The 144,179-nt window shown below is 37.4% G+C and overlaps 1 protein-coding gene across 2 annotated transcripts; it reads right to left on the bottom strand.

The window, feature by feature from the left end:
• Nucleotides 1-69,844: 69,844 nt before the first annotated feature.
• SDHAF3 (succinate dehydrogenase complex assembly factor 3) lies at nt 69,845-138,052 on the bottom strand. Of its 2 annotated transcripts, none has more exons than XM_014859404.3 (2): nt 137,688-138,052; nt 69,845-72,876 (listed from the first exon to the last, which is right to left on the bottom strand). In XM_014859404.3, exons 1-2 carry the CDS (start codon nt 137,859-137,861, stop codon nt 72,673-72,675), a joined length of 378 nt encoding a protein of 125 aa, XP_014714890.2. In that variant the 5' UTR covers nt 137,862-138,052; the 3' UTR covers nt 69,845-72,672. The 2 variants fall into 2 exon arrangements, with proteins under 2 accessions (XP_014714890.2, XP_070364901.1); XM_070508800.1 differs by having other exon boundaries at nt 71,775-72,876; nt 137,365-137,986.
• Nucleotides 138,053-144,179: the final 6,127 nt, after the last annotated feature.

The following is a 144,179-nucleotide window of genomic DNA, read 5'->3' as shown; positions in this document are numbered from 1 at the left end:
TGTTTTTTTCAAAGGAGTCACTTTGAAATACACTTAGCTCAATTACACTACTATCATTCAATACACACTTGAAATTATTCTTTGTAAATTACCTTCAGAGTCTGCATCAGTTGGTTTTAAATATCTTGATGATCCTTAATATTCACAAAGGATTAGAAATCAGAATGGCCTCAGACCTCTCAATAAACAAAAAATGGAAATTAAGTGACAGTAGAGCAAAGCCTGCAAAATTCTGAAGGAACTGTATTACAGGACATATTTACTGTCTATATTATAGATTTCTGAATCTTTTTAATCTTTCACAAAGATTATGTAATATAATATGTTAGTATTTGAGGGGGGGAAACAAAGGTTGAGAAAAACAATCTGTCTTCCTCCAGCCCAAATCACTATTAGTGTGACAGAAAATGCCCGTTTTCTAAGTATATATCTCAGCAGTTTCTAATTCTGCCTTTGATGAAAATGCTCTCTGACTTGTCATTGCTTCTTTTTTGTTTTTTAATTTATTTTTATTGAGATATACTGGACGCACAACATCGTAAGTTTAAGATGTACAACATGTTCATTTGATATATTTGTATATTGCAGTATGATTGCTACTGTGGCGTCAGCCAACACCTTTATCATGTCACATAATTATTATTTCTCTTTTTTGGTGAGAACAATTAAGATCTAGTCTCATGGTGACTTTGAAGTATGTAATACAGTATTGTTGACTATAATCTCTATGCTGTGTATTATATCTCCAGGACTTATTTATCTACCGGTTACAAGTTTATATCCTTAACAGCATCTCCCCTGTTCCCCCACTTCCCAGCCCCTGGTAACCACCATTCCACTCTGTTTTTATGAGTTTGGCTTATTATTTTATTTATTTTCTTATTTTCAATTATTTTATTGAAGTCATATTGGTTTATAACCTAGTGTAATTTCACATGTACAATATTATATATCAGTTTCTGTATAGATTGCATCATGCTCACCACCAATAGTCTAATTTTTATCTATCATCATACATATGTGCTCCTTTACCCCTTTCAGTCACTCCCACACCCCCCTACTCCCTTCCTCTCTGGTAACCACTAATCTGTTCTCTTTATCTATGTGTTTGTTTATCTTCCACATACGAGTGAAATCGTACCGTGTTTGTCTTTCTCTGTCTGGCTTATTTTGCTTATCATCATACCCTCAAGGTCCGTCCATGTTGTTGCAAATGGGATGATTTTGTCTTTTTTATGGCTAAGTAGTACTCCATTGTGTCTGTATATATATATATGCACAAAAGATACTCAATCTGATTTCAATCTTCTTAAATTTGCTAGTATTTGTTTTGTATCCTATATATATATATATATATACCACATCTTCTTCATCCATTCATCAGTTGATGGGCATTTGGGTTGCTTCCATGTCTAGACTATTGTGAATAATGCTGCAACGAATAAAGGGGTGCATAAGTCTCTTTGAATTGTTCAAGTTCTTTAGATAAATATCCAGTAGTAGGACAGCCAGATTGTACTATATTTCTATTTGTAATTTTTTGAGAAATCTCCAGGGGCCGGCCCTGTGGCCAAGTCTTTAAGTTCATGTGCTACGCTGCGGCGGCCCAGGGTTTCACTGGTTCGGATCCTGGGCACGGACATGGCACTGCTTGTCGGGCCACGTTGAGGTGGTGTCCCATATGCCACAAGTAGAGGGACCTGCAACTAAGATATACAACTATGTACCAGGGGGGATTTGGGGAGATGAAGCAGGAAAAAAAAAAAAGATTGGCCACAGTTGTTAGCTCAGGTGCCAATCTTTAAGGAAAAAAAAAGAAATCTCCATTCTGTTTTCCATAGTGGCTGCACCAGTTTGAATTCCTACCAGCAGTGTGTAAGGGTTCCCTCTTCTCTGCATCCTCTCCAACATTTATTTTTTGTCTTGGTAATTATAGGAGTTTGGCTTCTTTAGATTCCACATATAAGTGATATCATAGAGAATTTGTCTTTCTCGTTCTGTCTTGCCTCACTTAGCATAACGCCCTCAAGTTCCATCTATGTTGTCACAAATGGCAGGATTCCCTTCTTTCTCATGGCTGAATGTTTCATTGTATTTATATATATATCACATTTTCTTTATCCACTCATCCATTGACAGACATTTAGGTTGTTTCCATACCTTAGCTAATGTGAATAATGCTACAGTGGACATGGGAATGCAGATATCTCTTCTATATCCTGTTTTCATTTCCTTTGGATATATACCCAGAAGTGTGATTGCTGGATTACATGGTAGTCCTATTTTTAATTTTTTGAGGAGCCTCCATACTGTGTTCCATAATGGCTACACCAATTTACATTCTCACCAACAGTATCCAATGCTTTCCTTTTCTATAAATCCTCCCTACCACTTATTATCTCTTGTCTTCTTGATGATAGTCATTCTAACAGGTGTGAGTTAATATCTCATTATGGTTTTGATTTGCATTTCTCTGATGATTAGTGACATTGAGCATCTTTTTATGTACCTATTGGCCATTTGGATGTCTTCTTTGGAAAAATGTCTATTTGGTTCCTCTGCCCATTTTTTAATAGGATTGTTGACTTTTGTTATTGAGTTGTATAAGCTCTTTACATATTTTGGACATTAACACCTTATCTGATATATGGTTTGCAAATATTTTCTCCCATTCCATTGATTCCCTTCTCCTTTTTTGATTGTTTATTTTGCTGTGCAGAAGCTTTTTAGTTCGATGCAGTCCCATTTGTTAATTTTTGCTTTTGTTGCCTGTGCTCTTGGTATCACATCTAAAAGTTCATTGCCAAGACCAATGTCTAGGAGTTTCTTCCCTATGCTTTCTTAGAGGAGTTTTATGGTATCAGATCTTATGCCTGACCTTTAATCCATCTTGAATTTTTTGGGGTTTTTTTTGAGGAAGATTAGCCCTGAGCTAACTGCTGCCAATCCTCCTCTTTTCACTGAGGAAGACTGGCCCTGAGCTAACATCTGTGCCCATCTTCCTGTACTTTATATGTGGGACACCTACCACAGCATGGCATGTCAAGCAGTGCCATGTCCACACCCGAGAACCGAACCAGCAAACCCCGGGCCACCAAAGCAGAATGTGCACACTTAACTGCTGCGCCACTGGGACGGCCCCTGAGTTATTTTTTGTGAGTGGTGTAATATGGAATCCAATTGGAATTTTCAGCATGTGATTATCTAGTTTTCCCAACAACATTTGTTGAGGCAACTATCCTTTACTCATTGAGTGTTCTTGGTTCCCTTGTCAAATGTTAGTTGACCATAAATGCAGGGGTTTATTTCTGGCCTCTCTATTGATTCCTTTGGTCTTATATGTTTATTTTTATGCCAGTACCATACTGAGGAAAAGGTTTCAATATTTCACTGCTGAGTATAATGTTAGCCATCAGTTTGTCATATATGGCCTTTATTGTGTTGAGGTATGTTCCTTCTATACCCAATTTCTTGATTTTTATCATAAAAAGGATATTGTATTTTGTCAAATGCTTTTTCTGCAGCTATCAAGATGATCTTGTGATTTTTATCTTTCATTCTGTTAATGCGGTGTACCACATTTGATTTGTGTATATTGAACCATCCTTGCGTTTCAGGGATAAATGTCATTTGGTCATGGTGTACAATCCTTTCAATGTGTTGTTGAATTTGGTTTGCTAATATTTTGTAGAGATTTTTTTGCTTCTATATTCATCTGGGATATTGGTCTAGTTCTCTTTGTTTGTAGTGTCCTTGTCTGGCTTTGGTATCAGGGTCATGCTGGTGATGTAAAATGAGTTTGGAAGTGTTCTCTCTTCTTTGATTTTTTGGGAGAGTTTGAGAAGGATTGGCATTAATTCTTCTTTAACTGGTAGAATTCATAAGTGAAGCCATATAGCCCTGGCCTTTTCTGTGTTAAGAAGTTTTGATTACTGATTCAATCTCCTTGGTAGTAATTAGTCTGTTCAGATTTTCTGTTTCTTCCTGATTGAGTCTGGGTAGTTGTATGTTTCTATGCATTTATCCATTTCTAGGTTATCCAATTTGTTAGCATATGATTGTTTAATAGTAGTCTCTTATGATCTTCTATTTCTGTAGTATGTTTTCTTTTTTAAAGATTCGCACCTGAGCTAACATCTGTTGCCAATCTTCTTCCTTTTTTCTTCTTCTTCTTCTCCCCAAAGCCCACCAGTATATAGTTGTATATTCTAGTTGTGTCTGTAGTGTGTTTTAATATTTCCTCTTTCATTTCTAATTTTATTTATGTCTTCACTTTTTTTATTAGTTAGTCTAGCTAAAGGTTTAACTATTTTGTTTATCTTTTTGATAAACCAGCTCTTAATTTTGTTGATTTTTTTCCTATTGTTTTTCTGGTCTCCATTTCATTTATTTCCTCTGATCTTTGTTATTTCCTTCCTTCTGCTAACTTTGGGCTTAGTTTGTTCTTCTTTTTTTATTTCCTTTAGGTGTAAAATTAGTTTGTTTATTTGAGATATTTCTATTTTCTTATTATATGCATTTATTGCTATAAACTTCCCTCTCAGAACTCCTTTTGCATCATCCCATAGATTTTGTTATGTGTGTTTCCATTTTCTTTTATTTTGAGATTTTTTAAATTTCCCTTCTGATTCCTTCTTTGATCCATTGGTTGTTCAGGAGCACAATGATTTATTTCCACATATTTGTAGATTCTCCAGCTCTCCTTTTGTTGTTGATTTCTAGTTTTATACACCGTTGTAGTCAAAAAAGATACTCAATCTGATTTCAATCTTCTTAAATTTGCTAAGATTTGTTTTGTATCCTATTATATAGTTTGTCCTGGAGAATGCTCCACGTGCACTAGAGAAGAATGTGTATTTTATTGCTGTTGGATGGATTGTTCTATGCATGTCTGTTAGGTCCATTTGGTCTAATGCATGGTTCAAGTCTATTTCCTTATTGATTTCATATCTGGGTGATCTATCCATCACTGAAAGCAGGGTGTTCAAGTCCCCTACTATTATTGTAGTGTTGTCTATTTCTCCCTTCTGATATGTTAGTGTGTGCTTAATATGTTTAAGTACTCCAATATTAGGTGTTTATATATTTACAACTGTTACATCTTCTGATGAATTGACCCCTTTATCATTATATAATGATCATCTTTGTCTCTTCTTACTATTTTTGGCTTAAAGTCTATTTGTCTGATATAAATATAGCTGCTTTCTTTTTCATTTCCACTTGCATGGAATAGCATTTTTCCATCCCTTCACTTTGAGCCTATATTTGTCCATAAAGCTGAAGTGAGTCTCTTGTAAGCAGCATATAGTTAGGTCTTATTTTTTTAATCCATCCAGCCACTTTGTCTTTTGATTGGAGAATTAAATCCATTTACATTTAGAGTTATTATTGATATGCAAGAACTTACAAATGACGTCTTATTAATTGCTGTCTGGTTATTTTGTATGTTCATTGTTTCTTTTCCCCTCTGTTTCTGCCTACCTTTGTAAATTGGTGATTTTTTTCTGGTGGTACACTCTATTTTCCCTTTCTTTATCTTTTGCAAGCCTACTCTAGGTTTTTGCTTTGTGGTTACCATGAGGCTTACATAAGATATCTCATAGATAAAACAGTCCATTCTAAACAAAAACTTCACTCTTTTATTCCCCATTTTATATTTTTTATGTTATTACTTACCTCTCTTTATATTGTATATTTGTTAACAAATTTCAATTTTATAATTATTTTGAATACTCCTTTCCTTTAACCTTTCTACTATAATTTAGCAGTTAACACACCATCCTATTACAGAATTAGAGTTTTGTAAGTCTACTTGTACTGTATACTTTCATACGTTTTCATGTCACTGATTAGTGCCTTTTCATTTCAGCTTGAAGAACTCTTTTCAGCATTTCTTGCAAGGCAGATCTAGTGGTGATAAAGTCCCTCAGTTATTGTTTATCTGGGAAAGTCTGTATTTCTCCTTCATATCTGAAAATAAGTCTACCAGGTTGTGTGTTTCTCGGCAGGTTTTTTTTCTTTCACTACTTTAAATGTCATTCTACTCTCTCCTAGCCTATAGGGCTTCTGCTGAGAAATCTGATGGCCCAATGGGAGTTCCTTTGTAGATTACAATCTTTTCCACTCTGGTTGCTTTTAGGATTCCCTTTATCTTTAAGTTTTGATAGTTTTGTTATAATGTGTCTTAGAGAAGGCCTTTTTCATTGAGTTAATAGAGTGATCTATTAGCTTTATGAACTTGGATGTCCAAATCTATCCCTAGGTTTGGGAAGTTCTCAGCAATTATTTCTTTAAATAAACTTTCTCCCTCTCTCCCCTTCTCTTCTCCTTCTGGAATCCCAATTATTCTAATATTTGTTCTTTTGATGGTTTCCCATAGATCATGTAGACTTTCTTCACTTTTTTCCTTTTTTTTAAATTTCTTCTTACTAGGTTATTTCAAAATTCCTATCTTTTAACTCACTTATTTTGTCTCTCATTTGCTCTACTCTACTGCTGATGCTCTCGATTCAATTTTCATTTTCATTCATTGAATTCTATACTTCCAGAGTTTCTGTTTGGTTCTTTATGGGATTCTATCTCTTTGTTAAATATTTCATTTTGATCATGTACTTTTTTGTGATTACTTTGAATTTTCTTTCTGAGGTTTTTTTTTGTAGCTCACTGAATTTCTTCAAAACAGCTAATTTGAATTCTGTATTAGCTAGATTGCAAAATTCTGTGCCATTGAGATTGGTTAGTCGAGCTATTACTATCTTTTGGTGATGACATGTTTCCTTGATTTTTTCATGTTCCTTGCAGTTTTGAGTTGCCGCGTTCACATTTGAAGTAACAAATACCTCCTTAAGTCTTTACTAGTTGCCTTCAGATGGGGTATTTTGTTCATTGGTGCTGTTATTATCTGGGATTTTTTTCACCTTTGTATGTATACATCTGCTCCACTTTTTTGCTCCCTCTTGTAGCAGAACTTTTATGTTTTTATGTCTTCTTTGGTTCTTACAGCTCAGCAGGTGGCTGCTGGAAACCTGTCTTTTGTTTTCCAGAAGGTGGCACTATGCTCAATTTTGTGATTGCTCCCTTGCCCACAGACCGTGGCCTCTTTTCTGAGTTCACTCCCTGTCTATTGGAGCTGCAGAGTAGAGGGAGGTGTGGTTTAGCACTCAGGGCTTTAAGGGTGCCAGCAAACCCAGTAGGGAAATCCTCATGTGAGATATTCACAGAGGCTTGTGGGAAGACTTTCTGCTGGAGCTCTGGGTGCAGTGAGCAGGAACCACAGCCCTTTAATGCCCTTTGATATTCCTATCTGCCTACTTCTCATCTCCCTCCTCCAAGTAATGGAGGTCCCACCTCAGTACTCTGGATGCTGCTGGAGAGAAAAGGATTTCTCCAGCTGTATCCCTCACTACTGGGTTAGCTGGGCACTCACTCACTGCTCTCCTTTTACCCTGTGGGAGAAGTTGCCACTGCCTGATAGTTCAGCCCCATACATTGTTGCCTTGGAAAGTGGCAAGTAGCATTGTTAAAGTTCCTCTTACAGTCTCCACTGAATCCAAACTCATATTTTTTTCCTCCAGTGGTATGCTGGAATCTCCCCTCAGGGAGGCCAGACTTCTGTCAGTTCTCTCTTGTCTATGGGTACCTGCCCAGGTCAGCACTCTTGAGGTTTTTCCTGACCATGGCAAGAGGGTGGGGGCAGGTTCACTGGCTTCACTGGTTCCACAGCCTGTCCCAAGGTCTGTCTGCCTATTACCAGATGCACAGTTGGGCAAGATTCCTCCTGGGTCCTTAGGAGCATCGTGCCAGGTCCCACAAAGGCACTTTTGTTCATGGATGGCTGTCTAATTTGTTGTTGAAAAGGGAGAGCAAAAAAGGAAGAATATCCTACATTTCTGTGATCCTGATATCAGTGCTTCTTTATGTTTAAATTTTCTATAAAGTATTTAAGATGTGTGAAAAGGTACAAAGTTTACAATAATGAACATCTATATATTTGCCATTCAGTTTAAGAATTAAAATATTGTGATCATTTAAGCCTCTCTATCACATTCCTATTTTTCCTCTATCAAGTGGCAACTATTGTCTTGAATTACATATTTATCATTTTTGTGCATTTCTTTATACTTCTACATATGCATGTAAACCTCAACAATATATTCTTTCATATGTTTAAAGTTAAGTGGTAATATACTGTAGTTTTCTCTTATAACTTGCATTTTTTGCTCAACAGTATGTTATTATATATAGTTCTGGTTCATTGATGGACTTATAGTTTGTTTCCTTTTTTTTCTCTCATAAAGAATACTACCCTGAAGATTTTTGCTCATTTCCCCTGAGTTCATGAGTGAGCTTCTATTTAGGTTATGAACCATGAGTAGATTTGCAGGCTTTCATGGATTACTGGCATCTTCAATTTACCATCTATTACTAAGTTGCTTTTCATAGCAGTTGAATCAATTTATACTTCCACAAAGAGTTACAAAATTATAATTGCTTCACATCTTCCTCACGCTTTTTAAATTGTATTAATCTGATGTATGTTTTAATTTTTGCTAAAATTACTGACCACTAGTAAGAGTATCTTTGTGTATGTGTGTGTGTTTCCCCTCCTGGTTTCTCTTCTATGAATTGCTGCTAACATTTTCTGCCCTTTTTTCTATTAAGTTGTGTATTTCTTTTTTTGTTTTTGAGGAAGATTAGCCCTGAGCTAACATCCACTACTAATCCTCCTCTTTTTGCTGAGGAAGATTGGCCCTAAGTTAACATCTGTGCCCATCTTCCTCTATTTTACTTGTGAGACACCTGCCACAGCATGGCATGATAAGTAGTGTGTAGGTCCATGCCTGGGATCCAAACCAGCAAACCCCAGGCTACCGAAGCAGAGCACATGAACTTAACCACTACATTACCAGGCCAGCCTGTGTACTTCTTTTTAACTTGTAGTAGAAGTTCTTCATATATCCTGGGTACTACACACATATGTTGCAAATAGCTTTTCCCATTCTGAGAATTGTCTCTTTATCTTGATTCTGCTATCTTTTACTAAATAAAAGTTTTAATATTCATGTAGTCAAATTACTTAATTTTTTAAATGATGATTTGTGCTCCTATACTTTCCCTATCTTGTGGTTATAAGGCTATTCTTCTGTATTTTCTTCTAAAAGAAAATCTTTTATGTATGGTGTGAGGTAGGGATTCGATTTTATTGCTTTCCATTTTGGTAACTAATTGTCTTGGCACCATTCACTAGCTAGTTCATCCTTTCTAATTGTCTACAAAGCCATCTCTGTCAAATCAAGTTTTTATAAATGTCTGTGTCTAGGCTATCCATTCTGTTCCATTGGCAACTACCAATCTCCAAATCAATGCCATACTCTTTTAATTAATGCAACTTTATTATAAGTCTTGATATCTAGTAGGGCAAATCTGACCCACCCTGAACCTTCTTCTTCTTCAAGAATGTCTCAGACAATTATGCTCCTTTCATGTACATTTTGGACCATTACTTTTTTCTCATACATTTTCAGATTAGCTTGTCAAGTTTCATGAAAAACTGTATTTTAGTTTTGATTAGAATTGCTAAGTAATGTTTTGGAAGAAAGGTATAAAAATCATATAGATTGGTCAGTGTGACTTTTGCAACCTGATTCAGTGTAAGACAAAAAAAAATCTTTTTAAGTAACGATTGTAAAAGTGTGAAATCCCATCTATAATTTAAATAGCTTAATATTCCATTGACTCTTCTGGATTAAGAAACTACAGTAGTTTTTACAATATAGGAGAGATCAATTTTAAGCCTTTGAATTTCAGTAGCTCTTATTTTACATACAAACATTTACTTTTGATTTTTGAGGGAAATAAAATTTCTTTTCCAGAACTTCTTGGATTTTCATAGCAATTGCAAGTATAGTAAGCAAACATATGACCTTCTGGATGCTAGAAATTCAAAGATGAACTGGGTTTGGTTCCTGCCCTCAAAGATCTGTGACTATAATAAATAAGTAAACAATTACAATATAAGCCTTAAAACTCTTGAAGCATTTGTCACTTACCAAATCCAGAACAAGGGAGTAAAATGAGAGAGAACTTTCTGGAGGAAATGATGAATTAAACGAGTTTTTGAAGAGTGACTGCAAAGTCTCGATGACTCAATCCACCACGAGAGAGGGTGGATGATCAGGGAACTGCAAGTCGTCCACAATGTTAGAAACACAGAGCATGAGGGAGAAAACAGCAAGAAATGAGATCAGGCAGGAAGCAGAGAGACATCGGGTTATAAAGGGCTTTATTTGGCCTCCTTCACGAGCTACAGAAGGATTTTTAAGAAGAGCATAGTATGATCAATTAGCAATTTAGAATAAGTCAAAGTCTCTTGGCTTTGGGGAGGACTAGCGAGAGACAAGTCAAGTGGCAAAGGAAAAGATGGGAAGCTATTACTGAGATACGATGAAGATGTCAGTGAAGTTGGAGTCAATGCGAAGGAGGGGGAAGGGATGAACAGGAAAGATTCTGAATAATATAACTGGTAGGATCTGATGCCAGGTCTGGACTAGCAGAGTTCAGAATGAATGGTGGTAGCAAACTCAGACAGATAAAAGATATGGGAAGGATTTTCCATATGTTGAACTTCAATGAGACATCTTAGCATTTCAGTAAGAGACAGGTGCCATTTTTCAAGGAGATAATAGTGGAGGTTATGGTTGTTTCCAACCAAAAGAATAACTCTCTACCCCAAACATCTTATTGTTATATGCTATTATTCTCAAAACTCTTCCAATTTCTTTACGCTCTTATTTTGCTGCTCTTATCCTTAGATTTGCTCAGGTAATTATCAGAATTTCAAAATTATATCACTAAGATTTCATAAGGTTTAATAATGACAGGAGGATGAGATACATTACATAATGTAGAGTGAAAAACAAAAGATTTTTCTTTAAAAACCCCAATATTCCAGACCAAACACTATTTACAAAATAACATTCCAGGATATATGAATAAAATAAATTATACAGTGACTTCTTAGGCTGAGCAAATCTATACTATGCCCTCATTACTATTTCACAAACAAGAACAATTTTGTTTCCATGGCTAAGTAAGTGAAATGGCAACTGTCACAATGCTGTTAATTGTTAATGTAATACATGGTTATCCTACTTGGCACTCCATATATTTCAAATCGAAAATAGCTCTCTGGCCAAATGAGAATATAAACAACTTTTAGAAAATGATAACACAAGAATATTTTCTCATGGCCGTAAAGTAAGTATCATATGTTTCTAACTTGCATACAAAAATATTTTTTTCTGATAATATTGCTGACCTGAAGTTATATAACTATCACGGATTTCCAAAGCCTCTGATACTCAATGTCTCTATTGCCTTCATATAGTCAGGGCTCCAAAAAATAGAAACTTTGGTTTATGAAAGAAGGCTGAGCCTATGGACTATCCTCAAGTCAGGGACCATAGATTTTCCGGAAGGCAGTGGTGAGGAGAGAGCTGGTCTGGTTAGGACAGGTATGTGAACTTGTAAAAATGAATAATGTACTTGCTATCTCTAGAAAGAAATCATAAATGAAAACATTCATTTCAGTGTGTGAGGAAAAGACAGATTATTTTTTAAATGGTGGCGGGAACACTTGCTAGCTGATCAGAAAAAAGAAGAGGATTTGGAGAAAGAGGATGTCTTTCTCCAAAATAATTTCCAGGTAGATCAAAAACATCACAGGGATAAAAGGAAGAGGAACGGTGTATCTGATTGGTGAATTTGGATGAACATTTTTGTATATTGGAGAGAGCAAAGTCTTTCCTACTATGCTATCCCACTCCAATCTAAGTGGAAAATATTCTTGGGGATGGTCTGGTGGTATAGTGGTTAAGTTCATGCACTCCGCTTCGGTGGCCCACGGTTCACCAGTTCAGATCCTGAGTGTGGACATGGCACCATTTATCAAGCCATGCTGTAGTAGGCGTCCCACATATAAAGTAGAGGAAGATGGGCAGGGATGTTAGCTCAGGGCCAGTCTTCCTCAGCAAAAAAAAGGAGGATAGGCAGTGGATGTTAGCTCAAAGCTAATCTTCCTCAAAAAAAAAAATATAAAAGGAAAACATTCTTGAACTTAACTATCCCAAAGTTTTTTAAAATAAATAAATAAAAACTTGAAAAGAATCATCAAATTTGTGTATTTGCATCAATATATCTAATAAAGGATTATCCCCAACATAAAAATGGTTTCAATAATAGATGGACTGGATGGTAGGAAAATCTGACAAAAGACACTAACAGGCAGTTCAAAGAATTAGAAATGCAAATTGTTAATAATATATGAAATTATAGAAATGCAATTTCAAATGAAGATGCTATATTTCACCTATCGTATTGGTAAATATTTTTATAAAACACTGAAAATATCCTGAATTGGTAAGAGCGTGATGAGATAGGATTCTCACAAGCTATTGAGGAGAATATGAATTGGTACAACTGTGTTTGCAGGGCAAGTGGGTAGTAAAAACTATAAGTTTAAGTGTGCATATCGTTTAACCCAAAAATTCTACATCTGATGTTTATCCTAAAAAATATTTACACAATGTGCAATAATATGTCTATTCCAGAAAATACATTGCAGTATTATATGTGAGAGCAAATATGAAAAATAAGCTAAGCATACACAATTAAGGAATTTGTTGAATAAGATATGTTGTACTTATAGCTTTTAAAAAGAACTAAGTAGTTCTGTATATGGGAAAATATCCATAATAATTATTCAGGAATATTTATTAAGTGAAAAAAACAAGTTGTAAAATAATATGTTTAGTATATAATATATATACTATATATATAGTTTAGAATAATTCCATTTATGCTAACATATTTATACATATATGTTTATGAATAATTTTATACGTATTTATCTATGTCATGTAATAGTGAATTATTGTACAATCATATGTTTCGTATTACAATAGATGATAGATAGATAGATAGCGCTTTTCTTTCTCTTCATCTCTGTTTTTCTTTCCCCTCCTTACTTGGTAAGAGGAAGTCTTTGGTATAGCAAGAAAAAAGAATTGGTTAGGATTATGACACTTCAAAGTTATGCTACAAAAGATGGTTAATATCAGGAAGAGAAAGGTGTGTAAAACTATTCTGCTGTGAAGAATTGTAAAGACCTACACTTCATTCCCAGGAAGGACATGCCAGGGATCTTCCAAGGAGGGAACCAGGAGCCAGTCTCAGAGTCTTGAGAATATCTCAGAAAGGACCAGGCCTCCTAGGCTGGGGCAGACAGAGGGGCATCTGAGGAGGGAGAGAAGTGGGCAGGAAACCGGAGCAAGGAAGGCCTTCCAAATGTCCATTGCAGGCAACAGCTTGGGAATATGCAGGACTCCTCTGGACCTCTTTGTTCTGTATTCGGTGTGTATTATTAATTGACTGGTGGCACAAGACTTGTCTCTTTCTTTCTGGTAAGGGAGTGTAGCTGAGTGCTTTTCTAGGTGTTGTAGGAAACAGCAGCGATGTCCATCTATCTACCTGCCTGCCTATCTATCTATTGAAAGAAAGAGGCTGAGATTAGCACTGAACTGTTAACATCCTAGGAAACAGGATAGGGAAGAGTACAGAATTTTTTATATTTCATTCACTTCTATGTTTTTCAACTTTTTAGAATTAAAACATAAATAAATTGTTGAGAAAAACTATTGCCAATCTTTTTTTCGGATTCTACTTTTCCTTAGGGAAAACATCTAAGAAAGATAAGGATTTGGTTTTCACTCTTTAATTATCTTCATCCGTCTTTAGTAGAAGGGTATGTAGCAATCAACATATAAAGTACATGCTATGTGGATAGCATTCTGCTCAGGAACATGAAGGAAAAAAGTTGTTGGACTTTGATTTGGGGACATCAGACTGTGCACGTGAAAAGCAAATAGTATAAAGCAGAAGTTACGTGCCTGCCGACAGCAAGCTTTATGGATGATCAGACATGAAAGTGAGGTGATGACTAGAGTCACAGAGAGAAATCAGGAGAGGCAGAGGAAAGATGGTCACTCGTTGTAGGCCAACAACCCATTAGTGACCTTTCAGTGTGATGTCAACAGTGCATTTGAAAACTAGCTGTGGGAGAGTCAAAGAATGATGACGAATAGAGTCTAAATTGGAGGCATGTGAAGAACTTAGAGAAAGCTCTTCTCTTCACTCATAGAACCTTCACGTTGGAAAAACTCTGGTCCATCAGTCCCTTCAGTTTACATGTGCATGTAAATGAGGCCTGGAGAGGCTCCAATAACAGCCAACGGTCACACAACTAGTTAGCTGTAGAGCGGAGGCTAGACTCCAGACCTCTGGACTTGCAACCATTCACAAGCATTACATCAAGTTATGGTCTTGCTTTGTTCTGTCAATAAAAATAGTCTTCAAATATGTGTCCTTTTTTGGAACCTATAATAGTGTTTGAGGGCATATCAATGAAATCTAAAAAATCCTACATGATAATTCTAAGCTTTTTTTGAGCCAAATTTACTGAGAATGAAATGGAATTTCAAGACCACCAGCCAACAAGAAACTTACTTAGGCACTTCTCAGGCTACCAGGATAATATTTGAATGTTCTGGAGAGGCTCAATTAGCACCTACAGCAGGGCCTACCTCTGCTTCTGCTGCGGTTTTTAGCTACAAATAGCAAAGATTCTTAAGGTGAGAGCAAGCATTTGAGGGAAGCCATTTTTAGCTATTTAGGCGATTTTTCAGTTAAAGTTGAACCCCTATCACTGGTTTTAAAGACATAGATTTAGCATCTTTCAGAAACGTTTTTAGTGAAGCCTTTGCAAATTGGTGACACTATCAAATCATATTTCCATCTCATACTTAAAACCTTTTGAGAGTTTAGAGGAATGCTTTATTTTTATAGACTTAAATGGCTTCACATACAGTACATATGGAAAAGATGGCTTTGAAATTATCTTTCTCAGAATCCAGAAACAATTGTGAAACATGAGAAGCTTGTCAAATATTAAAAGGTGATGTTTTCCCCCATAATTATCATCCTCTGGAGCACAGTGTTAAAATTACTATTTAGTAGTTATATCAGTCAGGGTCTAATCCAAGACAGAACCCACAGAGTAATTTGAATAGGCAAAGCTTAATAGAAAGTCTGATACAAAGAATTATTAACTGTAACTGGAGATTGAAGACATAGCGGATTGACTAATGAGGAAAGAGGAAGAGCAGTTACAGGAGCAACAGTGCCCTGGGCTGAGATACAGAATCCAAGAAAGGGACAGATCTGGAAGAGGTCCCCACCACGGATCCAGATCTCATTGGAGAGAGCACAGCCAGGGTTCACTGGATGGCAGAGGAGTTCCCTGCGGCTGCATTTGCTGAGGATGTGTGGGGAAAGCCATTCACAGAGGGTTGCTAGGCTCATAACACTCTGCTGCAAAGCCTTCCAGGGAGATGCCAGGGGAAGATGTCCACAAAGAAATTCCATGTGCTGCTGGCCACTGGCTGCTACTGGAGGCTGGGGCTGCAGAAATGTACCCACTATAGGAACCTGCCTGGAAGAGCACCCTAAAGCCAGGAAAAGAAAAATTCCTTTCTCCTCCAGTGTCCTTCTGGGACTCTCTTCTGATAGAGCTTGATATCATGCCAACTGGCAAGGGAGAAATATTTTTTCAGGGCCCATTGTTACAGAGCAGAAGATGAAGGGTGAAATTAGAGCCGAGAGGCAATAGATTGATTACTAGAACAATTGTTCAGTAAGGTTCTAAAAAACAGTTCTGTTTGCTATAACTGTATTTTTCCATTTTACTGCTGTTAAAAATTATGAGCTACTTAGGGGCAAAAATTATGCCTTATCTCAATAGTAATAACATACCATACCCTCAGCTGGTATGTCATGTCAAGTAGGAAAACTGTGGTGGGAAGTAGAAGAGAAGAAGAAATGGATGAGTCTGCATTTAACTGATATTAATTGTTGGGTGTGGATTTATGAGTAGATGTCTCCTTTTCCTGGCCTCTCAAGTGTCCAAGAGAAGGCATTTTCCTGGCCTCTCCCCACTGCTTCATCTGTCCCAGATAAGGAGGAATGGTGTATCTGATTGGTCAATTTGGAAGAATGAATGGAAACATTTGGCCCAGCAGCTTCTGCCTTCTCTTTGGAAGGCAGCCTGCCTTCAGGTCACGTGCATTTTTAACCACCGTAGACGACATTCAGAGGGATGGGTTCTGCTCCTCTGAGGCAGCTTACCAGTGTCTACTGTGCCAGCAACTCAGAGGGCATGATACATGTGTCTAACTCAGGGGCAGAAGGTGTCAGCTGTCACATTTCTAAGCCCTACTCTTCAATTCAGCTTTTATCAGTAATAAAACAAGTAATTTCAATCTCTACCTATTCCTGTGTGTCCACTTCTCACTTGGTTCTGAATTCAGGTGGGAAAAGACAGGAATGGTATTTATTTATCCCTCTAAGAACTCCAAAATTATTCAAATAACTTCTTAAAGGAGTGACCCTCTGCATTTCTAGTCTAAGCCTATGAGTCTCCTTCTACAGAAGGCTCTGCATCGCTTGCCCAAATCTCATCCCTCCTCTATAAGATAGTGAAGTATGTATGTGTTGCCCTGCCGAAATCCCACATTCCTCTCTCTATCCTCTCTCCCCTCCAGTTTGCTCCATTCCATCCTAGTGTGCCCACACACGGGAACACGCATATGCATACACCCTCTTTCAAGACCCGACTTTCAGCAAGATCTGGTATTAGTCATTGTCACCTCAGTAGTAAGGCCTTGTGTTATCTCTGTCAGGGGTGATGGGACTTTGAATCTGAGTTCTGATATTGTAACATAAGGCTATTAGTAAAACATCTAGTATCAGGCAGCTGACGGGGTCATGTGGATTCTTCCTGTGGATTCTTCCTGGTGCACCTGAAATTATAGCCACAGACAGCTCCTAAACTGACTACCCACCTTCCCAGAGTTTCCTGGGTGAGTGATCACTGGGTGACCATGCCCCCTGCTCTCAGAGGCTCTGAGACTGAATTCCTCTATTGACATATGTCCAGATTCCAAAGCACCCTTCACTTAAATGTGATACCTCCCCACCAAAAAAAGTGTCTAAGGCCTCAGAAGGGAAATGAACCAGACACAGTTTCTGTCCTTGAGAGTTTACAATCTAAAAGTCAAATGACACAAATCCATGCAAAATTATGTTAGGTAGAGTGTGGTGAGGGTCATGGCAGTTATGTAAGAAATAATATCGGGGTTGACAAAAGGAGAAAACACATCTGCTAGGAGTCACCAGGAAAAGCTTCATGGCAGAGTTAGCTCTTCAGAAGGCTTTGAAGGATAAATAGGATTGTGATGTGTGCAAATGGCAGAGGATGAGGGGGTACGGTGTTCTAGTTGGTGCGAGTAATACAAGCCTCCTGACTACAACCAGGCTCTCGGAGCCTCATTTACCTTAGAATCTTTAGAACTGGGGCAGCAATGCCTCCCCATTGGGATGTTTGGGGAGTCACAGACATCCCCATGTTAAAGCTCCTAGTCCAATTCCAAGAGCACAATAGGCATTCAACGCATGGCAGCTCCCGTGAGCACTATTCTCTAAAGAGGGCCAGGCACAACTCAGAGCAGTGAGCAGTCCGCTTTAGTGGGATGAAGTGAGCTGTAGGGAGAGGGAAGATAGAAAATTAAGTTTGGAACAGATGGCAGAAGGGGTTTAATACCTGACTGAAAAGTATAGACTTTATTCAGTTCATAGTGTGGAGCCAAAGATTTTGAGCAGGAGAATAGCTCTTCTGCTCTTCTCTTCTGTTCTTTCTCCTCAAGTGGAGAGATTTGTGTTACCATACTTGTCATTTTGGGGGACATGCTTTCCAACTCTGGTCTGTTTCTTACTTGTTTCATCTTACTTTATTGTTTTTCCCCCATCATACTCCATCCGCTCCCGTTTCCTACTCCCACATTGATTATGGCTCCAATGTGGTGATATATGTTTGTGGAAATGTATGTATCTTGTGAACATATATATATATGTTCTGTATATATCATTTTATACAGCAATATATAAAAATAGATGATATACAGAAATAGATCCATATCCCTGTTGAACTTGTGTTTGAAGAGATGGTGTGCTCTGAAAGGCCTTAATCTGACTGGACAAGGAAACTAAAGTTAGCAGAGAGCTTTGAGTTGATTAAGCCAACTGAAGCAAGGTGGTGGGGAAATTTAACTATGCTTTTCTTTTATTTGATGCAAAAAGGTAATAAATCATGTCAAAACTTTCTGCAATGTAAATACCTGCAGTGTAATCTATAATTTTAAGCCTGAAAGAATTATTGAAAGTCAGGGGACACCGTTTATTTTTCTTTCTTCATTGCAGGAGAGTGCAGTAGCTCATGAAATACATTCCTGTTAACCTTCACATATGTTTTAAATGACATCACCAGTATATTTTTCTATTTCAGTTTCCCCTTCTACAAAAGACCTATTCATAGATGTTGCCCATTTTTAATTAGATTTTCCTTTTTTTCCCCTTGATTCATTAAAGTTCCTTGTATATGCTAGAATAACGTTTATTTCTTGTCAGTTTTAGATGTTGAAAATATCTTCTCCTTCTCACTTCTTAATTATGTCTATGTGACCTCAGGTAACAGAAATCCAAATTCCAGCCATATGGTTCCTGCTTTGAAGTCTGGTTTAAGCAGTCCTTTCTCAATCGTGTCACCAAGACACTCTTCTACATTTTCTTTTCTAAGCTTTATAATCTTACCTTTCATATTTTAAAATGCTTAGTAGAGGGGCCAGCCCTGTGGCTGAGTGCTTAAGTTTGCACTCTCCACTTTGGCAGCCCAGGGTTTCACTGGTTTGGATCCTGGGTGCAGACCTAGCACTGCTCATCAAGCCATGCTGAGGCAGCGTCCCACACAGCAGGACCAGAAGGACATACAACCAGAATATACAACTATGTCCTGGGGGGGCTTTGGGGAGAAGAAGGAAAAAAAGAGAAGATTGACAACAGATGTTAGGTCAGGTGCCAATCTTTAAAAAAATTTAAAAATTAAATAAAATACTGAGTATATTATTTTCTATAAAACAATCTGGTTTTTCCGATGCAATGGGATAAGAAAAATCATTTCCTGATTAATATATGAGGCCACCTCTATCATAATATCAAGATTATCCACTTAGAAGGATTACCTCTGGTATTCTGTCCCTTTGGTCTATTTTTCTATTCTCAAGTTAACTCCAAACTCTTTCTATAACTTTTTTTGTGCTTATGTTTTAAAATCTGAGAGGGCAGGTCCCTCACCTTTACTCTTCACTTTCAAAATTACCTTAATTACCAACAGACTTATGTCTTTCCACGCCATGCTTGTTATTAAGCTATGTCTTTCTGCTTCTAGCCAACCTCCTACACTCTCTTTGTGATGCTGGGGCTGGGATCAAACCCCATTTCCCTTTTCTGAGTGGCTACCTGTTAGGCTCTGTTGTTAGGGGACACTCAAGGGTCTAGAGGATGATGGGAGGAGGACAAAGGACTTTTCCTACCTCTCTGCTTTTGGTTCTTGTCAGCATTTTCTCAACCAAAATTCTTCACCCTGACAGCAGCAGTGGAATCCAGTTGGCAGTGTTTCCTATTGCAAAGCATTCCTGGACCCAATTCCAACATGTATGTATGTATGTGGAGGCTTCCCCACACCAAATAGCAGTTCTCTGACACCAGCATGTTGTCTGAGAATTCAACTCAGTTCTGACACTATCTACCCGGAGACAGAATCAAATTCCGCAGGTAAAGGGCTCAGTCTCAGAAGACCGCCCTCCGCTTCAAATGATAGTCACAAGCTCAGATTGGCTGTAAATCAGACGTTCCCATGACCTACCCCTTGAGTTCAATTAATTTGCTAGAATGGCTCACAGAATTCAAGAAAACCTGTTTACTCACTAGATTACAGATTTATTACAAAGGATATTAAAGGATACAAATCAACAGCCAGATGAAGAGACACATAGGCCCAGGTCCCAAACAAAGGAGCTTCTGTTCTCGTGGAGCTTGGGCCCTCTGATAGTGGCACATTCAGGTTCTCCAGCATGGAATCTTTCAGGAAATAAAGGACTGACTACCTGTCTTTTGGGGTTTTTATGGGGGCTTCATTATATGATCATGATTGACTAAGTCATTGGCCACTGGCAGTTGATTCAAACCCCAGCCCATCCCCACTCCCATTACAAGAGCATAGGGGAAGAACTAGGATCAAGTAAACTATGAGAGAGCTACCAGTTGGTTCAGATGATGTTGTAATAATCCAAACAATGTAATGAGAACCTGATCCAGAGAGGTGGCAACGGAGATGGAAAGAAGATTGAGATTCATAGCTGAAATGAACGTAACCTCCATTTCTACATTCTACATATAAGCATGATATATTCACACCCGTATCAAATTTTCTTTTCTTATATGGAAATAGTAAATTAAACTTGAATGATGTAGAGGAAAAATATCTGGTAATAATTGAATTAAAATATGGGAAGAAGGATTTGACCAAGACATCTCTGGCTGTTGGAATAACATTATTACCACCAGAGTTCCAGGAAACGATGAGGCATTGAAACAAAATTGTACTAGGGTGATATACAGCTCCGAAAAGGAACTGAACAAGACACAGCTTTATAGAAAGTGTAAGAATTCAGCTCACAGATGAACCCTGAGGAAAAACTTTTATGATTAATTCTGCCTGGAATTAGGTCTATTCTCTGTAAACAGTTTCTCAGTGATTAATTCTTGCCTGGCTTAATGCTGATGATGGATGACCAGCAGCTGAAATAAAAGCAAATCGAAATCACCAAAGCAAAAGAGATGGGCAAAATATATAAAATAGCCTCTGTAGAACAGGTGAGCACACATGCCACAGTGACAATCAGTGAGATAAACGCAGTCCACCCAAGGAAAAGAATGTAATTAAATAAATTCTATTTCTTTCCTGCATTGGAATCACTGTTTTGACCAACCTAGAGATAGTTTTGGAGAATATCTCAGGATGAATAGCTATTAGCTAACAATTTTAAACCTCATTTTTCCATCATCACTATTAATCATTAGGGACCTTCCCTTCCTCCACAGAAGTCATACCGCATGATATTTAGACAGTGGTTGGGGTTTTAATAAAAAGGAACTTAAAGGATTTTGAGATTGAGCTCCCATAGTTCCATGGCTTCAGGCCTTTGGAGTCAGTATTTACTGAGATTCATTAATTCATCAAACATTTCTTGAGCTCCTACTATGTGCCAAGCATTATGTTAATTGAAGAAAACCATGCTGAATAAGACTGCATTCCTGCCCTCAAGGTCTTTATGAGCCAAGTAGAGGGAGACAGAAAGTACATTTAAATTTTGCAAGGGAGTACATTGGGATCCCAAAGGAGAGGTGGGTGAACTTAATCATGTATCTAGCCCTGCTTCAGATACAGTGGACAGATACAGGAACACTGACAATGAAGCCCTTTTCTATAAAACAGTTTCACCCTTTAGGAAAGGTCAGTACTTTGCTCAAAGTCACAAAGCGACTAGGAAGCAGAATTAGGACTCAAATTTGACCCGTCCCTATGTCTTAGTCTGTCCAGGATTCTATAAGAAAAAATATCATAGACTGGGTGGCTTAAACAACAAATGTTTATTTCCCACAGTTCTGAGAACTAGGAAGTCCAAGATCAAGGCATCAAGGCACTAGTAGATTCAGTGTCTGGTGAGAGCTCACTTACTGGTTCATAGATGGCTGTCTTCTTGCTGTATTCTTACACAACAGAAAGAGCAAAAGAGCTCTGTGCGGTCTCTTATAAGGGCACTAATCCCATTCATGAGGCTCCACCCTTAGGATCTAATCACCTCCCAAAGGCCCCACCTCCTAATACCATTGCATTAGGAATTAGGATTTCAACATATGAATTTGGGTGGGACGCAAACATTCAGTCCATCACATCCTACAAGTAAAGAAAAGGCAATATCGTTTGCCCCCAATCTCAAATCACAGAATTCAAACCTAACTCTTTCCTAGGATGCTCACTTTAAAACAAAGCTGCTGACTGACAACCTCCTTATGCACATACACACAGAGCTCAAGTCAGACCTAGCTACCCAGTTTTGCTTTCTTAAATAGTAATAACCCCAGGTGCCAGCCTGGGGGCTTAGTGGTTATGTTCTATTCCACTTCCACTGCCCAGGTTCTCAGATTTGGATCCTGGGCATGGACATAGGACTGTTCATCAAGCCATGCTGTGGCAACATCCCAAATAAAATAGAGAAAGGTTGCTACAGATGTTAGCTCAGCAACAATCTGCCTCACACACACACACAAAATATATTACCAAATCACCAGACTTATAGGAAAAAACAGCTGCATGAAAGAAAAAATTCAAACTACTTACGCTGCATGTGATAGATAACTGCGGAAACAAAAGAGAACTTAAGGGCAAAAAGCTCTTAAAAAGTTAGAGAAAATTGAAAAACTATTTTATCCACAAAACAAGAACAAGATACTAAGAAAAAGAACCGATTACAAAATAAGGAAGAACGATTAAAAATTAAAATAACTGCAGGGCCAGCCCTGTGGCCTGGTGGTTAAGTTCATGCACTCCACTTCAGCAGCCCAGGGTTTCACCTGTTGGGATCCTGGGCACTGACATGACACCGCTCATCAGGCCGTGCTGAGGTGGCATCCCACATATCAGAGCCAGAAGGACCTACAACTAGAATATACAACTATGTACTGGGGGGCTTTGGGGAGAAGAAAAACAAAAAGGAAGATTGACAAAAGATGTTAGCTCAAGTGCCAATCTTTAAAAAAAAATTAAAATAATTGCTCTAGTAAAAATAAAATCAATAAGAAGGACTGGAAAATCAAGCTGAGAATATCAAACACAGAGCAAGAAGACAAAGATACAAAAATATGAGATAAAAGAAAAGGTACATAAAAGATAAAATCAGAAGGTCTACCATGTGGCTAATAGAGTTGAAGAAGTTAATATAACTATATTAATATAATATATACAAATATGAAAATAGTAGAAGAAACTTTCCTGGCCAGAGAGGAGGCCCATAGAGTCCCAAATTCAGTAAATAATAGTTTTTTTTTCAAACCTACATGCAGCCTTATGAATATCAGACTGCCAAAGATAAAGAGAAGATAGTAAAAGTTTCCAGAGAGAAGAAAGCAAGCAACAAAGGAATGAGAATCATATTGTCCTTGGTGTCTTAAAAAAACAAGGCTTTGTACCATGCCAAAACTCGCCCACCTCTTTTTGATGGACAAAGAGACAGTGTTATTGTGAAATAAGCAATATGTTGCCCATTTTATAAGGGTAAGAACAGAAGAGTCTGTTTCCTGATATACTCCCCATGGTTCCTTTGCCCTCCTCAGACTCCCCGCCAGCAAACCGTGTGTTAGCAGGAGGTCTCACAGGAGTGCGAGGTCAGCATATTTATAAGAACAGCCTCCTGCTTTTATACCCAGATATTCTTTATAATTTTTGCTATTAATAATTCCAACCAGCATAATGTAACAAGGAACAATCATAACTAGACACATCTAACCTTAGACATGCTCTTGGTATATCAACCAGCCCTCTGGATGGGAGCGTCACAGGAATTAGTCTGTGTGGCTAAATTCCCATGACAACTCCCTGAAGCTACAGAGTAATGCATCCTGAGAGGACAGAATGACTTCCTAGCAATCACGGATGAGAGTGAATAAAAGCATTTTCAGTTAAGCAAGGACTCGGAAAATTTAGCCTTCTGTACTACTTATCTTCACATTACTTGTAGATGGGATAATTATATGTCAACTGCTCAAGGCAGTGCTATTTAAAATCATGCATAATGCGGAGCGAATCTAGAGTAGGGAGGGATTGGGAGAGAGACTATTGCTTTTAATCTTTAGCAATATGTATCATTTAACTTTATGCCATCTATATTTTCATTTTGATTTTTAAAAATTTAAATTAAGACAGAAATCAGGTGCAACACTATCATTATTTTTAATAGGATTGCTCTTTCATAGTGTCCTGTCTTCACAAAAGATGCACTCAGAAGCTCTCACTCTATTTTTCCCACATTTGTTATATTCATGCCTTACCAATTTTGTGATACAAGGTGTTTTACCTTTTTAAAGGAATTTGTCTTTGGCTTCTGGGCAGAAAGTAAGTATTGATTACCCAATCCCTTCTTGGGTACTAATTTTTCATGTTAAGACTAAAACAGCCAGTTCTGTTGTTTTCCCCTAGTACAGCCTAAATCTGTTCAATCGCAGCCACAAGTATGGTTTGGGGTTGTATCCATAGGCTGACGTCTCCCAATCTAAATCTCCATCCCTGAATTCCTAATCCTAAATTAGCATCTTCATTGTATGTCACACTGAGAATTCATCTGCTGAATTCACTATCAATTCTTCCAAAATTCTCACTAGGTTTCCAATTTCAGTAAAGGGCACCATCATCCCCTCAGTCTTGTAGATTAGAGATCTCTAGAGGATATTATGGTTTGATTTGCTCATCCTTCTTCCTCCTTCCTTTTTTTTTTTTAATTTAACTACAATGGCTGGAACACTAAAACTACATTTCTCAAATTCCTTTGCAGTCATAGCTCAGAATATTGATTAGCTTCCGCCAATTGTAGGCACACACACAAGTTTGGGAGGGCTAACTTTTTGGCTATATTATTTTTCAAATCAAGGGTACAGAGAGACATGAGGTTCTATAGCCATACTTTTATGTCCATTCTCCAGCTTTTAGGGTATTCACAAGGAATGGTGGTGGTTGCAGCAGCCAGGCTCTGGGTTCTGGCGCTCAACTCCGGTTGAGGCGGCACTGTTGGCAGGCACTAATCTATATGGCAGAGTATCTTTTAGCTCAATCATTCCAGTGGTGACCTCTGCAGTGGTAAGTCTCTTAGCAAGTCAGATGTAGGATTTGGGAATTATTTCTGGAGACCTAGGCTGGATTCCACTTTTCTGGCCCTCCTATGATTTTCTAAGCACTGATTAATACTATTGAATCTCTTTCTTCTTAACAAATGAGGACAGTTGCTGTTTTCTGCTCTGAACCCCAAAGTCTTGCTCGGTTCCTCCTCTTTCATTACACCCCAAATTGAAGTACTAAGCAAATCCTGCCAATCCCACTGACAGAATTTCCCTTGTGTCCAGTCACTGTTTTTCCCTTCCATAGTCCAGGCTTATAGTATGTAAAGGAAAGAGCACCAACTTTGCATCCTGAAATCAATTGATGGCCCTACCACTCCCAAGCCATGTCTCCATATATAAATCATTTCATCTCTCAGAATCTTAGATTCCTTATCTATAAAAGGAGATCATTATTTAGTTTATAGGATTTTGTAAAAATTAGAGATACTTTGTGATGCTCTGTGAAAATCATCTATCTAGTACTTGGTAGTTTTAGTCACACTATTATCATTATTAAACTCCTACCTGGTCTTCTTGTCCTTGGATCTCTTTCAATCTAGCTGTAGAAAGAGAAAAGCTTGGAAATAGAAAAGTAGTCCTTGGGCTGGCTCCTTGGCCGAGTGGTTAAGTTCACGCGCTCTGCTGTGGCAGCCCAGGGTTCGGATCCTGGGCGCGGACATGGCACCGCGGACATGGCACCGCTCGTCAGGCCACGTTGAGGTGGCGTCCCACAGCCCACAACTAGAAGGACCTGCAACTAAGATATACAACTATGTACTGGGGGGGGGGGGTTGGGGGGCCTTTGGGAAATACAGCAGGAAAAAAAAAAGAAAGAAAAGTAGTTCTTGTCCTCAAGGAGATTTTAGTTTAGTAAACAAATTTGAAGCCTTCTATAAAGCATCATTTAGATTTGAAAATAGAAAAGAAAGCCTAGATTGGTTTGAGGGTTCTAGACTAAGGCACACAAACCTTTTAGGTGAAATCAATGGAAGGATTTCTAGTGCTGTGTTGAGTCCTTTCTCAGATGATGTATCTCTCTGACCAACCAGTGACTGAATTATTTTCCTTCAGTGGCAGAAATACAATGATTAACTTCAAAACTCAAGCCTTTTTCACTTCCAGGAAAATGAAATTGATGTACTTGTCCCTATTCCTCCCCATCAATACAACTAAAAACCCCAGAAACTATGCATAAAACAAACATAAGAAGACTCTGAAAGGTGGAGGAAAGGCAGTAGACCACTGAGGAATATGAGACCCAAGGAACGACATGGTGATGAGTTCCCTGGGTTTTCTTTTTATCTCATATATTCCAGACCTGGAGCTGAAGAAGCCAACAACCCCAAAATACCAACAGGCAAAGACAAAAATTCACCAACAAAAGTCTGCTCTCCCTCGCCAAAGAACCAACAAAAGAGCAGCTATAAAGACAGAAAACTTTTAGACAATAACCACTCTACTTCAGCTAAACACCACAGGAAAAACTGTGGTCCCTTCCCCATCCATGCCTGCAAAGGCTGAGTGGGGAGCACCTAAAGGAAATTCTCTACGGAGAAAGTCATAGGAATCTTATAACATCAGGAAGGAAGAAGAAACACAGCGACATGTATAAATAAAATCGGTTTCCTTCTCCTCTTGAGTTTTCTAAATATGTTTGATGGTGAAAGCAAAGAGTATATTATCTGATGTGGTTCTAAATGTATGTAAAGGAAATATTTAGGACAATTACATTAAAATGGGGGAGGGGAAAAGAACTTAAAATGAGGTAAGTCTTCTATATTTTACTTTAATTGGTGAAATGATGACACCAGTAGACTCTGGTAAGTTACGTATATGTAACACGTAAAGCAACCACGAAAAAAGTTATATGAAGAGATACACTCAAAAACAAAAGTAATTCAATGAAAGAGGGATAGTCTTTTCAATACATAGTGCTGAAGCAACTGGAAATCCATAGGCAAAAAAAAAAAAAAAAAACTGTGCCTTGATCTAAGTCTCACATCTTATACAAAAATTAACTCAAAGATGGATCGTGGACTCAAATGTGAAACGTAAAGCTATAAAACTTTAGAAAAACACACAGGAGAAAATCTTTGGAATATAGAGATAGGCAAAGAGTTCTTAGACTTGACACCAAAAGCACAATCCATAAAAGGAAAAATGGTTGTTAGACTTCATCTAAATTAAAACTTTTGCTTAGTGAAATACCCCGTGAAGCAATAAAAAGACAAGCTACGGACTGAGAGAGAATATTCACAAACCATGTATCTGTGAAGGATTACATAAAGAACTCTCAAACTCAATGGTAAAATAAAACTATCTAATTAGATAGTAAGCAAAAGATATGAACAGACATTTTACTGAAGAGGATATACAGATGACAGATAAGCACATGAAAAGATGTTCACCATTATTAACCATTAGGGAGACACAAATTAAAGCCACAATGAGATATCATTACCTACCTATCAGAGTGGCTAAAATAAAGAATAGTGACAACCCCAAAAGGATGCAGAGAAACTGGAGCACTTATACACTGCTGTTGGGAATGTAAAATGACATAGCCAGTCTGGAAGACAGTTTGGTAATTCCTTAAAAATTGAACATGCCACTATCATATGATCCAGAAATTGCACTCCTGAGCATTAATCCCAGAGAAATGAAAACTTATGTTCACACAAAAAATCTCTACATGAATGTTTATAGCATCTTTATTCATAATAGCCCCAAACTGGAAACTACCTAGATGTCCTTCAGTGGGTGGCTAGTTACACAAGCATTGTACATCCGTAACATAGCATAACACTCAACAATAAAAAGGAACAAACTATTGACACACACAACAACCTGGGCGAATCTACAGAAAGTTATGCTGAGTAGAAAAGCCAATCCTAACAGGTAATATTTGTATGGTTCTATTTATATAGCGTTGTTAAAATGGCAAGAGATTAGTGGTTTTCAGGAGTTAAGGAGCAGGTGAGCTGAAAGAAAAGTGGATGTCACTATAAAAAGGCAACATGAGATTTCCTTGTGGTGATGGAATATTCTGTATCTTTACTATATCAATGTCAATATTTGGTCGTGATACTGTTCTACTGTTTCGTAAAATGTCACAATTGGGGGAAACAGGATGAAGGGTACAGGAGATCTCTCTATTATTGTTTGTAACTGCATGTGATTCTACAGTTATCTCAAAATAAAAACTTTAATTTAAAAAAATTTTAAGCCAAGAAAATTACTGGCCAGAAATGAAAAATTCCCCAGGAATTCTTGCCTTCTTGCAGTGGACCACTTTCTTTATTATTTCAGTAAAATTTTCATGAAAGGATCGTGAAAGTATTCCAACCTTCACCAAACAGTTTGAGCATTTTGGGAACAATTTCAGGAGGTCACACCACTGCCTTTTAAAGTAAAATTATAGCCTTCCAGAAGAAGGCTTTCAGTTGCAATCCAAAGACTATGGCACTTCTAGTAAATGGGGTCTTATTATTTTAGAGTATATTTGACGACACAAATGGTGCCTCTTCTTTCTCGAGGAAGTAGCCCTCATACTCATCCATTACTTTACTAAGACTTTTTTCTCTTGTTAGTTATTATAGTAAAAAGACCCTCCCAAGGGGACACTATTGTGATGTAGGAATTGCTGATCCTAGAAAACATCCAGAAACCTTTACACAGTTTATCCAATCCCCATACTTAGAAAGGTGGTGTCTTCCTCAATTATTCTTTTCCATGGGCTTCTCCCCTCTGGTTATCTTTCTTTTCCAGTCCCATTCACCTTCCAAAAGTCACTAGATTTACAGCGAGATGTTCCCACTTGGCATTCTTGTTGGCAGAAGGAGTAGGCCCTGGGTTATTCATGAGAAAAATGAATGCAGCCTGGTAACAGTGACTCAAATTCTCCCTCTCTTGTGGCCTCTTAGATCTGACATGCCTTCTCTCCTGACTGCCTGCCAGGATGCTTTCACTTGCTGAGATGCTCCCATAGTCTCAGCCTCTGGATCTTAGCTCACTACATTTCTTTTGATGCTTTATTCCCTTTTTTCCCCTTGCCCTTTATTTGAACATCATCTCAACACTGCTCCAAACTACTCAGAAGCTCTAGGTCTCTGGGTGGAAATACAGCTTTAAAGCCCTTTGAAATCTAGAAAATGTTCCCCATAAATTCAGGTGGGAGTGAAGTTCTTATGAGGTCCCCGGAGCAGCATTTCAGATGATGATGAATGTTTCAACTCACTTTTCATTGACAACATGCATGCTAATGGTTCCAGCAGGAAATATTTTTGCCTTGCTCCGTGAATTTAACAAATGGGTGACCTACAAATTATAAATGCAGAAGCAAGGGGCTTAGTCTTGAAAATGAACTTAGTCTTGAAATGAAAAATAGTTCCTTTTCTCAGATTGATTTCATTAGTGCTTAATTGGTACCAAAACTATATTTCATAGGAAATAAACTGAGTTCCCTACCTACTAGCTACTGATGCACACTTGTTATCAAAGCAACCCATCTGTTTATATCTTTCCTTTCAGACAAATGCTGTGGCTATTGTGTTTTCTTTCTAATAATAAAAATTTTATCCAGTATTTGTAACAACTTAGCTGTATGAAGGTATATCACATAAAATTAAGTCTACTCTTGACTTCAATTCCTTTCCCTATGTTAAAATGACAATTCCTTTCTCTGTCTATGTAGAAACATATGCATATGTTTGTGTATATATACACATATATGGGTTTTTATATTTCTATTTTTAATAAAAAATGAACTCCAACTATACACACTGTTCTACAAATTTCTTTTTCACGTAATATATATACAGTTTTCCAACTCAATCTTCACTTCTTTTGACCATATATATCACATGTACCATGTATCTTTAGCATTCCTTACAAAAAATGAGAGACGAATCCTCACATTGCCAGAAGGAGGCAGAGTAGGTCTCCAGAGAGTATGATTTGAGGATTCTCATATGCCTTCCAGAAACCCACATGTTCATGATGCACTTTTTCAGTTGTTTATAGTCCTCGGCCTTTGGCGATGGTGATGAAATGCGGCTCCCTAAAACCTCCCTGAAAGGAGAGCTGAGGACAATGAGGGAGCACTGGGCCCTAAAAAGGGGAGTAGAACTTATAACTTTTAAAGTATAATCATAAAAATAGTGGCCCCAACGTATTAAGCATTTATTATATCATATCACTGGGGTCAGCACTTCACATAACATGCTCAGTGTCAGCCCTATGAAGGGGCTGCTGTTATTATCCTATTTATAGGTCAGGAGGATGAAACTTTGAGAAGTAAGTAACTTGCTCCAGGTTATCTAGTAGTTAATTGGTGACACAAATGTTTTTTACTGGCTAAAAACCCTACAGTACAAGAGAGTAAACCCCAGTCCTACCCATCCCATCCCAACCTCAGTTCTATATGCCAGAGATAACTTCTTTTACTTATTTTTGATTTTACCTTTTCTGATGGTTACTTCCACAGCATTAAATTACATACTTAACTACTATTCTTTTGGTTTTACATTTTTGGGCATTATTTATTGTCTCCCAACTATGAAAGATGGGAATTTAGGTCACATATTACCCCTAAAACCTCCCAAAGCCCCTCCCACCTTTGATAGTTATATTATTTTCAATTCTTCTTCTGATTAATGACATTGTTATTGTGTAATTTTTATGATGAAAATTGATCTTTGTCCTCCTTGAGAATACAAATAATCCATGCTTATGGCTTAAAAAAAGTGTTTGAAAAGATATTTTCAAAGTTAAAAAAAGAAATAAAAAAATAACCTTAAATCTCACCTGCCTAGGACACTAACAGTTACTTTGATGGGGGTAACCTCGGCATAATGGAAGAATAGGAAGTGCCCCACCTGTAACACCCTTCAGCAATAATTTGGCAGCCATCCACAGGCAAAAGAGCTTGTGTGGGAACTTTGGCATCCAGGTAGGAGTTTACAAAGCCCCACTAGAGCCCAAGACAGAAGAGGGCCATTTGAGAAGGCAGGCCTGCACCCAGGTGGCAGGCTCACTAACTAGTCTGACTACAGCACTGAAACAGCTTTGTCCCCCTGTGAACTTGGCAATAGCTCCATTTGGCCTTGGTCTTGCCACCAGCATCTTCCAAGGGCCCTGGGAGGACACATGCCTGTGCCTGCCTTGGGTAACGGGCATGTCAACCTTGGTCCTGGCTGTGGACCCTGAAACAGCTTGTGCTTCAGCCCTTCTCAGCCATGGTGTAGGAGCAGTCTTGCTCACCTAGGGACCCAACTGGAGACACATCAACCTATGCTCCTGGAAGCAGGCCTGTAGAACTCAGTCCCAGCTGTGGACGCTGTAGCAAACCTGTGACTCAGTTCCAGCCCCTCAGCTGTGGTGCACTGTCATTCCTGTCCATACAGGGACCCACCCAGTGTCCCAGTGTGAGCCATCCCAGGGCCTCAGAAGGAGCCAACCCTGTCCACGCACCTGGTAACAGCTCTACCATCTGCAAACCCAACTGTGGATGCTGAAGTGGACCCTTGTCCCAGCACCAGCCCTACTGATTAAGGTCGTGGAGGCAATCCCATCTGCACAGGGACAGGGAAGGATTCATGCCCACCTGAGGCCCTGGTAAGAGACCCACCAACTGGGGATGGACCCATCAGCAGCCAAGTGACCTGTTTCCAACCCCATTTGTCTGTGATCCCAGAGGTAATTCCATCAGCCCAGAAACCCAGCAGGAAGAGATTTTTTACCTGCCAAAACCAGTCTATAAAGTCTTAGAAGAGGTGTTTGCTCCTTCAAATGCAAAGACACCAGTGCAAGTCTACATGGCTCATGAAGAATCAGGCAAACAGGACATCACCAAGGGAAACTAATAAACTCCAGAAACTAACCCCAAAGAGATGGAGATCTATGATTGGCTGACAAAGAATTCAAAGTAGTTATGTTAAAGAAGCTCAATGAGATGCAAGAGAACATAGATAGAAAACTAAACAAAGTCAGAAAAACAATGCATGTACAAAATGAGAAATTTAATAAGGAAATAGAAACTATAAAAAAGAATAAAACAGAAATCCTGGAGCTGCAGAATATAGTGATAGAACTGAAAAATTCAATAGAGAGCTTCCATAGCAGACTATATTGTGCACAGGAAAGAATCAGCAAACTCAAAAAAAGGTCATTTGAAATTAGCCAAGTAGAGGAACAAAAAGAAAAAAAATGGAATGGAGTGACGAAAGCATATGGAACATATGAGAACATCCAAAGAACTAATATACACATTATGGGAGTCCCAAAAGGAGAAAAAGAGAGAGAGAAGCAGAAAGCTGATTTAAAGAATAGCAGCTGGGGGCTGGCCTGGTGGCATAGTTAAGTTGGGTGATTAAGTTTGCACACTCCATTTCAGTGGCCCAGGGTTTGCCAATTCAGATTCTGGTCTCAGACCTACGCAGTGCTTGTCAAGCCATGCTGTGGCAGGTGTCCCACATGTAAAGTAGAGAAAGATGGGCACAGATGTTAGCACAAGGCTAATCCTCCTCAAAAAGAAAAAGAACAGTTGAAAACTTCCCAAATCATGGGAAGGATATAGACATCCACATTCATGAAGCTCAAACATCACCAAGTAAGATCAACCCAAAGAATATTACCCTAAGACACACTATAATAAAATTGTCAAAAGTCAAAGACAGAGAATTTGGAAAGAAGAGAGAGAAAAATTGACTCACTGCATGCCAGGGAACCTCAAAAGGCTGTCAGCAGACTTCTCAGCAGAAACCTCGCAGGCCAGAAGGGAGTGAGATGGTGCATGCAAATTGCTGGGGTCGGGGGAAATTACTAATCAAGAATACTATATCTAGCAAATCTGCCCTTCAGAAATGAAGGAGAGACAAGGACATTCCCAGGCAAACAAAGGTTGAGGGAACTCATCACTACTAGACCCATCTTATAAGAAATGCTAAAAGTTCTTCAAGTTGAAATGAAAGGACTCTAACAACATAAAAACATATGAAACTATAAAACTCATGGGTAAAATTAAATATGTAGTCAAATTCAGAATACTCTAATACTGTAATGATGATGGATGTTCACTTTTAACTTTAGTATTAAAGTTAAAAGACAAAACTATTAAAAATGACTATAGCTACAATAATTTGTTAGCGGATACCAATATTTAAAGATGTAAAGAATGACATCAATAGAATTAAGTGTTGGGATAGAGGACTGAAAGTGTAGAGTTTTTGTATGCAGTTGAAGTTAATTTGTTATCAGCTTAAAATAGACTGTTATAAATATTAGAAGTTATATGTAAGACTCATGGCAACCACAAAGGAAAATCCTCTAGTTGATACACAAAAGACAAGCAGTAAGAATTTGAAGCATACAACTACAAAATATCAACAAATCACAAAGGAAGACAGCAAGGGAGAAAGAAAGGAATAGAAGAACTAGAAAACAGTCAGAAAATAGTTAAAAAATGGCCATAGTAAATCCTTGTCTATCAACAATTACTTTAAATGTATTAAATTCTCCTATCAGAAGACACAGTGGCTGAATACACTAAAAAACAAGACCCAACTTGTTTAATGACACACATAAGCAGGAAGTGGAATAAAAGTAGCTAAAAGATATTCCATGCAAATGGTAACCAAAGGGAGCAGGGGTAGCTATACTTATATCAGACAAAATAGAGTTTCAGTCAAAATCAGTCACAAGAGACAAAGAAGCTTACCATATAATGATAAAGAAGTCAATTCATCAAGAAGATATAATAACTGTAAATATATACGACCTCAACATTGGCACACCTAAATATATAAGAAAATATTAACATAATTGAAAGGAGAAATAGACAACAATACAATAATAGTAGGGGACTTCAGCACCCCACCTTCAGCAATGGATAGATCATCCAATGAGGAAATCAATAAGGAAAAAGCAGATTTGAATAACACTATAGACCAAATGAACCTAACAGACATATATAGAACATTCCATCCAATAGCAGCAGAATACATTTTCTTCTCAAGTACACACAGAACATTCTCCAGTATAGATCATATGCTGTGCCACAAAACATCCTAACAAATTTAAGAAGATTGAAACCATACCAAGTATCTTTTCTAACCACCGTAATACAAAACTGGAAATCAATAACAGGTGAAAATTCATAAATGTGTGGAAATTAAACAAAATACTCCTGAACAATTAATGGGTCAAAGGAGAAAGTAAAAGGAAAATAAAAAGCATATCTTGAGACAAATAAAAATAGAGACACAGCATACCAAAACTTAAGAGACACAGCAAAAGCAGTTCGAAGAGGGTAGTTTATAGGAATTAATCTCTATATTAAGGAAAAAGAAAGATCTCAGATAAACAACCTAACTTTACACCTCAAGGACCTGGAAAAAGAAGAACAAACTAAGCCCAAAGTTAGTAGAAGGAAGGAAATAATAAAGACTGATGAAACAGATGAAATAGACACTAGAAAGACAATAAAAAAGATCAGTGACAATAAGAGTTGGTATTTGAAAAGATAAACAAAATTGACAAAACTTTAGCCACACTAACCAAGAAAAAAAAAGAGAATACTGAAATAAATAAAACCAGAAATGAAAGAGAAGACATTACAACCACAGAATACAAACACAATGCCACAGAAATACAAAGGGTCATAAGAGGCTACTATGAACAATTATGTGCCAACAAATTGGACAACCTAGAAGAAATGGATAAATTCCTGGAAAAATACAACCCACTAAGACTAAATCATGAAGAAATAGAAAGTCTATACAGACAAATAAGGTAAGGAGAATAGGTAAGTATATTGAATCAGTGATCAAAAACCTCCCAACAAAGAAAAGTCCAGGACCAGACAGCTTCATAGCGAATTCTACCAAACCTTTAAAGAATTAGTACCAATTCCTTTCAAACTCTTCAAAAGAATTGAAGAGAAGGGAATATTTTCAAATTCATTGTAGAAGGCCAATATTACTCTCCTACCAATGCTAGATAAGAATATTTCAAGAAAATTACAGGTTAATACCCCTGTAATTTTGTATTTTCTTTCATGAACATAGAGGCAAAAATCCTGAACAACATACTGGCAAACAGAATTCAACAGTACATTAAAAGTATTGTACAGGAGAGTGACGTCACATCATGGTGGACTGAGTTCTCCTGGCAATCTCTCCCCTCCACCATACAACGAAAAAGACATTCATACTCCAACAGAGGACATGCACACAACACAAAAGACATCTGAGAGACCCACCTAGCCACATGTCAGACGGTGGAGAGGCTGGAGGCCCCCTGGAGGAGGTTGAACCGGGAAAGAGAAAACTTTGCTCCCTCCCAAAAAGACTGTGATCCGGGACTGTGAGCAGCCTCTAAGAGGGAAGGAAGTGGGGAGGGGATACTTCTTCGCAGGAACATCAAAGATCCCTGAGGTCCCATGCAGGCTAAGGGAAATCCCCCACCAAAGTGAAAGCTAACATGGGTGTGACCTCATCAAGCCAACACCCCAGGACAGCAGATAAGGAGAGCAGAGCAAAAAAACCAAGAGAGCATGCAGGAGAAAGCACCCTTTCTCCTGACCCACCCAGTGCCAGTTCCAGTGCCTGGGATCTCAGCAGAACGTAGAGAGCTCAGAATACGGGTCTCTTGACATCCACCCAGTGGTGATGGGCAGTAACTACAGCCAAACAATACTGCAATGTGCAAAAACAGAGTCATGCCCTATAGAAGTATCAAAAATTAAATTAAATCTTCAGACCAGAGAGAAAATGAGAAGTACCCAGAAATCAGCCCTGAAGACACAGAAATATATAACCTAAGTGACAGAGAATTCAAAATATCTGTCATCAAAAAACTTGAGTTAAAAGAGGATGTAGAGAAACAATTCAACTAGTTCAGCAGCTACTTCACAAAGGAGATTGAAACTATAAAGAACAATCAATCAGAAATATTGGAGATGAAAGACACAATGAAAGAAATAAAACAAAATACGGATTCCATGAACACTCGAACAGACATTATAGAGGAGCGAATCAGCATAATTGAAGATAGACATATTGAAATGCTCCAGGTAGGGGAGAGAGAAAAAGACAAAAAGGAAGTGAAGAGAGTCTCCAAGAACTATCAGAATCAACTAGGAAATGCAACATAAGAATTCTAGGTATTCAAGAGAGAGAAGAGAAGGAAAATGGAGCAGAAAGCTTGTTCACAGAATTAATAGCAGAGAATGTCCCAAACCTAGGGAAGAAGATGGAAATCCATGTGGAAGAGGCTATCAGATCTCCTAACACTGTCAAAGTAAAAAGACCTATTGCAAGGCATATAGTAGTGAAACTGGCAAAAGTGAATGACAAAGAAAAAATACTAATGGCAGCAAGGCAGAAGAAAATAACCTACAAAGGAACCCCTATCAGGCTTTCAGTGGATTTCTCTGAAGAAACCTTACAGGCTAGGAGAGACTGGAATGACATATTCAAAGCTTTGAAGGACAAAAACTTTCAGCCAAGAATACTGTATCCAGTGAAAATATCCTTCAGATATGATGGAGAAATAAAAACTTTCCCAGATAAACAAAAGCTAACGGAGTTAATAGCCACAATACCGCTCCAACAAGCAATCCTCAAGAAGGCCCTCATACCTGAAGAAGAAAAGGGAGAAACGGGTTAAAAGCATGGAGTAAGGAGATAAATAGGTACACAAAATCAGAAAATTGTAGCTGCATATAAGAATAGGTTACCAAATACTCAAGTATAGCATTAAAGATAAAGGGAAGGAAAACACCGAAAACAAAGATAATCTTGTCATTTTAACCACAAACTCACAACACAAGATGGAATAAGATGTGAGAAAAACAACGTAGTAGGGGAAGAGGAAAGGGACTGAATCAGTTTAGTTTAGTTTAAGGAAATAAGAGGCCATCAGAAAATGACTATCTTATCCACAAGATTTTGAATACAGACTTCATGGTGACCACTAAACAAAAAAGCAGAATAAAGTGTTACAAATAATAAATAAGGAGAAGACAAAGAAACACAACATACAAAACTACATAACTCAATTGGTAGACTGAAACATACACGAAGAGAAACAAAGGAAATGCAGGAGAACCAGAAAATGCGTGATAAAATGGCAGCAGTAAGCCATCATATATTGATAATCACCCTAAATGTAAATGGATTGAATTCTCCAATAAAAGGACACAGAGTGGCAAGATGGATTAAAGAGCAAGACCCAAAATTATGCTGCCTCTAGGAAACACATCTCAGCTCCAACAACAAACACATGCTCAGAGGAAGGGATGGAAGAAAATATTCCAAGCTAATGGCAAACAAAAGATAGCAGATGTCACAATACTTATATCAGACAAAGTAGACTCCAAGATAAGACAGGTAAAGGGAGACAAGGAGGGGCAGTAAATAATGATCAAAGGGACACTCCACCAAGAAGACATAACACTTATAAATATCTAAGCACCCAACACAGGAGCACCAAATTACCTAAAGCAACTATTAACAAACCTAAAAGGAGATATTTTAATAACAACACAATAATAGTAGGGGACCTCAGCACTCCACTCACATCAATGGATAGATCATCCAGACAGAAAATCAACCAGGGAAGAGTGGAATTAAATGAAAACCTGGACCAGTTGGACTTGATAGACATATATAGAACACCGCATCCAAAAACAGCAGAACACACATTCTTCTCAAACGTGCATGGAATTCTCAAGGATAGACCATGTATTGGGAAACAAGGCAGGCCTCAATAAATTTAAGATGATGGAAATAATAACAAGCATTTTTTACGATCACAATGCTATGAAGCTAGAAATTAATTACAAGATAAAAGCTGAGAAAGGGACAAAGATGTGGAGACTAAACAACAAGCCATTGAACAACCAATGGGTCATTGAAGAAATTAAAGGAGAAATCAAAAATATCTGAAGACAAATGAAAATGAAAATATGCCATACCAACTTACGTAGGATGCAACAAAAGCAGCACAAAGAGGGAAATTCATCACAATACAGGCTCACCTTAACAAACAAGAAAAATTCCAAATAAGGAATCTCAAACCACACCTAAGTGAATTAGAAAAAGAAGAACAAACAAAGCCCAAAGTCAGCAGAAGGAGAGAAATAATAAAAATCAGAGCAGAAATAAATGCTATCGAAACAAAAGAGGCAGTAGAAAGGATCAATGAAACAAAGAGCTGGTTCTTTGTGAAGATAAACAAAATTGACAAACCCCTAGCCAGACTTACAAAGAAAAAAAGAGAGAAATCTCAGATAAATAAAATTAGAAATGAAAGAGGAGAAATAACAATGGGTACCACAGAAACACAAAGGATTATAAGAGAATTCTATGAGAAGCTATATGCTAACAAAATGGACAATCTAAAAGAAATGGATAAATTCTTAGACTCTTACAACCTCCCAAAGCTGAATCAAGAAGAAATAGAGAATCTGAATAGACAAATCACAAGTAAAGAGATTGAAACAGTAAGCAAAGCACCCCAAAAAATAAAATCCCAGGACCAGATGGCTCCCCTGGGGAGTTCCACCAAACTTTCAGAGAGGACTTAATACCTAAACTTCTCAAGCTATTCCAAAAAATTAGGGAAGATGGAATGCTTCCTAACACATTCTATGAGGCCAACATCATTCTGATACCAAAGTCTGACAAGAACAACACAAAAAATGAAAACTACTATGAGGCCAATATCACTCATGAACATAGATGCAAAAATCCTCAACAAAATATTGGCAAGTCGAATACAGCAATACATCAAGAAGATCATACATTACGATCAAGTGGGATTTATACCAGGGACACAGGGATGGTTCAACATCTGCAAATCAATCAATGTGACACACCGCATTAATAAAATGAGGAATAAAAACCACGCGATCATCTCAATAGACACAGAGAAAGCATTTGACAAGATCCAACAGCCGTTTATGATAAAAACTCTTAAAAAATAAGAATAGAAGGAAATTATCTCAACATAATAAAAGCCATATATGACAAAACCACAGCCAACATCATACTCGATGGGGAAAAACTGAATGCCATCCCTCTGAGAACAGGAACAAGACAAGATGCCTGCTATCACCACTGTTTTTCAACATAGTATTGGAGGTTTGGGTCAGAGAAATTAGGCAAGAGCAAAGAATAAAAGGAATGCAAACAGGGAGTGAAGAAGTGAAACTCTTGCTCGTTGCAGACAACATGTTCTTATATATAGAAAACCTTAAAAAGCCCATCAGAAAACTATTAGAAATAGATAACTACAGTAAAGTTGCAGGGTGCAAAATCAACTTACAAAAATCAGTTTCATTTCTCTAATCTAATAAAGAACATACAGAGAGACAACTCAAGAATACAATTCCATCTACAATCACAACAAAAAGAATAAAACATCTAGGAATAAATTTAACCAAGGAGGTAAAGGACTTATACAATGAAAACTATAAGACATTATTGAAAGAACAGATGATGACAGAAAGAGATGGAAAGAGATTCCATGCACGTGGATTGGAAGAATAAACATAGTCAAAATGTCCATACTACCCAAAGCAATCTACAGATTCAATGCAATCCCAATCAGAATCCCAATGACATTCTTCACAGAAATAGAACAAAGGATCCTAAAATTCATATGAGCCAACTGAAGATCCTAAATTGCTAAAGCAAGCCTTAGAAAAAAGAACAAAGCTGGAAGCATCACAATCCCTGACTTCAAGATGTACTGCAAAGCCATAGTAATCAAAACAGCATGGTACTGGTACAAAAACAGGCACACAGATCAATGGAACAGAACTGAAAGCCCAGAAATAAAACCGCACATCCATGGACAGCTAATTTTAGATAAAGGTGCCAAGAACATACAATGGAGAAGATGTAGTCTCTTCAGTGAATGGGGGTGGGAAATCTGGACAACCACTTGCAAAAGAATGAAAGTAGACCACTGTCTCATGCTGTACACAAAAATAAACTCAAAATGGATCAAAGACTTGAAGATACGTCCTGAAACCATAAGACTCCTGGAAGATAATATAGGTAGTACACTCTTTGATGTTGAACTTAAAAGGGTCTTTTTGAATACCATGTCTTCTCAGACAAGGGAAACAAAAGAAAAAATAAATAAGTGGAAATACATCAGACTAAAGAGCTTCTGCAAGGCAAAAGATACTAGGATCAAAACAAAAAGACAATCCACCAATTGGGAGAAAGTATTTGCAAATCATATGTCTGACAAGGGGTTAATCTCTGTAATATATGAGGAACTCACACAACTGAACAACAAAAAACAAACAGCCTGATCAAAAAATGGGCAGAGGTTATGAACAGACATTTTTTCAAAGATATACAGAGGGCCAATAAACACATGAGAAGGCGTTCAAGCTCACTAATCATCAGGGAAATGCAAATCAAAACTACTCCAAGATACCACCTTATACCTGTTAAAATGGCTATAATCACTAAGACTAAAAATAACAAATGTTGGAGAGGGTGTGGAGAAAATGGAACCCTCATACACTGCTGGTGGGAATGCAAACTGGTGTAGCCACTATGCAAAACAGTATGGAGATTCATCAAAAAACTAAAAATAGAAATATCATATGACCCAGCTATCCCAGTACTGTGTACCTACCCAAACAACCTGAAATCAACAATCCAAAGTAACCTACGTACCCCTATGTTCATTGCAGCACTACTTACAATAGCCAAGACATGGAAACAATCCAAGCGCCCATTGACCGATGACTGGATAAAGAAGATGTGGTATATATATATATATATATATATATATATATATATATACACAATGGAATACTACTCAGCCATAAAAAAAGACAAAATCCTCCCATTTACAACACATGGATGGTATTATGCTAAGGGAAGTAAGCCAGACTGAGAAAGACAAACAGCATATGATTTCACTCACATGCGGAATATAAACACACGGACAAAGAAAACAGTTCAGTGGTTACCAGGGGAAGGAGGTCGGGGGGTGGGCACAGGGGGTGAAGGGGAGCACTTATGTGTTGACAGACAAGAAGTAAGGTACAACTGACATTTCACAATGATGTAAACTATTATGAACTCAATAAAAAAATTTTTTAAAAAGTACAAAATGATCAAGTGGGATTTATCCCTCAGATGCAAAAATGGTTCAACATATGCAATCAATAAATATGATATACCACATTAACAAAATGAAGAATAAAAATCATATGATATCTCAACAGATACAGAAAAAGTATTTGACAAAATGGCTGCTATTAATAATGAAATATTTTCCATTTCTAGCTCTGGTTCATGTTACCATAGACAGGAGTTATGGATTTTTATATATATTCACGGTATATCCAGTCACCTTAATAAATATCCTCTGATTTTTAAGTTCTTTGATGAAGTCTCTGGAATTTCATAGAGATATAATTTTATGATTAGCGAAAGAGATTATTTAGCTCTTCTTTTTCAAAAGTTATGCCAGTAATTTCATCTTCTTGTCTTCTTGAATTCTTTATAACCTCCAGTGAAATAATAAATTATAACGGTGATAGCGTTTTCTTATTTTTGTGAGAACCTTGAGTCTTATTAAATGATATGTTTGGCATCTGTTGATGTAAACATATAATTTTTTCCTTTATTCATGTTGACACATATTTTGATTTTAGACCATAATTGCATTGCTAGAATAAAATTCTACTTGGTAGTATTGATTATAATTTTGCTATAGTACTAGATTTAATTTGCTAATATTTTTATGTAGAATTTTAATACTTAGGAATGAGATTGGTCTACAATCTCATAGCTTTTCTGAACTCTTTTCATCAGCTTTCGCTGTTAAACTTAAATGTTGACCTCATGAAATAAATTGTTGAGATTTCCATGCTCTGGAATGGTTTAAATCACGTTAGAATCGGCTGTTTTTGAAACCTTCTGGTTCTGGCACCTTTTGTAATGAAAAAAATCTTTGCTCTCTTTTCAATTTCTTCTATTATGATTGATCCAAGATTATTCCCAGAATCGCTATACTAATTTATACTTTTTAGTGAATCATCCTTTTCACCTAGGTTTTCAAATTTATTTCTAGAGAGTTTCAGGTAGTACAATGTTATAATTATTTTGATCTGATTCATTTCTGTACTTATTTCCTTATTTTCATACTCATAACCTTGTGTAATTTTGTCTTTCTGTGTAATTTTTTTCTCTATCAGGCTCTTGAAAATATCTATTTTAATTTTTTTAAGAGCAATTTTTATATTTATTTTCCATTCTACTTTTTGTTCTATTTTTTTGAACTTCAGCTTTTATTTCTGGTTACCAGCTTCTTACATTCTCAGAATTATTTTATTGCTATTTTCTATTTTATTAAGATGGATACAGAATTCCCTTATTTTGGTATTCTGGTATTTTATCTTCAATAGCAAAGGCATTTAAAGCTATAAATTTTTCACTGAACTGCTTTAACTGAGTCCCATTGGTTTGGGTAAGAGGTGTAATCCTCTTATTGCCTTTATAAACATTTTGTAATTTCAATTTCAATGTCCTCTTTGATTGAAGGGTTATTTAGATTTCTCTTTAATTTTAAGCACTTGAGTTTTTGTTGTTTAAGCATTTTTAATTTCTAATTTCATCAGGTAAAGATCAGAGTATATAACCTGCAGAGATCTCAATTGTATGAAAAAAATGTTTAATGTTTTCTTTGTGGTCAAATGCAAAATTTATTGTTGTCTAGTGGCTCTGCCTTATTCTGAAAAAAGAATACTTTAAAATCTCTCACTCTTATTGTGCTTTCATCGACTTATCCTTGCATATCTAATAGTGGTTGCTTTATACACTTCACTGCTTTGTCATTTGGTGTATACAATTTATCACGATTAAATCATTTTCATAAACTGTACTTGTTAGGATGCCACAATGTCTCACTTTTTCTGATATCAATGTAACCGCTTTTGTGTGGGGAGCCCATTGCTAAGTTTGAGGCCCCAAAATGCCGTAATTAACAAGGCTGTCCTATGGCAAATCAACACACAAACCATAAGACTGTTCTTCTTCCCAGATGTTTCATTCAATTTCTTTAGAGTGAAGCCTATCATATTTTTGGTCCGGGGATATATTTCTCTCTCACCTACACTTCAGGAGCTTGGGGATGGGGTTGTATAGGAAGATACCTTTATTGGTAAATTGCTTCCTTGTCAAACTCACTTTTCACTCCCTATCTCTGCTACGCCTGCTGAACCTTGACTAGAATCAATCTGAAGTTCTGAAAGGCAAAGAGGAAGGAGGAGAAGGGAGAGAAAGATCAGTCTGAGGGCATTTATTTGCTCAGGAAATTTCAAGATGTGTGGTACTTTAGTGTTCCCGGGGGCACAAGATCAGCAGAAGACAAATGGTGGACGATGGAGGGTTTGGCTGAAGCCAGGAAAATATTCTTTCTCTCCATTGGTCCCTCAGAAGAAGGCTCCTGTGGAGACTACTAGCTGTCCCAACTCTTTCTTTCTATTTCCTGACAACGTACCTGTTCCTAGTGTGATATTAAGGCAATTAACAATGAGACAAGTTGTAACAGTGGAAAGACAGATTTTCTTATGGTTCCATTATGGGCTATGGGTTCCTGATCAGAAATAGGATCTAATAGTTAAAGGCATGAATTTGGACATAGACTTCCTTGACTCAAATCACGTTTCCATCATTTAGCAATTGTATAATTTTGGGTGAGTTGCTTAACCTCTACAAACTCAGTCCTCAATTTCCAGAGAAAGGCTATAATCATTCTTATCTTAGGGTTCTTGTGAGGAGAAAATGGTAGAATGTGTTTAATACAGCACCTGCTACCCAGGAACCTCTTAATAAGTAGTAGCGGTTGTTGCTGCTGTTATTAATATTGCTACCTAACATCATCATGCTCCTGTTTTCTCATCTTAAAATGTAGTGGGTAGGAGTTAATTTAATTGCCATCTCCTTGGAAATGTGCACATGTAGATTTTCTCTGTCAGCCTTCCTGGCTCAGCTTTATTTAAATCTATTTTAATTGTTGAGAATGTATAGTTCTTGTTGTCTGACCTGGTATTAGTTTCATCTCATTACCAGTGCCCTGCAGGGCCTGATGCTTAGCACTTACTAATTAACCACCCAATACTGAGAACGCCACTCCTGGAGCTCTGCTTTTTCAGCAGCAATTGTCTGCTACACCTTTGAGCCAAGGGCTTAGATTAAGCTTCTGGCTCCTGAGGCAGAGGAAGGTGCTGGGGGAGCCAATCTTTTGTTTTCTCTAAAACAAAATGAGAATTAAAAATGAGCTCTCAATTTATACAAATCCCAAACAAGCACATTGGAAAGTCGATGGCCTTCCCTAAGGCAGTAGAAAATCAAATTTATTTATTGACAAGAGATGAGTATGAAATATTTTAAATACTAACAATGAGCATGTAACTGAAGTTTGTGAAGGGAGAAAGGAATAAGATTCAAATAAGCTGAAGAAAAGTTATAGCAAAAATAACAGGGGTAGGAACTTTGCTATATACTAATGCCATTTGTATTAACATGTCAACCAGTTTTAAAAAATGTTCATGTGCATAAGGATAATACAAGTTTGCAGACTGATACAAAAATTGTGCATGACTAATCAGAATTTATCAGAGTGGGCAACAGTCATCAGTCTTGTCTGTACTTTGCAGAGTCCGGGCAAATGCTTCCATCACATAGGAAGGCCAGCCCCTTGCAGGAATCCATGTGATGAAATGAAAAGAGGATAGGCTTTGGTGTCTGGGCTGGCTCTGAAATATGATTCTATGACTTATTATCTTGGTGACTTTGGGTACGTTTATCCTTCATCTCTATAAAATATCCACAGTTATTTCATTCTATAAAATATCCTAACAGCTACTTTAAAATATTGCTGCAATAATTGGAAATAATGCTTGTAAATGACCTAAAATATATAAGATACTTAAATGGTAGCTACTACAACCAAACAGTGGCTTCATGTCAGTACTGATATGATGCATAGCTAAACTTTTATTTAGATTTGTTTGTTATAAAGAATCTAACCTGGCCCATAGAAGTCTGAAGAATGTCCTGCCTAATAAAAGTGTCTTTATTTACCTGGGGGCGTCAGGCCACACAGATAGTCTAATATGTGATTTAGAGTGAGGGCTTTAGGTCACACCGTATTAGCTCAGCCTCCTGAGGAGCTGGAGACTGAGGGCAGCTATGTGGACAGCCAACTGGTCTATGCGACCAATAAAACCTCTGGACACCAAGGTTGAGCTTCGCTGGTTGGCAATACTCCATGTGTGTTGTCACACATCGTTGCCAGGAAAGTTAATGCTATCCAAGACTCCAGGAGAAGGCAACTGGAAACTCCGTGTTTTGAACTTCCCAGGATGCTGCTCCATGCATCTATTCCCTTGGCTGATTTTAGATTGTATCCTTTAGCTGTAATAAACTGTAGCTGAGTGTATAACAGATTTCAGTGAGTTCTTTGATCCTTCTAGTGAATTATCAAAACCGAGGATGGGCTGGGGCTGGGCCAGTGGTGCAGTGGTTAAGTTTGCACGTTCTGCTTCAGCAGCCTGGGGTTCACTGGTTCAGATCCTGGGTGTGGACCTACGCATTGCTTGTCAAGCCACGCTGTGGCAGGAGTCCCACACATAAAGTAGAGGAAGATGGGCATGGACATGTGTTCAGGGCCAATCTTCCTCAGCAAAAAGAGGAGGATTTGTGACAGATGTTAGCTCAGGGCTAAACTTCCTCAAAAAACTAATAAATTAATTAATTGATTAAAAAACAAAACAAAACTAAGGATGGTCTTGGGGACCTCCAAACTTGCAACTGGTGTAAGACGTGAGGGTGATTTTGTGGAATGTTCTCTAACTTTGCAAATTGCTTTGCAACTTCTCTGTAAACCCAAAATTATTCCAAATAAAAAGTTTACTTGAAAACACGACAAAATGAACAAACAAAAAGCAAGAATCCACTGGAATCTGGCTAGATACAGCAGAAAGGAGGGCTTAATATAGGATATTAAGTGGAGGACTCTTAAGGCTGAGGAACAAAGCCTCAAATCACACCATCAAATTTCCCTAACACCAGGAACTTGATTCCACTGCAACTACTGGTAGCTCTGTCACACGGGCTTCTTCTGCTTCCAAAACGCAACCTTACAAACACTAGAAAATCATCACCACTGCTGCTCCTGTCTCCTGTACCAGCGAAAAATGGAAGCCCCATTTACAGCCTCCCAATCAAATATACCTTAGCTGCAAAGAAAGCTTGAAACATGAGTTCTGACATCTCCCTTGGGGAGGGATGACTTGTTTTGTGGGAAAAGGGAAAATGTATAACCAAGTGGATGATAGAATAAATACACCAAAGAGAAGAAAGAGATTGCAACTCTAACTTATTCCTTCATGATTAGAAAGATATTATTAATGCTATGGAGAGGCAGATTTGGCAAATATGATAGCAACAAAAGTTATCATTAGTTCAGCATCTATTATGTGCCAAGTGCTATATATACACCATCTCTAAACTTCCTAACAGGTGCTGTATGGCAAGTATTATTATCTTCATGGTTTATGACAAAACTGGAGTCAGAGAAGTTAAACCAGGGCCAAGATCACACTGCAGCAGATGTCACTGGCTCTTCACCTTCTCCATGCTGCTTCTTCAGAACGCCACCAAACAGAGCACCAAGTCAGGGAAGCACTGCTATATGGATAATGTACTAAAATACAGTTAAAGTTTAGCTATTCATCTTCAGTTTTCCTTGAAGGATTGTTTTCACTCTGAAATCCCGGTCAATGCTGTGAGTTCTAGGCATTATCATAGTAGAAATGTCTAAGCCCAGGTAAAGGCTAGTGAACAAGAGGTCAAGCAAGGTGTCCACTCAGAGGTGGTCGCAGAGTGGGGAATGTAAGACAGGTGACTTTCGACACAGAGGATCAAGAGGTTCTGTCTGGCTTAGTGTTCTATCAATAACACTCTTTTTTTTAAAAAAAAAAAAAAGATTGGCACCAGAGCTAACATCTGTTGCCAATCTTCTTTTTGTTTTTTGTTTGTTTCTTTCTTTGTTTTTTTCTCCCCAAAGCCCCCCAGTTCATAGTTTTATCTTGTAGTTGTAGGTCCTTCTGGTTGTGCTATGTGAGACACCACCTCAGCATGGCCTGACAAACGGTGCCACGTCCATGCCCAGGATCCAAACTGGCCAATCTCTGAGCTGCCAATACAGAGCATGTGAAGTTAACCACTCAGCCACAGGGCCAGCCCCTCTCAGGAACACTCTGGAGGTTCATCTGCCTGAGCATGGGAAGATTGGATCAGGCTGTCATCCTGCTGTTTGGCACCTCATCTGGCGGAGCCTGCAGAAGCCCTGAGGATGACATACAATAAAAAGAATGCTGCACGTTTTTTAAACTTCCAACAAGTTTATTATTAGGACATTGTATACTTTTTACCTTGTGAATTGCCATTAGGTTTTCAGCTAAAGACTTAAAAGACATACTTCTATGTTTTAGGTGAAATACTATTCTGGGAAGGTTATGAGTTCCCCATAGAAAACTCACGTAAGGGAGAATATGAAGGCGGCAGAGTAATTCCTTTGTCTGATTTGCCATATTTAAATTTCTCTTTCTAATCATTTCTCAAGATTTCAATGATGTGGACTTGTTTTAGCATAATATGTGTGGTATAAACAGCTTAATACCCATGAACAATGCTTTCTTGAGTATCAAAATGAAAGCATACCAGAGTGATATATTTAACATTCATACTGGATCATGTGACTCCTCTGCCGAAATCCTTCCAATGCCTTTTCTTTGCTGTTAGAATAAAATCCAAACTCTTTACCACAATGGAAGAAAAATAAATATAGATTTGCTTGCCTTTGTTATTTCTTTTGACCTTGGCTTTATAAGCTTGAATGAATTTACCTACTGAACTCTGAGGCAATGTAGCTTATTCCAAGGATCTGGGAAATATAGTTCAATTTAGTTAAATAATATTCATTAAGTACCTATCATATGTCAAGTTCATGGTAGGTGATGGGGATATAAATTTATATAAAACATGGACGTTCATGCAGTCTGATTGCAGAGACGTGTATAAATAGCTACAGAACAACAAGGTGCATGCGAAAAACGTGCATTCAAGATGTAGTAGGGAATAACTGTTGGGAGGCAGACAGCCCGGGAGGACTGCACAGGAGACAAGATGACTGAATTGGGCTTTAAAGGATGGATAAATAAGAAAAAACAGCATAGGAAGAAGAACCAGCATGTTAAAAGGCCTGGGAGCATGAAACAACACTATAAGGATTTTGTCACGTTGGGTCATAAAGCGCGTGAGGGACAGGATGCAGAAGAGGAAGACAAAGCTGGGAAAAGATCCTGAGGGACTCGAATATCATGCTAGGGTTTTGCTTGCTAGTCTTCAAGCCAATGGTTTTCAATAATTTTTGAGTCTACAGTAGAGATCTGAATGAAAAACATGGTAACACATCAAGTTTAAAAAATATATAAAGATATATAATATTGTGTGGGTAAATAAATATATAAATGGATATTTATAGTCTAATAATAAGATGAAGTATCATAATTATTCAAAATCACAATTGTAAATTGATTTACATTGTAAAGAGATGAGTCTTAAGCCTATTTATAACCAACTGGTTGGCCCCTATCCCCTCAGGCCATTTGGGAAGTCACCTCAGACAGTTCCCTCACATCCCAGTGTGTTTCTCTGAGGGCTTTTTCTGGTGGTGAAAATATATTCTTCAGCCTGCACAAGGGATCAGCCAAAAGTACTAAGGAGTGCCCACAGGCACCCCTCAAACAATGAAAGAAGGCTGTTAGTCAGAAAATACTCCTGCTTCCTCAACCCTCAGAGAGACAAGGCTCAGGTTTTTTCTTCACCTTCTTTCAGAAGCCCTAGCAAACAGAGTCCAGTTGCCCACAGCTGCAACCCCTCATCAATGTGCCTGTTAGCAGCTCTCTTTCCTTCCCCATCTCACGTCTCCACCCCTCACCATGCTTCTTCCATTCACCTCCCAAATAAACCCTTGTCTCAGGGTCTAGGATGTTGATCTATTTTACATATTTTAGAAATGTTAGGAGGAAAAACTATAAGCCTCATTTTATGTTCAAGAGAATGAAATTTTTCCGTTTTTCACACATTATAAGATTATAGAAGATTATAAGGGAAGAATCTTCTCTTATTAGAATTTTAGAATCTTCTGTTATTAAAAGAATCCCATTTTGCAGAGATTCGGACAAAAAAGCTAAAGTAGAATTATGAGAGTGTGACTGGTCATCCTTCAGCACTGGGTTGCTCTTTAGGGAGACCCATTTACTGTTCCCACTCCCCAAAGAAGGATCCTGCCGTTCCAGGAAACGTGTGGACTTTCTTTTGGCCTGGCTTGATGTCAGTGTCAGCAAGCTCTACCTGAGTCTGCACTGAATTGCATGACCCTCTCAGCTCCACATTCTCTCTGATCATCATGTAGTCTCAGTTAGAGCAAAACCAGATTTTACACATTGATCAAAGCTTTACACTTTTTGATCTATAAGGGATTGGTGGTCACAAGTGTACAATCACATAGCAGCTGTAAGCAACGGGGGAGTCCTTGAACAGTTTTAAGTAAGGAAATGGCATCTGAATTTTATTTTACAAAGATCACTCTGGAAGCCAGAGTGGAACATGGAATGAAGGGAGGGTAAGAATGGGGATAATAAATGAGGAGGCCGTATCTAATAAACCAGGTCAGAAATGGCTAAGGCCTGAACCCAGGGTATGAAGTTGGAGACCAGGAGATAGACTAGAGTGAAATTGTAGGACAGCATTCTTCAAGCACTGGCAGCAAATACAAATGCTTCTGGGTACCACAGACATTTGGTTACATCAAGTTTTTGTTTTGTGTTTGAGACTGGCTTCTACAAAAGAGAAATTAATTACAAGATACAACATACAGGACTCTACAACTACCTCAAATGATCTCTAGAGCTGGGACTTATCTTCGTAGGGAGTGCTATGACTGAGTTTTACAGAATTTGGAAACTACTGAAAATGTATGTGCAAATCTGTGCACTGTTGTGGAGAGACAGCTCATAGTTTTACAAGTATTCAGATGGATCCAAGACCTAAAAGAGAAAGCATTAGCCTAAGAGAGGTGAAGACAAAGCCTTCAAATAACCTTTCCTCACAGGGAAGCATGGAAGTCAACTGGGAGTGAATGTTATGAAGAGCTTGTTGAGAACAAAGAATGACTGAGCCCTGAACATACAAGTTACTGTGAAGATTCTGGTCAATGGAGAAAGCAAAGCCTGGATGTTAAGGCAGGAAAAGTACTCAGCAGTACCTGATAGGGAGGCTTGAGATGGAGACGCAGCATAAATCTTTCTTAAGTCTGTGTTGATTCTTTCTTTCAGGCAGGGCTGATTGGGAAAATAAGCACAGGCCCAAGGCATTACAGAATGGGTAGGGATAGATGGAAGATGTTTCCAAATAGGGGAGATAAAGAAGGAAGAAGCATTAGTGGCCCAGGTGTCAAAAAATGACCAGAGAAAGTGCTATGGGCCAAGACTATGCTAGTACACACGGTGCTTTGGGAATTTTAAAAAGCCTCTCCACTTCCTCCAATGGGGCGCCATCTTGACAGGGCCCACAGCTTGGTGGATTCTAAACCCTGCTCCTCCCCTCAGCCAGCTGCCCTTGTTCAGGGCCCCACCTGCACAACAGTGCACAATAGCTCCTCCTCTGGTATACGTGGACATTCAGGACAGCATGTCAACAGCCCTCCTGCCACATCCTTTCCACCTTCCCTAGTCATCCCCTTCTCTACACCAGCTGCCCCAGACCCCCACCCTTGCTCCCACCACTCTACCCTCTCAGAGACACACTGGATATTCTCCACACCCTTCCCATCTTTTAAACAAAAATTCTATTCACCTCTCTAACATGCTTCTTAGACAGAAACACTTAAAACATCTTCCCAGCCTCATCCTTTTTCAAGACCAACACCTAATTCATCGTTAGATCTTCTTGATGTCGCTGGGGACATCTCTTTCCTTTTCTCATTCTACCGTCTTCTTCCCTTCATATCACCTTTCTCTCTTCCCTTGTGCTGTTCACTTTTTTGCTCCCTCAGGGATTCTGGTTGATCTTTGTTACTTGCTTTCTTTGTAGAATCAGGAACTCAAAACCAGACAAGACTGGAGTTAAAAGAATGTCATGGTGAATGTCACCACCACACAGTTTTCTGGCTCTGCCTCACAGTGTTCTGCCAAATTTCTAGAATGCCTGCTTCACCAAATTCCTCCCAAATGGTTCTGGGACCTGAAGAGAGCATCTGGTATGTGTGATGTCAAGGCCTCTTTGCTACCTGTTGGCACCTGCCATTTTCTTCCTCAACTGGCTCAGCTTAGCAAGGTGTTGTTTTCCACCATTGCTGGGACCCCCATGGCAGGGTCTACAAGATGTCCCCACCATTGCTCCTACCCAGGGCAAGGCTGCCAGTGACCAAGTGTCAAAAGTGCTGATGTCTGCTCAGAGGATGTCATCTGCCATTGATGCTGACACCCATGCTGCTAACATCTTAGGCTTTCAACCTCTCGATGTTGTTCCTGATATATTACCATGCTGTGCTCAAGAATTAATTAACCTGCTTTTCTCCCGTTGTTTAATAAAATTATTAGAAAGCAAGCTGCCAACCGTTTGGTAAATTGTCAAATTGTGGTTAACATGAAAGAAGAGTGAATATTTATGATTCTAATATCTGGATCAGACCTGTGTAAAGAGTAAATGGTATTTCATCCCATTAACAATTATAAAGATGTCTGTTTAATTAATTTTCATTCATTAACCAATGTTAGAAAGAGAGCTCTGAGTGGTACTTTTATACCACTTGAGAGGTTGATGTATTTCCTGCTACAGTTCTTTCACTTCTTTTCTCTAATGTTCAATTTCCAGCTGCTATTTATTAAGGCTGCCCGTGATCTTAATTCTAAATCAGAATTCTCCCGTAAAAAGAAGGCATGGAAGGCACAGACCGTGCCCTCTGTGGGATTTCCCATAAGATCCTTACTATCTATTATGGATTGAATTGTGTCCTCCAGGAAGATATGTTGAAGTCCTAAGACCTGGTGTCTCAGAACACGACCTTATTTGGGAATAGGGTTGTTGCAGATGTAATTAGTTAAGATGAGGTCATACTGGAGTAGGGTGGGCTCTTAACCCACTATGACTGGTGTCTTTATAAGAACAGAGAAATTCAGACACAGACACAGAGGGAAGATGGCCGTGTGAAGACTGAAGCTGAAATTGGAGTTTTGCTGTCACAAGCCAAGAAACGCTTGGGGTAACTAGAAGGAACAGGCAAGAATGGATTCTCTCCTAGAGGTTTTGGAGCAAGTGTGGCCCTACTGACACCTTGGTTTCAGATGTCCTAGCCTCCAGAACTGAGAGAGAATAAATTTATGTTCTTTTGAGCCACCCAATCTGTGGCAGTTCATTACAGCAGCCCTAACAAACTAAGACACCACCCAAGAAATAACTCTACTACTAATTTACTTAGTCCAGAACCACTAGTTAGGCGTCCATCTAGGCTGAGTGCTAGGACTACAGAGATGAGCAGCACAATCCCCACTTTCCAGGAACCCACAGTCTCAGGGGAGCAGACTCACCAACAACCAACACTAACCAGAGGGCTCCACCGCATAAGACAGAGGTAAGTACCAAACGTGAGAGCAACACGTGAACTGAGGTGACTGAGGGAGGCTTCACCGAGGAGGGGGCTTTCAGGCTGAGTCTAAGAAAGGAGTAGGAATTCTACAGAAATTGAAGGAACAAGAACTTTTGAGACAGAAGGAACAGTATTAATAAATGACCCCATCATAATATTTGACTGGCATGAACAATTGAATCACCATCCACATTCAGATCCACAGGAGTGTCCGCCTATCCATTAAAACAAACCGTGTAGCCTCTGACTTCTGATATCACAGGGACTTACCCTAAGGTATCCATTTGTTTGATTGCTCAGAACAGATCACTCTGTTGTCAAATACTGTAATCTGTAAAACACCTTTAAAAAGCCTATTTTAAAATGTAGGTTTTATTATTATTGGGCATGGTGAGGCCAACAGATCAGGAAATGATTGCCGCTGAATGCATAGTTTGTTACATTTCCCAAGAGAAGGGGGCACAGCACACCACGGGTGTCACATGGGGAAGCACCAGGGTTGGTCAGAAGGTAGAGGGAGTAGGAGAAAAACATGGACTAGGAACTTTATTTGGTTTCTGTAGGATGAGGCAAGGTGAGCAGGTTTAGGAATGGCCAGAGTGAATCATTTTAGCAGGCACTGGGCTGTAGGGGCTGTCCCAAACTGTCTGGTACTTGGGCCTGGGGTGATTCGGGCAGGTCGATAGTGGTCCAGAGCCTGAGAGCCAGGTAGAGATAAGGGTGTGTGGGGGCTCTGGATTAGTTAGTTTGCATGTGAAAGGCATGCGCCTGGGTTTTTTGAGTTTACTGTCTGTAGTAATTGGCTAGCCCTGGGAGGGGCAGTCTCTCCAGTGTCGGCAAGGCCTCAAGATGCCAAAGCATCAGAAACACAGAACAGAAAAAGGCATGTTTAATACAAGCCCTTTTCTTATAATTAAGTCCAGTGTAGATTAGGTACAATTCTACTTCCTAAACTGTCCGCCTTAAGGAAATTATTTTAGCATTAAATGTCTTCTAGAAATAGTAGAGTCCAAAAGAGGCACCAGGGCCAGGTCACAGGTTCCAGTGCTGAGACACACGGGCACTTTTGCTGCTATTCAGTAGGACTCGAAGAGGACCCTTGTACTTCCTTCTCTGTAAAAGGGAAGTCAAATGGAGTAGCTGACTAACAAGGAGTCATTTGGACTAAATGAGAGCTAAATGAGTTGCTTTCTGTGGTGTCAATGTGGAGCAGGTTGATTCTTTTGGTTTTTACTCAGAGCTCCAAGAGAACAATGCCAATTATTTCCACAAGTAGAAGGGAACAATACAGCTATCTGAGGAGTGATTTTCGCATGCTTAATCCCTTAAGGGATAAGAACTTTCTTCCTTCCTTCCTTATTCCCCTCCCTCCTTCTTTCTTTCCTTCCTTTCTTAGGAAAAAATTATCTTGGAAGTTAAAGAGGCAAACTCTAACCTAAATTCAAATTCTTCCTAGATGTTTGCCAATGTTGATGTTGTTAGATGTCGTTAGGTCAATCCTCAACCTCTATTGACTACTTTTTATTTGCCCAGAACCGTGCTACGAGCTGTACAAGCATGAGCTCATTCATCTTGCTAATAACCCTTGAGGTAGGTGTTCTCACTCCCCTTGTGTTGGAAATAAGAAAACTGAGGCTTAAAGACGTTAGGGAACTTGCCACAGGGCAGAATTAGAAGAAGGAGTGTGGCAGTGAGGACTCAATACCAAGTCCATCTGATATCATCGCCGGTGTTTCGGACTGCTGCACCAGCGCTTCTTAAACTGAATGTGCATGGAAACCACCCCAGGATCTTGTTGAAGGGCAGATTCTGATGCAGGATGCTTGTGCTTCCTTAGGGGCCTGTGACTCTGCATTTCTAACAAGCTCCAGGCGGTGCTGGTCAGCGGCCCGCATTTTGAGTAACAAGGCAAGGCTTTTACTTGCAATATGACCTATTCTCTCAGGAAAGCAAGAATCCTACTTTTCTGAGTGCTGAAAGTCAAAATAAATGTGAAATTACTTTTAAAATTTTCAGATAGTTTCTATTTTCACGTAAAATTTTGTTTTAAAACCTCAGTGAATTTCAAAGTTTTCTAGCAGCAAAACTCATTTCTTAAAATTAATATGCTTATTTTAGAACAGTTTTCAGTTTACAGAAACATTTCACAGAAAGTACAGAGAGTTCCCATATATACCCTCTCCCCAGATGCACAGTTTTCCCTATTATTAATATCTTGCATTAGTGTGGGACATTTATTACAATTGATGAGCCAATATTCTTATATTATTATTAACTGAACTCCATAGTTTACCTTAGGTTCCCTCTTTGTGTTGTGCATTCTGTGGATTTTGATACTGTCCCCTTCAGACAGGACGCCCCTAGTCCTCACATAATCCTTCTGTCTCCTCAACATCTGCTATTTAGCATCATGTGTGCTCTGTTGTTTTTCTTATGAAAGAAAGACATTTTTTGGTATTCACATCTCTTAAAAAATGAGAAAATGAAAGCTCAACCAGAAAAAGCTTCATGTTTCCAGAAAAGTGGATGAGAGCAATCATGTAGCTTCACATGCATTTGTTGACTACCCAGTCCCAATTATTTTTTAAGTTTGAGATGCTTGATAAAGAACTCCTTTCTCCTGCAACTTTGTCCTTTATGCCTCCAGCCACAGAGGATGGCCGTCATACAGGAGGACAGCATGCTTCAGGATTACAGGAAACCCAGCATCTTCCAAGGGCATCCAGTTCTGCCTCCTCCTCTCGCCCTCTTTCAGCTGTTGCTCCCTCCCTGCCAGAAATAGTTCCAGAGTGTCGGGCTCCTCTCGCACAGTCCATCCTGCTGCCATGCTCTCCTAGGGGCTGTCCCAGGTCTCTTTGGTATAAAATACAGGATACCCAGTTAAATTTGAACTGAGTATGTTCATTGGATTCATTTAGTACGTCCATGGGACTGACTAAAAATACTACACACATGCACACACACACAGATAATTTTTTATTTGAAATTCAAATTTAACTGTGTCCTATTTTTGTTTGTTTGTTGTTGTGTTGTTTGTTTTGTTTGCTTTTTACTAAATCTGGTAACCCTATCTCTAAGACCTCTTCTCACCTCCTCAAATACCATCCCAGAGACGAGTGTTTCATCTTTTTGCTGGGACCTGCTCGGTGTTCCTCCCCAGATGAACCAACCATCTTGAGTTAATGTTCCTATTTTCACTCTAACTCTGTAGTTGACAAATGAAATGGCTTGTCATTTTCTTCTGACATAATAGTAATAATAGACCTCTTTATTAATTTTCACCTCTTTCTGTCTTTCCTCTGTCACCAAAGCAAGTATCAGGACAATGCTTAAACAGAAATAAACTGGTAAAGGCATGTTCTTCCTCTGAATCCTTCCTCCACACCACCATCTTCCAGGCTCAACCTCAAGTTTTTAGGCTGTACTTTGAAGCCTTTCCCCAATTTTATTTATTTTACCACTTCTATTTGCTGCTGCTCACTCCATTCTTTTTATTTGAGCCCATTTTGAAACACCTCCTTTCGGTGTTTCCTTTAATTCATTAGGGACAAGACACCATGCAATAAGAACTTGCCATCTTCTATATATTAGAATCGTTTTTGTGATAACATTTTTGGGGCCAGAGGTATAAAACACGAAATATTTGCTCAGCCCCAGACTTGCTGAAGCCATCACAGTTGGATCTCTGATCACTTTCTGAGTGTAAAAGGAGTGGACCTGAATTGCTCAGGAGGGTTTGGTGACGTGTTTTTATGCCACAGACGTTGACCAATGGAGGGACTCATTTTGTAATTACTTTCCCCAGAGGTTGCTGAGGTTTCAAATGGGTCTTCGAAGCCTCTGCTACTCTGGCCTCCCCACACTCTCTCCATCCCCCGTCAATAAAGCCTCTCAGAACTGTTCAGGTGAGAACGTGTGCTGGTCTCTTCCATCATAATATTGCTATAAAACTAAGAGGAAACTGGAGGTCATTTTGAGAACAAAATAATCTAAAACCTATAACCTAGGTTATTAGTGTCAAAGCTGAGAGCGTTGGGAATTAGGGTGGAACATGAAGAACTGTGAAAGCAAAAATCAGAACACAAAATTCACAACGTATGAGCTTCATCAATCGTGTGTCCACATCCTCAATAGAACTTGTTTTCAACTGCACAGGAAATCAGTCCATTTATTATCAACATTTTTATAACAAGTGATTTGTGTTATCAGATTAACCGTCCACTGTGTTTGCCACACTTGATTATTTTCCAAAACCAAACACCCTCTCAAAGGCAGAAAATAGTGTCTCTGAGAAATATTCAGATTTTGCCAAAGCATGTTTGTTTTTAATTTCTTCTCAGTTATCCCTGTAATCTGCACTAAATGACTTGGCACAATTAGGTTTCAGTCCACTCAAGTTGTAAAAATATGCTTAACCAACTTGTAGGTTTTTGGTGACCATTTCAGCGAGGTCCAAATCACTTGTCAGTGAGAGGATTTTTAATTTCGAAATGAATTGAATGAAAGCATCTCTCTCAGTCCTGCTTCTGTAATCATGATGCCCCTGCAATGTCTTTCTGAAGTTTATACATTCAAAGAGGCAATGGAATGAATAGAGCTTTACCATTCCTATGGTAGGGCCTTAATCAACAAATTTGTGAGGAAAGCTAAGCCAAACGGAAAGATCCCAAGGGAGTAAATAAATGGTTACGTGGTGACATCGTTGATATTCAAGCACTGATTTTCTGTTTTGTTTTTGGTTGTAAACTCACGTTCCCTTAGGGATTTTGACTTAGGCCTGAAGGATCTGATGCTTCTCTTCCCCAGGCTTTGAGGTCCCATTGAGGCAGTTTTGCCTTTTGCCTCAAAAGTTGCTGAATGCCACCTGACACAATATTTTTTATGGAGTGTTATTTTCTTTATAAAAATTATTTTTCCTGAAATAAACGTATCTGAAATAATTAAAAGTATGCTTAGAGATTTTAAGCTTGTAAAGCTAAATATTATGAATGTGAATTAAAGTCAACTGGCTTTTATGCAAGCCCCATTAGCATAAGAGCAGGAAAAATACTTCACAAATCTGAACATAGCCCCACAATCCATAAGAGCTAAGGTTCTGACGTGGGATGGATTTTTAATGTAAAGGCATCAATTACGCACAGCCTCTCTATTTATGTGTCCTCCGTGGGGCGAAGCTCAGTGAATTTGGAATAGATTTGCCCCATATTATGGGGATTATATAATGCTACAGCTAGCCTAATTACTAAAGCAGCACAGTCCAGATCTCTCTTGTGGCAGATGAGGAAGGTGGAAACCCAAGTGAGTATACCCCAACCAACTTGGGGCAGATGGTTTTAGAGGCCCACTGTCAGACTCCAAGGCTAAGAATTGTTAGCCTTTACACAGTTAGACAGGGTGGTAATACTGTGTTCTGGTCTACACAGCATCTATTCCCCCCTTCTTCTGATTTGGCTTCCTGGATCATAGATGCTGGAGCAGCTAAAACAGCATTTCCCAGATGCCCTTTCAGCCTGGATTCTACACGTGACCTGGAGAAGAAAGAATTAACTGCTGGGCTGTAAATCTTACCCCAGCCTCAGAGATGCTTGCGCACAATTTGATCCTTAGCCAAACTTTTTGAAATATCTATTGTGGTTAAATGAGGGATACAAAACTGTCCCTAAGTAAACTGTTCTGGTTGTCGTATAACTGATAATTTATGGCCTGAAGCTGCAATGAAGAGTGAGAGCTTGGCACATGACCCTTGGGGTGCTAGGTGATTAGCAAAGTATTTAAGCTCAGGAATCCTAAACGCTGTGGCTTCTCTATGCTGATGTGATCCACATTCACTTCAGCTGCTTTTCATTTCTTGTGACCAAAACATGCCCGATGCATGTAATTGGTGACATCAGCAACTGCATCCAAGGCCTCTGTGATGCTGTTGTTCTGGATGTTCTCTCTTCTTTTTTTTTTTTTTTTTTGAGGAAGATCAGCCCTGAGCTAACATCTGCCACCAATCCTACTCTTTTTGCTGAGGAAGAATGACCCTGAGCTAACATCCGTGCCCATCGTCCTCTACTTTATATGTGGGAGGCCCACCATAGCATGGTTTGACAGGTGGTGCATATGTCTGCACCTGGGATCCAAACTACTGGACCCCGGGCCCCCGAAACAGAACATGTGAACTTAACTGCTGTGCCACTAGGCGGCCTCATCTTCTGGAGTCTTTCTTGAATTAAGTAAACATTGCACTGGGTAAGCCTATTGTGCCTTGAAAGTTTGAATGACAATCCAAACTAGAATCCCACTCTGGTGACCTTACACTGAAACTCTGCCAAGCAGATCCTCCTGTGTGCCACTTGGAGACAGAAGTGAGCACCAGGTGATGTGGCCACATGAAAAGCCATCAAGGCCTCTAGTAGGCATAATTCAAGAAGTCTCTGGTTTTCCTGGGGCAACTCCAGTGTCTTTGTACTGTCCAGACTCCAGCATCATAGGTGTGAGCAGCAAGCTATGGCAGCAGAGTTTTTTCCATGATAACTAACTTAACATATGGAAGTGCATGCAGTTCCCCTCAATATGCAGACTTTTTGCTTCCTGTCCCCACAACTTGGAGATTTTCCAGTTTAGAAGGAATTAATTTTTCCATCAGAGGATGGTTCTGTTGAATTGGAAACTGAGACTACAACCTGGCCACTTTGGACTCCTCATGCTACTGATCCAACAGGCAAAGATGAGCTTAATCTATTGGCTGAGATGATTGATCCTTATTACTAAAAGGAAATTAATTTGCTGATATTATTGGGGCAGAGACGACTATGTTTGGAATCCAGAGATTTCTCTGAGAAAAAAGGCAGGTCCACTGAAGATTCAGACCCTTCAGTAATGAAGGTTTAGAATATCCCACCAGGTTAAAAAAAAATCTTGATCTGCTGAAATTATGGCTGAGAGCAAAGGAAAGAAGGAATGGGTAGCGGAAGAAGGAAGCTGGGAATATAAACTATGGCCCGGTGACTAGTTATAGAAACAATGACTAAGCGGCTATATATATTTTCTTCTTTCTCGTTATATGAATGTATGCATGTCTCTGTATTTGTAAATACAAATTTATTTTTTTCTCACATCTCTCCCCTTACTACTTTATATAAATTTTGTTGGAAGTTAAATTTACAATTTAATCTTTAAGTGACCAAATATTCAGGTGGAACTATAACTGAATTTGGGGAATAATTATTATAGCTCAGAGATAAATAGTGTGACTACTAATGAAGGTGGATACATCTATTGTTGAAACTTTGGGCTCCTCGTTTTGAGAAAAGGATGAGAATATCTTTATTTGTACAAGGGATAGTTGCCTTTGTGGGTGAAAACACAGTTGTTTTGTTGTTTGGAAGACAGACATAGAAAGGATGCATATGTGTGCTGAGTAGCCAAAGGGATGGATTTTCCAATTTATTAAGTTATTGTCTCTTAGCTTCAAATGCACCCTGCCATGATTTGTGAGGCTGGGGCTGGGACGCCACAAATCGCTCTGGAACAAAGCTTTGCCAGAAAGCTTTGCTCGCCTCTGCCAATAGGGGGTGCTAGAGGGAAACCACCAGACAGGAGGGGGAAGAAGAGGCTTGCTCCTTCCTGTTACTTACTGTTTGCTTCTTATTTGTTCTCTATCCTATCAGTGTCACCCTAGCCTCACTTCTTCGCTCTAGAAGTGGCAGCCTATTCTCCAACATTTGCAAACTAGCCTCAACGTGCTCCAGCTCAGAGACGCCAGCACGAACTGTCCACTGCCCTCTCCGTGGAGGTCTGAGCTTCAGTTGCCCAGGGCATCACCTCTAGGCTTCTAAATTTAATAATTTCAACCTTTTTTCTTATTCCTCCAGCCCTAGAATTATAGCTGCTTCATGCAATTTCTACTTCTTATCAGTTTTATCAGTTCTTCAAAAACTAGTTATCAATTCTTTACATTAAATTCTTCCAGTAAAAATGACTGGTGTGGTTTCTGTCTCCTGACTGGCCCCTAACTGATACAAAAGATAAGGACAGGCTGGATCGTAAAGCATATTACGATACCATTACGTAGTTTGGACTTACCCTCAATAAGATGTCACTGAAGGGTGTTTAAAGCAGGCAAATGACATAACCAGATTTAGATTTGAGAAAAACTACCCTGGCTGCACTCTGGAGAATAGGTTGGAGGGGTCGATACCAGAGGCACTTAGGAAGGCATTGCAGAAATCCAAATGAGACAGTGGCTTGAACTGAAGAAGTGAACGTGTTGATAGAAAAAAACTGAATGAATATAAGAGCTATTAAGTAGCTAGAATCAACAGGCCTTGGTGATGGATTGGATAAAGGTGGTGAAGGAGGGAAAGGAATTTATTTCATATGGAGGTGAGAAAGAAGGATGATGCTCAGTCTCTGGTAATGATAGCTGGGTGATTCAATTCATAAAAGGAAGCCCAAACACTGAGGGTAATCAAGATTAGGGCAATCAAATGAGCTCCATTTTGAACTGTGGCCTTTTAGCTCTTAGAACATCTAAGAGTGGTTGGATTCAGAGATATGGAGCTTGAGAGAAAGAGATTTGACCTGGAGATGGAGATTTTGGAATCCTCAAACTATGGTACAGAGAGCCAAAGAAGTTGATGGAGTTCCCAGGGAGAGAATGGAGTGAGAATTCTAAGGCCAAAATTCTAAGAACAAAATGTGAGCATGCTTGGTGTGGTTCTTAGAGTAAACAGGTGCATTTCTCTCTATTCCTGAATTTGTGTTCAGATTTATAGCCTATTCTAGTGACCTCAGGAAATTTGCTACACAGTCTCCTCCTTATGAGAGAGTTGCCATTGTCTAGCATTCACAGCCACATCTGCAGTGTCACCCTGCATCGGGGGGCTTCAGTGGGGAGTGCCCTATTTGTTGGCATGACTACTAGTGACCAGTGTGGGGCTATCATCTAGGAGGAGTTGATTCAGAGGTGCCTAAAGAAATGCTGAGAAGCCTGTCAGCAACATGAGACCCTCTGAGAGGGTAAGATCACTGGAAAGCAAGTGTCTAAAGGGCCACTTGATGAGGACATGACCAATAGGTGCTGACACAAAGGGGACCAATCTATCACCTTTACCCCTTCAATTACATTTTCCTTTAGGAATAAGTATAATGGTGCAGTGGTTAAAAGCACAGGAGCTGGGCACACTCAAAGAGTGGATCCCAGCTCTCGCACTTATCAGCTATTTGACGTCTGGCAAGTTATTTCATTCCTCTAAGCTTCAGATTATTCATCTATAAGATAGAGAAAGTAATGGCAACCCAACTCATAGGGAAGTTGAGGTTTAAAGGAGAGTAAATCCCAGTGCTTGGCATATGATAAGCATTCTATGTTAGTTATAATGTGCTAGATGTCAGTTTATTTCCTCTCCTCTCCAAAGTCATCCTGCATTATCAGCTCTATGATAATGGAGATTTAGGTATTTCTCCTTTGCAGTGAGCCCGGTATTAAGCTTTGTCAACGGAAGGTTATTGTGGGAGGAGGGATTTCTCTCTCCGATTCTAGTCTGCTGCCATTTGTGCTTCTTGGTCCTGCTCCATGGCTGTCAGCAGCACGTCTTGGGAGATCCAGTGGTATTCTGACCCAGCTGCACGCCCAGGATGTATAGTCTCTTGTCAAGCTTGTAGCTTGGCCTGGACCGGTGATCACTTCACATGGCCCTCCTGACATGGACACTGAGCATCCCAGGCCTTGTGGCATTCTGCCCACAAGTAGGCTTCCAACGCCCCGACTCACTCTGTGTGCCTGCCTGCCAGCCTCAGCACACCCACCAGAGGGTAGTTTCCTGCTTGCCCAGCAAATACAGACTAGCTCAAGCCGGGGCAACACAGCCAACCTCTCTACTGTCCCGTGGGCTGCAACTACGCCTTCTCCAGTGAACTCTGAATCCCAATCTTGGGAAGGGCCCCTCACTCCAAGTTTGTCCTTCCTTGGGGACTCTCCCTCAGCCCTAGGATATCCTTTAGAGTTTTCCATACATCTTTAGAGTTACTTTCCTGCTAATACTTTTTATACTAAACTTTCCATATTCAAATTACTGTTGGTTTCTCTCTTCAGAATGGACCCTGACTGATAGACTATTTGTAGGTATTATTATTTAATTCAATAAATTCCTACTGAGTTCTTGCAATGTGACTGAGTAGTGAAGAAACATTAGAGAACAAGACAAAATTCCTGCCCTGATAGAATTTGCACTCTTTATAGAAGGATTGAAGCAACAGAGTTAAATGATGTGAGATGTCTCTTTGGTTCTAGAATGCAGAAGGTGCCCTCATGTGTCTCATAAAGCTGAGCTTTGAGATAAAACTCACATCTCCTCCATACTCTATAAAAGTTGGTTTAAAATATCAACTAATTCAAATCCAGTTCATTCAAATGTTTTTACCATAATCTTTTTATTTAATCATATTTTAAAATCACATTGCTTTTGAGTGAGCTTATCTTACAAGTTCATTATGATATACATTTTAAATTTAAATTTTTACTATTCTTGTATCCTGGTACTTTGTTCTTTTTTCAGTCATCTTAATGTGAGTGGCAGTATTCACTAGCTGTGTCGTTACTATGCAGATATTCTTTTAAAGTTGCTTAGCAACAATTATTCAACATTCAGCTTTTATTAGCTTTTGCTCTGAGATGTTTTGAAACCCTGAAAAGGGTGTACTATTTCAGTTATCTAGCATTAAACTCTATTATTTCTTTGCTAAAATAGCACAAGTTAATCTTAAAATTTGTACAAAAATGATATATTTATTAAAGCTGATAAGAATTACCAATCGAGCCCAGCATTTCTGCACATTTCTGTCAGACTTACAGATATTCAGAACACAATGCTAGTTGGAATAAGTGAATTTGTGTTTCAAATTCACTAATCTTGAGAGTCAAGATGCATTTCTTGATCAAATCAATTCTGAAAATGAAAGGATGAAAAATGTGGTTAGACTAGATAAACTTACCAGCCTCTTCGATAATTTTGTAGGAATCTAATTGACGTTACAAAGGGCCTCTGCCCTTTCCTCTATCAAGTCTCTTACCAAAAGAATAAATTAGAGACCAAAGAGAAAATGTAAACAACTGTCAAGTGTTTTTCCCTGAAAAAACAAGTTTATTTGAAACATATCAATGTAAAATGGTGCCAAGGGCTAGAAAGTAAAGTGCTTTATAAAAAATAAATAAAAGCAACAAGTACAAACACAAAAGTAACCATTATCTTTATTTTCCCTCTCAAACAGTTGTGTTCTTACATATTGAACAAGTTCATAAAATGTTATGAATAAATCAAAATTGTGGAGAGTTGGATTATGCTAAAAGAAAACCTTGGTTGATCCTTAATTGAAATAAAATAATTATTTTCCTACTTTATTGAATCTTCAGGCAGTGTGCCCAGTAATCTGTATTTTTAAAAATCCAACATCACACTCAGTAGTGAAGCAGTCTTCTTTAGTAAGGCTCAACATGCTGTGGGGGGTGGGGGTCAAGAATAATGATAAACATTCATATAAACATCATCCAGTCAAAATATAAAACACTGCCACCCAGGACCCCAGAAGACCCCATGTGTCCATTCTCAATCACAACCTCATTCACTCTCCTGGACATAACCATCCTCCTAATTTTTTTGACTGTTATTTCCTTGCTTTTCATTACAGTTTTACCACTAATATCTGTATTCCTTATAATACTGTTTCATTTTGCCTCTTTTTGAACTTTGTACAAATGGATTCATATAGTATGTGTTTGTATTTGACTTCTTTCTTTCAATTAGTGTTATAGCTATGAGAAGCTGTAGTTCATTCCGTGTCATTGCTGTGTTATTAGTCAATAACTTTTTATCCATTCTACTGTTGAGGGACATTAGGATTATTTCTGGTTTGGGGCTGCTAAAGTAATTCTTGGATGAACATTCTTGTATAGTATCCTAATCCTCCACAAGTGCATGAGATTTTCTAATAATTTTGTGGGTTGTAAAGTAATACTAATAACAACAATAATAGCAATAACAACGAGAGCAAATATTTTATAGTATTTATTATTTTCCAGGGACTGTTCTGAGAATTTCACATAAACTCATTTAATTCTCACAAAAGTCCTATGAGGGCAAAAATTGATTCTTGGGTCTGGGGTAGGGTAGAAGAGACAAAATCTTACTCTTTTTGTGTACAAAGTCACATGCTCAACATCACAGAACTAGAAAGATAGGCTTCAAATCCATGAAGTTGGCAGCAGAGTCTGTATTCAACTACCACATCACAGAGCAATAGTATTTATAAGGTATGAACTTCTTCAAACTTGTTAGAGAATGTCAAACTGTTTCCAAAGAGGTTATACTAATTTATACTCCCAGTAGCAGGATAAGAGGGTTCCCTATCTTTGTCAACACTTGCTATTGTCAACTTCCTTAGTCAATCTGGAAATAATCTCGTTGTGATTTATATTTGTGTTTCTCTATTACAAATGAGGCTGAAGACTTTTTCTTTTTTATCTTACTGACGATGTGGATTTCCTTATTTACGAATTTCTTGCTCAAGTTTTTTGCTCATTTTCTATTGGATTTTACACCTTTGTCATTGATATATAGGAGTTCTTTAGATGTTCTGTATACTATTTCTTTGCCTATTACATGTGGTGCAACTATCTCTTCATACTCTGAGGCTGGCAGTTTTACTCTTTACTGCTTTTGGTGAAAAATAGTAATGTTAATGTATTCAGATTTATTCACATTTTTCCTTTATGATTAGAGCTGATTGTGTCTTATTTAAAAAAATCCTCTCCTATCCCAACATTTTCAAGATATTCTCTATATTCTTGTTGTAATTTTGCCTTTAACATTTCAATCTCTAAGAAACCTACAACCAATTCTAGGTATCAAAGTTTTTCTCCACAAAAATACCCAATTGTCCCAGACTCATTTGTTGAAAAGCAGTCCTTACTCCACTGCAGAGCTGCACCACTGTGGCCATAAACCAAGCCTCCATATAATAAAGTGCTACACTACCTTAATAACTATAGTTACATTTTGATACCTGCCAGGCAGGGAAGCGCTGTTATATCATTCTTCTTAGAGTGCCTTGGCTATTCTTGTTCCTTTACACTTCCATATAAAATTTTAAAATATACAAAATTTAAAAAAATTTGGAATTTTGACAAAGATTGCATTGAAACTACAAACCATTTGGGGATAATTAAGATATTTGCAAATTAAATCTTCTAATCTTTGAGCATGGAGTACCACTTTGTCTTCTTTAGTGTCTTTAAGTAAAACTTCATAACTTTCTCCAGAGTTTTGTACATCTTTTGTTAAATTGCTAAGTATCTAATATTTGTTGGTATTATTTTAATGATACTTTTACGAATTTTCATACTCTGTTGCTGCTATATAAAAATGCAACTGATTTTTGTATAGCAATTTTTGCATCTATAACTTGTTAAATGCTCTTATTCTAATAATTTGCAGGTTCTTTAGATCTTCTACATATACAACATTATCTAACAGTTTTGACTTGAAAGCGGTGATGACAGACATCCTTGTCTCCTTCCCAGTCTAAGAGAGAAAGCTTTCAAGGATTCATCATGCTGTTTGCTGCAGATGTTTGGTAGAAACCCTTTAATCAGACTGATGAAGTGCCCTTTATATCTAGTTTGTTAAGACAGTTTTTATCAGAATGGATGTTGAATGTTTAGCAAATGCTTTTTCTACATCTAATGAGATCATCATGATTAAATCTCCTTTAATTTGATTATGTGGTGGATCATAGTAATTGATTTTCTAGTATAAAACAACTTTTGATTCCCAGCATAAGCCTGACCAGGTCCTGATGAATCATGATCTTGGCTGGATTTGTCTTAACACTTAGTTTAGGATTTTGCATCGATGTTCCGAAGTGAAATTGGCCTGTAATTTTCCTTTCTCATATCATCATTTGGTTTCAGGTATTTGCTGGCCTCATAAACTGAGTTAAGGAGTATCCCTCATTTTCTATTCTCTGGAAGGGCTTATGTTCAAAATTATTTATTTTTTGAATATTTGGCAATACTCATCAAAGAAGTGGTTTAGGCCTGCAATTTTTTTCTAGGAATATACAATTAATTTAATGGCTATAGAACCATTCTTTTGTCTTTTTTGGTAAGCTATAGATGTCTAAAAATATGTCCATTTCTTCTACATGTCACAAATTTATTGCCTGTAAGGTGTTCATAAGATCTATTTAATGTCACAACAGAAAATTATGTCCTCTTTTTCACTCCTGATATTTATGTGCACCTGCTCTCTTTTTTCTTAACTTTGCCAGAGGTTTATCACTGTTGAGTCTTTTTCAAAGAATAAACTTTTGATTTTTTATTACTTCCTGCTCTTTATTTTCTTGTTTTCTGAGATTATTTTGTGCTGTTTTTCTAACTTATTAAGATAGTTGATTCTCTCATTAATAGTCAGCCTTTCGTTCTACTACACACATTTAAGGCTATCAATTTCTTCCAACTACTGTTTTAGCTACAACCCATACATTTTATTATTTCAGTAGTGTTCAGTTCCACTTATATTCTAAGATCCATTAGGATTTCTTGATTGATTCATGGGTTATTTGGAACTGTGTTAACTTCCTAAAATATGGGGCTGCTTAATCATTTACTTCCCAGGTAAATACCAATTTAAAATTATCCTCCTACTGAAGTGAAACTTTCATTCTATGAAGTTACTTTATCTCTAGCAATGTTTCTGCTTTAACAATCTTTTCAGATATTAATACACCTACATCAGCTTACTTTTGGCTGGTGTAACTTTTACCATTATTTTACTTTCAAATTTTCTGTATTTTATGCTTTAAGTGTGGTCTCTTACAACATTGGTTTCATTTTTCAACCGGTTTAACAATCTGCCTTTAAGCAGATAACTTAGTCCATTGACATTTAATGTAATTACTGACATATTTGGGTTATATCTATTATCTCAATATTTTTCTATTTATCCTTCCCCTTCTATGTTTTTCTCTTTACTTTCCTTATTTTATAAAGATCTTTTTCCCTCTTTCATTTTTCCCCTCTACTAGCTTGTAAGTTATATACTCATCTCTATATAACAACCATTTTATTGGTTGCTACATAGAAATGAGTTACACACTAGGAATCACCTTCATACTTTAAGTTAATCAATATTTTTAGTCTCTTCTCAGACCATCCACACTGAAAGCACTTACTCTAATCACTACTCTACCAATATATATATAATCATTATTCTTGTGTATTTTAAATCCCTCATTTTTTAACCCCATGAAGTATACGGTAAATGTAACTTTAGATTATTTTATACCTACAACCATCTTGGTCCTTTATTCCTCTCATCACTTTCCTACTACATGAAGCACAGCCTTCAGAATTTCCTTTCCTAAGAGCTACAGGTGGCAACCTTGCTCATGTTTTGTTCTACAACTGTCTTTATATCACCATCATTCTCTAAATATATTTGCTGACTACAGAATTTTAAGGTGGAAGTTACTTTTCTCTCACACACTACAGATAGTCATTCAATTGGTCTCTAGCTTCCATTATCACTGTTGACAAGTCAACTAAAGAAAAGTCTAGCTGATATTGTTTTGAAGGTTATCTGTGACTTTTGTTTTGGCTACTTTTACAAGTTTTTGTCTTTACCATTTTACTGTTTCAGCATGGTTTAAGTGAGGATTTCATATTTATCCTGCTTGGCATAAATCTGTGGATTGACACTTTTCATTGATTTGAAAAATTCTCAGCAATTTTCTCTTCAAATATTGCTTCTGCCCAATTATCTATTTGAAACTATTATTAGCTATACACTAGACCCTTTTACTTTATCCTCCACTCTTTCATATTTGCAAACTCCTTTTCTATGTTACATTCTGGGTAATTTCTTTTGTCCTATTTTGCAGTCATTAATTCTTTTTTCAGGCCTATCTATCTAATCTTCTGTTAAACTTGCCCATTGGTTTATTTTTAATTTTAGTTATTCTATTTTCCATTTCGAGAACTTCTACTTGGTTCTTTTTCAAATAGGCTAGGTCAATTTTTATGCCCTGTTTCCTGAAGAGATTTTCAAACGACTTTTATTTTTTAAACATATATAGATGTTTTATATTATACATGTGCTGCTTCCAAAGTTGTTTTCTGATGGTCCTTTGTCTTTCATTAATGGCGCTAGTCTTCCTTGTGAAGTTTAAATTTGAGGCATTCACTTCCTAGGAAAATTATTTGTGACCTTATTATCCTCCAAAGACCTGTTTACATCTGCCAGGTACTCATTCTGGGGCCACTAAGTTCATAGCTTAAGTTTTGTTTGTTTTAACACCCAGATCACTTGAATTTGGCATGGCCTGCAACTTTGCACAAATACCGGAGCGGGTCTGCTTCTAGCTCACTCTTACCTTGAAAGTGAGAGGCTGGTTTTCTCCACCTCAGGTGAGCTCTATCTATGCTTTGTCTTCTGCCCTCTGTGTTCCAAAGGAGCATCAAAACCAAAGCTGAAATTTACCCTCAGGGCAAAAGAGGCTTCAGCAGTTTCACTTAGAAATTGGACTTGTAATTACTTAATCTCTTAGGATATTGCCAACGCCTAGATGCTTCCCCAAAATGACTTTATACTCTACCTAAAAGTTTTAGTTTTCAGCAAGAGAAGTGCTCAGATCAACGTACATTGCCGAAAAGGAAATCTAACATCTTTGTGAAAATGTTGCATATTTTGTAGCATCCTTTCCTTGTTTATCAATGTCAAGAAATTTCCCACGTCATTAAAAACTCTTTGTAAGAGAACAGATTAGTGGTTACCAGGGGAAAGCAGGCGTGGGAGGTGGGCACAAAGGGTGAAGTGGTGCACCTACAACACGAGTGACAAACAATAACGTACAACTGAAATTTCACAAGGTTGTAAACTACCATAATTTCAAAAAAAGCTAAGCAGCTCTTTGTAAACCTGAATTTAAATTGTTTAATTATGCATATTATCACAACTCAATTTCTGATGTTTGGGGAATTTTTACTGTTCTTAAATTTTCACTCTCTTAAAAACCATTCTAATTATGAAAAACTCTGTCCACATTTCTGAATTTTTTTCCTTAGGATAGAACCCTAAAAATAGAATTAATGAGTGCAAAAGGCATGATAATTTTTGATGTTCTTAATACGCATTGCCAATTTATTTCCATAAACTGTGTCAGATTCTCAACCACCACCACCAGTGGTAAGATGCTCATTGTGCCATCTCTTACTGCCATTGAGTATAATCCAAACATCTCCCCCATTCCAAATTTCAAGCAGAAAAATGTTATGATCAGATCTGCATATCAGTAAGGTGATGTTTACAACCACATGGAGAATAATATATTAAAGAGCAGGCCAAAGTCATGGAAGCTACATACAGGTTACTACAGAAAAAAAAATTCTAAGTCTAAAATACCAGACTGCTAAGTGGAAAAAAAGGAATGATTTTGAGAGAGTAAAGCAGTAGAGTGTATCAGCTTTAACTGTATAACAAACCACCGCAAAACAGAGTGATTTAAAAGAACTACCATTTATTCGGCTTATCATTGGCAATTTGGGCTGGGATCAGCTGGGCAGTTCTTCTGATCTTGGGAGGGCTCATTCACGTATCTGTGGTTGGCTGAGAGCTGGTTGGTCTAGGATGGCTTCAGCTAGGGTAGCTCACCTCTGCTCCATAGGATCTCTCATCCTCTGATAGGTCAGCCTGAGCTTGTTCACATGACAGCTGGGCAGGTTTCCAACAGTGCGGGTGGAAGTGTATCAGACTCTGAGGCCTACACCCTAAATTTGCATAATGTCATACCCATATTCTTTTGAGCAAATCAAGGAACAAGGCCAGTTCAGGTTTGAAGAGCTGAAAAATAGATGTGATGGAAGGAGCTGCAAAGTCACATTGCAAAGGGCATGGGTACCAGAAGCAGTCGAGAACTATGGCCATTTTGCAGTCCACTACATGGAGTTGTCAGAATTGCTGTTCAATGAGAAGGAGCCCTCTAGAGAAATGGTGAAATTCAGGCTGAATTGAAGAACCCTGAACTGGTGAACTGGGTATATGTTACTTTCCTTCCCTGCTCAGTGAATGAATGATAGTAAATCTGATTTTAAATGAGTTGGAAATGCCAAATAGAATTTCAAACACAGACCTGAAGTTCAGAAATGAGACTGAGGTTGGTGTTACAGATTTAAGAGTAAAGCTAATATCTGAAGCAATGGATGTGTAAACTAAGAGTCCTAAAGATGAAATCCCAGACAACATCTTTATTTAAAAAGAAAATTTATAACTTAAAGGAGAGTTAGGCAGTATACAAACCAAGCAGGAGTGGTTTGAAAGTAGTAGAGAATAGTTAATACTATCAAGCCTCACAGGATAACTTATCAGTCTTACACTGATTAATATCCTATTGATTTCGGCGAGTGAGTGGTCACCTTGGTGAGAGCAGATGATGAGGGAAAAAGAAAAGGAGATGATGACATTGAGGGCATTGCTAATGGCTGGCTGAATCGAAGGATCACAGAAACTAGGGCAGATTGGGATGGAAGTGAAGGCAGTAAAGAAATGACATTGAACAAATGGAGTGGTCAAAAGACTACTGAGTTCACAGTTAAAGACCATTCATTCCTTGACACTACTTCAGGAGTTCCCAAACACACCCTTACTGTCTCAGTATTTGCACAGCACACCTACAGCAAAAACAAACCCAAAAACCCATATGGTTTCATTTATTACATAGTCCAAACAACTTAGTATTTGTCCTAACAACTGAGCACCTGTTGGACACCACACAGCTTCTCAAACTTTGTAACCACATTGGACATTTTCTCTTACTAATTTTTCTGTTATACTTTCTGTTATAGGGCAAGAGCTTTACCTCATTCATTGCTGTATTCCTAGAACCTGTTATAGTGTAGAGACTAGATTATTGATTGACTGACTGCCTCTCTCTCAATGAGAAAAGACTAACTGATCAACCTACAGACTAACTCAAAGAGGAATGGAAGAAAGGACTGAGGGGCCTGGCAGCCATATACAAAGAGAAAGCACAAGACAGCAAAACAGAGCAAACACAAATCAATTTTTAAAGAGCTGACATAAACACAATTGCATCTGAAAAAGGATCACTTCAGAATCTCAGAGTAAACATACATAAAGATACAAGTCATTTTAGTGTATAATAATTTTTAAAATTCATAAACATTTTAGGATGTGAATGGGATTATCATTTGCTTTTTTCAGTTTATAAATCAACTTAAGTGTACAAAAAATTTATGAAGGTCATTTTATCTCCTCAATCATTAGGCAATGAGATTCTCAAGGTAACTGCAAATTATTTAAGGGCAATCTGTCTTACTAACAAATACTGTAGAAATGAATTATACAATGTATATTATACAAATGATAGTATACTACTAAATCTTAAAGCTTCTTTTTAACCCTTTATTGTAAATAAACAATGACTAGGGGATAACGGGCATTTAAGAGAATAGTCATATATGTACTATTAAAGTAGAAATAAAACTTTCAGGATGACAATGTCTTTAAATAATAACCTTGTTGAAATTCCACATCGATCATTATCATGATATATTTATCTGATGAAGCTAAAGAGATGAGGCTAATGCTTGGAACAAGAATAGCATTAAAAACAAATTTATATATAAAAAATTTTTGGCAAAATTCCACAGTTTTGTCCATTTCATAGCCATTCTTTCTTTAGTCCAAAAATCAAATTCCATCAAGTACCGTTACTTCAATAATGTAAAGCTTCATCCACTAGTGATCCTGATCTATATATTGCAGATAGCATTCATGACATCTCCAAATAAAAGAATACGTCCTTAACACCAGGCATTCTCAAAGCCTAAAAGCTGAAGAAATACATTTTTAAAAACAAGGATATGTTAAATTAAGCAGTTCTGAACTTGAAACGCTTTGTTAAGCTTTTCTGGATAGACTAAAGTTTCGGTTTCCGAGACTCCGTAATACTAAATTGCCTATTGGGTTTAGTGGCTTCCTGCATCAGCTCCTGCAACTGTCCAATTTGTTCATCACGAAAGTCATTAAGTTTTTCTTCTGGTAGGGTGGTTCCAAAACATGCTTTTCCAGTTGAATTTTGTCTGTTTTCATTAGCTTGTTGCCACAGAACTGCTGCATACACCTAGTGAAAAGAGAAAGAAAAATGAAGGTTATGGACAAAATAAGATCTGTATTCACTCATTCAATATCGGAGGACTTGAAGAATTCTAATTCCACCTATTTTTCTCTATCACTTAGTTTTCTGCATTTGGCGAAGATACAAACAAAACTTATTTTTAGCACTTTAAGTGTTTTAATAGACTGTTAGCGAACTTCTTAACCTGGAAATCTGGGGGGGCAGGTTGAGAAGGAAGGGAGTAGTCCATAGATGGGCTTCAGGAACATGCAGAAACCACCCAAAAATCATGCAAAAGTGTATGACACAAGCATGCACATAGTTCTGGGGCCATAGTTGTCATCAGATGTTCAAAGGGATAGCCATGGGTCTTACACGCTTAAAAGTAGGTCTCAGAATTCATTAAGTTCATTCCCCTGTCTCCAATTAAAAAAACTAAATCACACCAGAGAGAAAGAAACGTTTCAAACCTTTAAGCCTTCAATATTTAACAACATCTTTGTCAGAAAAAACTGCATTTTTTAATGCTGTAACTTTCCTCTCATTCAGTCAACATCTTCAGCCTAATATTCTAACTACCTTAGTCCTGCACAATCACACTTTTTTGAAGCAGATTCCTACTCTCAACTTAATTTTTTAATCAGGCAGGAAGAACCAATGTATTTCAGTTCATGAAGGTAACAGATTATATGCACCCTCTGGGTAGTGAATGAACTAGTTAACCCTGGATAATACTGCTACTCTGGTTTAAGATAATTAAATTGCTCATAATTGCGGGATTGCCAGCATCACCAAAGGAATTTTAATTTTAATTCCCAACATTCCAAACTTTTACTTGTATTAGAAATATTTTCTTCATGTTTTACAGAAATCCATTTCATATAATAACCAAAAAGAAAAAAAAAAATGGCACACACCCCAAGCTTTATCAATCCCATTTCTAAGTATATGCCCCAGAGCAGGGTTTCTCGATCCTGGAACTATTAACAAACTGGGTAATTTGGATAATACTTTGTTGAGGGGTGGGTGGGAGTGTCTTCTTGCACTATAGAATGTTTAGTAGCATCTCTGGTCTTCATCATCTAGATGCCAGCAGCACGCCCCTTCTCTTGATAATCAAAAATGTCTCCAAATACGCCAAATGTTCCCTGACAGGCAAAACTGCCCCAGGTTGAGAACTTTTGTCCTAAACAAATTTTCAAACGTGAACAAGTAGCATGCGCAAGAACGTTCATTGTGGCATTGCCTGTTAAATTAGCAAAAAAAAAAAAAAAAAAGGAACAATCTAATTGTACTTCAACAGGAGAAAGGACAAACACACTGAGACCTATTCAGACATTTCCTTAAAATCCATCAGCAGTAAGTGAACTAAATATCTATGTATAAACATGGATGAGTCTCCAAAACAAACAGAATCCAAAAAGCAGGTTTAAAAAAAGTTATTCTTTTGTTGAATGGAAAAACCGATACTCAAATTCACATGGAAATGTGAGAGACCCTGAACAGCCAAAACAATCCTGAAAAAGAACAAAGTTGGAGCATTCGCAGTTCCCAATTTCAAAACTTACTACAAAGCTACAGTAAGTAATCAAAACAGTGTGATGCTAGCTTTAGGATAGACAGATAGATCAATGAGATAGAATTGAGAGTCCAGACATAAACCCTTATATATATGGCCAATTGATTTTCAACAAAGGTGTCAAGTACATTCAATGGGAGAAAGAATAGTCTTTCAAGAGATATTGCTGAGAAAATTGTATTTCCACATGCAAACGATAAAGTTGGATCCCTACCTCCCACCATATACAAAAATTAACACTAAATGGATGAAAGACTTAAACAATAGAGCTAAAATGATAAAACTCCTAGAACAAAACAGGGGTAAATCTTCATGACCTTGGATTTGGCAATGGATTCTTAGATATGACGCCAAAAGAATGAGCAACAAAAGAAAAATAGACAAATTTGATTTCATCAAAATTAAAAACTTTTTGCATCAGAGGATCCTATTAAGAAAGTGAAAAGACAAACTAAGGAATGGGTAAAAATATTTGCAAACTATATATCTGACAAAAGTTTAATACCCAGAATGTATAAAGAACTCCCACTACTCAACAAAAAGACAACCCAATTAAAAAACGGGCAAAAGACTTGAGTAGACATTTCTCCAAAGAAGATATACAAATGGTCAACAAGCACATGAAAAAATACTCAACATCATTAGCCATTAGGGAAATGCAAATCAAAACCACAATGAGATACCACTTTACATCCACTAGGATGGCTACAATAGTAATAATAAAGACAATACAAAGAAAATAAGTGTTGGCGAGAATTTGAAGAAATTGGAATGCTTGTACATTACTGGTGGGAGTATAAAATGGTATAGTCACTGTGGAAAACACATTGAGCAGTTCCTCAAAAAGTTAAAGAATTACCATATGATCCAGCAATGCCATTCAAAGGTATAAACCCAAAATAAATGAAAGCAGGAACTCCAATAGATACTTATATGCCCATGTTCAGAACAGCATTATTCACAATAGCCAATATGTGAAACAACCCAAGTGTCCATCAACAGATGAATAGATAAACAAAATGTAGCACAGACATACAATGGAATATTATTCAACCTTAAAAAGGAATGAAGTTCTGAGACATTCTACAACATGAATGAACTTTGAAATATTATGCTAAGTGAACTATGTCAGACACAAAAAGAACAAATATTTGTTCTTTTTCCACTTATATGAAATACGTAGAATAGGCAAATTTATAAAGACAGAAAGTAGAATAGAGGTTACCAAGGGCTGGAGGTTGGAGGAATGGGGATTTATTGATTTATTGCTTAATGGGCACAGGCTTTCTGTTTGGGTAAGAAAAAGTATGGGGTATAGATAGTGATAACTGATCCACAACATTGTAAGTGCAACTAATGTCCCTGAATTGTATACTTAAAAGGGTTAAAATGGCAAATTTTATCTTATATATTTTTCACCACATTAAAAAAAGTTATGCAAGGAGTTCTGCTTCTATTAATGGTGGAATAGCTTCCATCAGACCAACTTTCCTGCAGGTAACACTATAAACTCTGGACAAAATATAACCAAACAACAACCCAAGGCACTGGAGAGCAACCAAAGTCAGACAGAAAGTAGAAAGGCAGAGAACACTGGGTTAGAAGCACATTTGTACGGCTTTCTGTCTGAGGGAAGATCCCAGTAGGTGCTGAGGGGTAAGGGAGGAGTCAGAGGACAATGTGAGATAATAGCAGAAAGGGATTTTAAAGCAGTTATTATGAATATGTTCAAGTATGTAAAAGAAAATACAGTCATAATGAATGACTAGATGAGAAATCTCAGCAGAGAATGAGAAACTGTAAAAACCAAATGAAATTCTAGAACTCTAAAATGCAGTATCTGAAATTTAAAAAACCTCACTGAATGGGCTTAATAGCTTATTGGAGTCGAAATGAGAAAGATTCAATGAACTTGAAAATATATCAGTAGAAATTATCCAATCTGAAAGAGAAGAACTATTAAAAACTGAGCTTAAGATCAACAATCTGTAGGACAATGGTGAAACATCTACCATATGTTTAAATGGAATCCTAGAAGAAGAAAATGAAGAAAAAATATGTGAAAAATGAATATCTGAAAAATAAATGTACAGGTTCAAAAAGTTTAGCAAACTCAAAGCAAGATAAATGCAAAATGACACCACACCTAGGCATATCATAGTCAAATTGTTGAAAAGGACCAATAAAGCGAAAATCTTAAATTTATAAACAGTATGACCATTTGTATAGATTTTAAAAATAGAAAATATATATTATCTACAGATATATACATATGTGCAACATATATAAAAACAAGCATGGAAACAGACACCAATGTCAGAATATTAATTACCTCTGTGAACAAGGAAGAGGGAAAAACTGAGGTAAAGTTTTAGCTGTACTTTTAATATTTTACTTTACTTTTTAAAAGACTGATAAACAAATACTGTAAAATGTCAATATTTGTTAAATCTGGTGGTGGATACGTAAGTTTCTTTTATACCATTTTCTTCTTTCTTGTCTTTTGAAAATTTTCATGATTTTACACTTATAAATTTAAATATGTATAATTTCAGAATATTTCATTGGGGCATAGTTTATAATAATTAAGGTAACACTTTAATGCTTAAACACTTAAGTTTCTTGAGAAAACTAGAAATATATTTCACACAGAAATGTGATGAGAAGGCTCCAGTTCAAGATGGAACATTAGGATGCTCCTGTACTCCCCTCTTCCCATGGACACACCGAACCTACAGCTACCTATGGAACAATTCCCTCTGAAAGAAATCCAGAAACTGGCTGAGCACCTTCTGCATACTTGCTGAATGAGAAAAAATCCACATCAATACAGGTAAGAGAGGCTGAAAAAAAAACTTGCCAAACCCCAACCCCACGTGGTAACATATAATGAGAAGGGAACTCACAACTCCCCTCTTCTCCCTGAGGAACAAAGGGTTTGGAAGCCACATCTGGTGCCATAACTTTTAAGACTTTCACCTGAGAGATGGGGCCTCAAAACATCTAGCTCTGGAAGCCAGTGGGCTTGCATCCACCAGACCCACAAGGGTATAGTGAACTAAGAAAAGGTCTTAATGGGATCACACAGATTCATGTGGCTATCTCCCCAGGGCCCAGCACAGAGAGAGCAGACTGAAAGACACAGTCATTCCATGAAAGAGGCCTATTTGCCGAGCTTAAAAGCTGCAGCCTGAAGGGCAGGCTTCTAATTTAACACACACCTAGGGGCCAACTGCCATCTTCTCCGGAGACCAGGGGGGCAGGTGGGGACCCTCTTGACCCTCTCCCAATTCCCATTATAGGTCACCAGTGTCTCCATGAAAGGAGCCTGTCCACATGCCTGGTGCCGTGGCTTGTGTGACTCCTGCTGAGAGGACACATCCCTCAATAACCTGGCTCTGGTGGCCAGTGGAGTTTGTGTTCACAGCTTTAGCAGGATGGTAGCAAAAAAATGAAAGAGTTCTTAACTAGATATCACCCCAGGGCTTAGTGCAGAGGTTGCAGACAGAAATGCCAATTCCCACTCTTCCCCTGAAAGAGGTATATTTGAATACTTTAAAAGCTGCTGTCTGAGGCTCTGGGTTCCAATTAGCCTCCATCTAGATGCTGACTGAGATCCTTCACTTTGGGACACTGACATGTCTCAGCGCACCCTCAACTACTGGAAGCCACTAAGACAAGAAGGCTGCTTAGGCAATCACAAAGGTTTGAGAGACAAGCAAGACTAACAGCAAGATTGAACAATAAGGTTCATCTCCTACACAAGGCCATCCCTTCAAGAACTGGAGCAGAGACTGTGTTATCTGATGCAGAGAAACCACCAAAGGGAGTCAAAGATGATGAAGAAACAGAGGAATACATTACAAAGAAGAAGATAACCGCCCCCCCCAAAAAAATCCTTAATAAAACGGAGATACATGATTTACCTGATAAAGGGTTCAAAATAACGGTCATAAAGATGCTCACTGAGGTTGGGAGAACAACGCATGAACAAAGTAAGAATTTTAACAAAGAAACTGAAAATATAAGGAAGTACCAAAAAGAAATCAGAGCTGAAGGATACAGTAACTGAACTGAAAAATTCAACAGAGACACTCAACAGCAGACTAGATGAAGCAGAAGAAAGGATCCGTGAATTCAAAGGCACAGCAGTGAAATTCATCTGATCAGAGGACCAAAAAGAATAAAAAAGAGTCAAGACAGCATAAGGGACTTATATGACAACATCAAGTGGACCAATATCTGCATTACAGGGATCCCAGAAAGAGAAGAGAAAAGGGGAAAAAGCCTATTTGACTTTTTTTTTTTTTTGCAGGAAAAGATTCACCCTGAGCTAACATCTGTGGCCAATCTCCTTTTTTTCCTCCTCAAAGCCCCAGTGCATGGATGTATATCCTAGTTGTAAGTCCTTCTAGTTCTTCTATGTGAGCCACTGCCACAGCATGACAACTGTCAGATGGATGGTGTGGTTCCACAACTGGGAAATGAACCTGGGCTGCCAAAGCCGTGAGCCCCAAACTTTAACCACTAGGCCATCAGGGCTGGCTCAAGAAAGCTTATTTGAAGAAATAATGGCTGAAAACTTCCCTAACGTGGGGAAGGAAACAGACATCCAGATCCAGGAAATCCAGAGAGTTCCAAATAAGATGAATCCAAAGAGACTAAGACACATTATAATTAACTTCTGAAACAAAAAAAAAACAACTTGTTAGGTACAAGGGAACCCCCTAAAGACTATCAGCAGATTTTCCAGCAGCAACTTTGCGGGCAAGAAGGGTATGGGACAATACATTCAAAGTGCTGAAAGAAAAGAGTGCCAACCAAAAAAACTACCTGGCAAAATTGTTCTTCAGAATTGAAGGAGAGATAAAAAGGTTTCCAGACAAGCAAAAGCTGAAGCAGTTCTTCTCTACTAGACCAGTCTTACAAGAAATGTTAAAGGCACTTCTTCAGGCTGAAATAAAAGGATACTAATTAGTAACGGAAAAACATGTGAAAGTACAAATCACATTGGTAAAGGTAAATATATAGTTAAATTCAGAATGCTCTAATGTTGTAATGGTGGTGAGCAAATAACTTATAAATCTAGCATGAAGGGTAAACATACAAGTATTAAAAATTTGTTAATGGATACAAAAGTTAAAGACGTGTAAACTGTGGTATCAAAAACAAAACATGGGGGGCTGGCCCCGTGGCCGAGTGGTTAAGTTCGCGTGCTCCGCTGCAGGCAGCCCAGTGTTTCGTTGGTTCGAATCCTGGGCGCGGACATGGCACTGCTCATCAGACCACGCTGAGGCAGCGTCCCACATGCCACAACTAGAAGAACCCACAACGAAGAATACACAACTATGTACCGGGGGGCTTTGGGGAGAAAAAGGAAAAAAATAAAATCTTAAAAAAAAAAAAAAAACAAAACATGGGGCGGGGAAGGAAAACTGTAGAGCTTTCAGTATGCATCAGACATTAAATATCAGCTCAAAATAGACTGAAATAAATATAAGATGTTTTATATAAGCCTCATGGTAACCACAAAACAAAAACTCATAATAGATTCATAAAAGATAAAGGAATCTAAGTATACCAACTACAGAAAATCAAATCCCAAAGGAAGAGAAGAAGGGAACAAAAGAATTACGAAACAGCCAGAAAACAATGAACAAAATGGCAACAGGAAGTCCATACCTATCAATAATTACTTTAAATGTAAATGAGCTAAACTCTCCAGTCAAAAGATACAGAGTGGCTGAATGGATTTAAAAAAGTAAAGGGATGGAAAAGATAATCCATGCAACTGGAAACGAAAAGAAAGCTGGAGTAGCAATATGTAAGCAGATAAAAGAGACTTTAAGGCAAAGACTAACATAAGAGACAAAGAAGGTCATTATGTAACAATAAAGGGATCAATCCATGTCATTTGTAAATATGACAAATTGTAAATATTTATGACATTTGTAAATATGTATGCAGCCAACATATGAGGACCTAAAATATAAAGCAAATAGTAACAGACCTAAGGGAGAAATAGACAGCACTGCAACAGGAGTCCCCTAATAGTAGGGTACTTCAAGACCTCCTCTTTCTTCAATGGATAGATCATTCAGACAGAAAATCAAAAAGAAAACATTGGACTTAACTACATCTGGTGTAACAGACGTAGTTAAGTAGTAGTTTAACAGACATTTACAGAACACTACATTCCAAAGCAGCAGAAAACATATTCTTCTCAAGCAGACATGGAATATTCTCCAAGACAGATCATATGTTAGACCATAAAACAAGTCTTAATAAACTTAAGAAGACTGAAATCACATCAAGTGTCTTTTCTGACAAGAAGGATATGAAACTAGAAATCAATTCCAAGAAGAAAACTGGAAAATTCATAAATATGTGGAGATTAAACAACACACAACTGAACAATCAACAGTAAAAGAAGAAATAAAAAAATATTTTGAGACAAATGAAAATACAACATGCCAAAACTTAGGGAATGCAGCAAAAGCAGTTATAAGAGAGAAATTATAGGAATAAAGACTACATTAAGAAACAAGAAACATCTCAAATAAAAAAATCTAACTTTTAGACCTGAAGAACTAGAAAAAGAAGGAAAAAAACTAACCCCAAAGTTAGTAGAAAAAAGGAAATGACAAAGATCAGAGTGAAAATCAATGAAATAGAGACTGAAAAGATAATAGAAAAGTTCAATGAAACTAAGAGCCGGTTTTTTGAAAAGATAAACAAAATAGACAAAGCTTTAGCTAGACTCACCAAGAAAAAAAGAGAGAAGACTCAAAATTAGACATGAAAGAGGAGACATTACAATTAATACTACAGAAATACTAAGGATCATAAGAGACTACTATGAACAATCATATGCCAACAAATCGGACAACCTAGAAGAAACGGATCAATTCCTAGAAAGATACAACCTTCTAAGACTGAATAATGAACAGGAAATCTAAACCGAACAATTACTAGTAAGGAGATTGAATCAGTAATCAAAAAGCTCCCAACCAACAAAAATCCAGGACTAATGGCTTCACTGGTAAATTCAACCAAACGCTTGAAGAACAATTAATACCAATCCTTCTCAAATGCTTCCAAACTCATTTTATGATGCCACCATTACCCTGATACCAAAACCAGACAAGGACACTGCAAGAAAAGAAAATTACAGGCTAATACCCCTGATAAACGTAGATGCAAAAATCCTTAACAAAATATTGGTAAGCCACAAACAGCAATACATTAAAAGGATCATACATCCTGATCAAGTGGGATTTATCCCTGGGATTCAGGGACGGTTCAACATCTGCAAATCAATCAATGTGATACACCACATTAACAAAATGAAGGATAAAAAAATCATATGATCATCTCAGGAGATGCAGAAAAAGCATTTGACAAAATTCAACATCCTCAACAAACTGGGTACAGAGGGAACATACCTCAACACAATAAAGGCCATATATGATAAGCCCATAAAGTCCTGGCCAGAGCAATGAGGCAAGAAGAAGAACTAAAATGCATCAAAATAAGAAAAAGAGAAGTAAAACTGTCTCTATTTGCAGATGACATGATATTACATATAGAAAACCCTAAAGATTCCATCAAAAAACACTTAGTGCTAATAAATGAATTCAATAAAGCTGCTGGATACAAAATCAATATAGAAAATTCAGTTGCATTTCTATATAATAACAATGAAGTATCAGAAAGGGAAAGTCAGAAGATAATCCCATTTAAATTACATCAAAAAAAATAAAATACTTAGGAATAAATTCAACCAAGGAGGTGAAAGATCTGTACATTGAAAACTCTAAGACATGGATGAAAGAAATTGAAGAAGACATATACAAATAAAAGGAAAGATCTTCTGTGCTCATGGACTAGCAGAATTAATATTGTTGAAATTTCCATACTATACAAAGTAATGTATATAGTCAATGCAATCCCTATCAAAATTCCAATGGCATTTTTCACAGAAATATAATAAACAATACTAAACTTGTGTAGAACCACAAAAGACCCTGAACAGCCAAAGCAATCTTGAGAAAGAAGAACAAAGCAGGAGGCATTATACTTGCTGGTTTCAAACTATATTACAAAGCTATAGTAATCAAAACAGTACGGTACAGGCATAAAAACAGAAACATAGAGCCAACCCTGAAAGCCTAGTGGTTAAAGTTTGGCACTCTCACCGTTTTGGCAGCCTGGGTTCATTTCCTGGTAGGGAAACCACACCACTGGTCAGTCAGTTGCCATGATGTGGCAGCAGCTCACATAGAAGAACTAGAAGGACTTACAACTAGGGTATACAATCATGCACTGGGGCTGTGGGGAGGATAAGAAAAAAAGAGAGGAAGATAGGCAACAGATGTTAGCTCAGGGTGAATCTTTCCCTGCAAAAAAAACCAAAACCAAAACCGAACAAAGATCAATGAAACAGAATAGAAAGCCCAGAAGTAAAACCATGGGTCAATTAATTTATGATAAAGGAGGGGCTGGCCCCGTGGCCAAGTCATTAAGTTTGCATGCTCCACTTCGGCAGCCCAGGGTTTTGCTGGTTTGAATCCAGGGTGCGGACATGGCTTCGCTCATCAAGCCATGCTGAGGCGGCATCCCACATGCCACAACTAGAAGGACCTACAACTAAAAATACACAACTATGTACCGGAAGGCTCTGGGAGAAAAAGGAAAAATAAAATCTTTAAAAAAAAATTTATGATAAAGGAGACAAGACTATACAATGGGGAAAGGACAGTTTCTTCAATAAATGATATTGAGAAAACTGGACAGCTACACACAAAAGAATGAAACTGGACCCCTAAGTTACACCATAGAGAAAAATCAACTCAAAATAGATTAAAGACTTGAACATAAGACCTGAAACCATAAAACTCCCAGAAGAAAACAGAAGGGGTAAGCTCCTTTACATCAGTCTTGGTAATGAACTTTTTGGATTTGACATCAAAGGCAAAGGCAACAAAAGCAAAAATAAACAAGTAAGATTGTATCAAAACAAGAAGCTTCTGCACAGTAAAGGAAACTGTCAGCAAAATGAAAAGGCAACCTATGGAATGGGAGAAAATATTTGCAAATCATATCTGATAAATGGTTAATATCCAAAATATATAAAGAAGTCATACAACTCAATAGAAAAAAAAATCCAATTAACAAATGGGCAGAGGGAGAGTGACGTCAGCATCATGGTGGAGTGAGCTCTTCCCTTGGCCTCTCCCCTCTAAAATACAAGCAAAAGGACATTCATACACCAACAGAGGACATATGCACATCACCAAAGACATCGGGAGATCCACACAGCCATATGCCTGAAGGTGGTGGTGGGGCTGGATCCTCCAGAAGAAGTGGAAGCTGATCTGCAGGAGCTCTGTGGAGAGAGATGGGCTGCAGTAGCAGGAAGTGTGCAGGTGAAAAGAGCACCCCATCCTGCCAGGTACTCCAGCCCCAGAATCATCCAGAGCCAGCGCAGAGAGTGTGGCAGCTGCAGAGGGGAAAGTGCGTAGGTGAGAGAGATGCCCTGCCCCCACCTGGTACTCCAGCCCCAGAAGTGTCTGGAGCATGGTGTGGAGAGCTTGGCAGCAGTGGCGGAGAAAGGGAAAATGCCCAGCCCTGCAATTGCCCAGAGCTCCGTACAGAGAGACAAATGTGGGCTAGGGGAAGCGCTGGGGAAGGAGAGTACTCTCCCCCTGCCCAATGCTCCAGATCCGCCATTGATCAGTTGCTCAGAGAGAAAAGCAGGGGAGCTGGGGAGCCCCTGCTCATGCTGGGCCCAGAATACACAGTGCCTAATCCCCATGCTGTGGCAGTACATTGCAGCTGCGACCTGATAAGAACACCATCAGGAAGCAAAAATCCACTCCATCAAGCAGTATGAATGGATATATTAAATCTCCAGACCAGAAGGAAAGTGACAAGTACCTAGAAACCAACCCTGAAGGAACAAAAATCCATAACCTAAATGACAGAATTCAAAACAGCTATCACAGAAAAACTCAACAAGTTACAAGAAAACACAGAAAAGACAAATTAATAAATTCAGGAGCTCCTTCAAGAAGGAGATTGAAACCATAAAAAAGAACCAATCAGAATTGTTGGAGATGAGAACCACAATGGATGAAATACAGAAAAATCTGGATTCTCTAAAACAACAGAGCTCAAAATATGGAGGAGAGAATCAGCCAGCTAGAGGATAGTACTATAGAAATGCTTCAGAGGGAGGTGAAGAGAAAACTGACTAAAAAAAAAATGAAGAAGCTCTCAGAGAAATATCTGACTCAATCAGGAAATGCAACATAAGGATTATAGGTATTTAAGAGGGGGAAGAGGAAGCAAATGGAGCAGAAAGCTTGTTCAAAGAAACAATAGCTGAGAACTTCCCAAACCTGGGGAGGGAGCTGGAAATCCATGTGAAAGAGTTCTCCAGATCTCCTAATGTTGTCAGTGTAAAAAGACTCACTCTAAGGCATATAGTAGTGAAGTTGGCAAAAGTCAAGGACAAAAGAAAATATACTAAGGGCAACAAAGCAGACGAAAATAACTTACAAAGGAACCCCTATCAGGCTTTCAGCAGATTTCTCAGCAGAAACCTTACAGGCTAGGAGAGAACAGAATGAGATGTTCAAAATCTTGAAAGACAAAAACTTTCAGCCAAGAATAATCTATCCAGTGAAAATCTCCTTCAGATATGACAGAGAAATAAAAACTTTCCTGGATAAACAAAAGCTAAGGGAGTTCATTGCCACAAATCACCGCCTACAAGAAATCCTCAAGAAGGCCCTCATACCTGAAAAAAAAAAAAATAGGAAACGGGCTACGAAGCCTTGAGCAAAGAGATGAATAGGTAGGCAATAATCAGAAAATGGCAGCCCTCTATCAGATCAGGTTAGTAAATACTTAACTTTAACATCAAGGATAAAGAAAAGGAAAACAGCAAAACAAAAATGATCTCATCTTTTTACCCACAAACTCACAACACAAGATGGAAAATGATATGAAAAAAATAATTTAGAAGGGGGAGAGAGAGAGGATGGAATCAGTATAGTCTAAGAAAATAAGAGGCTACCAGAAAATGGACTGTCTCAATATGAGATTTTTTTATACAAACCTAAGGGTAACCACTAAACAATCAGAACAGAGACATTTACAATAAACAAGGAGAAAATGAAGAAAATCAACTGAGAAAACTACCGAATCAAATTGGTAGTCTGAAATACATGGGATGAGACAGAAAGGAAACATGGAAAAACTGGGCAACATGTCATAAGATGGCAGTATTACCCCCTTGTACAACAATAATCATTCTAAATGTAAATGGATTGAATTCTCGAATCAAAAGACAGAGTGGCAGGGTGGATTAAAGAACAAGACCCAACAATATGCTGCCTCCAGGAAACACATCTCAACTCTAGAGACAAAGATAGGCTCAGAGTGAAGGGATAGAAGACAATACTCCAAGCTAATGGCAAACAAAAGAAAGCAGGTGTTGCCATACTTATATCAGACAAAGTAGACTTCAAGATAAAACTGGTTAAGAGAGACACAGTGGGGCAGTAAATAAGGACAAAAGGGACTCTCCACCAAGAAGACATAACACTTATAAACGTGTATGCACCAAACACAGGAGCACAAAAGTACATAAACAACTATTAACAAAGCTAAAAGGAGATATCAGTGACAACACAGTAGTTGTAGGGGACCTCAACACCCCACCTACATCAATAGATAGATCACCCAGACAAAAAGTCAACAAGGAGATAGGGGACTTAAACGAAAAACTACACCAGATGAACTTAATAGACAGACATAGATAGAGCACTCCATCCAAACACAGCGGAATACACATTCTTCTCAAGCATACATGGAACATTCTCAGGGAAAGACCATATATTGGGAAACAAGGCAAACCTCAACAAATTTAAGAAGACTGAAATAACATCTAGTATCTTTTCTGGCCATCATGCCATGAAACTAGAAATCCACTGCAAGAAAAAAGCTGGAAAAGGAACAAAAATGTGCAGACTAAACAACATGCTACTGAGGAACCAATGGGTCATCAAAGAAATAAAGGGAGAAATTGAGAAATACTTGGAGACAAATGAGAATGAAACCACACCATACCAACTCTTATGGGATGAAGCAAAAGTGGTCCTAAGAGGGAGATTTATAGCAACACAGGCCCATGTTAACAAACAAGAAAAAGCTCAAATAAAAAATCTTAAACTACACCTAACAGAATTAAAAAAAGAAAGAACAAACAATGCCCAAACTCAGCAGAAGGAGGCAAACAATAAAAATGAGCAGAAATAAATGAAATTGAAACAAAAAAGACTATAAAAAGGATCAATGAAACAAGGAGCTGGTTCTTTGAGAGGATAAACAAAACTGACAAACCCTTAGCCAGATTCACTAAGAAAAAAAGAAGGCTCAAATAAATACAATTAGAAATGAAAGAGGAGAAATTACAACAGATACCACAGAAATACAAAAGATTATAAGAGAATATTATGAAAAACTATATGCCAACAAACTGGACAATCTAGAAGAAATGGATAAATTCTTAGACTCTTACAACCTCTCAAAACTGAATCAAGAAGAAATAGAAAATCTGAATAGACAAATCACAAGTAAAGAGATTGAAGCAGTAATCAAAAACCTCCCCAAAAATAAAAGTCCAGGACGAGATGGCTTCTTGGGAAAATTCTACCAAGCATTCAAAGACAATTTATTACCTATTCCTCTGAAATTATTCCAAAAAATTGAGGAAGACAGAAATATTCCTAACACATTCTACGAGGCCAACATCACCCTGATCCCAAAACCAGACAAGGACAACACAAAGAAAGAAAATTATAGGCCAATATCGCTGATGAAAATAGATGCAAAAATCCTCAACAAAATATTGGCAACCTGAATTGCCAATACATTAAAAAGATCATACACCATGATCCAGAGGGATTCATTCCAGGGACACAGGGATGGTTTAACATCCACAAACCAGTCAATGTGATACACCATATTAACAAAAGGAGGAACAAAAACCACATGATCATCTCCATAGATGCAGAGAAAGCATTTGACAAGATTCAACATCCGTTCATGATAAAAAGTCTCAATAAAATAGGTATATAAGGAAAATACCTCAACATAATAAAGCCCATATATGACAAACACACTGCCAACATCATACTCAATGGGGAAAAACTGAAAGCCATCCCACTGAGAACAGGAACAAGACAAGGGTGCCCACTCTCGCCACTCTTATTCAACTTAGTACTAGAGGTTTCGGCCAGAGCAATTAGGGAGGAAAATGAAATAAAAGGAATCCAAATAGGTACTGAAGAAGTGAAATTCTTGCTGTTTGCAGATGACATGATTTTATATATAGAAAACCCTAAAGAATCCATCAGAAAACTATTAGAAATAATCAACAACTACAGCAAAGTTGCAGGATACAAGTCAACATACAAAAATCAGTGGCATTTCTATACTCTGTGAACTAACAGAACAAGAACTCAAGAATACAACAATATCTACAATCACAACAAAAAGAGTAAAATATCTAGAAATACATTTAACCAAGGAAGTGAAAGACCTATACAAGGAAAACTATAAGACATTACTGAAAGAAACTGATAATGACACAAAGAAATGGAAAGATATTCCATGTACATGGATTGGAAGAATAAACATAGTTAAAATGGCTATACTACCTAAAGCAATCTATCATTTCAGTGCAATGCCAATCAGAATCCCAATGACATTCTTCACAGAAATAGAACAAAGAATCTTAAAATTCATACAGGGCAACAAAAGACCTTGAATAGCCAAAGCAATCCTGAGAAACAAGAACAAAGCTGGTGGGATCAAAATTTCTGACTTCGAAACATATTACAAAGCTATAGTAACCAAAACAGGATGGTACTGATACAAAAATAGGCATACAGATCAATGGAACAGAATTGAAAGCCCAGAAATAAAACCACACATATATGGACAGCTAATCTTCAATAAAGGAGACAAGAACATACAATGGAGAAAGGGAAGCCTCTTCAATAAATGGTGCTGGGAAAACTGGACAGCCAAATGCAAAAGAGTGAAAGTAGATCATTATCTTTCTCCATACATAAAAACAGACTCAAAAGGGATCAAAGACTTGAAGGTAAGACCTGAAACCATAAAACTTTTGGAAGAAAATATAGGCAGTACACTCTTTGACATCAGCCTTAAAAGGATTTTTACAAGTATGATGTCCACTCATACAAGGGAAACAAAAGAAAAAATAAACAAGTAGGACTTTATCAGACTAAAGAGCTTCTGGAAGGCAAAGGAAACCAAGATCAAAATGAAAAAACAACTTACCAACTGGGAGAAAATATTTCAAATCATATATCCTATAAGGAGTTAATCTCCATAATATATAAAGAGCTCACATAACTGAACTACAAAAAATAAACAATCCAATCAAAAAGTGGGCAGAGGATACGAACAGACATTTTTCCAAAGCACATATACAGATGGCCAATAGGTACATGAAAAGATGTTCAATATCACTAACCATCAGGGAAATGCAAATCAAAACTACACTTAGATATCATCTTATGCCCGTTAGAATGACTAAATCACCAAGACAAAAAATAATAAATGTTGGAGAGGTTGTGCAAAAAAGAGAACCCTCATCCACTGTTGGTAGGAATGCAAACTGGTGCAGCCACTCTGGAAAATAGTATGGAGATTTCTCAAAAAAATAAAAATAGAATTACCGTATGACCCAGCTATCCCACTACTGGGTATTTATCCAAAGAACTTGAAATCAACAATACAAAGAGACTTATGCACCCCTATGTTCACTGCAGCATTATTCACAATAGCCAAGACATGGAAGTAACCCAAGTGCCCAACGACTGATGATTAGATAAAGATGATGTGGTAGATATATACAATAGAATACTACTCGGCCATTAAAAAAGACATAATTGTCCGATTCGCAACCACACAGATGGACCTTGAGGGCATCATGTTAAGCGAAATAAGCCAGATAGAGAAAGACAAACACCATGTGACTTCACTCATGTGTGGAATAAAAACAAACAATGGACAAAGAGGACAATTTAGTGGTTACCAGGGGGCGGGGGGGGGGGGGGAGGGTGGGCACAAGGGGTGCAGGGGCACATTTATATGGTGTTTTACAAATATTAATGTACAACTGAAATTTCACAATGTTATAAACTATCTAGACCACAATAAAAAACATTTTCTTTTAAATGAGCAAAGGATCTGAACAGACATTTTTCCAAATAAGACATACAAATAGCCAACAAGTACATGAAATGGTGCTCAACATCACTAGTCTTAAGGGAAATACAAATCAAAACTACAATGAGATATTACCTCATACCTTTAGAATGGCTGTCAACAAAAAGATAAGTAGTGTTGGTGTGGATGTGGAGAACAGGGAACCCTAGTGCACTGTTAGTAGGAATGTAAATTGGTGCAGCCACTATGGAAAACAGTATGGAAGTTCCTCAAGAAACTAAAAATAGAACTACCATATGATCCAGCAATTTCACTTCTGGGTATTTATACAAAGGAAAAGCAAAAATTAACTCAAAAAGACATCTGCACTCTCATGTTCATTTGAGCATTATTTACAATAGCCAAGACATGGAAATAACCTGTGTGTCCACAGATGAATGAATGGATAAAGAAATGTGGTATGTATGTATGCATATACATACACACACAATGGAATATCATTCAGCCATAAAAAAGGGGAAATCTTGCTATTTGCGATAACATAGATGGACCCTGAAGGCACTGTGCTAAGTGAAGTAAGTCAGACAAAGAAAGGCAAACACTAGATGATTTCACTTATACAAGGAATCTTTTAAAAAGCCAAATTCATAGTTACAGAGAACAGATTGGATGTTGTCAGGGGCGGGGGGTGTGGGCAAAACCAGTGAAGGTAGTCAAAAGGTACAAACTTCCAGTTATAGGATAACTAAGCCCTTGGGATGTAATATACAGCATGGTGACTGCAGTAGTCCTCCCTTATTCATGGTTTTGCTTTCCACGGTTTCAGGTACCCATGGTCAAACCACAGTCCAAACATATTAAATGGAAAATTCCAGAAATAAACAATTCATAAGTTTTAAATTGCACACCATTCTGAGTAGCACGATGAAATCTTGCCCTGTCCCACTCTGTCCCACCCAGGACGTGAATCATCCCTTTATCCAGCATATCCATGCTGTATATACTACCTGCCCGTTAGTCACTTAGTAGCCGTCTGTTATCAGATCAACTGTAGCAGGATCATAGTGCTTGTGTTCAAGTAACCTTTATTTTACTTATTAATGATCCCAAAGTGCAAGAGTAGTGATGCTGGCAATTAGGATATGCCAAAGAGAAGTTATTATTGTTAATCTCCTACTGTGCCTAACACACAAATTAAACTTTATCATAAGTATGTATGCATAAGAAAAAACAGACATACAAGGTTTATGTATATACATATACATATCTGTGGTTTTGGGCATCCACTGGGACTCTTGGAACATATCACCCATGGATAAGCAGGGGCTGCTGTATAGTTAACAATACTGTATTGTATATTTGAAAGTTGCTAAAGAGTAAATCTCAAAAGTTCCCATCACAATAAAAAAAAAAATTGTAACTGCATGTGGTGATGGATGTTAACTAAACTTATTGTGGTAATCATTTCACAATATATACATATATCAAATCATTATGTTGTACACCTAAAACTAATAGAAGGTTATCTGTCAATTATATCTCAAGTTTTTTTAAATTTGATGAATCAAACCCATATTGGTTTGATGAAATGAAAAAAAAAAGATGTGAGGAACGATCAGTGAATATTTTGAGTGGAAAAACTGTCAGAAAAAGGAAAAAAGAACACCACTTCCCCCATCATTACCACCCTCCCCTCCAGTGCCTACCAGTCTGCCCCATGTACTTTGAACATTCCTCTACCAGCAGGATACAAGAAGAACATAAAAACAAACAAACAAAGAAAACCCACCTAACTTCAGGACCATAGTTTAGGGTGTCCAAAGACAGGAAGAAGCAACAATAAAATATGAATTTTCTGACTGGTCCCCTGCCAAGGAAATCTACCTAGAAGGAAGGAGGAGACTCAGAAGAGAAAAATACAGAGTATGAGCTACAGCATCCTTCACTTTTAAGCTTTGATCATGTTAACCTCTAAGAATAAAGCTATACCAGAATTTTCCTAGTTAGAAGACTCCTATGATTGATCTCTTGAACCAAAAGAACACACAGTGCTTCCTCAGGTTTAGTTAAGTAGCTGCTTCAGGTAGCAGAAAGCCCCCAGAAGAAGAGGCTTTACGTATGGTGAGAGCAGATGTAGCGGACTGAATGGTATCCCCCAAAGATATCAGATCCTAGTCCCTGGAAGCTGCACTACCTTATATGGTAAGAGGTTGCTGATGTATTTCAGTTAAGGATCTTGAGATGAGGAGATTATCCTCGTGGGCTCTAAATACCACCACAAATATTCATAGAGGACAGAGGTCGAGAGAAATCAGACATATCAGAGAAGGTGATGTGAAGAGGGAGACAGAGTTTGGAGTGATGTGGCCTTAAGTCAAGGAATGCCTGCATCCACGAGAAGCTGGAAGCAGCAAGGCACGGATTCTCCCCTCGGGGCTCCAACACCTTGAGGAGGACATCTGGCCTCCAGACTGTGAAAGAATAAGCTTCTGTTGTTTGAAGCCACCAAGTTGTGCTAATTTTTTACAGCAGCCCCAGGAAACTAATACAGCAATAAACTACAGAAGTACACTTTTAGGAAAGTCTTCTAACGGAAAAAACTAACGTTCATGCTAGGGTAACAACTTAAATTGTTACCAAAAGGCAAATTAAGTGGGGCTTGCTAATTCTGTTTCTCACTAGAGTTTTGGAAAAAGCAGAGGACCTATAGTACCAGTTTATCAGTGACAGAACAACTAGAAATATTTTGAGACTAGTTCTGCCTTCACTGTACTTTCCAATTCCCTAACTATGTATTAAACTTGTTTATAGTCTGAATCCAAGTGATGCTACCAAATTACTGGTAACAAAGCAGACAGAGTTAGAACATGAATTTAATGTATACAGAACATAAAAATATGTCAGGTTAATAAAATTATCTCTAAAGAAAAGTATTAGCAAACTGAATTCTTCATTGCACAGATTGTTTTTAAAGAATAAAAATCAACTGTATTAGATTTATTTTTTTGCCAGCTTTGGGAACTAATAAAACTAAAGGAATAACATAAGAAGAATGTGCCTCCTGATGGAAGCACATATCACCTATACTGAAAAATCAACCTACATCTAATAAGTCTCTACAACTAACCCAATTTAGAGAATAAAGTGTTAAATATCACTGTGAGAATGCAATTGGCAAAATCCATACTATGAAAAGCTACAAAAACAATCCCAGTCTTAGAGCTAATAAGGGAAAAATGGCAAATTTACAGTGGAGAAAGCCAGACAGCACCTTAACAATGATCAAGGTTAACATCACCAGTGATAAGTGATAGTGACAGCACGTACCCCTTGATAATTACGCACTGAGAAGAATATATCACCTCTGTAATGTTCTTCCCAATAATGTACAACCTCAATATAATCATAAGAAAACATCAGACAAACCTCAATTAAGGAACACTCTACCAAATAACTGACAAATAGTCTTCAAAAGTTTTAATGTCACGAAAGACCAGGAAAGACTAAGGAACCATCACTGATTAGAGGAAACTACAGCCACATGACAACCAAATGTAATGAGGAATATTGGATAAGGTCCTAGAACAGAAAAACATCATCAGTGTAAAAACTGGTGAAATTGAAATATAAGCAGTTAACTATTGCACCAATGTCAATTTCTTAGTTCTGATAATTGTGCTTTAATTATGTAAGATGTTAACATGTAGGAAAGCTGTCCTATTTTTGCAACTCTTCTGTAGGTCTAAAATTAACTCAAAATAAAAAGCTAAAAAAACAAGGAAAAAATTTCAAAAGGAGAGATTTAACAGACGTATCAACTAAGTACAATGTATCAATTTATTTGGATTTTTCTTCAAACAAAAAATACTGTTAACAAAAAGAGACAATCAGAAAATTTTTAAAAGTGATCGGATGTCTGATATTAAAAATCAGTGCTAATTTTGGAGGTGTAATGGTATTACGGTCAGAAGTTTTAAAAAATCCCTTTTAGAGATAAATATTGAAATGTTTGTGGACAAAATTATATGCTTGTGATTTAGTTTAAAATAATCTGGGGGTGAGAGGAGAAGTAACCAGGGGTACAGATGAAACAGGATTGGCCACGAGTTGATAAGTGTGGAGCTGAAGCTGAGTGATGGGCACATGATGGTTCATTATATTCTCTCTACATCTGTAAATGTTTGAAATTTTTTCCATTACCTAAAAATATATATATGTATATATATATACACACACACATAAGATGTAACCTAAGTCAAATTTAAATAAACAGAATTAATTATGTACAAATACCATTCAATTAAAACTATTTCAATCACTTCTAAATTATAACTATGGGTTTGAAATTTAACTTATCTACAAAATCTCCCAGGCAATGAAAAGCTACCTTTGGCCCAATCTAACTACAAACCTGTAATGCTAGAGAGTCCTCTCGTATTGCTTTAACTTCTCAAATCAAAAATCATAGCTCCCAATTCTTTTTGTTTCTATAAGTGTCTTCAATGCTAAATTTAATTTTTTGAATCAGCAAAGAAAAAAGCAAACTTTTATTCAGATTCAAATACTTTCTGTTCTCTGCCATCTCACATTCTAAAATATCCTTCAAATATTTTTTCTGGCAGATTCATCAGGGTTCAAAGAAAAGTAGTTAGCTCTGAGGGTATCTTTTCTCAATCCTGAGGCCTTTATTTTCAATGAGGTCATAATGATCACCTGGGTAATAAAGTTTTAACCGTTTTAGTTCTTGCCGTTAATTAATTTTGTTTGATCCTCATTCTCTCCTGCTGCCAATTAACCATTTCTTTAAGTTTCTCCTTGCTCTCTAGTAAGTGTTCATTAGTGAACACACTGAGGTTCTTTAATGAAAAATGCCTACATTTACCAGCAGTTTTTCTTCTTTCTGTTTCTGGAAATATTTCTTAAACACCTTAGCATTATTATCATTTCTTAAGCCACATACATTTGTAAAATATACCAAAATCATTTAATAGGTTTCATAACAATTTCCTCACTAAAATAATAATATTTTGAACTGATACTTCAGCACATGCTTGTGAACTCCGATTAAACTCACTTCGAGTACCATTAAATTACTATTTATATTTATAGTATGAATCAGTGGATTTGTGCTATCTGCCCCATGGACTAGCATCAAAGTGGAATAAAATCACTTACACATCTAGCATACAAAAATTGAGACTGGGCCACAATTTTTTAAGATGCCAATGAGGAACAGAGTTGGCAAGAAGAGAAGAGAATGGGATTTGAACATGGGATGATGGTAGAGTCACACAAAGCCAAAAATCAAGAAAATAAATCTATGCATTTCAGAGAGTTGGGTCTATAAGTGTGAGTCACTGAATATCAGGGCAGAAAAGCTACTGGACCCCACTCATATCTTAAAGAAACACTCACATGTATAGAAAGACATATAAGGATTGGTCAAATTAACTAGTACACCTATACTACAGAATAGTATGCAACAGTTAAAAAGAATAAGATCGAACATGCACTGACATAAAGAGCAAGTAAAAAAAGCAACTTGCAGATTATGTATATACAATGCCATTTGTATATGATTTTTAAGCATGTACAAATTTATATATGTAATAGAATGTTTATATATTTATATATGTAAATTGAGAAGCTGAAAGAATGCCCACAAAAGTTCGGGGGGCAGTCTTTCACATTTTGTTCTAAACATCTCACACTTCTGTACTGTTTTGATCTTTTATAAGAAATATTTAAATAATTAATATTATTTAAGTAATAAAATGGGAGGGAAAGCAAGCAAGGAGGAGAAGCTTATAGGAGAAATCTTGGAATGGAAGAAGTTATAGCTCTGGTTCTTTATTATTTGTCCTAATAGCAGAGACTAAATCAATTTGCCTATTGTAATTAATTAATTTGGCCATAAAGATTAACAAAAGAAAATTCCAATTCTCATTTTGTTTAATCACATATCTACTATTTTTACTTCTTTGTTCTTTAAAACAAAACTGCAACTAAATAGCCTAAAAGTACAGACAGAAATATTTTTGATTCTGTAAGAAATCATGATATGTAAAACTCCAAACTATCAAAACTCTGTAAATAAAAGGATAGTTAATTGCCTCATGAAAGGATATCCATATTTAGAAAAGCATTTATCATAGGCCATCTTTAACAGTGCAATCCAATGGTTTAAGGAAGCCTCTTCCTTTTGAACTACACAAATCATATCATTAATTCCCTTACAAGACAGGCATATATGGTGCTGCCATGCCCACAATTTCTTGAAAAGCTAAAATGACAGTAACTTTTCAGAGTTCTAGCAAATTAAATTATTTGTACTCCTTCAACATAAGCTCCCAAAAAGAAGGACAACTACTAGCTCCAAAAGAAAAAGTTACCTTTCTTGCAAAATTATTAAATTATTGTAAGATTTTATTTAGCAACACTCAACCAACAAACTTAAGTTTGGAGCATTTAGTCAAGCTTTCCCTAGAGACCTGATTAAAAATGCCATGCCTCCTCAAGGAACAAAAACAACAAAAACAGCCCCCTCCAAGAGAAACCTGAAAGTTACCTGAATTATAATAACTAAATTCAAAGATACCTTGGGGATTTGAAGCACAGCTGCCCAAGTCATTAATACAGAATATTTTATATTACAGAAAAAAGGAATCTATGTTGGCAATGATAATAAATTTAATTTCTTGGCTCTCTTGGATCAGGTTTTATGATTCTGAAGTCACTGATGATAGATTATTCATTTTTATAGGACAAAAAATATAAAATAACCACCTATGTTATTTCTTAGCCCCCAAACACAACACATCACATTGATTCACAGAATACAAACAAAGAAGAACTGAAAGTAGCAGTAGTGTCACGAGTAAGTGTGTTCCTCAGGTGGCCACGGAGCTGGGCCTCTCTGGAACCCAGCTCCCCAGGTTCCTCCGCCCAGTGCAGTAAACCAGCCTCAGGACTCACCTGTGACTCCAGGGATGAGCAAAAACTGTGTTAGTTGCTACTTACAGAAGCACAAAAGAAGACACTAACGACAAGAACATGGAAGGTTCTTGGGTAGGAAATGTAGAGAAGAACTGGTTCACAAACGCTCTTTACACTTGTTCACCATGAATTCTCAATGTCCTTGACAGTAGACACACACAAATCAGATATGTCATAATGGCAGAAATGAGAAGTCAGTTCAAATAAATAAGCACATTCCTCTTCATGAAATTCATCCAAAAGTTCCTAGAAGTTTAATAATAACAGCATTGTACTTAAGATAAATATTATTATGTAAGTTATTTTTCTTAAAGGCAACTCTTCATCACCTAAAAATGTATTCAAAAAATTTCAAAAATACATTTTCCTGATCATTTCAAAAACTACAGAGGTAAATGGATGTATATGTACATTTTATGCTTTATGTAGCAACTTTATTCTTTTGTGAAATAATTTGCCTCAATAAGTTTTACAATACTTCACTATGTTATAGATACAGAATTATTATAATACTATGATCCATTAACACAGGATACTGAAAAATGACAAAAACTGTTAGCAAGCATTCTAATTAACTGGACATCTTTATAACACCTACCAAATGTGTACAGTACAGGACTGCTGTGAGAAATAATAAACAATTAATATTTTTAAAAGGTATTTGTACCCAGGCTATAAAATACTGTAGAATTCTCTTGGTTATGTGTCTTTGTGAGCACTCGTGTGGAATGCTCTTCTCCTGGCTGGCTGCTTCTTATCTCTCAGTTCACAGCTTGTTTGTCTCTTCCTTAGAAAGGCCTTCCTGACTCACTTATACAGCTCTGTTACTCTCTCTCAGGACCCTAAATTTCCTGCTTGGTACTCTAATCTGATATTCTTTCCCCAACTAGAATGAAGAGTCCATGAAAGATGGGGACACATCTGACTTTTTCACTACTGAATTCCCCTCATCTAGCATGGCGCCTCCATCAAAGAAAGTGGTAATTATCATTTTAATGATGAATAGATGAATGTTGTCCAAACATGTACCAGAAACCACTCTTGCAGGATATTATAGGCATAATGTCAAATGGCTAATCTTTAAATACACCTACTTTTTAATCTAGATTTTAAAGGATTCATAATTTAAGATTTTTTATATTTTCACTCTATGGAAATATCCATACTCCTCTCAATATCCTGTTTCTTACTATGACATTTTCAAAGGTTATCTTCTCTGCTCAGTGGTTCTCAAACTTCTTGGTCTCAGAATTCCTTTATGTTTAAGGAGTTGAAGACTTTATAGTCTTAAAAAGCAAACAAAGAAAGAGTTTTTGTTTATGTGGATTACATCTATCAATATTCACCATGTTAGAAATTAAAATAGATTTTTAAGCTACTACTTCACTAAAACTATATGTATTACCCATGACCTCATAAACTTGATAAACTCATAAAGTAACAGCACATTTTTATGAAAAATAACTGTTTTCAAAAACAAAAAATCTCTTAGAAGACTGGCACTGTTTTCCAGTTCTGCAAATCTAATGTCTGGCTTACTAAAAAGACAGTTGGATTCCAGTATCTGTTGTGATATGTAATTTTGGTTGAGGTATATGAAGAAAATCTAGCCTCACAATGATATAATAGTTGGAAAAGGGAATACTTTAATACTTTCCTAATAACTGCGGATATTACTCTGATACTACACCAAAACTGGACAAGCGGTAGTTTCTGAAAGGTTACTTGCAATGTACCATATCAATGAGCTTTTCCTACTCTATTATATTAATATTCATTGTTCTATTTCACCCTTTGAATTTTCTTTTTTTTTTTTTTTTGAGGAACATTAGCCCTGAGCTAACATCTGTCACCAATCCTCCTCTTTTTGCTGAGGAAGACTGGCCCTGAGCTAACATCTGTGCCTATCTTCCTCTACTTTATATGTGGGACACCTGCCACAGTATGGCTTGCCTGCATGGCATGTCTGCACCCGGGATCTGAACTGGCAAACCCCGGGCCACCAAAGTGGAATGTGTGAATTTAACTGCTGCACTACTGGGCCAGCCCCTTGAATGAATTTTTTATCCAAACATAATTGTGCCATATCATGCATTGGTCATTTGGAAAATATTGGTTCACTGGGTTATACCAATCTCTCAAATGCTGACATTTTATTATACAATATAAAAAAATTACATTTGTTTTTTTTAATTAACTATTTTTATTGCGGTAACCTTGGTTTATAACATCATATAATTTTGGGTGTACATCATTATATTTATATATGTATATATATGTATACACACACATACATATGTACATATGTATGTGTGTGTATATATATGTCGATTATATCATGTTCACCGCCCCAAAAACTAATTAGAATCCATACTCCTGTACCTAGTCACCCCTTTCACCCTCCTCTCTCCCTACTTCCTCTCTGGTAACCACCAATCCAATATATTTACTTTGCCATCTTTCCTGTAGTTTAAGTTCACTTTATCATTGTTTATATGATAATACATTGCTTCAGTATGCAGCAAATTATGAGAAATTATTATAGTCTGTCCTCTCTCCATCCCCAAATTGATAGGCTGGCTTCACTCCAAAACTTCACCCCTAGTTATTCACTATGAACAACTGAAACAATTCATCAAGATGACTAGTGGCATAACTGTCATAGCTATAGGAGAGAACCATGAACCCAATACACCTTTAGTTTAGTTCAGAGATCATTATTACCTTGCTACCATACACTCAGAAACAATGACGTTAACATGGCCATATTCTCAGGTTAGAAACTGCAATCGTATCGTATTTCCCACTGGATTAAATTTAAATTCTATCAACCAACCCCAGGTAACCAGTCCAAAATTATTTTCAACTTAAATTTAATAGGTATTCCCTATTCCCACAGTAATATATACATCTTCGACTCGACTCTGGCATTTATCACAGTTTTATTAATTTTTTATTTATATACTTATCACAGCTACTTGACGTAAAGCTCCTACTTCGCAGGGAAGGTGTTCTATTCACATAATGGACAATGAACAACCAATAGATGAAGTAAGCAAATAAATACTAGATCACCTTTCTCATTAGATCCATCTCTGTATCTGCTTCATCCTGCCTCTAAACTTCTACTCCAGCTATTCTCTCCACCGAAAGTACCCTACTTTTTCTTATCAATCTAAAACCTTATAGGGAAGACAGGGAGACCAAAACTGATACTGCAGCTATAAAATCCCTTTATATTCTGAGGTTCACATTTTTAAAAACAACAACACTAGACAGCAAATTGAGTAAGGTTGGTATCAATGACATTTTACGTATATTAAATCAAAATAACTTACTCAATTTTACTTATTTGCATATTAGAAATTTTTGTGCTTTCATTTTCTGTACTTCAACTAGATGCTTACAACTTTATTTTGCTTTGTTATAGGTAATATGCATATACTTAAAAGGCGTTGTGTGTGTGTGTGTGTGTGTGTGTGTGTGTGTGTGTGAGAGAGAGATCCATCAGCTAGAACATCTGATCAGGTGACTTACAAGACTGAACAATTCTGGGAAGCAAAAATGCAGGAATGAGGAGGGATGGGATAGGGCAATGACGTTTTTTGTTATAAATGTTTTGGGACTACTTGACTTTTGAAACTGTAAACTCAAAACTTTGAAAAAAATAAAAAGAATGTTTGGTGATTACATTTTCCTGGTAGGTGTTCCTGTGTTCCAATTTTTCCATGACCCTATTCTCTCACTGCTTCTTAGATCTCCAATCTGCCCTCATTTCCTAAAGTGAAGTCTGTCTTCTGTTTTCCTGTCAGCCTTATCTGTGTCTTAAAAGTCTGTAAGACAGAAAAGAGTCAGCATCAGCATCACCTGTGAACTTGTTAAATATGCAAATTATCAGGTCTCATCCCAGATCTACAGAATCAGAAACTTTAAGTGGGATCCAGCAATTTGTGTTATAAGAAGCCCTCCAGATGATTTTTCTGTGCCCTAAAGTTTGGGAACCACTACCATAACGGTTCAACATTCCCTTTTCCTGACTCCTTCCTTCACAATGGCTGCATCCTGTCAATTTCCACACAGCCCGTGCGGAAGATCGATTCTGTTTAACACAAACACCTGGGGAGAAGGGGTTAATTATCTTAAACACTGCTCTTTATTCTGCCTCTGAGGTCCAGGAACTGGTAGGTGTTCAATAATAAATTTGAAATGTTTTAAGTGTTTAACGAAAAGTAGTAATATAGAAGGGATACCCTGGAGACCTTTTCACCAAATAAAAGCATCTTTCTTAACTGTAAATAACAACAAAGACAACTACTACAACACTAAAAAACTGGGTGTACTTACAATATCACATACTTTTGACTGCTTTGACTCATCCTCTCCTAATTCTTGCAATCAAATAAAACCACAGAATGTGTTCTGTAGGATGTGTCCATCTATGCTAATAAACAAAGTTTCTATGGATTATTTTTAAATTAAATTTTAAACAACTTTATAACAGCCCAGAAAGACAACTTAAGAGTTAATAAAGGATTCAAATAAAAATATTAATACTTTTTAATGTCACATCGTAATGTGTGTTAAATACTTCACACCAGTAAATATCTGGAAAAATCAATTCCCATTCTAAAGATAAAAAGCTAACATGGACCCTGGAACATTACGGAAATCAAATGAATGTCTGTTGGAGAAGAAAGTGATATAGTAAAATGGAGGATAGCTTAGAACCAAAGTAAATTTCAACAGCGGTAACCTGATTTGCAGATAGTTTTTGTTTCTAAAAGATTATCAGTAAAAATAAAGATAAGAGTCTTACTTAGCAAAATTTTTTGTAATTTTATTCTACTTTGGTATATCTTAAGTTTCAAAAACTTTTAAACAAACACAAAAATAGTAACATATTCAGATGGTATGAAGGGGCTTGGAGTAGGGTTACTTTTTCTCAATAAAATATTTTTATTCATTATGTTAAAAAAAATGGAAATTTAATGTAATCAGTATGATCTCAGGATGAAAATAAGAGACCTATAATTCATTATTAACTTAAAAATATTCTACAATATAGTTTTTTATATATCATATTTAGCACAGTAAAGTTTCTGGGAAATTCAAGGACATAAACATGTTAGCCTAGATTTACTAGAAACAAAGAAGTACATATTATGTCACCATTTTAAGTAAAAATTCTAGACTTTAACCAAAATAAAGAAAAACTGGACACATTTCCATCATGGCCAATCCCTCAAACAACGCAAAATGAAACTATGAAAATATAATATCTGATCATTTATTATGAATCTGCCTACAAAGTTGGTCTCAAGCCCAACCGTAACCTCTGGCTTATTTCTCATAAATGTTATACTATACTGTAGCGAAATCAGTTTAGGAAAAAGAATTCTCTGTTACAAAACAAATTTGCCATTTCATATACAGTCTTATCCATTCTTTTTAAATAACTTCTCAAACAGAATTAGGAACCTATCTTTAAAAGTCTCTTAAATATAATTTAACTATAAAATCTCAATAAAATGTAAAACAGTAATTTCCATAACAAATGACTCTCAATTATCATAATAATGAAGAGACATACAGTTCACACATGGTTAATTTTGATGTACACTCCACTCAGCTGAACTGGACCTTAAGATCTTTTTCCAAAGACAATCTGACCTGCTGGACGACAGTTTTAAAAATATTCAGATCAGAACCACTGCGGCTACTAAAAATCTTAGTCATGACACGTTCCAAGAAGAATGAAACAGTGACTGAGTAGGCTGGACCAGTGTCCCATGCTACCTGTTGAATAAAGGGGAGCCCTACCAGCATGTTCTAATTCTCACATTTCTCATTCCCTCATTTTGTAAGGTCATATTAAGACAGTAAGAAAATGCAGAGAAGTGAAGATGCAGCACTCCCTAGGGTTCATGCTCATGCATCCCTTAACAAGTTTCCCCATTTCACTGAGTTAGGTCCTGGCCTTATAATGAGACTGGCTTCCAAGGCATGTACATAATCTCCAGTGGGTATAGATAATATAAGTTTTTATACTATCCTCATACAATAAAAGAACAAGAATACTTTAAAGAATACACATTCACAAAATTGAATATTCAACTCTAAACAGAATTTCCTTAAAATCTCTATACTTCATTAGTAGATATACAAATTGTGAGCATTATCTAAACCAATATGCTAGGAAAAATGCTTTTGGTGTTTCTACTTTCAATAACACAGTCTATAGTATACTGTCCTCCTTTTCTAATTAAAAAAAGATGTTTTACTCTGGTAAAATACACTGAGGGAGCAATTAAAACTTTCATGATCATATCGTTTCTTTTCCAGTCTAATTATAGATTGATTTTTAAAAGACAAATAACTTATAAGTCACTAGAGAGAAATTATTTTGAAATCTCCAAGAGGTTATGATTCAGTCTATATTATATTTATTAACTACACTTTTGAAATTTAATGAGTTTTTTTGGCAGTTCCAAATAATTAAAGCCTCTGGTATTCAACCCTGGAAACTGGCAAAGTATATTGGAATTTTTGATAAATTTCACCTGAAAGCCTTTTCACAAATGCCTGCAGGCCTGTAATAAACAGTGTTAAATATGAGAGAAGTAAAGACTGGAAGAGGAAGAAGAATGAGCAGAAATGGAGAACAGGATAAGAGTGACTTGATTACCTGAAGGACAGGCTAAATAGTAGAAAGTTAGTATGTGTTAAATTGGTTGTTCAAGTTGATTCAGCAGAGATTTAAAAGCTCTGGTATTAATAGTAACTAGAAATAAACTACCTGAGTTTGGGGAGAGGGAAGGAATTGGCAAAGTGAAAGAAAGGTAACAGCAAATAAAGAAGATACTGAGTATTCAGGCCTTTCATATTTCTTTTAGTATAAATTAGTGATTCTCTGATAAAAACTAAGCACAGAAACACTGCTATTGTAATCATTCCTTCTTCCAGTCTCAACCAATAGCAGCTAATTGTGGACTCCCATAGACTATACGTTATTTTTTTTAAGAGATGACAAAGAAACTAGCACAAGTAGAAATTAATGTGTTAGGTTATACTAAATCCCAAAAATGATTTTCCCATTTGAAAAAGAAAAAGAAAAGTTCTACTGCACCAATTTCAGATGTTTCCTTTCACACAATTGTAGACTGTTCTCCCAATGTAAGGCCTCAGCGGCCCTTTGCTATTCTTTCTACAAATTTACTTCTAAGTTCCAGAGGTTCAACATTACCAAATCCAAAGCCTAATCTCACACCCTGACACTTCTGCCTTCACTGCAGTCCCATATTTACAACTGCCTACAGTGCATCTCCACTTGGATACTTTTCCATCAGGAGCCATTAGATAACACATCCCTGTCATCATCATCTCTCCTTTCCCAATGTCCTCAGTATAGTACCATTCTCAAACATTACAGAACCAGATGTCAGCAAAAATGGCAGAGCAGAGAACTCCAATGGTCCATACTACCACAAAAGCAACAAATACACTGGCAAAAACTGTCAAAACCAACTTTTTCAGTACTCTGGAAACTAACGGAAAGCTTGCAGCAACCAGGTAAACATGAGTCAAGAAAAAATAACTGAGTCCAGTCAGAGAGCTTTGTGGTTATTTGAACTCACTCTGGTCCTGTCCCATACTCTCCAAATGGGCAGTGGTCTTGAAGACAACAGCTCCCAGCACAAGTACCTGGTATCAGAGGGAATAGAACAGACTTTATTTTCAAAGAGTGGGGATTGTTTGCTGTGACCTGTTTGGTGACTCCCTGGAGAAGCAGCTCAAATGGCTTGCCTTTATCTCCTCCGATGGAACTCTCCCCGTGCTGGGGGACACCCAGGACATTTGTCAAAAACATCTAAGGTAAACGTACTAGTCACCGATGCCTGGGGCAAGGGATAACAGTTGAAGCAAACAACAGACTAACCAAAAAACTTGGAAGAAAAGCTGATGAAGGAGACGCTTTGGGGAGAAAGGGTTTTGAAAAGCACCCACATATTTCTGGAAATTTAAAAGGTCACACACATGGCCACATGTCTAAAATGCTGAAGGAGTTTAGATTCCAGACACTGCTTGGAGGAGATCCCTCCTGGAGAGGGGCCTGACCAGGAACATCTACACACACTTTGCAAGAGCAAGACATAAATTTTTATACTAAGCCACAGAGATTTGGGGATTATTTGTTACAGAAGTTGGCATTAATTACATGAATAATACAGACGTGGAATCTAAGGAACCTAGAAGATACGGATGCTATTTTGCTATAAGACAAAAAAGAACTTGTTTAAAGAAAAAGTGACTTCTTTATATTATGTTCTGTTCAATTATGCTCTGGGAAAATATATTTTCTTTGTATTGCTGAGTCATTAACAAAAACATTAAAAAGAAAAACAAACAAAAATAGGCTCAATAAGTTATTTAGAGCAGCACACGTTGGCCACCCCCCCAACTTAAATTTCATAATGCAAATCATTAGGTAAATGGAATTACATATACTCAAATTTAACTTTGCTAGAATACATCTATCTTATAAGGTAAGTTTCACATGAGTCAAAGAGTTTTAGCATTAACACCCAGGAGTAGAAACTGTGAAAATAACTATGGACCAGTTTCAAGCTGAAAACGAAGCGTAACATAGTCAATACAAAGCTATTCAAATTGTATTCAAATCCACGAAAGTATTCTTCTAAATGATAATGATTCAGATGAGGAATATATGACAAGAGAATAGCTCTGAAGAATAAAAAGAGAATCATTTGAAACAATGGAAAGGTCAAGTAACAACTGGAAAAACATGCAATTGTTGACAGTTCACTTGGAACGACCAAACCCTAAACTTGCATTCATCTTGACTACATATTTTTAAACAAAAAAATTAACAATAATTTCACAAAATGCTCTAAAACATATACAGAAAAAAGTGAATTCAGGAAGTGGCATCTCAAAAAACATCAAATAGATATAAAATATTAACTTCCTTTTGAGCATGCTGCCATATGCCATACTTAACGGTATCAAGAACTTCTTCTCCTTATGGTAGGATCAAAATGCCAGTTACCAAATTTTGCAATTTACCACTCTTATTTAGAGATTTAGCACTTACTATTATTTAGTTAACATACATTTAATTTTCTGATTATTAGATAGTCCATAAATGCTGAAATAAGTAAAAGTAACATAGAAATATATGATATACACATATGTATATAATATATATTATATAAAATAAAACAGAATATATTATAGCCTAAATGCATAAGGTACATGTTTTCCTTAAAAAGATTACAGATACCCATCCAACCCCCCCAACAGAAAAATTCATCAACTATTACATTTGTGAAGTATAATAACATATGGTAATACAGACTGTCCAAGTACTGTTTTATACAGAATTTATTAACTTGAATCTCTTAACAATAGGAATCTGTCAAAAATGCCTGAAGATACACGCCTCATTTTATAACAGACAATTTTGAAAAAGCTGCATGAATCAAATTTTTATAAGCTGAATTATATTAAATGAACTATACAGAACAAAAGGGTTTATTCCTAAAAGCTCTGCTAAGGTTTAAAAATCCCTTTGGAAATAAAATAATCAGTCCTAATTAATCACAGTTTTGGTTCATATTTCTGTGCACTGGGTTTTCTGAAAATGACCCTGGTCTATATTATTTTCTAATTTTTTCTCCAGCATTACAGCACATGCATCTTCCCATTTCAAAGAATTACTCATAAATATAGGGAAACTAGGAAGGTTGTTTATCAGATGAAAAGAACACAGATTTAAAAAAAAGGCAAAAGAGTAAAAGCATTCAAAATTCTATACCATATTCCTAGAGAATATCAGTATCAGCCTCCTGGAAGTACTCTCCTATTTAATCCACCCCCCAAAACAAAAATTTTAAAACAAGTAATCTTGCAATGGCTGGGACTTCTAGGATTCCCAGGTTCCAATTAACTGGAATGTAGAAACCAGTATACATCCAGTCTTGTTATCAGGAAATAGAAGGGAACTGTCATAACAAGGATACCGTGCACAAAGGAATACTAACTCGAGGAAGTCTGGAGAACAGAGAAAATAATCAGTTTAGGGAGGCAGTAAAATGATCTTCGAAATTCTTTTAGTTCTCTAGACCATCAGTCTCTAGAGTCAGATGAGAGCATCTCAGGGATACAGGGACTACAACAAGGTAATCCACTGGGATTAAGGGAAAGAAATACCAGATTTTCTACTGCAGTTTTTTATTTAAAAAATAAGGGTGGGGTCGGCCCCGTGGCTGACTGGGTAAGTGCACACGTTCCGCTTCACTGGCCCAGGGTTTCACTGGTTCGGATCCCAGGCAGGGACATGGCACCACTCATCAGGCCATGTTGAGGCGGTGTCCCACATGCCACCACTAGAAGGAGTCACAACTAAAATATACAACTATGTACTGGGGGATTTGGGGAGAAAAAGCAAAAAAAAAAAAAAAAGATTGGCAACAGTTGTTAGCTCAGGTGCCAATCTTTAAAAAAATAATAAAAATAAAATAAGGGAAATTTCATTTTATTGTCACTGGCATCCGCATAACTGTGTAACATAGTCCAAGTCAAGTAGCATTCAGGCAATAAATAATATGAGGTTAGTTCTCCAGCTCCTGCATGCCACCAAAATGACAGAGACCTCTCCCCACAGCCCCTGCACCTGCTTGTGGTGTATGATATTTGGATGTGCTACAGTTTGATAGGCCAGTTAAATGGATTTACAATTTATATTAACTAGTTTAATTAAACCAACTCTTATGAAATGGACAAGTGGCTTTAAAATATGCCTGCAATGAATCTTCTGGTTGAAGACAATATTAATAATGCGAACACAAGCAAAGAAGATAACAGAGAACAGATACTTTTCCAACTACTAGCACAAGCTCATCAGCCACATTAATGAGGTAAAAACAATGGTAATAATGTACCCTTGATATGATGTGAGAGCATGGCATTTACTTCTGTGGTCTTCCTCCCCAAAACCCATAACCCATTTATTCATGAGGAAAACATCAATTGGAGGACATTCTACAAAATACTTGACCTGTACTTCCTCAAAACATCAAAACAGGAAACGTCTGAGAAACTGTCACAATCTAGAGGAGGCCAAGGAGACACGAGAACTAAATGTAATGTTGTCTCCTGGATAGGCTCCTGAACAGAAAAAGGTCATTAGGTAAAAACTAAGCAAATACGAAGAAAGAACGCACTTTAGTGAGTAATAGTGTATCAGCAAAATTGGTTCAATACTTTAAAAAAAATGGGAACACAATCAGGTCTAAAAAAACTTAGTCCAAAATTTTCAGAAGAATCAAGACTACTTGAAATATAAATTTACATCCACTATTGTTAATGATGAACGCTCCACTCTAATAAGCGTATATTATACTTCAGATATTAGCTAATGATAAGACACGTTCAGAATTTATAAAACAATAAATACATATACACATGGGTAAGACATGCTCCAAAAGCTTGGAGACTGCAATTCTAGAAAATGATTAAGTAAATTAACTAGATGTGATACTACTGTTCATACATCACCAACTACTTATTGAGTACACACTAAATGTCAAGTGCTAGAAATACAAGGATAATCAGACAATTTCTGATTGTGATTCAAAGCAGCTTCTAATTTAGTGATGAAGCAGACAAGAAAAAAGGTAATTAGCACACAATGTAATAATGAAGAGGAGTGAGTGCATAATAACTGCCATAAATAGAAAGGAACACAGAGTTCAATGGGAACACTTTGGCTGAGAAATGAGACATGGGGCAGAGACACAGGACAAGGTGCCATCTAAGCTGAGTCTAAAAGGATAAGAAGTTGGTCAAACTAAATAGAAGGAAGGTGTTCCGGAAACAGGGACCAGTATGTACAGGAGTCTAGAGCTACACTGTCCAATGTGACTACTGAGCCCTTGAAATATAATTACTGAGAACCCAAATTCTTAATTTTATTTCATTTAAATGTAAAAACTGAAGCAGTTCAGTAAAGATGTCAATTTTCCCCAAAGTTATCTCTGCAAGTTTAACACAACTCCTATCAAAATCCCAGAGATGTTTTCTGTAGACACAGACAAGCTTATCCTAAAATGTATATGGAAAAAGAAAGGCCCTAGAATAGCCGAAGCAATTCTGAAAAAGAAGAAGAAAGTGGGAGGAATCACTCTTCCCGATGTTAGGGCTTACTACATAGCTACAGCAAACAAGATAACGTGGTGGAGCCATAGACGCAAAGATCTATGGAACAGAAGAAAGAAACAGAGCCACACAAACATGCCTAATTGATTTTTTAGGAAGGTGCAAGAGCAATTCAATGGAAGAGAAACAGCCTTTTCAACAAATGGTGCTGAAGGAACTGAACATGCACAGGCCAAAAATTGAACCTTGAGCTAAAACTTCACACCATACACAAAAGTTAATTGAAAATGGATCACTGGCTTAAATGTTAAACATAAAACTATACAACTTTCAGAAAAAAACAGAGGAGCAAATCTTCAGGACCTAGGAGTAGATGAAGAGTTCTCAGACTCGACACAAAAACATGATCTGTAGAAGGAAAAAATGATAAATTGGCCTTCATCAAAACTTAAAACTTTTGCTCTGAAAAAAGATCCTGTTAAGAGGATGAAAAACAAACTACAGAGAGGGAGAAATATGTTCAAACCACATACCTGACAAAAGACCAGTATCTAGAATATACAAAGAATTCTCAAAACTCAATAGAACAAAAATCCAATTAGAAAATGGGCAAAAGGCATGAAAAGACATTTCACCAAAGACAACATAAGCACATGAAAAGATGCTTACCATCATTAGTCATTAAGAAAATGATAACTAAAATACAATGAGATATCTACACACCTATTAAAATGGCTAAAATAAAAAACAGTGACAGTAAATGCTTGTGAAGATGTAGAGAAACTGGTCAACCATACATTAGAGGTAACCACGTAAAATGGCAGTCACTCTGGAATACAGCCTGGCAATTCCTTTCAAGTGGACTTACCATACACCCCAGCAATTGCACTCTTGGGGATTTATCCCAGAAAAATTAAGACATTTTCATATAGGAGCTTACAGACAAATGTTCATAACAGTTTTATTCATAATAGCCAAAAACTGCAAACTACGTAAATGTCCTTCAATAGACAACAGTTTAACAATGGTTAAATCAACTGTAGTACATCTTTACCATGGAATACTACTCAGAGATAAAAACGAACACAAAGCAATTTGGATGAACCTCAAGGGAATTATGCTAAGTGAAAAAACAAATCTCAAAAGTTACATATTGTCTGATTCCATTTTATAATACTCCTGAATAACAAAATTATAGAGACAAAGAACAGATTAGTGGCCGCCAGGGGTTAGGGATGGAAGAGGATGGGGTGAGTGGCTACAAAGAGCTGGTGATACAAGAGAGACTTGTAGTGATGGTACAGATTTGTATCTTCACTGTGGTGGTGCTCACACAAGGTACCCATATAAAATTGCACAGATCTATACACACACACATGCACGTATACCTAGTAAAATATGAATAAACTCCCTGGCTTGTAAACAATGCCAATTACTTGGTTTTGACATTGTATTATAGTTATACAAGATGTTAACAGTGGGCAAAGATGGGTTAAGACCCCCCTATACATTTCTTTTTAACTTCCTATGAATCTATGATGAATTCAAAATAAAGTCTTAAAAAAAAACAAAACTGGAGCCAGCCCTGATGGCCTAGTGGTTACAAGTTCAGTGCTCACTGCTTCAGCAGCCTGAGTTCACTTCCTGGTTGTGGAACCACACCACCCATCTGTCACTTGCCATGCTGTGGCAGCAGCTCACATAGAAGAACTAGAATGACTTACAACGAGGATATATGACTATGTCCTGGGGCTTCGGGGAGGGAAAAAAAAAAAAGAGGAAGACTGGCAACAAATGTTAGCTCAGGGCAAATCTTTCCCCGCAAAAAAAAAAAAGAAAAACCAGCATATTTCCCCAGCAAACACCACTTTATTGTTTTGATAGGAAACATTTCACTTTAATAGTTGTATTGTGTAAGACGTAGTTGTATTGTACGAGGAGGAGGAGAGTACAAGCATTACTTCCAGTATTATACACAAGCATATTACCAACCTAGTTAGTGTCCGTGGATTGATTCAGCTCAAGTGAATTTTTTCTAGGCACCAAAGTAATGCGTAATAGAATATGTTATGCAAGACAGCATGACTTACAGTGATACGTATTAATTGATAATTAAATCGAAATACTAATTTTTAAAATTATAATATAATTAAATTTGTTAAGCTTAAAAATATAGTACGGACAACTTTTTAAACTTAAAAGAAAGGCATATTGTTGATGCAGAATCAAGTAGATGCAAAAGCTAGTACTATGATCAATACAGCAACAAGAAAAAAAGCATTAGAAGAAGGTATTACAAATTTCACGATGAATGGCAACTGCAGTTTACTAGAGCAGAGCAATATAAGAAGGTTGTTTGTTTGTGCTGATTATTAATTTATAGTTGCTAAGCTCCAAATTCACTCCAAGCTGCTCTGTGAAATGGACCTGGGCCCTTGAAATATTTTTCCTTTGCCAGCTGGTACAATGCTAAGCTTTGTCAGCAGGGGGGCCACAGGAGCAAGACTGCAGGAGGAAAGGGTTTTGCCTCCTCATTCTGGAGTGCTGAAGCGTACACAGCTTTCTCCAGCACCTGCTCCTGTAGCACTCACAGCTCCTGCAGTGCCCAGTGGTCAGAAACAAGCAGCGGCCCACAGCTCCCCTAATCACCCTCCTCAGATGTCTCCAGTGAGATACCTCCCTGTAAACAACTTTCCTCAGCACCCTTGGGTGCTAATTTCTGGCAAGTTCTGCCAGCACGCACCACAGCAACTTCTCTGCCATCCAGCGAGCTATGGCTGGGCCCTCTCCAACAAGGTCTGGATCTCAGCTGGAGAGGAGGAACATGTCCTTGGAAGCTCTATCTCAGCCTGAGGATGGTAGCTGCTCCTTTTACCTGTTATTTCTATTCATGACCGCTCTCTTCACTTCTTCCTAGCCAATCTCGTTACTCAAATCTGCCGGCACAGTTCCTCTAGGGGAGGAAAAATATTCCTCTACCTTCTAGGTTCTTCTAGCTGGTCTAAGAATTAAATTGACATGACACAGAATAACAGGAGAAAATCAAACAAATTTGATAACATGCATACATAGGAAAACTGAATAGCTGGCCAAAATGGCCAAAGCCACCACCTTAAATACCATCTTCAGCTAAAGACAAAGGAGGATGTTGGGGGTACTAGTTTGGACTTCAAAGGGGAGGAAGGCGATTCACATGGAGATGGAAAAGCAAATATTTGGTAAACAAATGTTTGCCATAGCTTGCAAGAACAATGGGACATGGGGAGGACTGGGATCACATGGGCCTTCCTAGGTTCCTCCCTGTCTACCACACCTAGTTCATATTATACTATGGTTATCTACGGTGATAGCTCCTTCCTGGAACAGACCTTCTACCCTAAATTTGTTTAGGCAGTTAGGGGGAAGGGCAAAGTTTCTTTCTGAGTCGTCCGTTCTTAAAAATATTCAAGGCAAAAAGACACAATTTGGGATGGCAAACTCTGATCCCTCACATTACTAATTCCTTTTTTCTTTTGAGGAAGATTAGCCCTGAGCTAACATCTGCTGCCAATCCTCCTCTTTTTGCTAAGGAAGACTGGCCCTGAGCTAACATCCGTGCCCATCTTCCTCTACTTTATATGTGGGACACCTACCACAGCATGGCCTTCTGAGCAGTACCATGTTCGCACCCAGGATCCGAACCGGTGAACCCCAGGCCGCCGAAGCAGAATGTGCACATTTAACCACTGTGCCATCAGGCCAGTCCCTAATTCTTTATATTAAACTTTCCTATTCAAATTACTGTGTGGTTTCCCTCCTGATTGGTCCCAGTCAAGTAAAAAGTATTTTAAAGATAAAGTATACAATATAAAGAGACATTTTTAGCAAACACTGAATTTGATAAATATCCTCTCAAAAGTAAAAAAAAAAAAAAAAAGAAAAAAACTGATAAAATTACTTACCAAAAATCAGAATTATATGTTTAATAAAAAAATTTTACACAACTTTTAACAGGATCTGAACTCGTAACTTGGGCAGCTATGAAACAGCTTGGATTCTCACACAAAAAAAGAAAACCATTTTCAGATGGAAAGATGGTAGAAGATATTATTATTTCAGGTATGGAAATATTGTTAGAAAAGTATCAGGGAAAAGATAAAAAAGATATTTTACAAAAAGTGAAAGATTTTAAATTAAGTCACCCAACAGGTGCCCATAAAATATAAGACCTTTCTAACAATACCATATTTTTCAACATAGCACTCTGAACTTCCACTTTCAAGCCTTAATTTTCTTTAAGTGATGCATACTCCTGACACTCAACAGATACAAGTGCCTCATATCATAGCTGTAGTGTTCTTGATAACGGTCAATACAAGGTTGACATAAGGGAAGCCATACTGCAGAAAAGAAACCATATTGTAATTTTGAATGACCTTTGATTAACTGACCAAGATATGCTCTGTAGATTTTATGGACCCTCCGAGCTGCTATAAGTTGATAACTTTGTTCTTCTGAGTTCCTTAGGAATGTGATGACCCCTAGGTAGAGAGTCTGTGCTGATCGCCATCATCAGTGACAACTGAAAGATCAGGGTTCAGAGCGTTGCTCTGGTCTCTGCATATCCAGTAAAACAAGAGACTATCAGGAACTGAGACCAGATGTCTGCTCCCACCTAGAGATCAGATGGAGGCCTCACTGGGAATAGGTCTATTTTTCAGGGACTGTTAAAATTTGGGTTGTCTATACTTCTTATCCTTCTGGTCAGACACTTGATTATAAAACATGCTTTTGGAGGTTCCAAAACTGTTGAACAAGATAGAAAATTCTAATAATACAAAAATGTCAACATGTAGCCTGGAACAAGAGAATATTTCCAAATGAGTGCTAAACAGTTTCATTCCTCTAACCCAGATCTATGCCCCAATTCAGCAGCACATAGCTAGATTGGTCGTTGCCCCAAATCCCTCAAGAATGAGGAATACCAAAGAATAGGAGGGTTTGAAACCAGCAGAGTTAGCCATTGATGATTAAGCAGCTAGGAACTAAAGGTTTTTTTCCTTTTTGCAATTACTGATTACAGCTTTTAGCTGTTTAACTCACCCACTGTTAACTCTGCTGTTTAGGCAATATGCTATCTGACTTCTACTAGGCTCCTATAGATAACATCTCCCTGGAGCCTGGGTCCCCATGGTAATGGATGTGTGAGCTGTTTTTCAGGAATTAGAACCCCTTTGTCCACTCCAGGCTGGTTGAGACCACCAACACATCATCTGGGCCTGCGGAGACGTCCCATAAGTGACCTTTGGATGTCAAGAGGCTAAAAACTCCACCCTCAGATCACACTAACACCACCATTTTGTGAACATGGGTCCTGTGAAGAGGGATGAAGTCTGACTACTCTTGCACAGATCATCAATTACCTCACCTCTCCTCACCTCCAATCACCTCTCTCCACATTTCAGACCATCTTGCCCACCATCCCATAAATATCCCTGAGTCCCTATTTTTGGGAAGCAGATTTGAGACTCATGCTCCTGCCTCCTTGCATGGCTGCCTTGTGATTAAACCCTCTCTCTGCGGCAATCTCCTCATCTAGGTGTTTGGCTTTCTGGGCAGTGGGCAAAAATAAACCTGATTCAATAACATTTTTACCTCTTTTTCTACAGCCTAAAGTTTCCTGAGGCCCCAAATCATACACTAAACAAAGCCATGAACCTAATAAGTACATAATAAATACTTGTTAAAGAATACATCACCGATTTTATTAAAATCTGTTTTTGTGTGTGTTTTTTAATACATGGCAGCTAAAACTATTACAGTACACTGGTATAAAGGGGCAGACAGGATGACAAGATGACACGAAATTCCCTTCCACTAATCTCCCTATAAATAAATACATACATACTCACTTCTTTTAAAATAAACATTGAGACTAATCACCATTATTAAAGACTGATCATTTGAAAAGATACTATAGTAGAAAAGGAACAAAAGAGCTACGAGGCATTGAAAAAATACTGACATCTTAAGGTATCTTTTAAAAAATACAACTAGAACAGTTCAGGAATTATGCAAATTTAAAGTATACTGAAATGCAAAAAGCTGTTGAAGAAGTATGACCAGACAGAAGCTAGTAAGATTATCACAAGAAACCAAATTAAAGAGTATTATAATTTGGTACCCTTAAGATGGTAGAAAACCTAAAACATAGAAGTCTGTGTACCCTAAGAAAACAGTGGGCTGAAGATGTCTTCCCATCATGAACGTACTCTCTCCCCCTTGCACTTAACGTAGTGATTTTAAAGTTTCAATTGACCAGTTCCAAAAAAGAAAAAAGAATCCAACCTATTTAGATGTGAGCAAAGTTAACTGGCCATCCTAAAGACAAGATAGCTATATATGAATTTCTTAACCAAAAACTTTTATTGTTCAAGGTGTAAAGTTAACCTTAATTGCATGATCCAATCTATTACTGTGATTATTACAGAAGAATGCCAGTTTCAGAAACACAAACCAACTTCAAGAAAAGCAAACAGTAAGAGCAAGGTGTCCAAGCAAAAATTATTTATGACACTTGTTAAACTGGTACGGCAGATTTTATTCAGGACTACTGGATTGAGGTTTTACAAGAGAAGAGAAAATTAGGCTCAATTCTGAGTACAACCAGAAGTGGAAATTTACAGCCAAGGAGTTGGGGGAAGTGTGTCAATGGATAGAATTACTAAGAAGGTAGGGTAATTCTTTGCTAAACTGACCTAATAGGATTCTTGCTAAAGGCAGGCCAGGGTGATCAAATATTACCTGGGGGATGGTGGAGAACAGGAACCTGCTCAGATATCGAGGGTGGAGGATTCTGGCTAAATCAGCTTGATAGGTTTCTTGCTAAAACTGGGCTCTTGGAAGACATGCCCAAGGATGAGGCCTAGTCAGGTTCAAGCGAGCTTGACTAAAGTTTGGTCAAGGAGAGACTCTTTGTCAAAGGCCAAACTGAACTTCCTTGGACACACCTTTGAAAACTGAAGGGAAGGGGGGGCAGAGGGAGATGATTTTCTGGAATTCTTTTAGATGTAAGACTAGGCTAGCCCACTGTAGCCAACAAAAATTACAGGCTATACAGATATAGTCTCCCATGAGTCTGTACCCTGGCACAGAGCTGAACTTTGAAATTAGCTATAGATGTAAATTGAGCATCCTAGGGTACAATGTCCTTCAAGAAGCCAGTTGTGCCCTTAAGCTCCGTGGAACATTTCTGTTGGTATTTTTCAGGAGTGCTCTATTGGCAGCCATAACTTTTCACCTTATAAGGCAAATAATTCTCTAAGGTTTAGATTTATTTCTATACGATCCAAATGTCTTGCCAGGTCTAATTTGTTCACGTAATACTTTCTACCAAATGGGTCTAATGCAAATGTCCTTTTCATCTGAAAGATGGAGAAATTAAGGAATAAATAAACTATGAAACATTACAAAGGTGATACAGCAAATCAGTGGATAGAATCAAGAACAAAAAAATCTTGACTACATTCAATACTTTATTCATAAAACTATAGTACACCACTTCCTTACCAAAACTATTGCTTCACTACCAAAACTACTGAAGTGTTACCTACACAGCCTGGTTGGTATAGGACTGTCCGGGTTCACGACTACTGTTTTGACATTTCATCCAGTTTAAAATTTGTCCTGAATTTTTTCACTTTCTACCAAAGTATTAACAGTTGCATTAACAGTGCTGAGATGGTATTGGCATACCTCTGCTTTGTACTTCCAGCTTTAGCCATAGTCTAGTTTACTAGTGAGAGAGATGCAACAAAGATAAACTCTCAACTTAGTAAGTGGTAAGATCTGGAAGATGACTATTAATAACCCATGTCTCTTTCCTGACCCTTTCCTGATGCAGTGTATCTGTCCTTTCAAGGACAGCATGCAAGGCCTGACTGATAAAGCAAGTGCACTCACACGGAGCCTCCAGATATATAACTCCTTCCGGTCTAGAGTAGCACTCCCAGGTAGGTATTTGGTTCTACTTCCCTTACCAGCTACTTAGTCTACTGGGCAGTCGTGCTGTGGTCTGTGCTTCAGCCAAGTATACAGAGCTGCCATTCAGCAGGCTCAGTAGAAAACATGGGAAATTATAGGTTAGGTACATGTGAAATATGTAAGGGAGGTAGAGTTTATAGACAGTAAACACAACAGAGAGAGAGTTTCATCCTACCAGAGTGGTTCTGTCATTTAACACATGGTAGAAACCTACAACTATTTATTGTTTGGTAATGCTTTTTTATTTGGCAATAAACTCTTTTGGCACCAGTAAAAAAAAAAAACAAAAAACAAACACACATCTTGAATAAAAAATTAAGTACAGAATTTTCACTTCTCAAAAAAATTTGATAATAAACATGCAACATGGACATTACTGCAGTATCACTGACCACATGAAAAGCAGAAGACAAATTCACTGACAAGCATTAGCACCTAATTTAAAAGTTATTTTCAATTATTTTAAGAAATCTATACACAGAGACAACATATACGGCTCTAGATAGTATGTTTATACATTACACTGAGAAGCATTTTTTCAATAAGATCAAGCCACTAATCATCTAAATTAATTTTACTCATTTTTACTCCAGATTATCTTATGCATATACGAAAAGCAATAGTTCTTAAACTGTAGCAAAAGAACAACTTTGAAAAAAGGTAAATGATGTTAGCCTTACATCAGTGATCCCGGATACTTCAAATAGAAAATCAGTTAAATCAAATCTAATAATAGCTTGATTTCTTTATCCAATTCATGGAATCAAAGTAAAGCTATTAGAAAGTCACTATCTTTTTAAGGTGAAATATCTGACATTATTGTAAGTGCTACCGTAAATTCTGTTTAAAAAAAAGTTCAGCATTAAAGATAAAAATATTTGTTTTTAAAGTAATAGAAATATAAATTTTGGTGGAGCAAAGTGCTAAGGTAAGAAACAAAGTTACTATTAAGTTTAAAGACCCTTAGAGAAGGAATGTACCCGGAATTGTTTGTGGCGTGTACATAATTTATAACTATGCCCAAATTGTGATATTCTACTAATAAAAATAGAATCTGTTGCCAAAATTAACACTTTTTAAAAAATTTGTAGCTTGCACAGTAAGAGTAATCTACAAAATTTTTGTAACAAGGCTGATTTTGAATGCAATACTTCAGCATGGCTGTATGAACCTTCTCTTTGGCCTGCCTAACATCTACAGATTTTAGAAATACTGAAGCTGTTAAAAAACTAATTTGTACATCAACTCAAGTGTCCTACAAAGATATGAAACTTTTTTGTAAATGAATTCCTTAGTTTTGGTTGCATTTTGTTTAACCAGTAGGAATTCTTAATCAAAATGAGACAAATAAAAAGGCAAAAAGCTTAAGCTTTTAACTCTTTTAACAAATGTCATTTTTTGAAAAGAAAGCTTATAAACAGAGACTGAAATTTACTGCTACTAAGAAACAAAAAATTAAATTTTGAAATTCCATCATTACATATCTGTCTCAACAATCTTTTGTTGAGAACAATTGGGAGCAATCTTTTGAAGGAGCTCCTATTTATGATTGGATGTATTTATACTCATACCGAAACGGACGAAAATTGAAAAGCCCTAGGATTTAGGAGCATCCGAATTTGGCAAAACATTCAAAAATGATTAGTTTTGCCTTATAAAAATATTTGCCAAAGAAAGCTACTCTAAATGGAGACAAGAAGATAGTATCTGTTAAATTTTGGGGGCTTAAATATTTATACATATCAATACAAAAAATATTGATTTGAGAATATCCTCCAGTGAGAAGAATTCACCCTGAGCTCCTTCGATCTCTTAACACCTGCAGAAAGATGGTTTTCTCAATTAAAGAAGTCATCAAATCTATTAATCATAAAATATAACTTTGAAAAAGCTTGCAGGCAATTTTAAGAAAAATCCTTAAACAACAAAACCATACTGCAAAAACTATATTCTTCAGAAAAAAATTGACACGGTATTACAATTAGAACCAGCTAAAAAGAAAGTATGTTAATATATCCCAAGAGTAATTAACCTGTTTTTGTTCTTTCTCTAACGTTCACATAATCACCATAAAGGGTGGTTTTTTTGCCTTAAAATAAACAGATATATGTAATTCTTATATTTTGAAAACTTACTTCTGAGAGCAGTTTTCACAAAGAGCTATATTACAGTTCTATCAAATACAATAAACCAAATTTATAAGACTTTTACTTATTTTTTGAGGAAGATTAGCCCTGAGCTAACATCTGTGCCCACCTTCCTCTACTTTATATGTGGGACGCCTGCCACAGCGTGGCTTGATGAGCAGTGCGTAGGTCCCCACCTGGGATCAGAACCTTGAACCCTGAGCCACCAAAGTGGAGCGTGTGAACTTAACAGTTATGCCACAGGGCTGGCCCCCTATAAAATCTCTATTTTGATCTTCTTCAGATCATCATTCACATAATTCATACTTCGCAATTAATCTACTGTAACTATGTAAAACTTGCACACTCTTTAAAGTTTTATGAAAAGTATATTGTTTTAATAAGAACCACAAACACTAACTCAAACACAATGTATTTGGTAGCTATCAGCCTTGCAAGACTGTGAACTCCAGAGAACAAAGACTATATCTGGGGTCAGTTCTTTTTACCACTATGAATTATCAGTGTCTAGCGCAGTATATGAAACATGGTAAGCATTTAATAAATAGGTACAAAATGAATAAATTTCTTAAGTTAAGATAAGGATAATTTCAGAGAAGACCTGACAGTGATAAAGAAAGGAGGCAAGAAACAAACAGTAAAGAGAGCATGAGATAGCCATTCAAAACTCTAAGGAAGTTAATACAAAAGACTATATGTTGAATCAATTCCTTAACTTCTAAAATAATGTCGAATAAAAGTCCATATATTGGGTTTCATACATTTATCTATAAATAGTAAATTACTGCACTCAATTTCCCCTAAACTGACTAAGAAAGACATTTGCCAAAAAAATTATTTAAAACACTAATCAGGAGAACCAGAAAACCTTCAAAAATGGATTAAAATTGTATACAAGAAATAGAAAAAATATTTATTCCATTTTAAAATTAGTGAAAACATTTGAAATATTTAAAATGACAACAAAATATCTGTATCAGACAATACAAACATGAAAATTACTAGTTGAAATAAGAAAGATGAATACTATTTCAGATAAAATTGAATTATGAAGTTTTCTGAATTTCACTCAATAGTCTTTCCAGATATAAGGATCTTCTGCCATCATGTGGAAATTTCTGAAATTACACCTACACAAAAAATTCCTGTATCTGACTAGAGTATTCATTTCCAAATTAGAAAGGATGAATCCAGATGTGAACAAGGTAAATATTCTTAGAAGAATTTAGAAAATGATCATGCACAGTTGCTCCTAGATTCTCTCTTCTTCCTGAGAGAAGATAGGGTTCACTGTAGCTTGAGGAAACTGCATGACACTCATCTTTTTTGTTTCCAAGACTCTTAGCAGCTACGGCTATCCTAGGTCCCTCCCAGTTCAGGACCTTAAATTCCTTAACTATTCTTTCCTTATCTCTCCCCCAGCTTGGGCAGTTACAAAAGCATATTAAATGGAAAAAGAAACAGGAATATTAAGCTACTTTAAATTGTCCTGAATAATTAGGAACCACAGATGCCTGATATAAGATTTATAAAGACCAAAAGCTTACTAATGGCAACCTAGCAAAAACATAAAAACTGAAGCAGCTATTCACACATTCATATGCCTAGTGACTTGACAGTAGATCTAGATAAAAATATGAATTAAAGTGCTTGGAATAAGCCTAGTACTCTATGAAATAGTAACACTGAAGTCTCATACATTTATGAAATACAATTTAAGAATTCCCATAATCACGCTAAAAGCCTTTGCTTAAACTATTAATCTTTATAAAGACTACAATTCACACATTTACTTGGTTAACTTTTTACCCAGCTGGGGACATTAGCATGTTTGGCCTTAATCCAAAAAATATTCATACATTTTTCTTTGGGAAAATAAAAAAGATTTACTAAGCATCTACTATAAGCAAAATACTGTCCTAGGAGCTTTAAAGTACACAAAGATAGGTAAAATATAGCTTTTGTACTCAAGGAACTTACCGTCTACTAGTACCAAAAAGGACATACATAAGTAACTAAAATACAATGTAGAAAGCACTAAGTACCAATACAAAAATAATGTTTTAGGAAATTAGAAGACAAAGTTTTGCTTTTTACTGGAAGAAGTAACGGAGAAAGAGTTGGTAGCAAAGGATTGGAGCTGTTTTGAAAGACATTTTAGGATTTGGTCATACAGAAAAAAATAGGAAAACATTTAAGCCAAATGAATAGTGAGAGCCAAAACAACTTAAGGTCATATTCAGAGAACACTCAGTTGAATATGACTGGAACATAGAATACACAAAAGAGAATATCGAGATGTAAGGTAAGAAAGATATATTTGAGCAAGATTTTGCACAATTTTGAATTCCAGGTTGAAGAGAAGTCAATGGGAAAACAGTGATGGTTTTTGACAAGGGCCATAATATGATCAAAGTTGTGTTTTATAAACTGACAGTTAAAAGAGACTTAAGGCAAGATTATTTATGAAATTACTACAAACATCCAGAGGTAATGACAATGCAAATGGAGACAATAAGTCAGAGTTCTGATATGGTAAAAGGAAACAGAAACAACAGGATTTGGCAACTAAGTGAATATGGAAGAACAGAGGGAAGGAAGAATTAAGAATAATGAAATTACAATTTTGCTTTCAGCACCCTCAAAGCTCTTTCCTGGAAATCTTGCCTCCTTCCTATCACTGTCCTTCCTACCCCACACCAGAGCTAAAACAGCTAACACTTCTTGAGAACTTACTATGTGCAAGGTAACCACTATGCATATATTATCTTACTTAATCCTTAACCTTAGAGGTAAGTACTGTTGGTATTCCCTTTCTACTGATGAGGAAACTGAGGCTTGGAGTGGTTAATCAAATTACTCAAGATCACACAGTAAGGGGCTGGATGTCAACCAATGTCACGTATTCATTAAAGTGTTAGCTGATAATAGTTTAAAATGTAATCTCTCATAGAGGTAATTATATTTTTTTAAAAACTCAAAAATAAAAAGATCTTCAAAATTCAACCGAATGAAACCATAAGAAAGAATGGCAAGTGACAGGGCAGATAGACCGGGTAGAGAACCGCCTAATCATAAATTCAATGGCTAAGGGAAAGAGAAGTTTTCCTCCTGTACTCAAACTACTCATCGTCTGCCACTGCCAAAAGACCAACATTCTCAACCACTATTCTTTAAGGTACAATGAGTCTCATTCTACCTTATACAGACTTGTAGCAGACTTGTAAACTCTTCAAAGACACTGACCATAGATTAATCTCTGTATCCCCTGAAAAACAGTAGGCACTGAATAAATGAGTGAACAAATAGACTCAGGTTGCTTCTGTCTAGTCCTCTCTGGCATAGTGTGATCAACATCCTACACAGTTCAAGGCCTAAATTTGGAACAACTTCTCTATGCCCCACCTTGAACTTGTTGCTGAAACCTCTGCTCCTGATTCTTTGCTTCCTCTCCAGTTTTTGACCTTAATAATGTCCTCTGGATTATCCCTGACACAACCTGTTAAGGCCTCGACAAACAAGTGGCTGGCCCAATTTATATTAGAAGAGATGTTTCTCCCGAATCCCAGGACATTTCCAAGGGTTCCCTAACCTGCTGACTTCTTCTTTGCTTATTGAGGAAAGGCTTTACTTTCCGTGGGATCTAACAGTATCCATGTTAAATCCTGAGAGGATTCTCCTCTGACTGACTATCCAGTAGGCTGTGCAGAGGACCTGAGAGATGGGGCCAAGATCCCAATGCTCTTAGCCTTAATTTGTATATACTTTCCCAGAGAAACAATGTAACAAATAGTAATTAGGCTCCCAGACAGCCCCGGGGGGGGGAAAAAGTCTAACCACAGCGCAGTTAAAATATTACACAATTGCAATTACATTTTATTTTTTCACTATAAATCTACCATATTTATGCTATATTATGGACTAAATAGCTGTTTATGGTTAATTCTGGTTAACAACATTTCAGTATACAAACTAAAAGGTGGATAAATTATCATTAGCATCTTCCAAGTATTAAGTAGAGCAATAAACTGCTTGGTATCATCAAACTACAGTAAGAAGAAAGCTAACAAACATACTATAATAAAAGCAACGAATACTTCTACTTCTATAACTACAGACTAAGAAAAAGCAAAGATTTTAAAGAAAAATAAATCATTAAAATTTAGGATTCCAGTTACGCTTTTCAGAAAGAAAAGATAAAATTACTAAAATAACTTTTTAAACTTTGTATAACTTCACACTAGTGCTGTTACTATTTAAGAAAATATAGTTTAAAAATATACTGTAGCTCAATCTTAATACAAGAATTCTTGCCACCCCCTTAATTTAGGGTGTAGAGCATATTTTGATAGCATTTAATTGAAAAGAATAGAACTAAAATAATCTGGTATGTCTCACTTATCAAAAGTGCCAAATCTGAATTTGTTCTTCACATCAAACAGAAATTAAATTTTCTTCTTTTTAGACACGTGCATTGACATTTGTAGACAAACCCTGTTTAAAACAAATTAGATGTATGCAAATGCAGGTTTACAGAAAGAAACAAATTATGTGCTGATTATTCACCTTACAAAAGGATTCACAAAAGAATTCCTTTAAACAGTAAGTTTGAAAGTATGCTTAAAATATAAATTTCAGAAAAATCAATTTATAAACTTTCAGAAATATACTCATAGTATAAAAGTATATTAGAAAGTATCAAGCTTCCAAAACTTCTTTTATTATTATCTTTGTCCCAAAAGCTTGACAATCTAATAGATTAAATTGGCAAAACTAATAGATTAAATAGCTGAAAATGGCATAGAAACGTATATTTTAAATAGTTCTTAAACATATACTTTTATAACTAGCCTAATAATAATCATAAAACTACCAAATTCTTCTTTAAAATTATATGCAGAGACTAGCAAACAATAGAGTCAAGATGGCTAAAGGTGGCCAGAGAAACCACAGCAGAGTCGGCTTTGCCTTCCTTGTGCAGGTAAGCCAAAAGTACAAAAGGAAAACCCAGAGACCCCCATCAGCATTGCAGTTTTTGTTTTGCCTTTGCAATTTTCCAAGAAGTGCTCTGAGGTGTAGAAGACAATGTCTGGGAAACGGAAATCCAAACTTGATGATCCAGTAACGGAGCATTTTGGACCAACTAAGGGAAGAAGGAAGGATCCTAATGCCCCCAAACGGCCACTACTGGCTGACTTCCTGTTCTGTTCAGAATTCCACTCAAAGATCAAATCCACAAAACCTACCACCTCCACTGAAGACCAAAGAGATGTGGAGTAATCTGACAGCAAAAAAGCAGGCGTACAATAGTAAGGTAGTGAGACGGAAGGAGAAAAGAAAAAGGATTTAGCAAACTCAGGAAAATCTGATGGTGCAAAGAAGAAAGCTTATTGCCTAAAAAAAAGGAAGAAGAGAAAGGTGGGGAGGATGGCAGACAGAAGGAAGAGAAGGAGTTTGACAGAGAGAAGGATGGAGACACAAAGCTGAATCTCTCTCCACAGGAATTCCAGAGCAGGGAAACACCACAATATGCCTCTTTGAGGTGTATATGCCCTCATCATATTTAATTACAAAGTCAGAATATGATCATATTGCAGTTTCTAAAAGTGTCCTAGAAATTTTAAGTGACCTACATGAAGTAACCAAGGGTGTTATGGGCACCCTGAAACTATGTCAAAGTTGTACATATTTCCAAACATTTTAAAATAAGTTTTTCTCACTTTGCATCTTGCTCTTGGCCTTGTAAAGGCATTTAAAGATGTTTATGGCATTTTTTTAAGTGGTGTAAACTATGGTTATTGGCTGCAAATCCTGAGTTATCAATTGTACATATCTATAGCTTACAAAATGAATAAGTAACATAAACAAACTTTGAGGCCCATGCTGGGAAGTGGGAGGCAGTGAACAAGATGCCTTTTGGGGGGGGGGGTCATAGTTCAGGGTACGTGCTGTGAGCTGGACCCACTGATGCTGCAAGCTGATGTTGCCGTAATTGTTTTATGTATCTGTATATATGTATTTGCCATGCTATCTGTTGCCATTCTTAGTTTGGAAGTGGGAAGACATTCCTATGAGAAGTGTATGGATTTTTTTATTCAATGAGATAGTTGTTAAACAAACTGTAGATTTCTTCATTTTCAGCAAAGAGTCACTGCATCAAAGGCCAGAAACCTTTGCTACTTAAACATACAATATGCAACATTCTGCTATTTTTTTGCAGGTTTATAATGAAATTTTTTGAAGACAAATGAATCATTTACATATATACACACACACATATATATTTAAAATCTATTCAAATAATAAATACTTTAGTGTTTGAGAGTTTAGATATCAAAATGTAATTTATTTTAGAAATGTCTCAAGTTCTAGTGATTTAGGAGCAAACAAGAGCAAAAAACTTGCAAATAAGATAAATATGATCCTCCCATGGGAATTAAGCTAATTAAATCAACACACAATGGGAAGTATTGAATTCTCTCAAGCCCAGATGACAAATTAGGTAGCTTAATCTAATAAACACAATAATAACAATAACACTTTGACAGAAAGAAGGTGCTTAAAATAAAAATAAAGTATTAAGAGGGGACAAACTTGCTAATGTGTTCAGCACTGTGGAGGAAAAAAGAGCAGTGAAGCAGTAGGCCCTATGATGTTTTCTACTGTAAACTAAACGGATGTTTTCTACTGAAGACACAGTGAAGCCTGATGAAAAATCTCTCCTGCCTACCCACTTCCCATTATTTTTTTTTTTAAAGATTTTATTTTTTCCTTTTTCTCCCCAAAGCCCCCTGGTACATTGTTGTGTATTCTTCGTTGTGGGTCCTTCTAGTTGTGGCATATGGGACGCTGCCTCAGCGTGGTTTGATGAGCAGTGCCATGTTCACGCCCAGGATTCGAACCAACGAAACACTGGGCCGCCTGCAGCGGAGCGCACGAACTTAACCACTCAGCCACGGGGCCAGCCCCGACAATTCCTATTATTTTAATTCCATGTTTACTAGGCAACCTTCTAAACACGAATTCAGTCTCCCAGAAAGCTTAATAGACATCCACGATCCCTTACTTGCAATTCTGAAGTCAAAGAAGTTTCCAAAAACAAAAGCTCTTTCAGAACTTATCTGGCAGCAAACACTGACCAAAAATGACATGAAGCCTTTATTTACACGACGAAATATGAATATTTTACTGCAGAAATATTAATGTATTTGACTACAGGCTACCACCTCAGATCCAACTAGGGTGTTTCTTAAAATCCAAACTCCTTACTACCTTTCTAAAATCTAAAAACTTCTTGGATCAGCCAGGTGGTATAGTGGTTAAGTTCGTGCACTCCAATTCAGCAGCCTGGGATCCGCAGGTTCAGATACCAGGCACGGACCTATACACCACTTATCAAGCCATGCTGTGGCAGGCATGCCACATATAAAATAGAGGAAGATGGGCACAGATGTTAGCTCCGTGTTAATGCCTCTCATCAAAAAAAAAGAGAGAGAGAAAATAAATAAAATAAAAATCTAAAAAATTCTGAATTCTGAGACACATCTGAAAGAGGGTTCCCTGGATCTAAATGTAAATATTCTGACTCCCAGAAAAGGAGAGCCCTCTTAACCAGCTGCCACTCCCTCAAACCACAGAAATGAGTAAATTAGCATTCTACTTCATACTACAATATTATATAAATTTAGTTAGTGTGAGTCTGATGACATTATCTGATTGTCTCTGGGTATATTGGTAAAATCCAATTCAAGACCTGTAAGATCAATTAACGAGGACTTATAATCACAATCGTGGGTGGCACATACCTACCTTGAATCTCTTTCTTAAACCTACTGGTTTCCAAGCCACTAAGTGAGCCTGTTTACCAGCCCTCCATCCTCTGTGACTGAGCTGCCAGAAGACAAACCAACAGTTAACCAATCTTCTCTCCCAATCCTACCTCCCTGTCAGCCTTCATAGAACCTTCTACAATACTTTGAAAAAGAAAAGGTGAAAAATTAGAAGACAATAGATTTTTAACAGTTATGAAGTAGCAACTTAATTCTGATCAAATTAAGTTATTGGAGAATCAATGAATATCTACCCATGATCTCTAAGAAATTAAACGAGAAGATTCTTCATGTTGTTTACCAGATAGATGGCCCTGATGATTCTTTTCTGATCTCAGTTTAGAGCACTAAACATTCTAAATATGTCTACTAGTGGTTAGGTAAAAAAAAAAAAAAAAAAAAAAGAGTAATTAAATAAAGTTTAATTTTGAATCTACACATTTTTTAAGCATTGCTTTATAGTTTTCAGTGTACAGGTTTGTACATCCTTTGAATTATCCCTAAGTATTTCACATTGTTTGATGGTAAGTGGTATTTTAAAATTTCAATTTCCAAGTTTTCATTGCTAGTATATAAAAATACAGTTAATTTCCGTATATTGATCATGTATCATACAACCTTGTTAAACCGACTTAATAATTTTAGCAGATTTTTTGTAGATTCCATCAGATTTTCTACATAGATAATCATATCATCTGTGAATAGAGACAGTTTTATTTCTTTCTTTCCAATCTGGATGCCTTTTATTTCTTCTCGTCTTATTTCAGTGGCCACTCATAATGTTGAGTAGAAGTCTACACATTTAGATTTTTTTTCATTTCATTTACAAAACTCAGTAAGAAGTCATATAAAACATATGACTGACATTATTTACCAAACATGAAGAAGTCTAGGTTTAAACTAAAAAATTTAAAGGGCAAAAGTAGGAAATATATTTATAAGGTGCTGGTATTTGACTTGTTGAATGTGTTTGCCTCCAGTGCTTTGTGACACAAGACTGGCAACAAAAATACTGAGTATATCCAACTGCATTTTTAAAAATAACACTTATTGGCTTTCTTATAATCACTAAAGTAACACATGGTCTTTGCAGAGAATCTGGAAAATCTGAGGTACAAGAAAGGAAATTACAATTACCCTTAATCATATCATCCAAAGATAAAAACTGTCTACATTTAATCGGATCGTGAGCAATTTTCCATGTCACAATTCTTCTGAAACATCATTTCTAACAGCTGCATACTAACCCACCCATCATATGGCTACGTTATAATTTCATTCTTCTTCCACATTGGACATCTACACTGCTTTAAATTTTTCACAATAACCCTGTACATGCAGCACAGCAATTAATATCTTTGTATATAAATCACAGAATGACCTCGTATTAGGGTCCCTTTTGGCCAATCTTCTATTAAAGCTGTTAGTGTTTTCCCTACCCAAGCTAAATAAGCTCTTTTTATATTAATGATATCAATCATATATCATATTAATCCCAAAGATATTCCATTTGCCTTTTAACTATTCTTTTAATTCAGGAGTTATTAAGTTTATGTTAATTGTAACCGGATTACAAAAACAAATATAATGTACTGTATTTTTATTACCCATTCTATTACTATAGCAACACATAACCCTAAAACTAACAGAAAAGATTAAAGAGGAAAATCAGTGTTGCCAATGAAAAGTGTAAAGTAGGTTAAGCCATTTGATACAGTTTTAACTTATTTCCTAATATAATCATATCTTAAGGGTAAAAGAGAACTTTTTGGTCCATTCCTAATTTCAAGGGTAAAACATTATTTCCTCTACTGAGACAACTGAGAGCCAAAGAAACCTTCCGAAAATTACACAGAAAACAAGTGCCTGACTGATAGAACAGTTTACCAGTTACATTGCAGCAAGTTCCATTCTCATTTCATTACTGAAAACAATGTTTGAGAGAAGTGTGTGGCAATTAGCATCTTGAGCTAATAAACATAACAGTAAATCACTACTTAAACAATACTTAAACATTTCTTTGTTATGCTCAGAATATAGAAGACAAAAAACATGATTAAGAAGCTTCCCTTTCCCTTAGGAAAAATATAAAAAAATGGAGGAAGAATCAAACAAAAAATAAACTGTAGCATGCAAACAAGCAAGATTCAAAGGAAAAAAAACCTATAATCATTTTACACTGCAAAAGTTTAATAGTTTTTTGGAAACATTCATTTCCAAAATCTTAACTAGACTTTCACGAGGTTAGAGCACAAGATTTTTGTCCTGTCTAGCTGTGAGACAAAACAAGTCATTTTACTTCTATAGGCTTTAGTTTCTTCATCTTTGAAATGAAAGAACTGAGGATTTCCAGGTCAAGACAGCAGACTAGAGAACTGATGGGAGCTTCTTTCTTATTTCCTCTCCCTTCCAAAACCCCACTGAACTGATAGTAAAGAAATTTTTTAAAGGAGTAATCCATAGTGACTAAGAAAATAAGAATGGAGCCATTAGCAGCCAAGAGATTTCAACAAATTTCTCAAGATAGAAAGCAGGCAGAGGAATATAACTAATCAAACAGTGTAGCTAGAGGAAGTCTCAGCTGAGAAGACAAAACAGAGAATACAGTTGAAGATAAAGCCAAACTGCCAGAACCAAGGGAACACAAACACCAGGTAGGTGAGGAAATCAGGAGTGAGGAGTAAGTCCAAGGGAGATACACTGAGACGCTGAAACCCTAAAAGCAATTTCTAGGCAACAGGCCTACCTCTATGCAGAGTTCTCAGTTTCTTATTGCTTTACTTGTAAATATGGATAGAAAACCAAAATTTGCAAGATATATGAAACATGCAAGACACCAAAATAAAGTGAAAAATGTCCCCAGAAGAGATAAATTAAGGAGTTGAAAAGAATATAGTGCTCTTTATTATAAACCCTCCTACACTAATTTTTTAATGACATGTGTACATTACTTTGATTTTTTTAAAAAGTTTAAACGTATTAACTAAAAACCATAAGAGTTTACTGAAGTAATCTGAAGCTCCTTTTCAGTCAATTCTAACAGTCTGTAAAATTTCAGACATTTGTTCTTATTAAGCAACCATAAAATATATTTATTTCATAAAATAGTAATTAAAACCAGTAAAATTAATAGTATGCATATACATATAATCCTTTATCATCTTAAATTCTGTGCAAAAGCTTACTTCAAAGTTTTAAGAGTCCACATTATGTATACACACACCCTACAGACACGTATGATCTGTTTCAGAACCACAACCACTAGTATATTAATATTACCATGCTATCACCACTTTAAATCTGTAAATTCAAATAAATTGTAAATCATTTAAATAAAAGGAACACACCTCTGTTTCAGTAACATAGTATAAAGTCAATAATATAGGTAATAGTGATCAAATTATGATTTTTTAAAAACACCTTTAGTTACTTTATAAAATAAGCATTGTTGCAACACAGTTCATGACACCAATAAAAGTTAAATATTCCGGGGCCAGCCCAGTGGCATAGTGATTAAGTTTGCGTGCTCCACTTCTGTGGCCTGGGGTTTGCAGGTTCGGATCCTGGGCACAGACCTAGACACCACTCATCAAGCCATGCTGTGGCAACATCCCACATACAAAATGGAGGAAGACTGGCAAAAATGTTAGCTCAGTGACAATCTTCCTCAAGCAAAAAGAGGAAGATTGGCAACAAATGTGAACTCAGGGCCAATCTTCCTCACAAAAAAACAAAAAAATTAAATATTCCTAAATAGAAACAGTATCTTAAAAGCTTCACTAAAAATCCAAATACTTCAGAAGTAGGCAAAAAAAACATTTTATGTTTCAAAGGTACACTGTTTCATATCCTCTCCTTTATCCCTTTTCAACCATTAGTTAAGGACCACAATATGGCAAAATTTTTTTAAAAGGTAATTAATGTAGAAAACATACATGTGTGGCACAACACCATTCAACCACTCAATAAACCATCACAAAAACACTACATTGAGTAACATGCAGAATCAACAGTACAACTGAGAGGTTCCTAAATGACTCCCTCGTAATTGGTAGACGTATCCCCCACACGTACAATTCATTCACTGAACAGAGAGGTCATTCATTCCTCTTCTCCCGCAAGCTAAAATACAAACTACAAGTCAGGATGTTGAAAAGCAACAAAATGAGGTCCCCAAATTAGGCAAGAGAGGCATACAATTATAAAAACTGCAAAATACCCATCCAACCCTAATTACACTAAGTTAAGGAAACTCTAAATATAGGTGACATGCAACTTAATCATACATTTTTTATCTGATGATCCACTTCAGTCATAAATAAGAAAAAGATATCCCATGTGAGTTACAAATGGATGGTTACATGAAATCTGAAGCACTTACTCCTCTCCAAAACAAATACAACAAAATAAAACAAAAAAGCAAATGTTATACTATGATAGCTAGACTATCATACAAATCTAAAGAATTAAACATAATCAAGAAGGAAAAAAGAATGTTTCTTTGCAGAAGTAGCTAGGGACAACTAAACACAGAAGAACAGAACAGAACAGTTCCAGCACTACATTACTACCTTCATTCTCTTAATGCCTAAACGTTAGTGCTCCACCTTTGACCACCTTCCCCTGATATACCCACTTTCATCCACACCTTTGGACCATCAACTACAGATAATGAATTCCAAATCTCTATCTCCAGCCACAACCTGCCTCCTGAGTATCAGACCAATATACATCTCAGAACATCTCGACTGTCGCACTAGAATTTTTAACACAAAATGTACCACCTGCTCCTCCTATATACCTATTCTGGTTATTGGTATCGCGTTCCAAAATCTGAAAGTTATTCATTCTCCGGTCACTAATCCTGTATCAGTCACCAAGTCAACTCCTATTCTACCTTAAAAAGGATAACATATAAATCCATACTCGACATTCTCAATACCTCTGTCTCAGTCCAGGCGTCTATATATTTTGGATTTATGTATCTCTCCTAACAGTTCTCCCTATCTTCAATCTGGTTCATTCTTCAATCATTCCTTTATATTGCTGCTAAAGAGATGTTTCTTGAATATAATTTGAATAATTTCCACCACTGCTTAAAATCTTTCAATGATTCAAAATAAAAATCTAAAACCCTTAGCAGAATATCCTGTCTCTTGCCACCTCTTTAGCTTTCTCTCTTCCTAATCTCTCATAGAAGACACTAAAATCCAAACGCATCACTGCAGATCCTGGAAAAAGGCATACTATTTCTTGCCTCAATACCTCTGCATATGTTATTCCCTGTTTCTAGAAAGTCTTTTTCTTGATGTGGTAAACTTGACTTGCTCAAGACTCAGCTCAGACACTATATGTAGCCTTCAACTTTCTCCATTCCCTCCTTGCTCCCATAGCATTTAAGATACCCATTCAGACCATAACTGTCTAATATACTTTACTAAACTTTGGATACTGTGAAAGTAAAATACATTTATTATTCACCTTTGTCTCCCACAATGCCTAGCACTTTTTCCTGGCAATAATGAGTGATCAGTAACTATTTAAGCCTTTCTGCTTTTTCCAGAAACAGAACTTCCACTATGAACCTTCCCCAACAGACCCAGAGCAAAGCTGTTACCTAAGAAAAACAACAGAAACCAGGCAAGAAAGCAACAGACATAAACAAACGGGGCAGAAAAGGGAAACTCTTCAAAGTGGCTCCTAAGAGCTGTTTTTCACTTTTTGTCTCACATTCTATCACAAACATGTTTTACTGTTATTTACTCTTCAGTGCGCATTCTGATTTCCCATAAAATAAGTGGTAAGAAGTTCTCTTCACAAGTGGGTAGGTTCAGGGAGAAAAATGGAAAGCATTACTTAAACCAGCCATTCTTCAAAACTGAGCAGAGGTAGAACTTTAAAAAAATGCCATAAGACTTTTTTTTTTTTTTTAAAGATTGGCACCTGAGCTAACAACTGTTGCCAATCTTTTTTTTTTTTTTTTTCCTGCTTTATCTCCCCAAATCCCCCCGGTACATAGTTGTATATCTTAGCTGCAGGTCCTTCTAGTTGTGGCATGTGGGACGCCGCCTCAATGTGGCCTGACAAGGGGTGCCATGTTTAGTAAAGTATATTAGACAGTTATGGTCTGAATGGGTATCTTAAATGCTATGGGAGCAAGGAGGGAATGGAGATATGAACCAGCGAAACCCTGGACCACCTCAGCAGAGCGCGCGAACTTAACCACTCGGCCATGGCGCCCGCCCCCTAAGTAAGACTCTTGATCTATGCAGCCCCACTTCCACTTCTCATAGTTGCCTTTCTTATAAAAGACTCAGGAGTAAGATTATGATGGTTATTTTACCAACCAGTTTTCAAACATTCTCCCTAACAGATTCCCAACATCTCTTTCTGAACTTACGTTTTTTTCTCACATGATAAGGAATTATATCAATTCACTATTTACTCTGTAAATACGTATTTACATTTTTATCCTTAAGATAAAATGAAATACTTTCCTCTTCCCTTCCTCCAAATAGTCCTTGAACAGAAATTTCCCAGCTGAATTCCCTCTCATATTTGCCACGGTTTTCCGTGATCACAAATGAAGGGCATAGAGAACTCTCCTCCTGATACTCAGGCCTTTAACATTCCTGATCCTTCCCCTTTCTTTTCTCCAGTGGTACCCATACCCAACTTTGCCCTTTAAAGTAAAACAAATTCAGAATCCATTCAAGTTCATAAATAATTTTAGAAGTGAGAGAATCCCAGAGACCAAACCCCACATAGCACAGAAAGTCCACAATCGTGTTACTCTCAGTTAGCTTGATATAAACATAAGCATCAAGCTAGTAATACTCACATAACATGTGCCAACTCTGTAATCATCATTAACCAAAAAACAATAGAAATCCACGTGTAAAAGACGACATCAATGGAGTCATATTAAAATAGAGCCAGAGCAGCCATTTCAGAGGAATTGCCTTACATGTCTTGTTTTCTTTATCTTTCAAACTGAACCACACCACCAACATTCCAAGGAGTTAGTAAGGACAAGAATATCCTATTTGTAAGGAGTGATAAAACTGGACTTTGCTGATGATGGAATTGCTAACCAATCAGTGAACAAGTCTGGCCTTTTGCCTGATGACTGAATCTCAAGCCAATCTATGAAGTACAAACCTAGCCTTACCTCATCGAGCACCAATGAACTCTTCTTTAACACAACGCACCTCACACTCCCTTTTTCCCATAAAAGCCCTAAGCCCCTCTCCTGTAATCGGAGCACACTTGGGTTTCTGCCTGAATCTGTGTCTCCCGAATTGCAATTCTGATTGCCCAAATAAATATCTGCTGCTTAAATTATAGTAGTTTTTCCATGATCGACACATGCCATAACTAGTTGCATCAAGTATAACATAAACAGGGGCCGGTCCCATGGCTGAGTGGTTAAGTTCATGCGCTCTGCTTCAGCGGCCTGGGGTCCGTGGGTTCTGATCCTGGGCATGGACCTACACACTGCTCATCAAGCCATGCTGTGGTGGCATCCCACATAGGAGAGCTAGAAAAAAGAGCTAGAAAAAAAAAAAGGAAGATTGGCAATAGATGTCAGCTCAGGGCCAATCATACAAAAAGAAAGTATAACATAATCATAAATTATGTAACATGGGGCAAAAAAAAGACTTAGAAGGCTGAAGGATATCACTCTCTGGGATCACTGCCCTAGACAAGTTTTCCTCCCCTCCAAGTCAGTAGAATATTCTCTAGCCTTCATCCTTTTCAGTTGGTAGAATCCGCCCCACCCCTTCTAACTCCCAGGCTTAAAGTGAACTGCTTTGCAACTGTAAGAATTATTATTTTATCCAAATAGTTAGATCACTAGCTTTAAACTTACCTTTACCCAGCTGCTAACTCATTAACTACAGGGCCCTAGTGATACCAGCTCAACACAAGACTGACATAAGGGAAGCCATACTGTAGAAAGGAAACCATACTGTAACTGTGAATGGCCTCTGATCAACTAACCCAGGTAGATATGCACCCTCCAGGAGACATACATGCTCTGTAGATTTTATGGCCCCTGCTTATATATGTACCTCCCAGCTGCAATAAGATGATAATTTTGTTCTTTCCTAGTTCCCTAGGAATGTGATGGCTCCCAGACAGAGATTCTATTCTGATACCCATGACAAGTGCAAGATCTGGTGTGGCAACTCCCAATCTGTAACACCAGAGGGTCAACATTCCTAACCCCTCCCCTATAACCCACTGACCTATATAACTGCTTCAAGATTCTGTGCCCTGCTTAAGATGGTTCTTTAGGATGTTAGTCCCCCATCTTCTGATTTGCTAGCTTATCACTTAATAAACACCCTTTCTCTCTGCCACCATCTTGCCTTTTGACGAATGGCTTTTGTCTGGTGGCGAGCAGATAGTGCCCTCTGCACAGTAACACTAACCCCATGGAACACACTTTTCTACATTCCAAAAGATGCTAGATCAGTAATGGGGAAGAAAGGACAACACTTCCCTACAGAAATACTCCAACTAATAAATTTAGAAGGGATGAGGGAAATAGAAAATCACCTAAATTAGAACACAATGGCAAGATCCATCAATGAATGCTAAATGAGCTGGCAAAGTTTAAGGAGAAAGGGGATGCTTGTATAGCCGAGCATCTCCCTCAAAATATGTATTCATTTCAAAAGGGAAAACAGTAACTCTACAATGGAGAAACCTGGCAGATATCACCTTAACCAAGTGATCACAGTTAACATCACCAGTAATAATGAGTCATGTTGATATCACGTGCCCTCTGACATGATGTGTTTAGAGGGGCACATCACCCTTGTGGTATACTTCCCTATAATGCATAACACCAATCTAATCATGAGAAAACATAGACCCAAATTGAGAGAGATTCTACAAAATAACTGACCTTTTAAAAAAGTGTCAAGGACATGAAAGATAAAATATTGAGGAACTGTCATAGACTAGAGGAAATTAAGCAGACAGGATGACTAAATACAACATGGGATCCTGGATTAGAATAACATTAGTGAAAATACTGGCAAAATGCAAATATCGCCTGTAGTTAATAGTAGTGTAGCAACGTCAATTTCTTAGTTTTAATTACACCATGGTTTTATAAAACGTTAGCATAGGAGAAGCTAGGTGTAGGATGTATGGGAACTCTGTAGTGTCTTTGTAACTCTTCTGTAAGTCTAAAATTATTTCAAGAGTTAAAAAAAAAAAAAAAGCTGAATTCCTGATACCAAGCCACCTAGGTCAATCAACACATTTTTTATTTACCCAGGTTTTTTTATGCCACTGTCTGTCCTCCAGTCTATTATCAATTTATTCTGAGCTCTGACTCTCTCCCCAAAAATGTCCCAAGTTCTTATACTTTAAGACCTCTCAAAGTGCCCTTATTTCTTCCCAACACAAAGCTAGACTTTCCTTCCCATCCTGCCACAAAATGACCTAAGTGATATTAAAAGATATCATATCACTTAACAAACACCTTAATATTTTAGTTTCATTCCAACTAACAAAGTGCTTTGAAATATATTTACATACACTAATTAGAGATGCGTATTGTAAATACCGTTACTATACCTGAACTTGAACCCAGTTCTTCTGGCCCTAAGACCAAGTTACTACATTCAACGAAAGCAGTCTGCATTTTAAAAGATTCAACTTCCCTGGCTGCAGGCAGGCCAAATACATCTAAAACACACGATTTTTAAGAAAGTTCTAAATTTCACCAGTCCTAAATGTTCCTCCTGCAATCTTCAATGATTTTACTATCAAGAACTCTCGGATTCAGTGAAAAAGCTCTATATTCACCCTAATCATAACCTTTATGATTTTTTTTAAAACAGATTTCAGTCATCTCTTTAGCCATCGATTTTTTAGGCTGAAAACTTGCCTACCTCTGTTCTTACCAACACTGCTTCATGCTTTCAAATACCTGAGATGTCGCTTTAATCTTCAGTTCCAATTCATTTCTTATTATTTGCAAAAAAGAACTAGGGGCAACCCTGCAGGGCCCTAGCCTCTCGACATACTCTGAATATCGTTTCCTTTCACTCAAAAAAAAGTCAAAGGGCTAATCTCTAACGCAGGTGTCTGCTTAAGATTTAGTGCAATGACGCAGAGCAATGTAACCAGGTACCGTCACCTGAGACTCTGGAGAAACCAACTTTCACCTGCCTTCACTCTGACCAGCGTTTTTCTCCTTCACCGCTTGTCGTACCCCACACAGACTTATCTGATTTATCAGTCCACTGAGAACATTATTAAGACCCAACAAAAAGCACTGAAATTGTTTTTAAATAGTAATTATGGAAACAAGCCTCTAAGTTTGAAAACTAAGTAACGAGAAAATCATTAATTTATTAATAGGCGCTTGCTACGTGCAGGGCACTGGAGAAGTCAAAAAGCTGCTAGATGGTCAGCTCTTGGGGAAGTGGACGGCGATTTACTCAACTCTGTAAGCTCGCATCCTCACCCCTCCAGCGCCGGGCCCGGGCACGAGCTCAAAAAGTTACCCTGACTTGGAGACGCTGATGTAACGGAACCGGCACCAGCCAGGAACCCGCGGGAGAAACAGACGGGCTCGGGATGCAACTTTGGGAAGTACTGTTCGAACAGCTTTGCGCTGTTTAAATCAAACGGAACAGACTGCCGCTGTGTTGACCTGCGCGGGCCCGGGGAAACCAGCCGCGACAGGAGGTCGTTCGCATGGACAAGCCTGGACACCTCTGAGGGACCCCAAAGGTCTGGGGCGAAGCAAAGGGGGCAGTCACTTGCCTCCCATTCCTGCAAGAAACGCTGGGCCTCCTCAGAACCAACGGTCTTGTGTCTCCTAAATTCGTCCTTCACGTACTGGTCGCCAAGGGCTTTGAGGTCTGGGGGCAGAACCCGGTGCAGCAGCAGGAGGCGCCGATACAAGGCCCGGACCCGCGAGACGTGCCGCGCCGGCATCGCGCCGCGCGTGGACCGTAGACGGCGCCTGCGCAAAGGGACGGCGGGTGCCCGCCCCTCCGAAGCCGCGGATTAGTGAACCGGTGCACGAGCGGAAGAGGACGCGCGATCTTTATCCGGTTTGGTCCGCTCTAAAATCAAGACCTACCGGAAACCCGAGCTGCAGTGGCGGGCAGGCAACGAGCCGGTCCTTCGGGCTGGGGCCGGGCGCGGGGGGCGTGGCTTTCGCGGAGTCGCGCTTTCGCCGGGACTGCTGAAGGCCAGCGTCCGGGGCAGAGGTCCGGTGTGCGTCGCTTCCCACCCGGACGTCACACTGTGTTGTCTTTCTCATTCATCCTCACCCTTTCCGTCCTGATACAGGCCTGAGAAAGCTTTAGTCAAAATCGGGCTCCTCCAGGAAGACTTCCATGACTAGCTCGACCCACTTCAGGCGTCTTACAGAGTTCCTGCCTTCTGCGCGGGGGACGAGCGTGGGATTAATCTCTCCCTTCGGAAGCCCGCCAACCCAAGTACTTTGGACAGGGCTATGTTCCTACTATGTACCCTGAAGGCGTGGCCTCGTTCATGTAACTCAATGAGTCCTGAGCTGGCAAGTTTCGTTAGCTGGAGTCGCGTTGGCTGCAGAAGAATCAGTGGGAAGCCTTCTAAATAGATGTATTGTTTCCAGGGCCACGGGCCTGGAGACTCTGATCGAATAGTCTGAGATGGAAGCGTAGAATCAGGACGTTTACGAATCTCCACCTTTTGCAAAGGTGATAGTGAGAATGTGACTGGCGTTGGAGCCCAGGGCTAGACGACCCCAAAATATCCCACAATAGCATATTGACTCTTGAATTAGAGTTACTTAAGAAGCAAAAAGAGCATTCTGACCTTCCTGTGTGTGTTCCCACTGAAGGCATGAAATGAATCTCCCATGTGAAAGGTACCCTCCCTGCATCCTTATCACAGAGCTGGGGATTCAGGGGGCAGAAGTCTGCAGAAACAAATCTTACTAATTATTACCTCAAGCCTAAACTCTGCTGCAGTTCCTCGCCTTTTACTTACCTCAAATGTAAGTTTCTTTGTCCTGTGATTCCTCACAAATTTAGTGTTTCTTTGTGTAGAAAATATATATACTGCCTGCTTTGTTCACTCTCCGTGCATCGTTTCTTTATGATCTCCAATACATACGTATCAAACTGGGTGTTTCTCCTGTTAGTCTGGCCTTGTGTCAGTTTTGTTATTAGTCCACCCATAAGAACACAAGAAGGGCGGGAAAGGGATTTTTGCCCTCCCATGCACCGGTTTCCAAAACTGGCAGCAACTTGACGTGGTTCTTTCTCTCCCATCACACCTTTGGTCCTTCAGCAAATCCTGATGCCTCCACCAACAAAATATATCCAAAATTTGACCATTTCTCACCACAGTCATCTCTCCTTACTGGATATTGTGGTAGCGTCTTGTGTTCCTTCCTCTGGCCAGTCATGAACCACCTAAGCTGAAAATCAGATCATGTCACTCCTCTGCTTGACAGAATACTCCAGTGGTTCTCAACTGAGTAAAACCCAAAGTCTCTCCACCTTCTTTGCTCTCTAAACTTTCTCCTACTGCTCTCTCCCTAGTGGGCCAATTCCAGCCACACTGGCCTTCTAGCTCCTAGTTCATCTTTGCACGACCAGGCATACTCCCAACTGAGGGCCTTAACACTTGCTGTTCCCTCTGCTTGGAATGCTCTGCCACATAAATCTTTTGGCTAACACCTTTATTTCACCCAGCTCATTATTTCAGGTCCCCTTCTGATGAGACCCTCCCTGCCAACCGTATTTGAAATTGCAACATCACCAAGTCGAGAATTCCCTAAGCCCCCTCTCTGCTCTATTTTTCTCTATAACACTTATATATTTTACTTATTTGCTTATTTTCTGTTCCTCCCGACCCCCACGCACACCCTAGGATACAAATTCCATGAGGGCAGGGATTTTGTGATTTTAAGGTTGTCAGGTGACTCATATGACCTGCTGGTGACAAAGGAGCAGGAGTGTGGGAATTGACATGATTCCCTCACAGACGCGAGACTTTTGTCAGTGCAAAGACTTTGAAAGACAAAGACACACGCTTGCTACCAAGGGCAGGGACTTACTTATTTTAGTATCCTTGTCGAGGCCCACCACAGTGCCTTACAAATAGTAAGCACTCTAATATTTATTACCTTGAATGGACTTTTTCCTTTTGCTTAAGTTTAGGAAAAATATTTGTAGAACACAGAATATTTTTTAAAAATGGATTTAATTTGGTATTATGACAAACCACATTAGTGGCAAGGATTGAATGGCAGGGTGGTTATTTTACTTTTAGGAATTTTTTTCTGACCATATTTCATCTGTTAATATCCCTGTAAATTGAAAATTAATTTCTTATTCCAGTTTACTTTTTTTCTGGTTTCCTTTGGGGTTAAAGTACATGTATAATAAATACTTCTTTCAGAGCTAAAGCTCTTATAAAAATGTGGAAAAACATTCTGCCAATGAATTAATAAAAAGTACCAATAAAAGAATTAATTCAGCCTAAAGGGAGCAGAAATGGTCCACAGAGCATTGGTGAAGCAATGCTCAGAAATGGCCGATGTTGGATGAGAAAGAAGCCAAGACATAGTGGTGTGGTTAGGCCTTCAGCAGAGGGAGCAAGCAATAACAGTGAGAATAATGATAAATGACCTTTATTTTTTTACAATGGGCTGACAGTGATTTGTGTTTTGAGGACAAAACTTTCTCTGTTTCCTTGACCTTCCAATTTAGGCTGACCAGTTTTCCTCTTGTGGTCAAAATAGCCATGAACAGAAAATAAGTTCTGAGTTGTATTTCTAGCCGCTAATCCAGATCAGTACACTTCATGCAGGCCTTTCCTTTATCCTTTGTCCATGTGCTTCTTTTTCCTGTGTGTTATTCAGCAAGTCACTCAGCCACTCTGTGCCTGGATTTTCTCACATGTCAAATGAGCTGGGGTAGGTAATTCTCAGTACCTTCCAACTAATCTAATCATGATTTCTCTCAGATTCCATGCAAAATTTTTTGTAAAAGTAGAAACGGATATGTATCTACTCTGAAATAATTTCTTTGAAAAGATTTTTGTTTAAGAAGAAAGGGGAAACTCCTAACACTTTATGTGTAACACGTCCCCTAAGCCTTTCAGGGCACACGAAATATAACAACCACAACATCCCCATCCCCATAGGGAAGATCAACACAGCAATGCACTATTCAATGCAGTGCTTGTGCAGACTGATTCCCACACAAATAGAGATGGAAGAAGCTGCTAGAGAAGGTATTTGACAAGCAGATTGAGAACTTTGAGGTCGAAAGATATAGATAGAAGTAAAGAGAAAATAAACTGAAAGAACGAGAAAGGAAACCCCTTTGCGGAGCATACTGATCTGTTACTTTGTATTATGCCCTAGTCTTTCCATGAATCTGTTGAAAATAAGTCTTACTTAGAAATAGTGTTAAAGCCTCTTCCTCCACAGCGGAGTGAGAAAGGACTGGCGAATGGGAGAGGCTGGTGGCGAAAGATTTGAATCCACTTCACATCATTAGAGATGGAAACAACACGCCTGCAGGACTCGATTCGGTTGCACAAGTGCTCAGCTTTGAATTTATGGTTACTAAATTCCAAATTCTAAATCATTGAGAATAATGAAAAGTAGAAGCCTGGGACAAGATTTCTCTTTGACCCAAACAACCTTCAAATGCCTAGAGGGCTGGAGACACGAACAAGCCTGATTTAACCAGGGTAACCAACCACGTATTGTCCCCCAAACGACACTGGAAACGGTCTCTCATTTTCTATCTTACTTGGAGTTCCAGATAGGAACATTGCTGCATGGAGGTGACAATGTAAGGAGGAAGAACTTCTTTAAACATTTTTACTTGGTAGCTGAATATTTCTGATTTTTCTGATTATTGAAATGCAATGGTAGGTAGCAGGTAGCCTTAAAAGCCAAAATTTCAAGCTTAAACAAAATGTTTCAAGGAATGAGAGAAATAAATAAATCTATGGAAAGTCTATTCTTTAAAAGTCTTTGGAAAACGTATTAGTCTTTATTTAGTATATTCCTGAATTTCTGAAACATGTTACATGAGAAAGAAAGCTCCAATTATAAAGGATGTTTTGAATGTTTACAATTGTTGATAAAGATGGATGGAAAATCAAGCACAGTCCAGATAAATTGTCATGTTTAATAATTCAAGCTACTAATAATATTAATTTTTTTCTAAGGAGAGAAAAAGTGACCATTGCCATGGAAGCTGAAAAACGCTTGAGAAATTTAACACCCATTCCTGATTGTAAAATAAGAAAAAAATAGAAGTTAATAGATTCCTCTACACAAAAGCTAGTGTCTTAGTTACCGGAAAAATATCTGCCAAAGAAGGAAAGCTTTTGTGTAAAAAGGGAATGGAAAAAGAATGCATATAATATTTCCTACATTGTGCAAAAAACATAAATAGAAAACTCATTTAAAAAAATAAAGTTACCTATGAGGGTGAGGGGGTGGGGGCAAGGCAGAGAGGATAGGAATGGAAGCGAAATGTTTCTATTTTTATATAGTTTCAACTTTTGAACAGAGAGAAGCTCTTAGAAAAAAATTAAATTTTTAAAAAGCTAACACTCACATAGAAAACAAACCTTAAGAACTATTTCTGAACACTGCTTTGGCCATACGCTGTAAATTTTGTTCTAAATTGGTCATCATTTATATTTATTTCCTCTTTTTCCAAAAGTTACTTAGTTAATGTAAAAATAGATTTTTGGCTCTCTTTCATAACTGCTATCTAATTTTATTGAATTGTTACCAATGAATAAGTCTTGTAATTTATCAACTTACGGGCGAAGAGGAATTTCTTCAAATTTCCTTTGAGGCCTACTACATGACATTTTGTGTGTGTGTGTGAGGAAGATTCACCCTGGGCTAACAACCGTTGCCAATCCTCCTGTTTTTTCGCTTGAGGAAAGTTAGCCCTGAGCTAACATCTGGGCCAGTCTTCCTCTATTTTGTATGTGGGACGTCTCCACAGCATGGCTGACAAGTGGAGTAGGTCTACACCCCAGATCCAAAACAGCAAACCAGGGCTGCCAAAGCAGAGCTTGAACCACTCAGCCACAGGGCCAGCCCACACAGTTTTTTTGAGGTTATAAGTACGCTTAAAGGAATATGTTTTTCCATTTTGCATGTAAAAATATAAATATTGGAAATATATTTTAGATCAAGCTTAATTATATTATTCAAATTCTCTATTTTTTCTTTTTATTTTTTTGCCCACTTGATCTTTCAGTTTCAGAAGTAGAGCCCTGGAGTTGACAATATGATTGTGCATTTGTCAGTTTCTCTCTTAGGTGATATCTCTTTTTGCTTTGTGTGTTTTGAAAGTTGTGTTATGTCAGACTGAAAGTTAGTTTGAAAGTTAGATATGTTAGACATATTACAATTTATGATTGTTATATCTTTGTGTAACTTTTAGCAAGATGAAATAGTTCTAGTCCCTTTCAGTATTTTTAAGTTCTATTTTGTCTGATATTACTATAGTTCCAGTTGCTTTCCTTTTGTTAGCGTTTGCTTAAGGTGCCTTGTTATCGTCAACCGTCCCACATCATTATGTTTTGTTTCCACTTCACCATCTAGGGCTGGTTTTCCTTTTATTATCCAGTCTCTCAGTAGGTGAGTTTAGCCTATTCATATTGATTGTGTTTAATGGTCTGTTCGGACTAATCTCTGCTGTCCTATTTTATTTTCTACTTGCCACAATTTCCAGACTTTTTCCTACTGTATTGCCTTTTATTGAACTACTAATTGGAAAGCTTTACATTCTATTTCTTTTCTTCTAGTTATAACCCTTGCATTTTTAACGTGTATCCATAATGTTACATTGTTCAAACAATATTTAAAGTTAATCATACCTATATCTTCCACCAAATAAGACAAGAACAATGGCATGATTCTGTTTCCCTCCCTGCCCAACTTTTGCAAGGTCCCGTGTTGACGTCAATTGAAATCGTAGGTCAAGGTTATTGCTTAAAAGTACTTTTTCTTAACAACCAATACATATTTAAATTTAACATTAATTTTTTTGCCTCACTACTACTTTTGTATCCCTTTTCTTCTCCCTCAGTTCATTTTAGGATGTGCGAATAGGCTTTTGGTGGTTTGGGTTTATTTGGTTTGGTTTGGTTTGGTTTGGTTTGGTTCCGATCCATTTCAAACTGAGAGCACATGACTTTCTTCAGGTCTGTGACGTTTACTCTATCATTTCTTTAAAATTTGCCTGCCTTCTCTTATCTCCACTGTTA

This window comes from Equus asinus, chromosome 1, assembly GCF_041296235.1.
Source record: "Equus asinus isolate D_3611 breed Donkey chromosome 1, EquAss-T2T_v2, whole genome shotgun sequence".
NCBI lineage: Eukaryota > Metazoa > Chordata > Mammalia > Perissodactyla > Equidae > Equus > Equus asinus.
This window is presented reverse-complemented; position numbering and strand designations above follow the sequence as displayed.

What these genes read in the sequence shown, in the direction of transcription:
- SDHAF3 (XM_070508800.1), bottom strand. Translation starts at nt 137,861, where the DNA reads ATGCCGGCGCGGCACGTCTCGCGGGTCCGGGCCTTGTATCGGCGCCTC.